This window comes from Marmota flaviventris, chromosome 6 (genome assembly GCF_047511675.1).
Source record: "Marmota flaviventris isolate mMarFla1 chromosome 6, mMarFla1.hap1, whole genome shotgun sequence".
NCBI classification, from domain to species: Eukaryota; Metazoa; Chordata; class Mammalia; order Rodentia; family Sciuridae; genus Marmota; species Marmota flaviventris.
Window position 1 is genome coordinate 145549031 of NC_092503.1, and position 144179 is coordinate 145693209.

The 144179-nt window shown below is 41.0% G+C and overlaps 1 protein-coding gene and 1 long non-coding RNA gene across 7 annotated transcripts; one reads left to right on the forward strand and one right to left on the reverse strand.

Moving 5' to 3' along the window:
• Positions 1-10197: 10197 nt before the first annotated feature.
• On the reverse strand, positions 10198-34855 carry LOC139706075 (uncharacterized). The gene is made up of 2 exons (XR_011707789.1): positions 34557-34855; positions 10198-13051 (listed from the first exon to the last, which is right to left on the reverse strand). It is a non-coding gene; the product is annotated as an uncharacterized lncRNA (long non-coding RNA).
• An 850-nt stretch (positions 34856-35705) lies between these two features.
• Positions 35706-105815, forward strand: Tmem170b (transmembrane protein 170B). Of its 6 annotated transcripts, none has more exons than XM_027948146.2 (4): positions 35706-35860; positions 54881-55051; positions 88521-88612; positions 105016-105815. In XM_027948146.2, the coding sequence occupies exons 1-4, from the start codon at positions 35764-35766 to the stop codon at positions 105043-105045; spliced, it is 390 nt and encodes a 129-aa protein (XP_027803947.2). In that variant the 5' UTR covers positions 35706-35763; the 3' UTR covers positions 105046-105815. The 6 variants fall into 6 exon arrangements, with proteins under 6 accessions (XP_027803947.2, XP_027803944.2, XP_071469785.1 ...); XM_027948143.2 differs by lacking the exon at positions 105016-105815 and adding an exon at positions 89083-89283 and having other exon boundaries at positions 88521-88687; XM_071613684.1 differs by lacking the exon at positions 105016-105815 and adding an exon at positions 89083-89283.
• Positions 105816-144179: the final 38364 nt, after the last annotated feature.

Consider the following 144179-nt stretch of genomic DNA (forward strand, 5'->3'; position numbering starts at 1 on the left):
GGAAGACTTACATACCTTGAAATGCATAAGTCACAAAAGGTTCAATATAATGACATTTAAGAATTCCATACCTCTAACATCACACTCAAATTTTACCTCTTTTTTGAAGAATGCCTAGGCTAATGTCAACATGTAACTTTGACATTCATTGACTAGAAAACTATTGCATTTATCTCCCTGCAGAGTATGTGTATTAGACTATGAACTCACTAAAGAAAGGGATCACATTTTTTCAGTTCTGGGTCCCTCACTTTCTAACAGTGCAAAGGTGAGATTGAATAAATCACCGAGTCGATCTTAAAGCAGGAGGCGGAAACTTTATTCACCAGCCTGTGGTCCAGGTCCACCCGCTGGCAGGCCAAGGGGCAGGCTGCAAGTCTACACTCTTCCACCCCCTCCTGGGGATTGAGTACACCTTTTATAGTCCAAACCATATTACAGCATAAGTGGCTGTTGCTGTCATTCAAAACCGTAAACAAACGTCATGAGATCTAAAATCAGAAGCAGAGAAGGGAGTGGGCCGAAATGTCCCTTGTTGTGTACAAGTTAAAGAATGATTACTAACATCTAAACAATCAATCTCTGACAAGGTACATTGTCCAAGAAAAATGGGAACCAAAGAAAGAGCACTTTTACATTGTATAAGCATTGCCATTTTTTTAAATTTTTTATTGTTGGCTGTTCAAAACATTACATAGTTCTTGATATATCATATTTCACACTTTGATTCAAGTGGGTTATGAGCTCCCATTTTTACCCCATATACAGATTGCAGAATCACATCAGTTACACATTCATTGATTTACATAATGCCATACTAGTGTCTGTTGTGTTCTGCTGCCTTTCCTATCCTCTACTATCCCCCCTCCCCTCCCGTCCCCTCCCCTCTTCTCTCTCTGCCCCCTCTACTGACATTCATTTGTCCCCCTTGTATTATTTTTCCCTTTCCCCTCACTTCCTCTTGTATGTACTTTTGTATAACTCTGAGGGTCTCCTTCCATTTCCATGCAATTTCCCTTCTCTCTCCCTTTCCCTCCCACCTCTCATCCCTGTTTAATGTTAATCTTCTTCTCATGCTCTTCGACCCTACTCTGTTCTTAGTTACTCTCCTTATATCAAAGAAGACATTTGGCATTTGTTTTTTAGGGATTGGCTAGCTTCACTTAGCATAATCTGCTCTAATGCCATCCATTTCCCTGTAAATTCTATGATTTTGTCATTTTTTAATGCAGAGTAATACTCCATTGTGTATAAATGCCACATTTTTTTTATCCATTCATCTATTGAAGGGCATCTAGGTTGGTTCCACAGTCTTGCTATTGTGAATTGTGCTGCTATGAACATCGATGTAGCAGTGTCCCTGTAGCATGCTCTTTTTAGGTCTTTAGGGAATAGACCGAGAAGGGGAATAGCTGGGTCAAATGGTGGCTCCATTCCCAGCTTTCCAAGAAATCTCCATACAAGCATTGCCATTTTGTGTTGCCAAGCATGCTCTGCTAAGCAACTGTTGATGGGTACAGAGGCCGGGCTTTCCATATGAGAAGCATTTCTTACATGACGTGGAGTCTCAGGGCAAAATGGAGTCTTGTTTGGTCATTGCTCATATAGCCTGGCCCATAACAAAGGTATCTGGTAGATAACAAAGAACCAATAAATGTGTGCTAAATAAATAAAATTCCATCAGAACAAATTGCCTGCAGGTTTAAATAGGGGAGCTGGATGATTTTAAAGCTGAATTCTGCTTACTATTTCTACTAAGGCACCAGCTAAGGGAGTTATGACAAGAACTGTCAAGACACGAAAAGAAACAGAAGGCAGCAGTTAGAATGCTAATTATGTTCCCATAACTCTTTACAGAGACATAAAGCTCTTTTAATCACTCACAACTAGCCTTTGAAATTGGTGGGTGGTGGGTGGCACTTTTTTTTCCACTATATTTATATATCAAGACCTTCAGTTTTAGCAAGATATTTAAAGGTAAATATAGGTTGCCTATCCAAAGTGAGTGGAGAAGGACATTTTTGTAGTTCCTGGTTGATATTTTGACACATGAGATTTATTATTTGCAGTTGTCTCAAAGCAGTGGGTAATCACATCTGTTGATAGACAGATGTTACTTCCACAGCACTATCTATCTTGGCAAAGTGAGAGGCCACACGTATTGAAATTTGGAAATTTGATTGTACAGTTGCTTTGAAGTCATGTCTGGGGTTACTTGGTTTGTCTTTAACAATAACAACAGAGAATATAAATAACTAAGACCACATTTCAAATTCATGTAAGAAACTACTACACAGCAGTTTTATGGTAAGAGCCCTGGAAATAAATCAGAACACCTGGATTCTGATTCTGGGTCATCCCACCTGTCAACTTGAAGCCTTAGGTGAGTCTCAACACTTGCAGTTATATGAAAAACAGCAAGTTTATTATGAAGGCCAAGTAAGATGGCATTAATTTTAGTAAGAACAACAATACTAAATATATTATGTTTGTTGGGGACTTGGCTTATGTCAGGCACACCAATATTTTAAAATGCAATTCTCACAAAACCCCATGAAATTGCCTTATTGTTCCCCCTTTGAAAGATGAGATGAGTTTAGGGAAATAAGTGACTTGCTTCAGGTCATGCAGTCAAGTGGTAGAGCAAGGATCAAAATCTAGGTCTCTTGGATTCTCAGGTGAATTATAATCACTTGTTTTTCCAATTGGCAGGTAGAGTGCAGATCTCTGATATGTACCCAATAGTCAAAAGGGGCTGGCTTTGTTTTTGCTTCTCTATATTCTCTAGAGCAACTAAAAGATGCTAACAAATTTAATGACCACCTAAAATACATGATGCCACCGAATCTGCATTTCCAGCTCGATACTCCCTTCTCCAGGCTCAAAAACTATACACCCAGCTTCGTCAAGCACTCAACAAGCATCTCAAATTCAATATGGCCCTAACCAAACTCAAGACTTCCCTGTAAAATGCTGCTCTACCCGTGGTACCAAATCAGAGAATGATTTTCCCATCCAGTGCCTAAAATAGAAATATGAGGGTCAGGGTGGTTGTGAAGTCCCTGATCTGTTTTAAGTCTTACTGACATACTGCTTGTATGCCCTAGGTTGACTGAGCAAATCCAACTTAAATATCATCTCCCATTAGGATCTCTGTAACAACAGTTAGAAGTTATCACTTTTATTCAGGTGCCATACCTTGTGTGTAACTCTACTTTAGATGTTATTATACTATGTTTTGTGGTAATTTTTCTTATTTGTCTCTTCTCCTAACCAACCCAATCCATTAGAACTTTTTGAATATTGGAAATGTTCTCCTGTGCTGTGCACTAGTAGCCAATAGCCACATGGGGCTATCCATTGAGCACTTGAAACAGGGCTACTGTGCCTGGGGAGCTGACTTTTAAGTCTTACTTATTTTTATTTAACTTAAATTTAATTTTAAATGCCCACACATGGTGAGTCATGACTCTAATGCCTAGAGTCATGATTCTAATGCCTAGCGTAGCCTTGAGCCCAGCAGGGGCACAGATACATCTTCTTCCTTTTTATGTGTCCAATGCTTAGAACATAGAAGAGCCTCAGAAACATGTGGTAAACAAGTAAACTAATACATTTTACAGTGCGGAATATGGAAAACTTTACTTAATATAAATAGCAGACCACCTCTGCATGGGATTACTGGAAAAAAGAAGAAACAGTGATTTCTTGGTGAACAAAAAGTTAATGCATATAGGTTTCTAGTAGTGGAGAAGAAGATTCTGTGAGGCCAACTCACTCTCAGACAACAAATATAAACTCCATGAGAAATATAAAATAAAATTATGTGAAGGCATCTAGAAGAACGAAAGGAAGCTGGGAGTGAATTCACGCTTAAAAGAAAGAAACGGCACAGCATAATTTTCCTGTTTGGATGTCACTGTTTGTCTGAAGATAGGCCCTAGTCACAGCTTCTCTGTGGGTACAATTTTAATAGTCTTTCTGGCTCTGAGAGCTGTAGGCCAGAATTTGGGACATGGTGGCAGCTGGAAGTGAGGAAGCAACTCCTGGGAGGTGAAAGCCCCCGGCAGGATGGGAAGAGGAGGACTCTACATAAACCTGCTCAAAATCCCTGGCTCATTCCAAGGGACAAACCACAGGAGGCCTCTGAACACACCTACTAGGTCCAGGAGAACCAAACTGAATGTTGAGCTGTTCTACTGCAGGAAAAATCAGTCAGCGTCGGAACTGAAGTCAAATCAACTGCCTGCTTCAAAACAAAGACAAGTAAGCAAAGGAATCATACTCTTCACTGCAGAGTTCCACATCCCTATCATGTGCCACGCCCGGTGCCCAAGTGCTTCCTAACCACTAGGCTTATGAAGAAACAGAAACATGTTGCCCGAGTCCTAGTCACATATGGTAAATAAGTGAGATGACCCGGAAGTTAGAATTAGCACAGAGATTTAAAAACAGCTGTTATCACCATCTCCAGGACGTGTTCATAATGGAGGAACAAACAGGAAATTTTAGTGGGTGACTCAAAAGTATGAGTGAGAATCAAATTAAAATCCCCCAAAATGAAAAATAAAGTATTTTAAATCAAAAATTTATGAGATGACTTTAATAGTGAATTGAAATGAGAAAAATATCAATACATTTGAAGGTAGAACAATAGAAAATATATAATCTAAAACATAGAAAGGAAAAGAATAAGGAAGAAATGCATCTTGGTGAGCTCTACAAGCAATGTGGAAAGTTCTAACTTGTGTGATTCTAGTCTCAGAAAAAGAGAGAAAAAAAATTGAGGAAATAATGGTGACGATTTCCCCAAATTTGCTGACAGGCATACATTAATAGGTATAAAAAAATCAGATGAACCCCAAGCATGAAAACACACACCAAAAAAATCACATCTAAATACAATCGGAGTCAAACTTCTGAAAACCTAGGTAAAGAGAAACTTTGAAAGCAATTACAGATTAGCCACGGATTAAGTGGAATGAAATGAATTAATAATGATTTCTTGTCAGAAACAAAGGACACAAGACCCCAGTGGAATCACATTTCTAAAATGGTGAAAGGAGGAAACAGTTGATTCAATGCAGTGAAAACTAACATTCAGGAATTGGAGGCAAAATTGTCATCTTCAGAGAAACGGAAATAAAGATAACTTTTATCATCAGACCTGCAGTCCAAAAAAAAAAAAAAATAAGAAATGCAAAACAAGTTCTTTAGAAGAAAGGTACTAATGGCAGGTGGATAAACCAACCTTTAGAGAAAAAAAAAATGAAGTGCCAAAGATGAGAAATATGTGGCCAAGTATAAAACATTCTTTATTTTTCCTAGTTTGTAACTATTTTTTAATTAAAAAAAATTTAGTGTTACTTTAAAGCGAAAACTTTCATTTGCTTTAAATCCCACACTTTATTATGAGATTGATGATATTTAGAGATAAAGTTCATATGCCGACCAAAGAACATTTTCTGAAACACAGTCATACTGGACATGAAGCCGTCCGATATTGAGTCTAAGTAGATTGTGAGAAATTAAGGGTGTATATGGTGATCACTAAAGCAACCACGTAGACAATACCAAGTGGGATCATGAAGAAGCCAGAATCCATTAAAAAGGAGTTCTCGAAAAGATCCAATTAGGCCAAGATAAACTAAGGAAGTAGGAGCAGAGAAACGAGCTAACACAAACCAGGTGAGACCCTCAAAAACACTGATAAAATGGTTGATCACAACTCAAACATATCAGTATTGAGGTTAAATGTAAATGAACCCAGTGCTCCAATCAGAACTCAGAAATTCTCAGAATAGATAGAAGAAGGCCTAACACAGTATCCCCGCACGATGAAATGGAAACATGTAAATACATATATGTTGAAAGTAGAGGATAGTAAAAGGTATACCCTACAGACAGTCTAAGAAAACTGGAGTGGCTGCCTTAACATCAGATACCAGAGATGCAAGTCAAATAGTATAACCAGACATGCAGACAGACGTGCTACAATACGGAAGGATCTATTTACAAAAAGACCGGGAACTATACATGTATATGTGCCTCTTAAAAGAGGGTCAGAACACATGAGATGAAAAAGTTAACAGTTAAAGAAAAAAAGAGACAAATCCCCAGTGATACTTGGAGATTTTTAACACTGATCCCTCAGCAACTGAAACATTAAAAAAAAAAAAAAAAAAAAAAAAAAAAAAACCTAAATAACACTATCACTCTTCTTTACCTAATTGAGATTTATAGAAAACTACACCCAACAATTGCAGAATAATTTTTCAAGTTCCCAGGTAATGTTTACCAAGAGAAAACATACGCTGGACCATAAAACAAGGTTTAATCCATTTGAAAAGATTAAAAGAATACAGACTATGTTTTGTGATAACAGTGGAATTAAATTAAAAACCAAGAATAATGAGCCATCTGGGGCGGCGGGGGGGGGGGGGGTAAATTCTACACATGGAAACTAAATACACTCTTGTGGAGAATTCATGTATCAAAAAAAAATCACAAGACACATTAGACAATATTTTTAAACTGAATAACAGTGAACATGTATAGTATCAAAATTTATGGGGTAAAGTAAAGCTAAAATAAGAGAGAAAAATATATAGCTTTTAAATGTTAGCTTAGGATAGGTGCACACTCAATAACTTTAGTGTGCACAGTAAGACTTAGAGAAAGAAGAGCAAATTAAATACAAAGTAAGTAGAGGTAAGGAAATAAAAAGGAGAAATGGATGAAATAGAAAACAAAAAAGATGATAGAGAAAGTTTACACATATAAAACACTTAAGGGGTTTCTTTGGTAAGACAGCTGTGTTGATAAAGCCTACATCGACCCTAATCAGGAAAAAAAAAATGAGAATAAATACGTGACTATATTACAGATCCTACAGATATTATAAAGAGCTTTATGCTAATAAATTAAAAATTTAGAGGGACCTGACACATTCCCTGAACAATAAATGCAATGTACAGGAAGACAATACAGGGTAAGGCAAAGAGAATGAAAGCAGAGATTACTTAAAATCTTTATTTGCAGTTTGGTTCTTATAAGACATACATCCGAATGAACACGAGGTTGCCCAAATCCCCTCCAATTCTATTTTCTCTCCCAAATGTTCAGCATTGCTGGTCCAAGCTGGTGAGGCTGTTGTGAGAGAGTTTTGGGATGAGAGCTGTCAACACATCACTGAATCCGAAAGCACCACAGAAATAGGCACCAGAGGTCTACAAGGGTTCCATCGGCAAGAAGCAGTCAAATGACACGCGCATGTACTGGTTTGTTTGCTGTTGATATAACCGAAGTCTTGAGGATGGGTAATTTATACAGGAAAGAGGTTGATCTTGGCCCACAGTTCAGCAGGTTGGGGAGACTGAGTGTGTGGCACTGGCATCTGCTGAGAACCTCACACTGATTACATAGCGGGAAGCAGAGGGCAAGAAGGAGCTTGTAGAAAAAGCAAAACGTGAGTCGTGGACTTGTTTTATAGCACCAGGGAGAGGAAGGCGGGCTCCCTGCCTTCTGAAACCAAGGCAGGAATTTTGACTGTGAAATTTCACACTGTAATAACTGAGAAGCAGGGAATGAATGGGGGATGCTGGTGTGGTTTGGCTTAGATTATGTCTAGTGGACTTTTGCCCAGAATGAAAGTCATGGTAACCAGACTTTTAGAGAAATAACCCCAAGGTACATACACAGTCTGCCTTAAGCATGTATTTGTCAAACTTAGTTCTCTGTCATGGGGGTATTTACTGTTTTGAGAGCAATTAAAAATGTCTGTTCTTTTTCTATCAAACAGAATTGCTTTGGTACTCCACAATATAATTTATGTCCTCTTCCAGAACAATGAAGAAAAAGGCAAATGAACTGTCCAAAATTTGATGTATAGGCAGGTGTGATGCTTTTGAAATGTTTATAGAACTCCAGCAAGTGCTTGTTTTGTGTTTAAATGGCGTGATGGTTTGCAAATAATTTGGTCCCAGTGTGCAGTTGTTGAGATGGTGGATCCTTTAAGAGGCGGGGCCTAGTAAGAGGCAATTAGGTCATGGGGCAGTAACCTCAGAATGGATTAAAGCAGGTCTTGTGAGACTGATTTATATCTTTGAGAATGGGCTGTCATAAGGGATCCTGGCACTTCCCCTAAAACCCTCTTCCACTGTGCTCCTGCCATTGTGATGCCATCTGCCATGAGGCCCCCACCAAAACCAAAAAGATGCTGGTGCCATGCTTTTTAACCTTCAGAACTGTAAAATAAATGAATCTCTTTTCTTCATAAAGTGTCCAGCCTCAGGTATTTTGCTATAGCCACAGAAAATGGACTAAGACAGATGATGAAACGGATGACATGAATGTTAAATGAATACAGTTCAATGAGCTTTTATTGTCTGTAAGGCATTAGGAGATTTTGATTTAATTTTGATCATTGTTGTTCCATAAAAGTGTCCAATTTTTAAAAATAGCCTTTGGGAAAAAACTCTCCAAGGCCACACCTATGATGATTTCTTTGAAACCAGATCCTAAGAGCTGCAATACACGAAGGGGTAGAAATTAATACCTGATAGTTATTAATACCTGGTAATTATTCTAATAGCATTGTGTTCAAAATGAATTCTCATTGATCACAATCAGGTGTTTATTGTAAATTCTGATTTGAGAAATCAGGACTAGGCAATGAAACTTCATATTGAAATGAAACTTCCTAAGAAATTCCTGAGGGCTCAGCAAAGAGAATCTAGAATATCGGTTCCAATAATAAAGCACATTCAGGACCTTAGGGACATTTTCTTAAAACAGTCATAGAATGACTCCTACAAGGTCACATCAATATGTACCAAAGTGACTTCTCCCAACCTGACACATTCTCTGCAACCTTCACTGCAGAGCACCCACCAGGTTGAAGCAAAGAGGACAAGATGGAGCTTCCATCTGCCATGTCTCAAGGTCCCACGTGTCTCTCTTTGAGTTTTCTTTCTTACTACTTATTACTGAAGGTCTTGTGTCTTCTTCCTTGATGAAGTTTAAGAAAGAAAGCTACGAAAGTGGACAAAAGCATTTCAAAACATGATGAAGAAAGACTTCAATAGACTGGGGGTCAAGTAACTTAACATAAATTTTGATATAAATGTGATCTTTATTTCATGGTCGACACATACATCAAACCATACGTGTAAGCCAGAGTTTCCCACAAATGCTTTAGAAACTACTGAACATACTTCAGAGAATGGATGGAAGTAGGTTTTCTCTTTGGGTTTGATGTGTAGAGCTGTAAGGCCACTTAATATTTGTCTATGGGCCTCCCACCGAATGCATTAAGTGTTGACGATGTTGTGATAAATGTCTTCTAGTGGAACTTTAGCTCTTTGAACACCTTTCTTTTCAGAAGACAGATTTAAAAGAATATTCCATTTCTGTGTAACGCCTACTGTGGGCACTTTGGGGACATTCTAGTTAATTCATTTTAAACACAATGTCATGAATATAATTATCAGGTATTAAATGACCAGTTCTTTGAAGGAGTATTGGGGAGCTATGGGGAAAGGAATCTATCTTATAAAACATCAGCATAAAGGGCAGGTTTAGCCATGAGCCTGTAGGTGATCTGGTACGTTGTTAACAATCTGTAATGGGTGGTGAAGGAAATTACCAACAAGAAGCCGAAACTGACCTAACCAAACAGAGGCTGTAGTCCAGATTTTGGCTCCATTAAGTGACTGCGAAGAGACTGAGGTTTGAGTAGAGAGCAATCCAAAGTCGTTCCATGTCTGTTTGTTGTTTCTGTTCATTTGTTCAGTTTTTACCGTATTGGAGTTGCAGGCTTTCTAGAAGGTATGCAGTGAACAGTTGTGTTTCATGGTCAAAACAGAATCAGAGGCAAGGATGTTGGCAGCCTTTTTCACTGTTTTCTTTCCATAACCATACCCATTGTCTTGTTTTGCTTTATAAAAATTTTCTTGGGGAAAAATGAGATTTTGTTGTTTTGTTTTTCATTTTTATTTTTTAGTTGTAGATGGACACAATATTTATTTTATTTATTTTTATGTGGTGCTGAGGATCGAACCCAGTGCTTCCCAAGTGCTATGCAAGTGTTCTACCACTGAGCCACAACCCCAGCCAGAGAATTTTGTTGTTTTTATGAGAGTAATACAGAAATTACTGCTGCTGTTTTTGATGAGAAAAGAAACTTTGAGCAATGTATTTTAATCTTAATAAAAAGTGAGTTTTATTGATTTGAAAAAGAAAATTACAAAGCTGTGTCCTTGGTATCATAGATACCAAACACAGAAATACCGGCAAATTGAATCTAACGATATGGTATAAGAATGATAAACCATGACAAAGTAGAGCTTTATCCCAGGAATGCAAGGTGTTTCACATCTGAAAGTCAGTCCGTGTGTCTCCTCATATTGACAAAGGAACAACACCACAGGACCTTATTTTTTTAAAAAATATTTTTTTAGTTGTAAATGGACACAATACCTTTATTTTATTTATTTATCTTCATGTGCTGAGGATGGAACCCAGGGCCTCACATGTGCTAATAACCAAGCCCTCTACCACTGAGCCACAACCCCAGCTCCACAGGATCTTCTTAATGCATAAAACATATCTGGCAAAAAAAAAAAAACACAAAAAACTTGCCCATGATAAATAAACAACAACAAAAAATGAACATCTAAGCAAACTAGGAATAGAAGGGAGCTACTTTGACCTGATTAAGGACATCTTCAAAAACCTGGTTAGTACAACACTCAATGATGAAGGAGTCATTGTAGTCCCTCCAAGTTAGACACAGGGGAAAGATGTCTCCTTTAGTGTTGGAATGGAGGTCCTAGTCAGTGCGATAGGACAATAAGATGAAGTAAGGAGTAAAGTTTGTGTTCATGTAAGAATTCTCTTTTTTCCGCTGTAATATTCCAATCATATATTTTTAAAAATTTTTAAATTTATTATATATGACAACAGAATGCATTACGATTCATAGTACACATATAGAGCACAATTTTTCATATCTCTGGTTGTACACAAAGTAGAGTCACATCCTTTGTGTCTTCATACATACTTAGGGTGATGATGGTGCTGAGGATCGAACCCAGTGCCTCATGCGTGCTAGGTGAGCACTCTACCACTGAGCCCCAGCCCCAGTTCATGTAAGAATTCTAAGGAGCCTATGAGCTACTTGTGCAACTAATGAGCATATTTGACAATGTCACAGGATACACAATCAATGTTCTGCAATCAGTTGTTCTTTGCTAATGAACAGATTTGACAATGTCACAGGATACACAAGCAATGTTCTGAAATCAATTGATTTTAACAGCAAACAATTGGGAAATTTTTAAAACTCCATTTGTAGTAACATTTAGGAAAACAACATACTTAGAAACAAATGAAGCAAAAGCATATGAGACTTTCATACTAAAAATTTGAAAGTACTGCTGAAAGAAAAGTGATGAAAATTAAAATAAATGGATATATACCATGTTCATAGATTAGAAGAACCACAGAGGCTTGAAAAATGATGACGACTGAAGATTTATGCTATCTGAATAGAATAGATTTATGCTATTATAGATTTATTATAGATTATGCTAGAATAGATTTATGCTCTCTGAATACTAAAGCTACATTAATCAAGACAGCGTGGGACTATAATAAGAATTAACGAATTAATAGAGAGCCCAGAAATAGACTCATATTCATAGAGTCAATCAACCTCAACAGAAGCAACAAAGAAATCCACTGAGGCAAAGGAAAATCTTTTCAATAAAAGGTGCTGGAAAAAAATGGGTATTTAAACGGAAAAGGCTTACACATCAGGAGTCTGGAGGTTTTCCAGCATTCCTTCTATCTAGTATAGTAGTCTGGTGTGATATCGTTTTCTATTTATTTACACATTGGAAATGTAGTATCAGCCAATCAAAGTACTGTTTCCACTAATATGATGATATTTCTACGTCAGGGTAATTCTTTCTCTTTTTATAAAATAATACTATTAAATTATAAATTTAATAGTTTCTCATTAATGACAGCTCCAAAAATAATACAAAAATAAATAAAAATCATCCATGACCACACAACTCAGAAATTATGAAAATGACATTTTGGAGTAGTCTTCCTTATCTTCTGAATATGATGTCATAAAACATGTGTCATGTATTTCTTAAGCAAATATTAATTTGCATGCAATTTTTATTTTTTGAGACTTCTTGAGACTCAAATACTTTTGTTTTCATCATGTTAATATTAACTTTTATTGCAACCTATCTTATGACTTTTGTGATCGTGTTTTTTGACAACATAAATTTTAAATGTAAACAATATTCAAATCATACTTCCAGTTGAGATCTATTTCTGAAGTATCTGCCAGACTCATGAAGACTCTTCTTCTGTGGCAATTGCATATTTCACAATGGATTTCAATGTTGAAGAAGCACAGCTCAAGGAAGTGATTATATGGAACAAAGTTATTTTGGTTATCTCTCGTCACTTTTAGTTTACTTTGTTTGCTTAGTTCTTCCCTTGCCTCTGTTGAAATTTAGGGAAGGTCACAAAACTGAGCATTTCGACATTACTTTTAAATATCCTGTTACAAGAAAAACCACAGAAGCCGTCTCCAGGCAGCCAAATAGACAGTAGATAATATTGTTCTGAGGTCACACACGATTGTTCAAGTTCTGGCAACCGGACTTAATTGGGTCAATTATGCTCTCTCCCAGGAATTTCAAAATCTGGTCCAAGAGTAAAGTTAATCTCTTCATGTGGCTGCAGCTGGAGCCCAATCTGTGGATTGAAGACCAGAATAAGGTGGTCTTCAGAGAGAAAGCCACCAAGAGGAGATAGAGGAAGGAGAAGCAGAGATGGACACAAGCACTTCCTGGATTCTGTCAGCTGCAGGTTTCACTTCCTTCCAGAACTCCAGTTGCATTCCTGTCTTTGGGTTCTGTGAAACTTCTCTGCAGTTATAAAATTCAACTCCCAACTTCTTCTTCTTCTTCTTCTTCTTCTTCTTCTTCTTCTTCTTTTGGTCAAGTTTTTATTATTTGGTTTGCTAAAGGGCCCACATAAAAAAAAAAAAAAAAGACTTGTGTGAGTTTGTTTCCCATAAAACCAACACTGCATTGATCATATGTCCTTGGCTTCGCACATGGTGAGTTACTTATTCATTCACTTAATCTAAGGGTCCATTTTAGCTGACAATTCAGAGCACTCCCTGCTCACTCACCAAGGTGTTGAATGTAGACTTCCCTTTCGGGAAGCTTCAGTGTCAAACTTTTATGCACGTGTTTCTGACCAGAGAGGGCAGACTGTCAGAAATACTTAGAATTTGACATTTAGTGACTCCTTCAGATTATTATGTTCTCAAAATTCTATTCCCTTCATGTTGTTCTTGGAAAGGAAATATGGTCTTGCTTGTCTTACTGTTATTTCAAATATAATCAATAAGTTGAACCCTGTGAGAATGAAGTATTTGAAAAGTTTGTCATTGAGTTCTGTTGTCAGAAATTTGGCTTGGGTTCAGCATACATTCATGTGACATATTTTTAGTGATGAAGACACAACAGCGACACTTATTCATATTGCTAAACAAAAATGCTCATTATGTTAGTCAGTTTTTTGTTATGATAACAAAATATCCAAGATAGTCAACTTATAAATAGAAAAATCCCTGGTCCATTGGCTCCGGGGTTGTGTGCCTTTGATGAAGAGGCACTCTGTGCTTATGTGGCAGAGCAAAACCAGGCACATCTTGGGCCAGGGAGAAAGAGCGAATGAGGAGGGGGAGAGAATCCCACTATTGTCTTTAAGGACACATCCACAATGACATAAAGACCTCCCACTGAGCACCATTTCCTCTTTTTTTGTTTCCTTTTTACTTGTGGTCCTGGGGATCAATCCAGGGCCTCAGGCAGACATTCTTCCACTGAACTCCATCCCCAGAGCTTTATATTTTTTATTTTGAGACAGAGTCTCACTAAATTGTCCTGGCTGACCTCAAACTTACAGTCCTCCTGCCTCAGCTTCTGAGTTGCTAGAATTACTGGCCTGTGTTACCACACCTGGGTTGGCCCCGTCTAAAGTTTCTACCAAGTCCTAAGCCTTTAATTCATGGGTCTTTGAGTGACATTCAGCATCCAAACTATAGCAACAATATAATTTTTATTGGTTATTATAGCTCTAAGGATGTATCAATAAAAACTTAGATAGCAGAGGATTAACACAATTTTAAAATATCTTGACAATTAATTTTTGCTCATTTGATTGGAAACATTACTCCCACAATGCATATTGAACACCCTGTCCATCTTAGGTGAAATATGTTCAACTTAGAAAAACAGCTTCTAGGCCATATTAAGCTCCAGAAACTTGTTTTTTTCCTGAACTTCTGTAAGGAACTTCACTCTCAAACTCTTGAAAAAGTTACTAAGTGAAAAACAAGAAATAATTATTCAATAAGTATCCACATTGTGCTAAGTGTCATGGGCACCATAGGGAAAAAATGACAAGATGAGATGTGGCCTTTGCCCTTGTTTGCCTAATAAAATAGTAAGGAAGAGATATAAAGCAACAATTCACAAAACAGGACAGCTCAGAGTGATGTGCTGCTGAGTTTTTAGTTATGAGATGGAGAAGAGAGAAATGGAGCCAACTTCAGTATAGAAGCTAAGAACAGAGGACACAGAGAAAAGACTCCACGATGCATTTCTGATAACTTTTCGATTGTTCTCTTTTGGGGGCCCCAGTGAAACGAATGGAAGCTGAAATGGTCAGAGAGAACTTACTGGGAGAGATGGGATTTGATTTTAGACCTGAAGGAAGAGACAAGATTGGACTGGACAAAGGGCTGAATGGACCATGTGAGCCAACACAGGGAGATGAGAATATGCCCGCTCTGCAGGAAGCAGTCGGCCTTACTGAAGCTGGAGAGCTTGCTGGGAGCCATGGGAAACAGCACTGGCTGAGCATGGTGGATAAAGAGATGTCAAACGCGTTTAAGCGTGAAACAGCAGAACATAAGGAATCACTGAACCAGGGAATAATATGATGAAGATTTGCGTTGGGAGGATTATGCAAGGCTATGCAGGATGCACTGGAAGGGAGGAAACCGGAGCCAGGCAAGCTAACTGGAGCATTGCAGTAGTAATCCTTCCGTGAGGCAGGGAAGACCTTCTCCAGGACAGTGTTGGTGCACTTGTGGGAAAGGATGGGAGCGTTTCAAGGAAGGAACATATCTTCAGCTCAAGCAGGATGAGTTGGAGATGACAGCAGAACTTCTTGTCTGGGATCTGGAGGCATGGGGCTGGAGCTTAGGGAGGGAGAGGACAGCCTGAGATGCAGATTGACATAGACACAGTCGTCAATGGCACAGAACTGGCCCAAAGAGTCCAACAGATTTTAATAAAGAGAATGTGAAGTGAGGAAGAGAGAAAGGTGGGTTGGTTGAATCTACATTTAGGGCATAGGACCGATGTCAGAGGGAACATGCAGGCTGGGATGGGAGAACCGGTGCTGCCAGAGAACTGAGCAACAAGAGGGGGCCCAGGAGCAGGATGTCACCAGTGCTGGAAGACACTGGATGATCAAGAAGATGAAGACATTTAGGAGGAGAATTTCAAAAGTGACCTGGGCCTGGAAACCAAATCATGCAGATGAAGAAGGGAAGGAGTGGGGAGGCGATGAACCTGCAGACACAGGCAGGACAATGAGGCAGGGTGAGCTGGGGCCCTAGTGACCAATCTTCTTGAATCTTGGTGCCGAACAACTGAACTCGCACAAGTTTACCCAAGTTCAGAGCACTGAGTTGAATGGTGCCCCTCAATACATGTCCTTCTCAGTACCCCAGAAGGTGACCTTAACTGGAAATAAGGTCACTGCAGATCTAATTAGTGAGGGTGAGGTTATCCTGGAGAAAGGTGGGTCCATAATGCAATGTGAGTGGTGTCTTTAGAAGAGGAGGAGAGAAACAGGCAGGCAAGACACCCATGTGATGACGGAGGTGGAGATCGGGGTCACACAGCTGCAAGCCAGGGCAGGCAATGAGGAGGAGCTCACAGGTGTGTTTCTAATTGAGGTCTATTCAGCAACTTCAAAGTAATTGACCAATTTCCGCCCACAAATTTATTTTTTCCTCATCATCGTTTAGGCCTCAGTATGTGTAAGAAGGAAATGGAATTGCTTTTCAAAGGGTTATGAAGAACAGAATGAGGGATGTGAAAATATTCAATAACCTGTTCACATCGCGTTCCTACTTCCAGAGGGGAGGGAGGAGGAGCGAAGGCCAACGGGACTTCTAAAATTCGTCCCTTCTTTAAGTGACTTCCACAGACATTCCAGAGGGGTGAGAAGGACCATTGATCAAATTAACAATGAAGGCAGGGACATAGCTCAGTGGCCAATGGCCAAGGCCTTACCCAGCAGGTGTGAGCCCCAGGTTCCTGCCCCAGCACTGGGAAAGGGGGTGGGGCACAATGAGATAATTTTTTCTTTCTTTAAAATAAAAATTTAGGAGAACATTTAATATGAAGTCTATTTTTAAACAATGGGGTCTTTGTAAATGGGTGTCTCATTTCGCATAGACAAAGAATTTGTCAGTGCCTAATCTCACTCTTGCATAAATTAAATTCCTTATTCATCCCTCTCCTGCACCTGTGTGCACCACAGTTTACACTAAAATGCTACACTGTACTTTATTGGAAGTTGAACATAAAAGGAGAGGCTTGCTTGGCAGCCAGACTCTGAGAAGCAAGAAACGCTCCGGTTGCCAGGAGGAAGTTGCATTTGTTGTGCAACTTGTTGGTGACAGGGAGCGCCTGGCCTAATTCTGAGATATGGCACCTGTTCAGTCATTGCCTAGCTCGGAGTCTTGCTCAACAAATATGAGTTCATTTGATTTTTAAGCATCGTCTCCATTCCTTTGGTCATCAGGAAAGATGACGACACTCAGGAATAGACTGTCTAATTTAATTGATCTGACCATGTCTCAGACTTGGAATTGGATTGCATGGTCTTGGCTATGAGGAAGGTCTTCAACCTCATACATTTACAGTGGGCCAGATGTTTGCCTTGTCCTATTTTTATGACCCCCTTGGCATTTATGGAAAATAGATACATACCTCTGTCTGTTACTGAGTATACACAGGAATACCCACCTATATGTATTATGTAATATATGAAAAATATTTACTGAGTACACACATTGGATATAATATAAAAGTATATGTAATATGTGTTTTATTATATACATTGGTCCATTTTCTGTTGCTAGAACAAAATACCTGAGATGAGACTTTATATATTTATGTTTATCATTTCAGAGGCTGGAAATTTAAGATAGAGTGAGTAGCCTCATCTGTTGGGTCTCTGGCAAGTGGTCCCCCCCAACCCCCTCAGCTGCTTCACAACATGGAAGAGAAGAAATGGAAAGGGAACTGGCCACAGGTGGAAAAGGCCAAGCTCATGGGGTGTCCTTGCTTGATAACAACCTACTCTCTGGAGAATGTAACCTTGAAATGTATCCTGGTAAGGTGTAACAAATACCTGGGAAAACAGCTTACAAAATGAAAAGGTTTATTTGGACTCATAATTTTGGAGGTTTCATTTCGTGATTGGTTGGCCCCATTGTGGCAAGGCAGTAGGTAAGGATGAGAATACATGGCAGAGGAAGTGGTGCCCAAGCCCATCCCTGACCCACATGTGAATGTCGCCCTGCGTGGACTGAGCAATGTTTGAGCCATTAGTCAGGGAAGCCTGGTTTGGGGAACTCTCAGTAGGAATCCATTGGTTGGAGAATGCCTAAATACCCTGGTGCCCTGTTCTAGCTCACCACTCAAATTCAAGCATAGCCTCCCAGAGATGGGTGTAGCTTGTCCAATGCCAATCAACCAGTTTACTGCAAGACCCCTGCCACACCAAGAAGCAAGTGTAAAACATGACTCCACCCATTGAAACCTTACCTCTGCCTTAGATGTGTTCCCCCTTAAATAAAGAATCAGGCCTTTTTTCAGTTCCAGCACCTATCAGGACTGGAAGATCCATCAGGTGCTCTGCTTTTTAAAAATCTGACCTTTGGCTCTGTCTTTATTTCTTACTGATTGTATCAGACTTCTATTTTCCCAGGCGACTAACACCTCCTGAGCAGGCACCTGCTCTGTTGGGGCGCTGGCCACTCTGATACAAAGTGGCTTACCTTGTGGCCAAGAATGAACCAGAGAGAGAAGAAAAGAAGGGGCTAGGGTCCCACTATCCCTTTTAAGGTCTCACTCCCAAGGACCTACAGACCTCCCACCAGGACCCACCTGATAACATTTCCACCTAGTTTCCTAATAGGGCCAGGCTGAGGACTAAGCCTTCAACCCACAGGCCTTTGGGAGACATCCCAGATCTCAACCACAGTGAGCTCTTTGGTACCTATGGTCATGCCAGGGTTTTGTGTTGTCTTCTGTCCAGGCCAGAGAAAGTCATGGGAAGTTCAGGCCTGCTTTGTAGCACTTTGAATTTTTATCTTTTTCTTTCATTCAAAGGTAAAGCCAAGCAACAACAATAAAACTTCAAGGACTAAGTTGTCATTTCCATCAGTTTCCTTAAAGTCAATGATGAAATAATAGTGTGTAACTAACAGAAGCCAGGAGGACACAGGAGGAGGAGGAAGGTTTAAATACGACCATTTCCTCATGTTTCAGAGCTGGGATTGAAAAGATCACTGAAAGTGGCTACGACTTGGGAAGACTCCACAGAAACAACTGTGGTTGAGCAGTAAGTGTCTGGGGACAAGGGGTGGAGGGAGACTTCCCTTTTCTTTTTTTATTAATTATTTTATTTGTTCTTTTTAGTTATACATGACAGTAGAATGTATTTTGACATATTCTATATATGTGGAGTATAACTTCCCATTCTTGTGGTTATATATGATGTGGAGTTACACTGATTGTGTATTCATATATAAACATAGGAAAGTTATGTCTGGTTCATTCTACTGTCTTTCCCATTCCCATCTCCACGCCCTTCCCTTCATTCCCCTTTGTCTAATCCAGTGACCTTTATTCTCTCCAACCCTTACTGCGTGTTAACATCCAGATATCAGAGAAAATATTAGCCTTTGGTTTGGGGGGATTGGCTTATTTAACTCAGCATGATAGTCTCCAGTTCCATTTATTGGCAAATGCCATAATTTCATTCTTCTTTATAGCTGAGTAATACTCCATTGTGTATATGTACCATATTTTCTTTATCCATTCATCTATTGAAGAGCACCTAGGATGGTTCCCAAGCTTAGCTATTGTGAACTAAGCTGCTATGAACATCGATATGGCCATGTCACTGTAGTATGCTAATTTTTAAGTCCTTTGGGTATATGCTGAGGAATGGGATAACTGGGAAAAATGGTGGTTCCATTCCAAGTTTTCTGAGGAATTGGAGGGAGAATTTTCACTGAACATGCTTCACATGATTAGAGTTTTGAGCCATCTGAATCTATAAATTAAAATAAAGTAGGAAAACTGAGGTAGATGCTTGCCCATCAAAAGAATCTGTCACAAGTCTTTTGAGCTTGTTATTCAGAAGAAGTATCTTTAGAAAGTAGCCATTCCTCAGAGAGCTCCAAAAATTTCCTAATATGTACATGGGACAGTAATAAAAACTAGCCCCTACTGAGTATTTATAGCTCCAGAGTCCACTCTAAATACTTAGGAACTTAAATATTAAGTACTCTGATCCTCAGAATAGCTCAAGAAATAGTATAATGAAATGCACAGTATCCATAATGAATAATAATGTCTACAAAATATATATGATCATAAAATGTAATTCCCATATTTAATATGATGGAACGGAAGCTTGGAGAGTAAAGTAACTCATCAAATGTTAAGTGCTCTGGGCTGGGGTTGTGGCTCGGTGGTGGAGCGCTTGCCTAGCATATATGGGGCACCAGGTTTGATCCTAAGCACCACAAGTAAATAAATAAAATAAAGGTATTGTGTCCATCTACAATAAAAAAAAACTTTTAAAAAATGTTAAGTGTTCACATTTGGTAGTGCAGTAAAGTTAGAATTAGAACCCAGGTAATTTATAAGTAAAGGTGAAGAGTAGACAAAATATACAATCTACCAAAATCTGATGGAGAAGGGGAAGGACAGGTGGGAGGAAGTGAAGGTGTCTATTTTCAGAACTGCTTAGAGTGAATGGTCAAAAGGTATGATGTACATGGGGGAAGGAGTGTCCATCACTTCTCTGGTGACTGAGATACCATGAAAAAGAAGCCTAGAACCAACCCCAAATTATAAAGAATGTATGAACAAAGCAAAGGAAACACAATCCATAACAATGAAATGCTTCTTTAAAAAGACACTGTGAAAATAGAATAACTATGACACAGTGAATATGACATAGTTATTATTAACAAACAGAAATGGTCTAATTTCTTCCATTAAAATAGGTGTCTCCTATTGCATTGCAAAGTCACTCAACAAGAAAACCTATAAAACAAAATGATTTGGAAAGACGGAAATGGCAAATGCTTAGAGAAATTAGGAGTCTTGCCTGACCTTATCATCCAACAAGATTAAATTAAATTTTAAAAATATTTTATGATACCAATTAAGACATTTTTATTGAGAAAGTAAAATCATAATTAAAAACTTAAAAACATGAATATCTGTTCTCTGGAAGACATAGAATCCAAATTGATAAAGCTTAAAATACAAAAAGTACAGGAAGAAACAGGTAGAAATACATTGTTTTCAGGAGATGTTCCTTGGCCTGTGTTGGACTACGAATTTGCTGTGCCTACCCCTCTGCTCTTGCTATCCTTCCTTGGATGTAGAATATAATCCTTTATTCTATTCACTTTAGGCTTCTCCATGCAACCTACTTTGGCCAAAGGAACATGAGTGACAAGGACATGTCAGTGACAGGGACTACTATTTCTGGGCATAAACTTCAACTGTGTGGTTTGACCCTGCACTCTGTCCTTGTACATTAGGGGACAGGGTAAGGTGAATACACAGGGTCACCCAAGTGCAGGATGGGATTCTCTTTTTATTTAAAACTTTGATATTCTGTTTATCATGAATTTTTGCAGTACTGATGATTTTTCAAAACACTGCATCAGGATATTATTCATCTTGATAATGAAGTTTTTTTTTTAAGTCACCTTAAAATTTGCAGGCAAGAAAAGTGTCCTGCTGTGGCCCTGGTTCCTTCCCTACATCTCAAGAAGAGCACGCATGTGGAGAATGGCTACTTCTTCAGTCCTGAGTCCAAAATAAGACCTGTAGTTCTCATGCAGCCCAAGTGAGGAGTAAAATTAGTTGCCTAATCCAATGAGATTTGGAATTACTTTGTTTTGCAGTATGGGCTACTGGAACTGACAGCCTAAGACAGATGAAATAGACAAAAATAAGTGAGACGACAGAAGACCTTTGGTAGCATAATAAAGATTGTAGATATTATTCATAAATTCTGACACTATGCTCTCAAAACAGAATACAACCTTATTTTTTGTGTACCCACTTACCCAAATTAACCATGAACTGGGCCACAAGGAAAACTTCAATAAATCCCAAAGAGTAGAAATGTTATGGTTTTTAATACTTTAATAAAATCGTAATTAGACTATCAATTGCTAACAAACATACAATCCTTTTTCTCCAAAAGCTGAAAAAAAATGTTCTTTCAAATAATTTCAAAGTAGTTCAGTCCAAACTAAAATGATAGGATTTTTAAACAATAATAATACAACATGTTACTAGAACACTATGTATCAAAAGCTATAGGATATATAACTAAACACTTACTCATTGTAAATTCAATCTTAAAAATGTATATATGTATGTGTGCATGTGTACCTACATGCTGAGGATTACTTACATACATGCTGAGGATTGAACCCAAGGTCTTGCCCATACTAGGCAACTTGTAATATGCACATCAAAAACCAAAAAAAATAGAAGACCTAGTTAATTAGGAAAAGCATAAAATAGTCATCAAATATAATTAAGATAAAGTGAAAGAAAATATAAATTCACAAAATAAGCAATATGTTGAGGAAGTTAAAAGAATTGTGAGGGGGAGATCCACCTACACTGGCCTGCGTGGTACCAAGACTCACAGTAGGCCCAGGTTCATCCCTCTACCGGGGGACACCCAACTACCCTCTTCCAACCAGCAGACTACTTTAGGAGCCCAGGCCGGCCCAGATCCACCCACACTGACTTGCACAGGACCCAGGTCCAGGGTAGGTCCAAATTTGCTACTCCCACCCACCACCTGGGAGCCTAAGCCTAATCCACTTCCATCTTGGGACACTGTAGTATTGGCCACAGCCTTCCCTACACAGTAGCCCCTGACTTTTTGACAACAGACAGGGCCTAGAAGCAGCTGCACAAAGAGCAGGCATCCCAAAGAGAGTGTGAGGCCCATCCTTTCAGCCCCATCTCTGTAAAACATTGCTTCCATCTTGGGACACCTCAATTATTATCTCGAGTTAACTTGGCTATTGCTGCCATCACCTTTAGATACAGTAGCATACACTGAGGGACGCCAGCAGGGTACAACAACAAGGTACCCAATCTGCATGGGTACTACAAGAATATAGGATAGAAACAGTAATATCTCAGATCCACACTGCAAGAAAGAAAAACACATAGACAACATGAAAAAATCTAGGGAGGAAAGTGCCCCAAACAAACCAGGATACTGTAATAACAGAACCCGTGGACAGTGAAGTTGATGAAATGTCAGAGAAGGAGTTCAGAAAGTTCATAATTAAAATGATCTGTGAATTAAAGAATGACCTAAATGAGCAAATACAGGCAAAAATTAGTCACTCCAACAAAGAGATAAGAGAGCAAATACAGGTAGCAAAAGATTATTTCAAGAAAGAGATAAAGACTCTGAATAAAATAGATAAATGGATAAAAAAGTGGGATATATACATAATGGAATATTACTCAGCAATAAAAGAGAATAAAATCATGGCATTTTCAGGTAAATGGATGGAGTTAGAGAAGATAATGCTAAGTGAAGTTAGCCAATCCCAAATAACCAAGTGCCAAATGTTTTCTCTGGTATATGAATAATAACCCTGATTCATAGTGGGATAGGGAGTGGGAGCATAGGAGGAATAGACAAACTCTAGATAGGGCAGAGGGATGGGAGGGGAAGAGAGGGGGCATAGGGTTAGGAATGATGGTGGAATATGATGGTCATTATTATCCAAAGTACATGTATGAAGACATGAATTGGTGTGAATATACTTTGTATACAACCAGAGATACGAAAAATTGTGCTCTATATGTATAATAAGAATTATAATGCATTCTACTGTCATAAATAAATAAATAAAATATTTAAAAACCAGTCAGAAATTCTTGAAGTGAAGGATACAAAAAAATAAATAAATAACTCAATAGAAAGCATAACCAACAGACTAGATCATTTGGAAGAAAGAACATCAGATAATGAAGACAAAGTATACAATCTGGAAAATAAAGTGGATCACACAGTGAAGATGGTAAGAAACCATGAACAGAACATCCAAGAATTATGGGGCAGCATCAAAAGACCAAATCTAAGAGTTACTGGGATAGAGGAAGGCAGAGAGTTTCAAACCAAAGGAATTCACAATCTCTTCAATGAGATAATATCAGAAAATTTCCCAAGCATGAACAACGAATTGGAAAACCAAATACAAGAGACTTACAGGACACCAAATGTACAAAATTACAACATACCTACACCAAGGCACATTCTAATGAAAAAGGCTAGCATACAGAATAAGGATGGAATCTTAACAGCTGCAAGAGACAGAAATCAGATCACATATGGGGGAGACCAATTTGTATCTCAGCAGATTTTTCAACCCAGACCCTCAAAGCCAGGAGATCCTGGAACAACATATACCAAGCCCTAAAAATAAAACGGATGCCAAGCAAGAATCTTATATCCAGCAAAATTAAGCTTTAGATTTGATGATGAAATAAAAACCTTCCATGATAAACAAAAGTTAAAAGAATTTACAGCTAGAAAGCCTTCATTACAGAACATCCTCAGCAAATATTCCACAAAGAAGAAATGAAAAACAATGATGAAAATCAGCAGAGGGAGGTACTACACTGAAGGAAAATCTAATCAGAGGAGAAACCAAGTCATGTTGAATACCCAAAATAAACAAAAATGGCTGGGAATACAAATCATGACTCAATAATAACCCTGAATGTTATATGGCCTAAATTCACCAATCAAAGGACACAGACTAGCAGATTGGATCAAAAAAAAAACAAAAAAACCCAACAATATGCTGCCTCTAAGAGAATCATCTCATAGGAAAAGACATCCACAGATTGAAGGTGAAGGGTTGAGAAAAGTCATACCACTCACATGGACTGTGGAAGCAAGCAGGGGTTTCCATACTCATATCAAATAAAGTAGATTTCAAGCTAAAGTTAATCAAAAAGGATAAAGAAGGACACTACATACTGCTCAAAGGAACCATACACCAACAAGACTTAACAATTATAAATATATGTGCCCCAAAACAATGGAGCATCTACGTTCATCAAATAAACTCTACTCAAGTTCATGAGTCAAATAGACCACAACACAATAATTTTGAGTGACTTTAGCATACCTCTTTCATCACTAGATAGATCTTTCAAACAAAACTGAACAAAGAAACTACAGAACTCAATAATACAATCAATAACTTAGACTTAATTGACATATATAGAATATTTCATCCTTCAACGAGCGAATACATTTTCTTCTCAGCAGCACATGGGTCCTTCTCTAAAATAGACCATATATATATTTTTAATTTTTTATTGTTGGTTGTTCAAAACATTACATAGTTCTTGATATATCATATTTCACACTTTGATTCAAGTGGGTTATGAACTCCCATTTTTACCCCATATACAGATTGCAGAATCACATCAGTTACACATCCATAGATTTACATAATGCCATACTAGTGTCTGTTGTATTCTGCTGCCTTTCCTATCCTCTACTATCCCCCCTCCCCTCCCCTTCCCTCTTCTCTCTCTGCCCCCTCTACTGTCATTCATTTCTCCCCCTTGTATTATTTTCCCCTTTCCCCTCACTTCCTCTTGTATGTACTTTTGTATAACCCTGAGGGTCTCCTTCCATTTCCATGCAATTTCCCTTCTCTCTCCCTTTCCCTCCCATCTCTCATCCCTGTTTAATGTTAATCTTCTTCTCATGCTCTTCGTCCCTACTCTGTTCTTAGTTACTCTCCTTATATCAAAGAAGACATTTGGCATTTGTTTTTTAGGGATTGGCTAGCTTCACTTAGCATAATCTGCTCTAATGCCATCCATTTCCCTGCAAATTCTATGATTTTGTCATTTTTTAATGCAGAGTAATACTCCATTGTGTATAAATGCCACATTTTTTTTTATCCATTCGTCTATTGAAGGGCATCTAGGTTGGTTCCACAGTCTTGCTATTGTGAATTGTGCTGCTATGAACATTGATGTAGCAGTGTCCCTGTAACATGCTCTTTTTAGGTCTTTAGGGAATAGACCAAGAAGGGGAATAGCTGGGTCAAATGGTGGTTCCATTCCCAGCTTTCCAAGAAATCTCCATACTGCTTTCCAAATTGGCTGCACCAATTTGCAGTCCCACCAGCAATGTACAAGTGTACCCTTTTCCCCACATCCTCGCCAGCACTTGTTGTTGTTTGACTTCATAATGGCTGCCAATCTTACTGGAGTGAGATGGTAGACCATATATTTTAGAGAAAGCAACTCTTAGCAAAAATAAAAAAGTTGAGATACTACCCTGCATTCTATCAGATCATAAGGAATGAAATTAGAAATCAATGATAAAATAAGAAATAAAAGCAACTTGAACACCTGGAGACTAAATAATATGCTACTGACTGAACAATGGGTTGCAGAAGACATCAAGGAGGAGATTAAAAAAATTTTAGAGGTAAATGAGAACACAGGTATAACTTACTGAAATCTCTGGGACACCATGAAAGCAGTTCTAAGAGGAAAATTCATTGCATGGAGTTCATTCCTTAAAATAAGAAAAAGTCAATAAATAAATGACTTAACATTACATCTCAAAGCCTTAGAAAAAGAAGAACAAATCTAAACCAAAGCAGTAGAAGACAGGAAATAATTCAAATCAGAGTTGAAATCACTGCAATTGAAACAAAAGAAACAATTGAAAAAATTGTCAGAACAAAAAGTTGGTTCATTGAAAAAATAAATAAAATTGACAGACCTTTAGCCATGCTAATGAAGAGAAGAAGAGAGAAAACCGAAATTACTAACATATGTGATGAAAAAGGAAATATCACTACAGACACTACGGAAATACAGAAGATAATTAGAAATTATTTTGAAAACTGTACTCCAATAAAATAGAAAATATCAAAGGCATTGATAAATTTTTAGAATCATATGATTTGCCCAAATTGAATCAGGATAATATACACAATTTAAACAGTCAATTTCAAGTGACAAAATAGTAGATGCCATAAAAAAATCTACCAACCAAGAAAAGCCCAGGACCGGTTGGATACACAGCTGAGTTCTACAAGACCTTTAAAGAAGAACTAATACCAATACTCTTCAATTTATTTCAGGAAATAGAAAAAGAAGGAGCACTTCCAAATTCATTCTATGAAGCCAATGTCACCCTGGTTCCAAAACTGGCAAAGACACATAAAAAAGAAAAATACATTTCAGACCAATATTTCTAATGAACATAGATGCAAAAATTCTCAATAAAATTCCGGCAAATCAAATACAAAAACACATCAAAAAGATTGTGCACCATGATCAAGTGGGATTCATCCCAGGGATAAAAGTTTGTTTCAACAAACAGAAATCAATAAATGTAATTCATGACATCAATAGACTTAAAGATAAGAGCCATATTATCATCTCAATAGATGCAGAAAAAAACATTTGACAAAATACAGCATGCTTTCATGTTCAAAACGCTAGAAAAATTAGGGAAAACAGGAACATATCTCAACATCATAAAGGCTGTCTATGTTAAGCCCCAGGCCAACATCATTCTAAATGGAGAAAAACTGAAGGCATTCACTCTAAAAACTAGAACAAGACAGGGATGCCATCTTTCACCACTTCTATTTAACATAGTTCTTGAAACACTGGCCAGAGCAATTAGACAGATGAAAGAAATTACAGGGATACAGATAGGAAAAGAAGAACTCAAACTAGCACTATTTGCTGACAATATGATTCTATACCTATAAGACCCAAAAAATTTCACCAAAAAACTTCTAGAACTAGTAAATTAATTCAGCAAAGTGGCAGGATATAAAATCAAAACCCCCAAATCAAAGTCATTTCTGTATATCAGTGACAAATCCTCTAAAAGGAACACTACCCCATTTACAACAGCCTCAAAAAACAAACAAACAAACAAACAAAAACAACCTTGGGAATCAACTTAACAAAAGAGGTGAAATATCTATATAATGAAAATTACAGAACCCTAAAGAAAGAAGACCAAGAAAAAATTAAAGAAGACCAAGAAGATGGAAATATCTACCTTGCTCTTGGATAGGCAGAATTAATATTATCAAAATGACCATACTACCATACTACCACTATACAGATTTAATGCAATTCTGATCAAAATCCCAATGACATTCCTCATAGAAATAGAAAAAGATTCATGAAATTCATCTGGAAATATAAGAGACCCAGAATAGCTAAAGCAATCCTTAGCAGGAAGAGTGAAGCAGGTGGTATCACTAGGCCAGACCTCAAACTATACTACAGAACAATAGTAACAAAAACAGCATGGTATTGGCACCAAAACAGACTGGTAGACCAATAGTATAGAATAGAGGACACAGAGCCTAACCCACAAAACTACAATTATATTAGACAAAGGTGCCAAAAACATGCATTGGAGAAAAGATAGCCTCTTCAACAAATGGTGCTGGGAAAACTGGAAATCCATATGCAACAAAATGAAATTAAATCCCCATCTCTCACCATGCACAAAACTCAACTCAAAATGGGTCAAGGACCTAGGAATAAAACTAGAGACCCTGCATCTAATAGAAGAAAAAGTAGGCCCTAATCTCCATCATGTGGGATTAGGCCCCAACTTCCTTAATAAGACTCCTATGGCACAAGAATTAAAACCAAGAATCAATAAATGGGATGGAATCAAACTAAAAACTTTCTTCTCAGCAAAAGAAACAATCTGTGAGGTAAATAGAGAGCCTACATCTTGGGAGCAAATCTTTACCCCTCACACATCAGTTATATCACTAATCTCTAGAGTATATAAAGAACTCAAAAAGCTAAGCACAAAGAACAAACAAACAAAAACCAAATAACCCAATCAACAAATGGGCCAAGGACCTGAACAGACATTTCTCAGAAGATGATATCCAATCAACCAACAAATATATGAAAAAATGTTCATCATTGCCAGCAATAAGAGAAATGCAAATCAAAACTACTCTAAAATTTCATCTCATTTCAATCAGAATGGCAGCTATTATGAAGACAAACAACAATAAGTGTTGGTGAGGATGTGGGGAAAATGGTACACTAATACACTGGTGGTAGGACTGCAAATTGGTGCAGCCAATATGGAAAGCAGTATGGAAATTTCTTGGAAAATTGGGAATGGAACCACCATTTGACTCAGCTATTCCTCTCCTCGGTCTATACCCAAAGGACTTAAAAACAGCATACTACAGGGACACAGCCACATCAATGTTTATTGCAGCACAATTCACAATAGCTAAACTGTGGAACCAACCTAGATGCCCTTCAATAGATGAATGGATAAAAAAAAAAATGTGGCATATAAACACATGAGCAATAAAAGAGACTGAAATCATGGCATTTACAGGTAATTGGATAGAGTTAGAGAAGATAATGCTAAGTGAAGTTAGCCAATCCCAAATAACCAAATGTCGAATATTTTCTTTGATATAAGGAGGCTGATTCATAGTCACGTAGGGAGGGAGAGCATGGGAGGATTAGACAAACTCTAGATAGAGCAGAGGGGTGGGAGGGGGCATGGGGTTAGAAATGAGGGTGGAATGTGATGGTCATTATTATCCAAAGTACATGTATGAAGACATGAATTGGTGTGAATATACTTTGTATACAACCAGAGATATGAAAAATTGTGTCATGTGTAATAAGAATTGTAATGCATTGTAATGCATTCTGCTTTCATATATAAATTTTAAAAATTAATTAAAAAATATCGTGAGGGGCATTGATTAATACTGCAACTAATTTTAAAAATTGTATCACATAAAAGTATGTACAAATGAAAAATTATAAAAGGAACTAAGAAGGGAAAAAAATACAAATGGACCAATTGCCACAGAGTGATGGAGAATGTGATACTAAACAGAAAAAGTTGGTAAAGTGCTTCCTTCCCTAAAGCATTGAGAACAATTTCACAATTGAACTTCACCAAACATTTTTTAAAAAGATAAATCTAAATAAGGAAAGGTTCCTAATTATTTTGCATACAGCTAACACAATATCAATTGAAAAAAAGACTCACTAAATTAAATGACTCTAAAGAGAAAAAAAAACAGATCAATTTCACTTACAATAAATATTGATGGACAAATTCTAATACTCATTTGAAACACAGAATTTAGTAGCATATTAAAAGAACATGAAGTCCTGACCAAGTGGCATTAATTCCAGCAATTCAAAGGAAGCATAATTAACTGTGTATATGGAACCAAAAGAAAAATCATATGGTTGAATCTTTAGATATTAAAAAGACATATTGAACAACCTTTCAAAATCAAAATTCCTAATAGCAATAGTTTAAATATTATTAATTTCTCCAAAGATTATTTATAAATGTTATATGATTTCAATGAAAATATAATCAATAATGCTTTTAGAATTAGGATGCTGATTTTAAAGTTCCTCTGGAACAATATACATTCAAGATCAATTAGAAAAAATTAAAATGGCAAATGAAAAAGGGGGAGCTATGTTAGCTGTATATTATACAGTTGAAGAAAATAAGAATAACTGGGGTAACTCATGTTAGATAGATAGGTGGAACAGAATTGAAAGTCCAGAAAAAAGCTTAAGTCTATGTGACTTTTGTACAATGACATAGCTGGTACTTTAGATTGGTGAGAAAATGATGATTTATTCAATAAATATTCAGGAACAATTGAGTAATAATCTAAAAAAAATCAGAACCTGTACTCAACTCCTGACGTTAAAAAATTCCAGGTGGACCAAAGGTGTAAGCATAAAAAAAATTAAAAACAGAAAAAGGAAACCCATACATTTCTAGAAAATTGTAGAAGACTTTAAGATATCAAGTCTGAGAGAAGATGTTTTAAAAACATGATACAAGACTCAGATACCATGAAAGAAAATACTGATGGCATAAATGTTAAGACTTTCTGCAAAAGTATTTGTTAAAGGTAAAAGGCAATTGGCTAACTGTTAAAGATCTACCTAGCATATCTCACAAATGGTTAACTTGTTAATGATATGAAAGCGCCTATGCATCATTTTTTAAAAGATAAATTACACAAAATAAGGGGCAAAAGCATAAATATTTAGAAAAGGTACTGCAAATGTTGAAAAAATTACTTAAAATTTTAAATCACTTAAAATCAGGAAAATGTCACTTTCACCATTTAGTGCATGGCATACAGTGTTTTCTTATATTTAGCTCAAAAACCAAATAATTTTAAAAACCTAATCCCCTGTGAGGTTTGGATCATTATTCTTCTGGTGGTGTTATATCAGAAGTGTGTGTATGTGTGTATGATTGTAGCAGAATATTTCCTTCTTTTTACCCTTACATTCAAGAGTATAAATTCTTAGGGTTCAAATATATGCTCTCTCTTTTTAAGAGTTGCGATGATGGGCAGGAGCTATGTTGAGAGAGGGAGGTCCCAGGCAGGAGATGGAATGTAAGTGGTTTGAAGCACAAGTAAGGTGTCAGTCTCCAAGAGGCAAAGGCTGAATGTTTTCTCTGATATTCAGATGCTAATTCATAATAAGGATGGGGGCTAGGGAAGAACAGAGATACTGATTAAGCCGAGGGTAGTGAAGGAATGGGAGGGGGTATAGGGGTCGGAAGGATAATAGAATCAATCAATGAATCGGACATTATGACCATATGTACATAAATGATTACACAACTGGTGTGATTCTACATCATGTACATCCAGAAGAATGAGAAGTTATACTCCATTTATGTATGATGTTTCAAAATGCATTCTATTGTCATGTATAACTAATTAAAACAAAATTTTTTAAAAAGTAGAGGGGAAAATGGAGAGAGAAGCAAATATTTATCTGTCCTTTCATTTTAAACATCCCCCTGTTTTTCAAGATTGCAGATGAAGGTCAAATCCTATAACCAACATAGAGCTACCCCTCTACCTTTTCTAGGCTGGGCTGGATCATTCAGCAGTTCCCAGATAGTAGCTTGATACCCTACCAGAGACACTGCCTACTGGAGAGATAAAACAGGATATATCTTTATTTCCTGGTCCCAGAAATTTCAGCTCGTAAATTCCCGAGGACAATTTTGAATGATCCTACTTTTGGTAGGTAGACTAAATATATCCAATTTCCACATTTCTATCTTTTTTTTTTTTTTTTTAACATTGGCACTTTCAGAGGAAGAAAATACCATTTATCTTGTTTCTTGGATGTCATGTGATGGAAATACCTCTTGACTTTAGTGTTTTGAGAAACATTTCAACATGTGAATTTTAGTATAGCCTATGTTTTAGAATAATATGCATATTTCTTCTTCCTCTCTTATCTGTCATTTCACCAAACTAATTTTATTTTCTTCCTCAAAAGATAACCAATAGAACTTTTTGTGTGTGTATGATCTGTGTATGAGAGAGAGAGGGAGGGAGGGAGGGAGAGATGGAGAAATGGAGACACACAGAGAGAGAGAGAGAATATGCACAGGAACAGGATTTGGGTAGAAATATGGGGGTGTGTCATTAGAAAAACAATCATCTAATGATGTTGTGGAGTTTTAGCACTATCCTTTTAAAAATTAAATGAGCTAATATAGTACTTGGTGCAATGCCTGGCATGACAAAGGAACTCTGTGATATTACTATATTTATTTGCGGTACTGGCGATTGAACCCAGTGATGCTCTACCACTGAGCTACATCCCCAGTCCTTTTAATTAATTAATTTACTTTTGAGAAAAGGTCTTGCTAAGTTGCCAAGGTTGGCTTGGAACTTGTGATCCTCCTCTCAACCTCCTTAGTAGCTGGGATTACAGGCATGTGCCACTGTGCCAGATAGTGGCACATGCTATATTTAAAAAGAATACAAAAATTTGAAGAGATACTATGATTATTCCTATTTTGTGGCTAGTAAGGGTTGGAGCCCGTGATCAAATCATACTTCCCAGATGCAGATCCACTGAACCTACCCAAGGTTTGATACTGATGAAAAAGAGTAAGCAGGAAAGGTGGAGAGAAAATATATCCTTGCAGTCAGTGTTTTCCTTAAAAGATCAATACCATTGAGCCTTCAAATTGATTGTAAAAGCATCTTTCTCAGCTCTCTCTAGACAACAGAAAAGACTATGGGTGTCTCTCACATATAGGCAAGAAATAAACTAAGAACTGCTTGTGAATTGTCTATTGCATACTCAAGGGCACAGGGTTGAAAGGGACCTCTTAGGATTCATCTGGGATGTTCCCTGATTTCTTGCAGAAATGTGACTAAACCATTCCTGGATTGATGGTTTGTTAACTCAATATCAAAAATCTGCAAGGAAAGGCAGTCGCAACCTTCATTTATGCCGCCACTCTCAACTAAATCAGTCAGGGTCATTGCAGGTGAATTGGGTTGGCACAAAATAATCACAAAGAGACAGAAAAAAATACCTTTTTCTTGGGTTTCAGTGATGGCTCCTCAGCCCCAGTTCCCACAAGGGAAGCAAGAGAGGCAGACAAGAGATAGAGAGAGACAGCACAGCGGAGGTGGGGTCTACCTGCTCCCAAGCAGAAGCCAGTTGCACACCTCCATCGCTCAAGGCTAAGGGTCCTGCTCAGCTCCTGTTCATTGCAGCACCGGACACTTCTGTATTGACTCAGTTTTGGTTTTCTTAACTCTGGCCCTTGGGACAATGTTCAATTCTCTTAAGGATATGGGCTCCCAACATAGAGGGTATCATTTGCATTATCAAGGCAAACAAAAATTAAATGTAATTAATTACCCTAGAGAGTAGTACCTTATTAATCTTCCAATCCTACAGATAATGCCTCACACAAAACATTACAGATAGTAGATGCAATAAATGCTTATTAACTTAAATTGAACTGAAAACTGGGTGAAGAGTGGTCTGTTTACCAAAGAGCATCATTTACTTACTCAAGGCTTCACTATCTCATTTCCAGTCATCAACACTTGGATTCCATCAAAAAAAAGAATCATGCAAAACAAGAAAATGCTAACTTTTTAATGAGGTTCATTCAATCATTCACTCAACAAATATTTATGGAGCACTTTGCTTGAAGCACTGCCCCAAGTTCTGAAAGTTTTAAATGCATGCCACCATGTTTTGAACATCATTATGTAATCTTAGAACACCCAAAGACCACACTGGCTCACTAACTTTCTGATATGAGTTTCATGAGCTCCTGTTCAGATTCTGCTAAGAGCCCTTCATGTGAGTAAAATCCTGCAGTGGTACCATTAAGTAATTTCCACGTGCCCATTCAGAACTTTAATGTTAGGGATTTAATATTGAGTTGACAGGTAGTGTGGTTGCTACAAAGAAAAATGGACTGGGAATTCAGACACTGAGTTCTAAAACAGTGTCAGCTCTATCAAGTTAATTAATTGTTTTTTTTTTCTGTGTGTAAAATAAAAATAACTAGAAAACCGTTAAGGCCTTTTTATATATGATATTCCATAGTCCTAAAGTAACAGACCTAATTAGTTCTAAATTCTAGGAGTAAGGCAAACTCTATTATGAGTTTTGGTTCAATTCTTATTAATGATCTCAAAATTTTCTTTTCCTGTTGTGAGATCAAAAAGACAATACATATAAATAAATAAGAATGTGTGTATGTCATTATTATTTTTAAAGTAATCACCAAGAGCAGCAGTTGACAGGCCACTCAATCCTTTAGTGCTTTGCCAAATATCCTTGACTTTGCTACAGTATGTATTTCTTCACTGCTTTTGTAAATTTTCTCACCAGATGTCAGAGGGACTTGAAAAAAGATGGAGTTGGAGCAGGGGTGGTCTAGTGCATATTTATGTTATTGCCAAATCTTAATTTTTAACAGGTTTCAAACTTCAAGGAGGAGTTCAACTTGTGTAGCTGAACAGAAGGTGCTCCTCGGGCTAACCTGGACATGAAGAAAGAGCAAACCTGGGTGGGGAGAGAGATCTAGGTTAAGTGCTGAGGGAAAAATAACAGACTTACACTTTGTATAGAAAGACTATTACCCTGAGTTAGAGCCCCTGAAGGCCTTGAGGATTAGGACACCGGCTGAGCCTCGCATCAATAGGTGATTACTGATCTCAGTACCTGGGGAGGCCCAAGTTCTCGCTGCAGGTAGAAAGGCGGCTGAATGACCAAGCGGATCCATTTCTTAGTGGCTTTCCCATGTATTCTGCCAGTAAGAGACTTTCCCATGTCGCAGAACTCACAGGAAAAACCCCCTCAAATTAAGAAATCTAAATGCTGAGATATTTACACCTTTAAAAAAAGTTGCATCCAAACACCTTTCATTCGAAGGTGACAGTTCGTGAACTGTCACAGCATCATCTCACCAAGTTTAGCAGCCCTCAGGACGCGCCAGAGCAGCCCTACACCCAGCGCGCACAGCCCAGCCCAGCGCAAAAGCTCCAGCTCTCCCAGGGCGCGCGCCCTGGGACCGGGGGCGAGGGGCGTGGAGGCGGTTCCCTTGGAGCACCCAATCGGCAGCGAGGCCCGGCGGTGGCGCCAGTGACGTAGGCCGCGCTTCCCTCCGCCCCACTGCGGGCGGACGCTGGGCGCTGTCAGCCACGCGAGCTCGAGCGCGAGGGGAGAGAGAGAAGGAGGGCTTTGGGACCCGCCGGCTGTCGCAGGACGGCGGGTCGCGGGGAGCGGGCGCAATGAGCATGCGCAGCCGCTCCAGGGAGGGCGGGGGAGGAGGGGCCGGGATGAGCAGACGCGCGCGCACGAGAGCCCCGCCGGCGGCCGCGGGTGGAGGGGGCGGTTCCTCGAGTGTCGGCGACCCGAGAGCGTGCGGGCGGGCGGCAGGTGCCGCCGCGGCCGCCGCCACATCCTCCTCCCGGCCCCGCATCTCCTCGTCCTCCCGCGGCGATGAATTGGGCCCCGTCGGGGGCTGCACCTGCTGGCTGCCCATCACCCCGGGCCTGCCGGTGTGACCTCGGCCTCGTCGCGTGTCGGGCCCCCGCGGCGCGGCGCTGCCCCTGAGAGGGAGCGGCGGCGGCCTCCTCCGCCCCGAGTGCTCGCTCGGGGGCCGCGCGGGGACAGCGCCCGGCCCCCTCCCCTCCCCGGTCCGCTGTCCTCAATGTCTCCCCGGCGGGGAGGGGGCTGCCTGGGAGACACGCTGAGCGGCCCCCCCCAGAGGCTCGTTGGCGGCAGCAGCAGCGCCCAGCCCGGCGCCCCGCAGCCTCCGCCGGCGGCGGCGGCCTGGAGGAGCCGCGCACCCGCCGCCGCCCCCCGAGCCTCGCAGCCGCCGCCGCCCGGCGCCCCAGGAGAGGGCGGCGGGCGCCCCCCGGGGAAGATGAAGGCGGAGGGGGGCGACCACTCCATGATCAACCTGTCGGTGCAGCAGGTCCTGAGCCTCTGGGCCCACGGGACGGTGCTGAGGAACCTCACGGGTAATTGATGCGCCCGGGCTGGGGACGGGAGGCGGTGCCGCCCCTCGCCTGCTGCCTCCGGTCCGCGGAGGGCGGGGGAGCGCTCCTGCCGCCCCACCCCCGTGCGCGCCCCTCTCGGAGCCAGCGGCCCCGGTCCCGGCGAGGAAGGTGTTAATGGGATCCGCTGTGTGCGGGTTCCGGGGGCGCCGGCGCCCTACACCGTTTGCTGAAGCGTCGGGGTGCATCCGCGACCCCCGCCTCCTGCCCGGCTCCCGGAGGCTGCCCAGCCGGTGTAGTACGCGCGGAGTAGCGTTAGTGCTGAGACTTGAGCACAGTTAGCTTTTATGTCTTCACCCTCCCCCTTTCATGCACACATGCACGCACACCTCGCTTCTTGCTGTTTGGATCTTTTTCTGGTGTGGCTCTTTTTCTGGCAAATCTCAAACCTAATGCAGGACATAAATTCCCTGCTCACAATGATCCATTTGCTTCCACCGTTATTTTCCATTTTTTTTTTTTTTTAAGCGATAGAGATGACTAAGTAGATTATAGTGGGTCAGGGGCTGGGCCAAGGTCTAGTGCTTTTAAGCATTTTAGCTTTATCTGTCCTCTCTCCCTCTCATTTCCTTTTGTCTGTTTCTCTCCCACCAGCTTCAAGCTGCTGCTTCTGTCACATTTGATAATTTTGTGTATTTCCCTTCATTCGTCAGTATTATCAGGAATTGGACTTCGCTAAATTTTAACATCAATTTACATTTATTAGAATAGACATAATACAGATAATTATTTTTATCTAATGTGTAGGTTTGCTCTGTGAAGAAACTTCTGGTTTTGTTAATGTGGAAGTACTTTTGAGTTACGAATTTTAAAAAATAGATTCATTTGCAATATGGTGAGTCCTCAGGAGCCGCTATGCAGAGGAGAAAAAACTTAAGACCATATTCAGGATTTAATTCTTGAATATGTGTAACACTGTTAATTTAAAATGAACATTAATGTTTCAAAATACATAATGTCAAATTGGTTAATAATGTATATTACAGATAAGTATCTATGCATTTGTATACTTTTAAAACATACAAATGTACATAGGTTTCTATATAAAAAATTCACATATTCACAGATAAAATTTAATGGGCTTATATACCACAAGGACAACTTTAAGGGCAATAATTTCCTTGGATGTGGAAACTACACAATTAAGGAAGGTTCTGGTTTATTCATTATCCTCACTTTTAAGGTGTAGTTTAACTTTGAGCACAGCCTTTACTTGGTGGCTGCAGGTCAAGAACATGTTTTTTGTTTAGTTTAGTTTTTTGGTACTGGGAATTGAATCAGGGGCATTTAACCACTGAGCCACATCCTCAGCTCTTTTATTTTATTTATTTATTTTTTTAAATTTTGAGACAGGGTCAAGCTAAGTTGCTTATGTCCTTGCTTAGTTGCTGAGGCTGGCCTTGAACTTGTGATCCTCCTGCCTCAGCCTCCTGAGCAGCTGGGATTACAGTTGTGGGCCATGGCCCCTGGTGGAACATGTTTTTATACTTCTGAAAAATTAAATTGACATAAAGACAATTTCATGATTTAGAAGTAGACAGCATTATCTTACTTATGGCTTTCCTTGTATTTATGCACAATTTCATACTTCAAAAGTATCAGTTATGTTTATTAGACTGAAATAAGTAAGGACTTAACAAAAATGTGTATTTGTATATATTAATGACTAGCTTAGCTCATCATAGGGTATTTAGAGAAAGTTAGTTTTGGAAGCATGTAAATGTAACTTACCTCGTGGCCAGATTCAACAGTATTTTAAAATGTAGAAGATTTTCATCCTAAATTGATTTCAATTCCACACATCGAGACCATTAGGTTCTTAATAGTTATCAAAGCAGGGTTAGCTTTAGTTATCTCCCAGTATGATCTTAATAATTACCATTTGCTCATCGGTCATGAGCATGTCCTTTTATAAAGGACACACTGAACAATCAACACCAAGACTGAGATGTGGGTTAGAGGAACAAGGTAACCTTTAGTAGGAAATAACTAAGGTTTGAATATGCCACATTCTGTGTGGTCAGGGTGAAAGTGCAGAAAGAAACATGCTTTACTAGCAAGTGTAGAACCCCACATGATAGGAGCCACACATTGCTTACAGAAAGTGGCCAATGGATGTGCTTCCTCATGACCTTAGTGATAGCTTGTGTAATTTGACCATTAGTCAAGAGATTCTACCTACAGTGCCATTTCAACCCAGTCTGTTAAAAACAAGCAAGCAAACACCGCTCTTTCTAAAACAAGACAATTACAGTTTACTGAGTGCCTGCTATATACTAGGTACTTTTACACTTACATTACAATATATTAGATTATGTTTATGTATATTATTTCTAATCTTAAGAATAACTCTGTGAAGTATATTTGCAAGGAAACACGGGTAAATTAAGCTGCCCAGATCGTATAGCTAGTAAATGGTGAGCTAAACGTTAGACCCAAGACAGTGCCTCCGCAACTCCTCCTTTCCCCTCTACTATGCTACTTTATTTAGCTACTTCCTCGTTACTCCTTCAGGCAGAATTAATTTCTTGCTTCATCTTGCTACTTCTGCTCCTTGTATATATTTTTTATTATATATTTTAATTACACTATAATTTCTATTCTTTCTAGACTATGAGCTTTGGAGAGTAGGGCTGTTGTCTTACTTGTCTTTGAGTTCTTAAATTCTAGCTTATCGCAAATGCTAAATACCTGTTTATTGAGTGGAATTTTAAAAATATTACTGCCTGATTACATAATTTAAACATTCTTTGTGGCATTGTTTTTCAGCTGCATCTCCTGAGTATGCAGGAATGAATATGAGATGTTTATTACAGAGAATTGTCACATGTATCTCTAAAACACGCACATGCTTGTTGAATACAGTTATTGTGTTGTGCTAGGTACCATGATTTCATGTATTTTATTTAATCTTTTCAATAATCTTTAAAGGAATTATTATCAGACATTGAAGCAAAGAGTAACTTGCTTCTATTTTATAGCTATTAGTGAAAAAGGTTTTCACTTATTAAGTGAAAAAGTCATTACTTTTCTTTCAACTTACAGTGCATACTGTCATGTCAGAGAACATTTTTATCATCATAATAAATTTGGAAATGAAACAGATAATAGAAAGGAGCATAATATAGATCCAGACTAACTTGTGTTTAAGAAATGACTGAAGGAATTTCATAAATCTGGTAATAGGTATTCTGGTTAATTAAATGCCAATATAAAAGGGAAATGTGCATTCATGTCTTTTTAAAGAATATATACACATAACAGATGTGAGATTCATCTCTTTGTATCTTATAGGCAAAGCGGCAAATATATTAACCTTTTAATCTTAGAGACTGACCTTTAGAAAGTAGCTTTGCATATGGATTACTTTGATAAAAATGAATTTAAAAAATAATGAGAACTAGAAGCATCCTAAAACGTTAGAGCTAGAACTATTTCATTTTAGAAATACTACAGTATCAATCCTTCCATTTTTTAATGGCAAAGATAGGACTAGACCCAGGGTCTCCTGACTCTTAGTTCTGTGCCATACATCTTCACTCAAACAGGTATGAGAAATTGTGAATCTTGCAGTGCTTAAAATTAGCTTGGTAAGCTATTTGCCTCAGTGAGCTGGAGAATGTGTAAATGGAACTAGAATGTGTAAATGTATCCCCTTTATTCTGAGGGGATACATTCCAAGACCCCAATGGATACCTGAAACCACAGATAGTACCAAATTATACATGGGATACAGGAACAAGGTAACCTGTTTCCTACACATACATATTTATGATCAAGTTTAATTTATAAGTTAATCTCTTATAAATTAAGTTAGGCACAGTAAGAGATTAAAAATAATAACTAATAATAAAATAGGACAATTGTAATAATATACTGTAATAAAATTGCCAGTAACATCACTACTCTTGAGCTTTTGGACCATTATTAAGTAAAATAAGGGTTACTTGAGCTCAAGCACTACAGTACCGTGACAGTTGATCTAATAACCAAGATGTAGTGTGAATACACTGGACAGAGGCATGACTTTGTCCTGGGTGGGAAGGAGCAGGACAACACAAGGTATCATCATGCTACTCAGAACAGGGACCAATTTAAGCTTAGGAATTGTTAATTTCTGGCATTTCCATTTGATATTTTTGAATTGCGTTTGACCTCAGGTAACAAACTGCAGAAGATGAAACTTTGAATAAGGAGGGCCACCATAATTTTTCCACTAAATAGAGAATGCTGGAAGAAGTAAGATTTTGAAAAATAATGCTTCCTAAAATTTATTACATTTGTATGTGTGTGTTAGTTTATTTACAAATGACATTTGGAAAATGCCACTACCTTTGTAAAAGTTAGTGATCTAAATTATATATCTAGTTTTAGAAATTCTGCCAAGTTAGTCTTCTATTTCTTTTCTTAAACTATATTCAGACTGCAATGAAGGGTAAAAGGGGTGGTATATATGTCTACATTTATTTAGGTATGTAGATGTAAGATGTATACACAGATGCTCCTCAACTTCCCATTGTACATTGAAAATGCATTTAATACATCTATCAAACACCATAGTGTAGCCCAGCCTACCTTAAATGTGCTCAGAACACTTCCATTAGCCTACAGTTGTGCAAAACCATCTAACAGAAAATCTGTTTTATAAAAAAAGTGCTGACTATCTCATATAGTTTATTATTGACAGTGGAAAACTGTGTGTATGCGTATACTTTTGTATCATCATTAAGTTGAAAAATCATAAGTCATTAGTATTTGGGACTGTATATATATATATGCATGTGTGTGCTGGCTTATTTTATAGGATCTTCATAAATGTAATCATTCCCTTCTGGAGTTTACAATTGCTAAGGCATTTTAGTATTAATATTCAGTGTCAGTAGAAAGGGGGAGAAAGTTGGTACCTACCACACATATTTGGAATAGTTCACACATAGCGGTGTAGCCGGTGCGTTCCTATAGTAGTGCTGCCAAGCAGTCTTCTCTGTCACCCTGTGTTCCATCTATTTGGTTAGTTTCCTCCTCCCAAATCCTCTTTTAGAGGTCAGTTTATGTAGACAGAGTTATTTCAGTTGTCTACTGATGTTTTGTAAATGTAGCCTTAATTACATGTGTTGCTTCTCATTGTGCTAGATACCAGAATTTACTTTTTCTGAAATTTAATTTTTAATTTTTTGTGAAAAATTCCTTACTTTTTGTGGTAAAAAGCCACTTGATAAACGTTTATTGCACTTGATAATACTTTATTGCATTTAACTTTTTACAGTGCTCACCTGTATATTTGAAGGAAGATGCTGTAAGTTTAAAAAATACGAATTATCATCAGGTTTTTACTTTCTTGGTTGCCATCCATTATTTTTGAATCATGTATAAATTCATATCCTTTGGCAATATGAAGTTCAAGGTCCACATGACATTTCTTAACCTAATGCAGTTTCTAGATTAATCCTGCAAGTACTTAAGCTCTAATTTTGATTCTTTAGTAGTTAACTCTCAAAGATTTATTTATGTTTGTTTAGTGATTAAAAGGAAGGTCCAAGAAAGTAAGATAATCATAAAGAGGAGTCAGAGTTACTAGAGGTATTTTCCTATAGAAAGGAAACTTAAAATAGAAGAAGGTGGAGGAATTGGAACCAGGAGAGGAAATTGGAATTAAAAATGGCTGTGTATTAAGAAGAGAGCCCAGAGAGTGTGGCTTTGGATTTACATAGTATCGGATGAATAGTTCTAATCATGGCTATATTTATTCAACACTCATTATGTGTCAGGTACTACATAAAGCATTTCCCATGTATCTCACTTCAAATAATTACAGTGACCGTATAATTTATTATCTTATCTCATGTATATGATTATATAAGATGTGATAGGTTAATTATGTATTTTAATGACCTAGTATTTAGCAATAAAAATTAATCATAGACTGTACAATGGCTGTGGCAGCACATTTGGAAGAGTTCTCATTAGACTATCAAATTCCATCTAGTGACCTTGAGCTAAGTTGATTAAGCCTTGAAAGAAAAAGAGACTTTTTACAGACTTTATGCAAGAAGGAAGAATCATAGTTTTCATGGAATCCAGTTGCCTATATGGTAATCTAAATCTTAGAATGTAATCTGGGAGCATACGTATATGTACTGAACTAGGTCTTGAAAAAATGAGAAAGGTTTTGAGGAATGTAGATTGCTATATCAATTAATATGGCTTATCAACATATTCCATTATTGCCCTTCATCTCTTATTCTGTCCCATGTATTTGCACATTAATTTTCTATTTTTTGGGGGACTGAGGCTATCTATATCTAGCTCAGTGGTGGAGCTTCTGCCTCACACACATGAGGCATTGGGTTCGATCCTCAGCACCACATAAAAATAAATAAAGATTGTATCCATCTACAACTTAAAAATATTTTTAAATTTTTAAAAATTTTTTCATAATTCACCATGGTTGTAAATAATTAGCATATAAAGCAATTCATACGCAGGATTTCAGTACTAAGGAAGAAGAGTACTATAAGTACTATAAGTGATACGTATATATATATTTTTTTTTAGAAATTCTACTTTTTGTAGTTAACATTTCTCTAACTCTTTTCAGTGTGCTGGACATTGTTCCAAGAAACCTTATGTGTATTTTATTTGATCCTCAATAATAATCCCATGAGGTAGGCACCATTATTACTTCCAGTTCTCCCAGTATCTGATGTTCAGAAATGCTCTTCTGGCTGGGCTCTTACAGGGTCCAGTCCTGCAGTGTGCTCTGCAGACTGGCGTGGGCTGGACGGCCAGCTTCTAGCCATGTTTGTGTGGCACTTGGCTGGAGATGGAGGGCCACTCCACAGGTCTGCTCACAACACGGATTTTCCTGGAGCAAAAGACTGGAGGGAAAGCAATATAGAAGCCGAAGCCACAGTCTTCTGTAACCTGATCTTGAAAGTGTTCTCCCCGTCTCACAGTGGATCCGGTTGGTTCCGAAGACCAGCTCCAGAACCACAGGGGGCTGTGGTGGGGATCCCTGGGGGCTGCTGGAAGCTGGTCTTAACAGTCTTACAGGGCAGGTGTGGGAAAAAGAAACGAGGCCTGTAGGGGAAGACCAGAGACAACAGAGAAGAGGGTGAGGGGATGAAGGATCCACAAGAAAAACAGGAACAGAAGGTGACAGAGAAAAAGCTGTTTGATTGTTAGAACTATTATATAAAATAGCAGTTTCTAGCACTTTGAAGGGTTAATCTTTGTTATATCTTTTTTGATACCAGGGATTGAACCTAGGGGACTTAACCATTGAGCCACATCCCCAGTCTGTTTTTTTATTTTTTATTTTGAGACAGGGTCTCACTAAATTGCTGAGGCTGTCTGAACTTGCAGTCCTCCTGCCTCGGCCTCCTGAGCTGCTGGGATTACAGGTGTGCACCACTGAACCTAGCAGTCCTTGTTATTTCTTCATTATGAGTCCTGTGCCAGTCTTTGTGGTAAACGCTGATGAACAAAGACGAAAATACCAATCATTGCCCATAGTTGCTCGTGGTCTAGAAGAAGCTCTCCTAACTTTCATGGCTTGTTGAATTCAGGAAGACCCAGGCAGTGGGATTTTGATGATAACAAAAGAAGAGACAGAGAGTGGAAAAGGTACCTTTGTGTGGGGTGATAGAGATTGGAGAGACGAACTGTTTGTGGAATGGATCACTAGTGAGTATGTGCTGCCAGGATTTCATTAGGTCTAAAGTTATCGTATGCTGCTCTTGGATGCCTGTGTCTTGCAAAGAAGTTCATAGTAATGTGAAATTGGATTTTCATTACACAATAACGTTCTCTTCTCTATCCCCTGTGGTGAATTACTTTTAATCTGTCTTGGCTTCTACGCCTTGCCACACATCAGAATAGCCTGGACTGGTTATACAGCTCCAGGTCCCCTGTCCTGTTTATGGAATTAAAATAAAATCTGAGAACAGGGCCTAGGAAGCTGCATTTTAGACCAGTTCTTAGATGATTTTTATATAGAGTGCACAGGGATTTGGAATATCTGATTTAAAAAAAAATTAGAAATTTTTGGTGATCAATTTGTAGCTATGTTTTATATATAATAAACATAATGTGGAATATTTAGTATGGCTAAAGACATTAAAATTTCAATGTTAAGTGCCCCATTTATTTCCAAAAGGGTATGACAATGTAGTTTTTTAAAAAATGACTATCTTTTAACATTAAAGGATCATGTCACACTTTATCTTTTAAAAACATTTTCTTCATTTATGAACTATTAGCCATAGAAAATTATCCCATTATATGATAGTATTTTAAAATTCTAACTGATTTAGTTTTATTAAATTTGAAGTATATGGAAGAATTGAATGTTAAAAATATTTGTGTAAATACTTACATAAGGTAGTAGTTTTTGGAATTTCCCCCTCTTTGGTAACAGAGGGTCTAATAGATTTTTGTCTGCCAATAGTCTAGAGAAGTAAAGGAATATGAGTCCAGAAACAGTTTGTCCTTGACTGCTGCTAGCTTGTTTTTTTACTTTAGACAAACCACCTATTTCCCAGGCCCAACTTCTTCATCTGCAATACCATCTGATGCCCCTAATTTCCACATTGATACTAGGGGAAACTAGAAGTTCCTTTTCTTAAGGAATTAAAAAAAAAAGGTTAGAAATCTCAGTAATAAGTTCAGGAAATAATTTATTCATTTGCATATAAGTTTATTTCTTTAATTTTTGATACTTCTTTTTTTAACGTTCTATATCTGGCTTATTTTATTTAATATCCTCCAATTTCATCCATTTTCTGCAAACCACAAGATTTCATTCTTTTTTTTTTTATTACACATGACAGTACAATGATCTTGACAATTCATACATTTGAATCAAATGGGATATAATTTCTCATTTTTCTGATTGTACAGGTTGCAGAATCACATTGGTCATGCAGTCACCTATATACATACAGCAATAGTAATGTCTATTTTATTCTGCTGCCCTTCCTATCCCCCTTTCCTCTCCCCTCCCCTCCCATCACATCTCTCTACCTGATCTAATGTAACATACTTCTTTTTTTTTCCTCCTCACAACATCAAACATGTATTCTGTATAACGATGAGTGTCTCCTTCCATCTTCCGTGCAATTCTCCTTCTCTCTCCTTTTTCCTCCTACCTCTCTTCCCTATTCAGTGATAATCTTCTTCTCATGCTCTTCCTCCCTATCCCATTTTGAGTCACCCCCTTTATATCAGAGAAGACATTCGGCATTTGTTTTTTAGGGATTGGCTAACTTCACTTAGCATAGTCTGCTCTAGTGCCATCCATTTCCCTGCAAATGCCATGATCTTGTTATTTTTTAGTGCTGAGTAATATTCCATTGTGTATAAATGCCACATTTTTTTTATCCATTCATCAATCGAAGGGCATCTAGGTTGGTTCCGCAGTAAAGCTATTGTGAATTGTGCTGCTATAAACATTGATGTGGCTGTGTCCCTGTAGTATGCTCTTTTTAGGTCTTTTGGGCAGAGAAGGGGAATAGCTGGGTCAAATGGTGGTTCCAAGGAATCTCCATTACTGCTTTCCAAATTGGCTGCACCAATTTGCAGTCCCACCAGCAATGTATGAGTGTACCTTTTTCCCCACATCCTAGCCAGCACTTATTGTTGTTTGACTTCATAATGACTGCCATTCTTATTGGAGTGAGCTGGTATCTTAGAGTAGTTTTAATTTGCATTTCTCTGATTTCTAGAGATGGTGAGCATTTTTTCATGTATTTGTTGATTGATTGTATATCCTCTTCTGACTTAAACAAACCAATTTTTGATACTTCTTTTTTAAGAGGGCCTTTTTCAGACCTTTAATATGCTTATTTGTAGGGTAAGCCGTAGAACCAATAAAAATTTTAGTTTTCTGAACACCATTTAGTGGCTCTTAGAATTTAATTAGGCCTTAAATTTGGTTTGAAACCTCTGGATTTAATATCTAATGATCCCTTCCAGTTCTGAAAGTTAGTTTTTGTTTTTTTTAAATGCCAGTGCAGCATAATTGCTTCCTCAGGATTAGTTTCAAAATAACATTTAAGGTGTTCCTATTAGGACCTTGCTTTGCATTGCTCACTAGGTTTTCCTGATTGTGCTTTTATTTTCTAATCTACCATTCATTTATTTGGTCCCATATTTAGATTTAATTTGGGGCGTTATATTGAGAGATTCATTAAAAGTTATACTCATTGTCATTAAAAGTTCATTGTTTTAGCATTCAGAATATATCCCTTGAAATATTATATCATGAAATTGTGAACCATTTTATTCATTGTTCATATTTTTTTAGGTCAGTATCTGATTCCAAAAAATGTGGTTTTTTTTCAACCCCATGTATAATTTAAGTAGCTTGAGGATCTATAAGTAATGATAAAAATGAAAGTACTGTGTAATTACTCTGTTATAACTTCAGAGTAGATTTATATTTTCACATTTAATTCTTATCCTTTTTAAAAACTGAGTAAACTAATCAGTTATGAGGAAGAACAAATTTTAGGAATATTGTGCTATGGCTTACATGTAAAATAATTTTAAGCTATTTAAAAAACCTTTAACATGATTTCTTTAAAGAAAATGATATTGTGATTGTTTTAAATTAGGAAACTGCTTTTGTAAGAACTCTCTTTTACTATTCAATGGTGGCTTTGTAATTTACAATTTGAAATTATACAATTAGTAAGCAAAGGGGTAATTGAGCCTAAGTGAGTAATGAACAGTATTTGTCAAGAGTTTTAAGAGGCAACCTGTTAAAGCAGCTCTTGAAGGTATCTCAGTTGATTTTAAAAACTAGTGTTTTTGCCCTCAAGCTGCAGAATTATATAGCTATTAGGGCCTACAGTAGCTTTAACTTATATGTTGAATGTAGTTTCAAGTGGACAAATGTAAGAATTTAATTTTTGTGATAAAAAATAAGAAAGATACCTTTTATTTTCCCTTAATTTAACCTCTTTTGAGGTTCACTTCTTTACTAGAGTTAGGTTCCCACTGCTGTCCAGAGACTTTCTTTAGTATGATTTATAATGCAGGTCTGCTGGCAGTTGATTCTCCCAGCTTTTCCTCTTTGAAGAAGTCTTCATTTCACCTTCAGTTTTCTAAGATACTTTTGTTGGATGTAAATTTCTGGCTTTACTGCTTTTTTTTTATTTTCAGTATTTTTAAAGATGTCCCTATTTTCTTCTATTTTAGTTAGATTTTTCGCTGCTGTGACTGAAAGACCTGACAAGAACACTTTTAAGGAGGAAAAGTTAATTTGGGGCTTACTGTTTCAGAGATCTCTGTTCATAGACAGCTAACTCCAATCCTTGGGGTTCAAGGTGAGGCAAAACATCATGGTGGGAGAATGCCGGTCAGGAAGCAGCGAGACTCCACTCAGCAGATACAAAATGTAAACCCCAAAGGCACACCCTTCAGTTATCACTCAGTTAATTCCCACCGGGATTAATCACTGATTGGGTTAAGACTCCATAACCTAGTCATTTCACCTCTGAATGTTCTTGCATTATCTCACACATGAACTTTTGGGGGACACCTAATATCTAAGCCATGACATCTTCCAAATTGATACTTTGTACTGAGAAATGTGCTTCCTTAACTTTATTCTGATGTATGCAGTATGTCTTTTCCTCTGAGTGCCCTCTGTATTTCCCCTTTATCTTTGGTTTTTCAGTCATTTCACTTTAATGTGTCAAGGTATGTGTTTTATGTATGTGGTTTACTTTTGTTCTGTTAGTGTTTTTCAGGTTTAGTATAGAGCACTTGTTTAGGATGTTTGGGGGAGAAGGGGCCTAATTATCTTGCTTTGGATTCTCCGAGACTCTTAGATATGTGGTTTGGTGTGTCTCATTATTTTTGGAAAATTTTTAGACACTGTCTCTGCAAGTATCTTCTTCTCATTCTTTCTTTTTTTCTCTTCCGGGATTCCAGTTACATAAATGATAAACCATTTCAGATTCTTCCCTAATTCTTGGATATTCTTTCCTCCTCTTTTTCCCCCTCCCTTTTTTCTCTTCTATTTTAACTTTAGTAATTTATTTTGGTTTATCTTTAAGTTAGTGATTTTTTGCTTACCTGTATCTCAGGTTTTTGGATGAACCTGTTAAAAGAATTCTTCATTTCTGACCTTTTTTTTTTAAAAAACTTTTTCTAGCATTTTCTTTTCACTTTCCTGGTTTCCATCTGCTGAAATTCTCCATTTGTTCCTGTGTTCCCCCATTCTCCTAGAGCCTTTAACATAGCAATGGTAGCTAGCTATTTTAAAGTCCCTATTTAGTGGTTCTACTAGTTGGGCTGTCTCAGTCAAGTTCTGTTGATTGCTTTATCTTCCAATAGTGGGCTCTTTTTCCTTTTTTTTTTAATGCCTCCCATAATTCTTTGTTGTTGAACATAGCACATAGTATATAGAACTTTGGAGACTGAGGTACATATTATTCCTGGAAATGGGTGACTTCTGTTAGACCAGTAGTATGAAGAGTTGATTTAACCTACTCAGGAGTTGAGCTGAGTCTGAGTTTCACTGTTGCTATGGTTACCTTCAGTACACTGTGTGCTTCAGGTTCTCTAGAGGTTACTGGTGGTGCCTTATGCTCAGGAGCCTTATGCTCAGGATGGGAGCCGGGTGCCACGGGGTTGTGAGTTTCAGTGCTAGTGCTCTGTTGTCAGCTTCTCGCCAGCTGTATACTCCTCTCCACAGAAGGGCCTCCCATACACTGTCCTTCCCAGTGGTGGACTGCTGTTGCTTGTTACTTGTATCAGACTGTTGGGGGGCTGTCCTCGTCTTGTTTCAATCTTAGACATGCTCTATGTACTGGAGTCTCCAGGTAGGGCCTTGCCAGCTTTCCTGCCTTCCTAGGTGACCACACTTCCCCTAGTGTTTGTGAGGGGGCTTGGGCAGGAGTTTCCCCTTCTTCCCTTAGCAGTCACCTGCCTGTCCTGGGTGGTTTTCTACTTCACCCCTAAGGACAGAAAGTTTTTCTTCTACCCTTCCCTAAACCATAGCTACAGTGGGTTTTTGCTATGCCCTGGGTAACAGGATTTACTGTCCTCTGTTTCCAGAGATATGTCTCCTGGGTCTCCTGCCTACCACTCAGTCTTTCCAGGGAGTGTCCATGAGTGGCCAGTGGGAAATAAGTGTGGATGTCCTTGTATCAGTTACTCAAGGTGGACTAAGGTGGACTCGTTAGCCAATTTGGTCTTAAATGACAGTTGTGGTTGATTTCTTCTTACGCCCTTGTATGGTGACCACCTCCAACTCCTGTGCTGCGCCTAGGTAGCACGTTGTGTATGTCCCCTTTCTCCTTTGTGGGGACATGTCCCTCTTTTGAATCTGTGTTGCTTTGTTGTCTTGCATCCTCATGATGGGATGAGGAAGAGTTATGATTCTGTGAGTTATGTCTTTCTCACTAGGTGGGAGTGATGTTCTTTGCAGCTTTCTGTATCCTCAATTCTGATTAAAATTTAAATATAATAACTTTTAATAATCATTGATTTTTAAATTTGACAATAAATAATACATTTAGGGAAAATTTGCAGACACTACAAACTTGAGATTTATTCATTTGGGCACTGGCATGAATATGTGGATAATATCCACAGATTTCTACTGACATTTTCCTGCTTTTAGTTTCTTTATTCCCTCCTCCCAAACATTTGGATTGTATTGTAGATGGACCAAACATACTTTTCTATGCTTGTAAATCTTGGCATTATCATCTATCCAGCTGCTCTCACCAGAAATCTGGAAGGCCAGATGTGACCTCTCCCTTGCCCGTCATCCAGCATATGCCAGCAGTCCTCCTGATTATTTCTCAAATTGTTTTCAATCCAAAGGTTGATGCCTAAAGTCTAGTCCTTAATTTCTGTTTGGACTCTTGACATAATCTTACTATCTCTCATCTCTTCCAGTCTCACTTTCCCATATCTACCTGAGTAATATTTTAAATGGCAAATTTGATTGTAAAATATTTTTATTTATAGATCATCTCTTTTGGTTTCCCATAACCTCCAGTGTAAAGTCTATATTCTTTGGGTGCTCCCCACCCCACAGTTGCTCTGGCTCCTGCACACCTCTATTCTTTCTAATCCTGTTCTCTGCAGTTTTGGCTTTGTCCGCACTAGAGTTTTTGCAGGCACACACAGCTGCATGATTCAGATGACATGTCTTAAGACCAGTGATTTCTCATAACTGGCTTTGCATGAGAATCTCTGAGAAACTTAAAAAAAATGCCAGTGCCTAATCTGCATCCAAGACCAATTAAACCAGAGTTTCTGGGAGTAGTATCGAGGCATCACCTTTTTTTTGGAAGAGGGGGTGTTGGTTAATTTCTGTTTATTTTTAAAAAATTTACTGTGACAGTGACTCCTCTTGAGATCTTTCTTGGACCTTCCCACTCACTGAGGACTCTGTATCCCATAATATCAGTGATATGCTGTGCTCTAAAAAACTGGATGCATTAGAATATAAGCCATCAGAGTATTGTTGATTAAATAATAAATGCTAACTCTTGATAAAATATAGAAGTACTGTGACTAATTTTCAATGGGGATGGGAAGGAAAGCCTAGCCTCTAAGGATATTTATTAAGTCATCCAGACCAAGAGTCAGTAAACATTTTCTATAAACGAGTAAAATATTCTATTTTTAGTACTAGTGTTTTATTTTTAGTAAATAGCAAAAGAAAAATATTTTGGGGGTTGGGGATTTAACTCAGTAGTCAATGGTAGAGCACTTGCCTGGCATATACAAGACCCTGGGTCAATCCCTAGCACTGCAAAAAACAAAAATAAAAGAAGGTTTTAACCCACTTGAATCAAAGGGTGAAATATGATATATCAAGAACTATGTAATGTTTTGAATAACCAACAATAAAAAATTAAAAAAAAAAGAAGGTTTTAGTAAATACAGCAAAAATTCTTGGCTTCCTAGGCCAGGCCATATGGTCTCTGTCCCAACTACTTGATTCTACCATCCTGGAATGAATGTAGTCATTGAACACAGCAGGTTTTGTTCCCAATAGAACTTTATGGATTTTTGTGTAATTATTGGAGTTTTGTATAATTTTCACCTGTCACAAAATAGTATTAATTTTTTAAACTTTGCTAAATGTAAAAATCATTCTTAGGTCATAGACAATACAGAAAAAGGTGACCCGTCAGATATGGCTCACGGATCATACTTACTTTGCCAATCCGTGATCTAGAGGACCTTTCCAAATTATAAGTGCATCATGTACCAGAGATTCTAATAAAATCTAGAATGGAAAAATCTTGATCACCTAATTCAAACACAGAGTATTTAAAAATATAATATGATTTCTATAAGAAGGTAGGAAATTATGAACAAACCCCAAATGTAGTCTTTTACAGGTGTGGTGTTTTCATCTTGATGCATAGAATATGTTGAGTACATATTAAGTTTTTGCTATCAGCCTACTAATGACCATATTAGAAACACTGGGTACTCTGTGAGGATTAAAGAAAGTATTTAACTGTCTGAGATAGGTTTTGTTTTTATGACTTTAGAACATTTTAATAAGTATCTCTTACGGAACCTGGGGTAGTGATTTTCCATAGTACTGTATATTATGACTATTTAAGAGATTTGATAAAAATATAAATGTTTAGGTTTCATCTCCAAAGATTGTTTAGTTGCATTTTAGATAATTCTCAGGAGCAACCATTGGTCTAGTTAAGCATCTTCTCCTTTGATGGAGTCAAAGATAGAGTGAAAACTAATTTTAAAAAATAATATATTAACTGGGCACAGTGGTGCATGCCTGCAGGACCATTGCAAGTTTGAAGCCATACTCAGCAACTTAGCAAGACCCTCTTTCAAATTGAAAACTAATAAAGAGCGAGTGATATAGCTCAGTGGTGAAGCACCCTTTGGTTCAATCCCTAGTATTGCAGAATTGATCATGATAATGAAAAAAACAATATATTTGCAGTAAACATTCTTAAAGGTATTTCAAATTGGCTAAATAGGATTGTATAAAATAATATCATCCATCTGCCATCTCATCTATGAAAGTTGTTGTTAAACCTATTTGTTTATAACAAGTAGGACTGTCCAATATCTACTATTTTTGATTTGTTTTCATACAATATTTTTAGACATTTAGAGAAATTCATTTCTCATAACTGCATTTTTGAGAGATTTTTAAAAAGCACAGAAGATAATTGGTAAGTGACTTTGTAATTGGGGCTGATGACAGTTGCAGATTGGGAGCAGAGCTATTCCTAAGGTTGTTTGGAGGCTACTACCATAATGATCCCAGGTTCCATTTTATGTCACCTCTTGCCATATATACCCAAGCCATGAGTCCTATTGAAACAAATGTAAAGTTAAGTGCAAGACCATGAGAGGAGGTCCTCAAGTTATTCAGGGCTCATATTTGGCTGAATTTACATGGTGCAATCCATTTGGAGATAATGCTTTCAATTACCTTTTACTGCATATGTCAGAATCTTTTCCTGTTAACTGATATAATGTTTTAACGTTTAGCTTTAGAAAGTTTTAGTACAGATATACAGGGGCAAATTCTTCAATTGATTAAATTCTAGAGACAAATTGTTCAGTGAAGCCAACAGATTCAGAGAGGCTGTGGTATCCCCTCCTGTCCTGTTGTTTCTTCTCCCACTGAGGTTCATGGGTACCCCTCTTGCTCTACCCTCGGGGTCCTGCAGCTGTCTTCACTTTAACTAGTCACAGGTTTCATGTGATTGCCACTTACAAGTAGGTCCTTGGACTTGCTTTCCACTCTGGGAAGATCTCTAGAGGCCCTGTTCACAACAGAGTTACATTGATCTATCAGGTAATTCCCAATAATAGTAGTAACAGGAAAACTAGTGAAACTAAATATTCTCAGCAGAGTTCAGTTTTTTCCGTGATAACTACAGTGTGTCAGTATACCTCCTGGGTGTCCTGTAATTCAGTGTAATCCTGAGGCTTTCTTTGTGAAGTAAGGGTCACCCTCACAGGTTGATGTGGGTCTTAGTCCCACAAGACTTCCAGTTCCAAGTCTGAACTTCCAGTCCTTCTACCCTGCTTTACATAGGATTCCCATGCCCTTCTCATGGAGCTTGATCACTTGCTATAGTGGCTCACAGAACTTAAGGGAACACTTTTTAAAACTCACTTATTATGAAGGACACAACTTGGGGAACAGCCAGATGAAAGAGGTGCATGGGGCAGGGAGTGGAGAAGTGCGAGTCATGGGGCTGCTGTGCTTTCTGGGCATGCCACCCTCACAGCGCCTTCATGTGTTCAGCAACCCCAAAACTTAACAAATTTAGGAATTTTGTAGAGCTTAGCCTCCAGACCTCCTCCCTCCTTCCTGGAGGTGGACACTGCTAAAAGGTCCAGTTTTTATAATTTCATGGTCCTCCTGGTGACCAGTACCTCAGGAGGCTGTGTGGGTGCCTCAGTCACCTCACTGGCGTAAACTCAAATAGAATATGAAAGAACTACTTATAAATAGCAAAAGGCACCTTTGTCAGGAAATTCCAAGGGTTTTAGGAGCTCTGTGCCAGCAAACATGTCAGAGACCAAGTATATTTTTTATTTCACCAAATAAAAGCTACCATTTTTTAATATATAGTTGTTAGGTGAATATTTTGTATTTTTACATTGTTTTGCAACCAATCTCCAGACTTTTTTTTAATCTTTCAAAACTGAAACTCCGCACCTCTTAGATCCAGGAACTCACCCTTCCTCCTGCTCTCAGCTCCTGGCATCAACCACTGCATTTTCTGTTTGTGTGAATTTGACTACTCTAGATAGTCATGCAAGTGGAATGGTGCAGTATTAGGCCTTTTGTGACTGGAGCATTTCTCTAAGTATTATGTCCTCAAGGTTCTTCCAAGTTGAACCATGTGACCTTTAAAAACTGAATAATTTTTCATTATATGTATATGCCACATTTTGTTTATCCTTTTATCCATTGATGGACTCTTGGATTGCTTCTAGCACTTGGCTATTGTGAATAATGCCACTTTGAGCAAGGTTGTGCCAGTATCTCCTGGAGATTCTACTTTTAGTCCTTTTGGCTATATACCCAGAAGAGGGATTGCTGGATCATATGGTAATTCTATTTTTACTTTTTTGAGGAACTGCCATGCTGTTTTTCATAGCAGTTGCACCCATTTTAAATTCCCACCAACATTGTATATTGGTACTTGAATGATAATTGGTTTGGATAAAATGGATTTAACTAATTTATTTTTGTGCTCTTTATTTATTGACTTTTACGCTTACTAGTAAATGTTTAGCACAAAGAGTAGATGAGATCCTTTGCATTATACAATGTGTATATACCAAGGATGATCTTCCTGGTGACAGCGAAACATTTTGAAATCAGTTCTTTTCAGTTATTAGTATTAGAAAATTTACCTTAATCAGTTTAAATAAAACAAAGGATTTTTTAAACAAAGAAACTGGGGTGTTATGCTTTAAAATAGTAATGTGACAGGACTTAAAAATTACTGGAATAAGGGACTTGGTTGTCTCTTGTCTTTGGAGGATCTGTTTTTCTTTCTTCCTTTATCATGGCTTCAGTGCATGATAAGGAAATTGATTTGGCTTCAGCTATTCAAGGACCAAGGAGACTCTCAGTTTGTCCCAATCTTGAATTTCCAAGGGAGGAGGATCATTGGCCCAGCTTGGATCCATTGCTGGCCAAAATTGTACCTCACAAGTATAACCAGGGAGATGAAACTACAAGAACAGAGCATCAATATTTATGGGAAACTTGTGGATTGATTGGAATGCAACAGGGTACCAGGGGAAAGAGAATGAAAATCGTGCTTGTAATCATCAGGATTTAGTTAGTACCACTATATGTCAGGTGCTGTGCTAGGAATTTTTCACATCCATCATCTCATTCAACCTTTCCCCAAACCATGGGTGCTCACTGTTAAGTGAATTTTCTAAGATGTGTTAACAGAATGGTTAATCCTTTGCTTTTCCTTTCAGAGATGTGGTACTGGATCTTCCTGTGGGCTCTCTTCTCCTCTCTGTTTGTCCATGGTGCTGCAGGAGTGTTGATGTTTGTGATGCTGCAGAGGCACAGGCAGGGAAGAGTCATCTCCGTCATTGCTGTCAGCATTGGGTTTTTGGCTTCTGTAACTGGAGCAATGATTACCAGTAAGTAGGTTTTGTTTTGTTTTAGGGCATATTTTTTTTGATAATAAACTTATCATTTGGGTAAGTATCTCATTGTAAGTGTTACTAGATAGTTGTACTTTACTATTTGAAGAGTCATTATACACGGTTTTGTGGGAATTAGAAATACTCAGAAAAATTGGCACTGGGCAAAGCAGTTCAATGGTAATATTTATCTTATAGTTATTGTAGCTTCTCATTATCTAGAAAAAGAAAGGTAGGCACAAAAATATGAAAATGATAATTGTCATAAAAAATAGTGAAAGTATGGCCACTGGGTATTTGGTGGTATCTGCCTGTGGCTGCAAAATATAACTACCTTTCTTTTTAGAAGTACCTAAAGTTTTGTGACAGATCTTCTCTAGCCAGCTAGAAATTAACCACTTCAGAGTGCCCTCTAGCGACCACTACAAGTGTTCTGCGAGGCCACCTTGTGCATTCCAATTTTGTCCTCCTGGGCTTCTCTTGACACTGAACTTGGACCCCAGCTCTAACTTTGGCTTCAGAATTAGTTCTGGTTTCTGCAGCTGCTAGTTGACAGAACCTGGATGTATCCAGACTCTGAAGTGCCATGTTGTTTCCTTGGTATGTCTGTGTTGGCGACTGGCTGCTTCTCTGTGTTGCTGATTCTGTCCCTGCTAATAGATAACGGAGGCTTATAGCACGTTCCCTTCTGGCCTGCTTCCAGATGTCTGGGGCAGTTCATAGCTACTGCTGGATCTGTATTTATGAGAGGCTTCTTCCTTTCAGTTGATTTTTGCCCCAGAAGTAAGAGAAAGGCCTTATCTTTATAGTTAAGGGCCTCCCTCCTTTACTTCTTTTGAAGTGGTTGCCCTCCTGGCCTTGAGAGGAAAGCTCTGCTCCCGTGTGTGTGAGTATCCTCTGGCACTGATAAGCAATCACAAAATACTCCTGGGAATTAGCAGGAAGTCTCTTTTTTTATCCTTTCTTCATACTAAATGAAGAATTTTAATAAATTTGATTTTTCTGTCTGTGTTAAGTTTTTGTTTTTGCTTTTGTTGTTTCTCATTAGCTATAATTTTGTCACATGATGCCTCACCTATTTTGCCATACATAGGATTTCAAACAGGAACTTTGAGCCAAAGCACAGGGCATGCATAATGGGGTGGTAGGAGATTCAGATGGAAAGAGAGAATAGAGCCAGGACCTAGAGGGCCTTAGAAGGCCAGCTGGAAAGTTTGAAGCTTTATCCTGCTGTCCATTGGAGACAAGTAGATATTTTTGAATGGGGCTGATAAGGGACATAGTAATTCAAAATTCAAAATTTGTTTGATAGCTAAATATAGAGTATATGTAAAGAACCAAGAAGAAACTCTGGAAGGACAGAGGCTTTGTCCATCTTCATCACTGCTATACCCCCAATTTTAAAAGCATGATAGATGTCCAAAGAGTACTGGTTATATGGGTGGATAGAATGAGGGGGAAAAAGAAGGAAGAAGCAGGGAAGAAGAAGGTGGAAAATTAAAGGAGGGAGAATCAAGAGGAATTACTAGTGAGCCTGTGCTCAAGATCTGAGATAGAGTAACAGCTTGGGTTGGAAAAGAAGGAGTTGATGTAAGAATTGTGACAAAGGACAAAAAATCCAAATCTGTTATTAGTCCCTGTGGAGGTATTTAGAAACACATGATGGGGGCCACCCATGCCTTTGGTGAGGGCTTGTATTGTAACTGGAACCATGAGTGGAGGAGGAGGAGGAGGAACAGCTTCTCAGGAGTTGTAAGCAGTATGCACATATGTGTGCTACTGTCAAACTTCAGAGAGTGTGAAGAATATAATTCCACTCCCATTTGTCTCTAATGATGTGTATGCACATATAACCCACTTTCAATTTAGTCAAGAATAAAATGAGCCAGTGATTTTAGAAACTGCAATGTTATATTTTAAAATCATTAAAAGTATGAAAGTCTGATAGAACTTGAAGTAAAAATTTGCGCCCACATTATCAATAAAACATTCAGATTTCTTCTGGCTAATGTTTGGACTTGCAAATACTTGAATTGAGAAAACTAGTCAATATGAATATTTAGTTGTATTTTTTCCCTAAATGCATGTCATGAGTGCCAGCTTACTCAAGTCTGTATATTCAGTTCAGCAAGCAAGTGCTGAAGATCTATATTCGATAAGATACTGAGTTTTAATCCATATCTGTTAACACTTGTTACTTCTTAGATTTTATTTCCAAAAGAGTAGCTTTTTCATTTTAGTTAGTATTGATAGTTAATGTGGAATTGACAAAAAAAAATGGCTTTCTTTCAAAATAGAGCCTAATTTTAGCTGTTTATTTTAGCTATTCTAAAGGTGTAAAGAGACATCTCAGTGATGGTTGAATTTGCATTTCTCAGATTACTGATGCGGTTCAGCATCTCTTATGCTTATTTATATATTTAGATTTCCTTTTATGCACAGTGCTTTTTAAAATTCTGTGATTTTCTTTGGATGCTCTTATTTCCCTATTAAGTTGGATCAGGGATATTGGTTTCCTGTTGATTTTGGACTTTACAGATAACTTTCTCATTCTTTTATCTGTTACCTTTACCCACAATGTCATTTATTGAGTAGAAGGGCCTGTAATCAGCTTAAAGAGGTTATTCTCTTTTATAATTTAGGGTCTTATTTCAGAAGTTCTTGCCCATAACAAGATCAAAAGATATCCTGATGTATTTATTTCTGTTAATTTTGTAGTTTCACCTTTTATATTAAGGTTTCTAATTCATCTAGAGCAGGAGTCAGCAGACACTTTCTTAAAGGGCCAGGCAGTAAATATTTTAGACTTTGTCAGTCAGTGGTGCCTATAGCACTGTTTACCCTGCCATTTAAAGCAAAAGGAAGCATAGGCATATGGAAACGGATGGATGTGGCATCTGGCATTGCGGTCATAATCATGTCCCCCTCCCCTCCATTTCGAGTGACCTTGTCTTTGGTGTTATTTAGATTCTAGGTGTGCCTTTTTCCCTCTCACATAGTAAGTCAGTTCTTACCATCCTCTGGAAGTCTGTCATTTCTTCATTGATTTGAATTGCCACCTTCACTGTGCATTGTGTTCTCTATGTGCAGGGTCTGTCTCCAAACTCTGTCATTGCAACAGGGCTACATTTTTTATGCCTCTAATTTTGTCATATGTATTAGTATCTGTCAAGGATAGGGCCTTTCTTGTTACTTTTCTTTTTCAAAGTTAACATAACTACTCAGGACCGTTATTCTTTCATATAAATTTTTAATATGTCTACTGAATATCTAAAAATGTATGTCTGTGATTTTATTAAGACTTCATTGGATGTGAAGGTTAATTTTGGAGGAATTGTCATATCAAATTATGTCACCCAAGAACATGCAGTATCTCTCATTTGTTGATATCTTCCATGCGTTTTATTAGAGTTTAAATGTTTTATTCTAATAGGAAGGTTCCATATTTTGGAGTAAGGTAATTCATGGTTACTTTTGATTTTATGGCTATTGTGCATGGTATCTTTTAAAACTACATTGTTTAGTCTTATGAAGTTTGGTAAGTTGTGCTTATGAAAGGTTAATAAAAAACTGGTACATCACAGAGATAAATGAATAGACTGCTGGCATACTAATAAAGTGTAAAATATAGATATAATAGATGAAATAACTTTAGTAATAAAGATAAAATAAGGAATTATAAAAATAGTTTTATGAACAGCTACATATTTCTAAATATGAAATGTCAAGATTGTTGTAAGGAGAAATGGGAAATATGATTAGAACAGTGATTTTTTTTTTTTAACAATTTAAGTGGTAAAGACCCTCCAGATTTAACTAGGATTTGCAGGTGAGTTCTACCAAATATTCAAGGAATAGTCAATTCATACTTTATCCAAATTTTACAGAAAAAAAGAAAAATGAAAGTTTTGCACAGATTATTTGCTGAGGCCAGCGTGAGCCAGTTGCTACTCACGATGAAAACTACATGAGAAGAGAAGAGACATGTTTAGGCTCATTTGCCTTGTGAATGTTGTCTTGGATTGTAGAGAGGGTTCAGTGTCAGAATGGGTTAACTATTCCAATAAAACATTATGTATAGACAGCAACATTTGAATTTTATATAATTTTCCTATATCACAAGATATTCTGTAGATTTTTTTTTAATCCATCTAGATATGTGAAAACCATTCCCAGCTTTCATGCTGCACAAAAACAGGTTTGTTCAGATTTGGCCTGTGGATTACAGGATACCCGCCCCTGATCTAACTTTATGAATTGATAAATTCAGCACACTATTAAAATGAATTGTGCCCCCCCTTTTTTATTGCTGTGAGGAAATATGCTGGGCACATCCCATTGCTTTTCAGTGGAATACCCCTGCGGCAGTTTGTGCTGCTCTTTGTTGACACTCTTCACCCCCGATGACTGTCCTCCCTTCCTAGGTTTACACCCTTTACTCATCTGCAGAGCAAATTTGCTCTGTTGTTTTCTCTACTTCATATCCACTATGCCAGTCTGGTCTTGCCCCTTAATGCTTTGGGGGTGTATTTCTAAATTTTCTGCCATTGTTCACAGTGGAAGTTCCAGACATCTATCATTTATTCTGAGCACCCTAACTTCTGTCTTTTTCATTTTTGTATATGAATTTAGCCTCATGTTTCACCAAGAAAGTGAAGTCCATGTGTATTCTTTCAACTGACTATTGACCAGCAAAGACACCTTAGAGAGAGGGAAAACTACAGTGTATGTTGGGGAAAGCTATTTGTTAACATATATAAATGTAAAAAAGATTAATATCCAAGCTGTATTGTTAACAACAATTAAAAAAAACCTATGAGTTAAATCAGAAAAAAATAACCCAGTAGAAAAATGGATGAAATATTTGACAGGTGTTTCATAGGAGTAGAAATCCTCATGGCCAATAGTTATGAAGAAAAGCGTAATCACATTAATTGTCAGGGGAATATAAAATAATCATAAAGATAACATCATTTACCTACCAGATTGACAAAAGAGAAAAAGATTAAGGTATCAACACATGAACTCCTTCTATTCTTGATATGGAGTACCTGGGATTAAGTTGGTATAGCTAATTCAGGAAAGTTATTTGACATTGCCTGGTGAGGTCAAATATGCCCATCCCACCAGGGCACTGTGAAGAATGGATTGCTAAGAAATCGTTGACTGCATTTGTGGCTCAGGGGTCAAGTATGGGAGTGTTGATGAGGTTAGTGTTTGTGAATTAAGTGTTGGGAACAGAGGTCACCAGTAGAAAAATGGAGGAGCTCTGGCACATTGATACTCGAAATTCTCTCCAATCTCAGGAAAGGAATAAACCACAGCTACATCCAAGGGAATGTATTTATTCTCTGTTACAAGTAAATGTATTTCCTGCTACTTAAAATCAAGAGTTCAGTAAACATTTTTACTGTATAAATATTTTTGTTTGAAAAATATGATTGATATTTTGGCCATTATCATGAAAATTTCTTGGAATTATAGGGAAGTTTAGGCAAGTTAAATACTAAAATTAGATTTAAAACTGTCTTCCTTTTCCTATCCCTCCTCTGTTCCCTTCAGCCCCCCTCATATTTTTCTTTTGAAATTGTGAGGTCCTTGGTGTGGACTTGGTATGGTTTATGCATCCTCGAGCTGATGAGCAGCAATTTTGCTTTTGTTTACAGAAAGCACTGCACTGATACTTAAATGCATGTACATGGATATACATGTGTGTCTGTTCTGAATTCTACTCATCCATTTGTTTTACACTTAGCAGATATTTTTCTAGTCTTCCTTGATGTCAAACCTTTATGATTTTTTGCTCTTTATTTGTAGTCTTAAGAGGATCTCTTTTTGGAAGGTCCTAAATATATTTACCTATATTTTGGCTTATATTTGTGGTTTTATTTTGAGCATTTAGTTCTTTAATACATCTGAAATTTGTTTTGGGGAATAATGTGAAGTAGGGACCCAAATTTATTTCTTCCAAATGACTACCCAGTTGTTCAACACCACTTGTAAAGATTGATCCTCTGATTGGGATTTTGACTACTAGCTCAGATTTTTGGAATACTTGTTAGGACCAGCCGCTGTTCCAGGCAATGTTGTAGTAGTATTATCTCCTAAAGGTCAACCCCCACCAGCCTGCACCCTGACATTTTACAGCTGAGCGGGTGATGATTCTCCAATGTAGCAGGCAGCTAAGAAGAGGAACTTGGATTTTAACCCTTGAGCCCAGCTTCAAACCCCAGGCTCTAGACCTTAGGTGAAACAGGAAAGGTTTGAATTTATCCTTTGTTTGCCATAAAAGAAAAAAACAAACAAACAAACACCAGAGTACTATTTCTCAGGTTTATTTTGACATAATTTCTGATAAAAAAGAAGGCAGAAGATCTTTTAAATTTTTTGAGAATTTCATCTAGTTCTAAAACTTTGGCATATGACCAGTAGTACAAGTGATTTTATCACTTGATTAAGTAAACATTGGTGTTTTATTTAATATTGAAATTACTATCAGTTGCTTCATGATTTTTCTGAATTCTTTGTTCTCTTGTACCTTGACATAAAATAAATGGTAGAATGATTTAGAGATTTTTAACCAGATTGTCCTGCATTGAGATCCTAGCTGTTGTGCTTATGTATTTCCTTGAGTTACTAATTAAACTTCTTTGAACCTCTGTTTTTTGCATCTTTAAATTAGGTTATAATACTGAGGGGGTGGTATGATATTTAAATAAGATAATATTTGTAAATTTGCTAGCAAGATACATAATATGTGGTAAATATGCTATCTTAATTTACTTTTAAAACATGCATATGAAGCCCTTGTCATAGATTGGTGATTTGCTTTTCCCATTTATATCTCTTATAAAGAACTACTCTGAGGGATATAATAACTATTATTTGGGAGATTTTTTTAAAAAAATCTTGAGTGCATTATAGTTATGCACCAAGAGGGGAGTTCATTTTGAAATATTCATAAATACATACTAATGAGTGCATACAATTTGCTCCATTTCAATCCCCAGCATATTTGGGAGATTTTAGGTTAAGTTCAAAGAGTCAATACTTAGCTAATTGTTTTTAAATTGACAAGTGATAGATAATTTCATCCTTATCTAATTTTTCTGAGTAGGTTTCTATCTTAAGTAATTGTCAATTCAGTGTCTTTGAAAAATGTATTTCTGTTCTTTTTCTTATGTTCCTTTGTTTAACCATCCTAGGATATGTAGACAGGTTTTTCCTAGAGAAGTAGTTTTAATATATCTCAGTCTATTATATATAATAATTTAAATGTTTCCTCCTTTATGATTTCAAAATGTGCTTTTAAAATTAGCCACTTAGGAGGCTGGGAGTGTAGCTCAGTGGTAGAGCACTTGCCTGGCACATGTGAGACTAACTGGGTTCCATCCTCACCCCCAAATAAAAATACCTAAATAAAATAAAGGAATTATGTCCGCCTTAAACTAAATTTTTTAAAAATTAGATACTTAGGTCTTCATCATTATATATAATATGTTAACATGAAGTATTAAATTAGGCCCTGAGTCTCTTCATAACTCTGAGATTCTCTCATTCTGGGAAGGGTGCATAATCTAAAATATTTTCTAGAAGAGATATCAAGTTTATCTTTTACTAGTCTCCAAATAATTTTACAGTTGTGTGTTTCTTTTAAAAATTCAGTAAATTATTTTATATGGTGAAATGAATTAGTTACGCATTGTTATATTTTATATGATACCGAAGAATGAATTAATTTTACTCAAGTAAAAAAGGGACAATTTTAAAATTTTCTTTTAAAATTTGGATATTAAATCATGTAGTTTCTCTGCATTATCATTTATAATTATCAACATATTGTTTGGCATATTTGTGAAAAGGTTGATCAGGTCCAAGCAGTTGAATGTCCAGGAGAAAGATGACGATAATGGATCATCAGTTTTTACAGACGTCTTTGGTATTATGTGTGCAGCTTATACTGCACCTGCGTGTCTTTGGGTTGGATATAAAAGGCATCTTTTCAGTTAAGTGGTTAAATGGTTAAATGTAGTATGCTAAAGGTAGTTTTTACCAATCACCTAGAAACCCAAACAGTTTACCTCCTGAGGAGAGTGAGGGGCTTTCTGTTTTGATGAAATGCGCAGGGGTCCTGTCGCGGTGGAGTTAAGCAGCGCGCTTTGTCCTTCTCCCCTCTCTCCTCCAGGTGCCGCGGTGGCCGGCATCTACCGAGTGGCAGGGAAGAACATGGCCCCGCTGGAAGCGCTGGTATGGGGCGTTGGGCAGACCGTATTGACATTAATCATCTCCTTTTCAAGGATCCTCGCCACACTTTGAGGTTTCTGAGGGAATGTCTTATTTCACATAAGGAAACAGATGTACAGATTCCCTGAAATCGGCATTGTGAAGGAGCTGTGGACCGAGCCAGTCGAAACCGAAGGAAGACAGACCTTGCGCTGTGTGGAAAGACTGCCCTCTGGCGTCCAAGTGATTGCACTACCGCACTGCACCTTACGTGCCTCCGTCCCAGGCAAGGTGCACAAGACCCATGTGAAGCCTCAAGAAAAAGCACCTTGTTTAGCTGCCAATCAGGTTAACATTGGTGTTGAAATCATTGTTCTTAACAGTGTTGTGTTAAGTTACAGGGACGTTTTGAGGAATTGATATATGTGCCAAACTTTTCTTTTTGACATTGATCATGTGACAGTTTGCAAGTGTAGATGTAGATGAGTGCCGTGAACATATTTGACATGAATTCAGGTCATGTGGTAAGATTTTGTTTTGTAATGCTGAATCCCCTATGAGTGCTAAATAACTCATTTAATATGGGAGAAATTATTTGGTTTTAATGTGGAGCGTTTCTGGGATTTAGGGCTTTTTAGGCATTATTATTTAATTTATGTGGAAAATAATAGTCTTCTTAATGGAAGATGAGCTAAACTGTTTTAAGGATTCAAAGTAGACCTGTAGGGTGCATACTTTTCACTAACTGGACACCCTTTTAATAGTTTTCCTCATGCATAAATATTTTATTTATGTGAATTAAAAAACTTTATGGGTCACACATATTGTCACTTATGTGTCATAAAAATATAATTTGAAATTTTTCTTATGAATTTTGTAAGAAAAAAGTCTGAAATGCATGTTGCATTCTTTGACCCTTCTAAAGAAAGTTTGCCTTGTATCTCATGGAGAAAACATCTTTGTCATTAGCAGCAGTGGGATTATATTACTTGTTGCATCTGTCTTGATTTTTGACAAAACAATCTTTCATTCTGGAGTATTAACTATACTGAAAGAGTGGCCTAAATTAGGCTCTGGAAATAAAAAGGCTCATTTGTATATAAGTACCAAGTAAGTTATTTAGGAAGAATAATAAACTCTTCTTACTTTGGATATGTGGCAATGTCATGATTCTGCTAAGTAAAAATTGGGGAATACAATAAATAATTTTAAAACTTGGCAGTCTTAACAAATCAGTGAAATACATATATGTATATGTGTGTATATATGTATATATATATATATTTTATATATATATATATATATATATATATGTGATTAATTTCAGATGTTCAGTTTATAAGTTCCAATTTAAGTTTACTGGAATAAGATCACATGTATTAAAAGTGGCACTATCCTTTGTAAAGCATTTTAAAAGATTCTGTCAATACATAATTGTTTGTAAGAAGACAAGAAGTAAGAAAACACAGACCCTAGTCTGGTTGAATCTCCTAATGAGACTTTTTTGGCCAGTTGCAATTATAAACATGCTAACTCAAAGGAGCAGCCATTATAGAGAATACAGAGAACAGTCCAGACAAAAGAGTCCCCTCGCTTCTTTATTTAAGTCGACTTTTAAAAATGGAGGTTCAATTTAGATCCCATTTAAATTTAAGACTCCTGTTACCTATGCTACTTTTCCTCCATCAAAAAGAATATATTAATTTAATGTGAGAGTTGGGAAGGAGGATACTTTTACCTATAAGTGGAAGCCAGTTTTAAGGGTTTACTGTCACTAGCTTAGAAATTTGTTCAGACAGCAACAACCAATTAGCAAATATTCAATCTTAAAGATCTTTGAAGTAAATTTTAAAATTGATTCTTTTTATTTTGTACAAATCTACTATTAATTTATGTGTTCTTTATATTTCTAATGTTTCCTCAAATTAAATTTAGACATAACTTTTCCAGGTCAATTTGATTTCTCCTTTTCTGTTGGACTTGAATTGTATTCTTTCTTTACTTTGGCTATCCTATCAATAATTTAAAGCATTTGTATTCTAGAGGAATTACCAATAACGTGAAAATTGTTTTAGAAGTACAGAATGAATTTTTTAAACATATGGAAATTTTATGATTTAAGAAAATTATCATGGTAATATGGAGCACATGGTTGATAATCCAAAATTAGTCAGAAAATAACATGGACATTGAATATATGAATACGTGGACCAAAGAGATCTGAACTCTTGTTTGTACTCTAGAATGAAAGTATAACTCAGTGGTTAATAGTTAGTCTGTAGTTGTCCTGCAGCTGTCTCATTATCAAGTTGACTTACATTAAGGTTTGGGTGTGTATGTGTGTGTACTTTTAATTTGGGGGGATATTTTTGTTTCCGTTGCTGTTCTCAGTTATTCCCATAGGGATTTTGTAGAACTGGCACTCTTTTCATGTTTTGAAATGCAGTTGAATAGTATGAATTTATGAAATTGTTTTAATAGCTATTTATATGCCAAGGTTTTTTAAAAGTGAGTAGTTTTCCTATAGAGACGAGATGTTTAATGATATGTATGTGTACACATATGTATCATTATATACATATATAGAGAGCTATATATGAATACAGTCTAACTGGAAAGCTTTTGTTAATGAACACTTTCATGTTCTAGTGGAGAATTTGATATATTTGTTTAGTTGAATGATCTTTTACATAGAGGATGTTTGAGATTTTTGAATTTTGGAAAAGTTTTCTTGGTTTAATAGTGCCGGAGACCCTTGTTTGGGACATGACAAAAGTCCTTATTGACATAGTTGGGTTACAATTTCTTAAAATTTGTATGTGATTTAGCAGTAAATTTTCTTTGTGACAAAGTGCAAGAAGGAAGGGGTAAATCCCCTGCTGTTGACACTCCTTTATTTTAAAAATGTTCAGTAAAATATTGCTGATAGTAAATCAATTCCCCAAAGAAGGAACTCTATAAACCCAAAGTTGTTTCTTAACATACTGGTTAGACATGGCCATAGATGGGTTAGCCAGGAGCCTCGTGCAAGCTACCAATTTAAAAACTTTAGAAGAAGGGAGGTACAAGTGGTCTGTCCCCTGGCATAGTTCTTTGGTCACCTAGGGTCGAGAAAGTCCTAAATGATGGCCATGTTCCCTGCTCACAGCTTAATTTTTATTTTAGGTCATACTGCTTACCAAACAGTGTGGTAGTTTGTTTCCCCGTCTCCTTTCCTCATATTTGTAGCACACATTTTCACTGCTACATTTCCAAACCCACATCACTTCTGTTTGTATTTTAAATGACAGAAAGAAATGAATTGGCCTGTATATTTTCTATTGGTGATGTAAGGAATAGGGATGATTTAAAATCAAAGAGTTTTTTGGAAAAGGTCTTGGAGCACCCTGAGGAAGATGAGGGGGTGGGCCTGCCGCATTAACCTGCCCGGGCCATGCTCACGACCAGCTCATGCAGTTTTGTAAAGACTTTTTGCAGATCTAGGGTGTGCAAAATGCTGGACCAAGCGTTGTCTGCTTTACAGCAGAGATGACCAGGAAGGGATTCCTGTCCTCCAGTCCACCAAGAGCTGGCTTAGAAACAATTGCAAATCCTAAAACGGTTGGGACTCTTGGCTTCCTGATTCTAGTTAGAGTCTGATCCTGTTGCCTGCGCTGTGATTCTGATTTTCCCACTTCATCCACTAAAGGAAATTTCAGTAACTGAGTTGTCATCGCCGTGGTGCAGGAGAGGACTGGACTCTCAGCCAGCGACTTTGGCTTGAGTCCAGGCCCTGTAGCTTGTCGACTTTTTGATGTGAACAAATCACTTAACATCTCTGAGCTTCTGTTCATACAGTGTGAAGTGTGATCAATACTGCTTATGGTTTTGTGAGGATTATGTGAGATTATTTACAAATTCAGGCAAAGTAATATGTGTTTGACAGTAAATGATCCTTAGGTAGTTGCCTGAATTTTTCTTAAATAACATTTTGCAAAACCCAGTTGCATATGTTTTATGAAATTCACCTATTTTCATTTATTTCTACATTTTTAACATGAAAACTAAAAGAAGAAGAAAAAAGTCTTTATAAGAGACTAGGTTATAAACCTAGTCCTTCACATTTTCTCTACCCCTTTGTTTTTAAAATCAACAGATATTTATCTGAGAACGCCTCTGGGCTTCAGTGGTGGTAGAAGTGGCCAGGGCAAGCAGGATTGAGTTACAGGTTCGGTGCCACAGGTAGAAGTGGGACAAGAGTGGAGGTGACCAGCATTTTTCCTCCGATTCACTTAAGATATTCATTAACTCTCTGTTGTATGCAAATTATTATCCTGGTTTTGGAGACAGAAAAGTGGGTGAGAGTCAGCCCCTCTGTCACATATGTCCCCCTTTCTTCCATGGACCACGGTGGATTGGGGTCCTGGCTGTTGTCGTTGTTTTGTTTACTGATTGGGTTTTTTGTTGTTGGTTTTGACCATTATTTTAAATGTATGTTCATTTTATAATTCAGGAAGTAACAAGATACTAAGAGCACTTTTGGAAATATTCTCAAACTACTTCATTCTTACTGTCCCCAAGTTTTCTCAGAAAGTCTCAAACAACTTCTTTAAACATCCTTATTTATTTTGTTTTCAAGATTAAGAGGAACATGCAAAAAGTCACTGAAGAAATTCTAGTAGACTTAGATTGCAGAGAAGTTTGGTGACATGTGTTGGATAGCTGGGTAAAGTCCTGTGATATGATAATCAGGAGTGAGATTCTCCATGGTTAAAATGGACGAGTCATTGAATGTCTCATTATCTACCGTAATTTCCCATCTTTCTGAAACTCTCCAGGTAGAAGGAAGATCATTTGATTGGCTTTTCAAATATGTGGTACCACTTTTTAGCAGGAGGAAGTTTAAAGATAGGAAATATTAAGGGACCACAGGACAAACCTGTGACACGTGACTCTAGCTCCCTCCTTCTGTTAGGCTGGAGCTATCCTGTGCAAGAGTGTGTGCCGCCTGTTTACACAGCACGTGTACCTTTGTATGTGGGCTTCACTGAAGCAGCATGTGGTGCTAGGTCACCCCTCCAACTGAGGGTCTGGTGGTCATGGGCAATACAGTGTTGTTCAGGACGTTGTTGAGTGAGTTATCTCAACACACATTTGTGAATTTGTTTGGGGCAATACTACATGAAGTATTTTCAGTAAATGTGGAGATATGCTGGTTAATTCTTGATTAAATTAGTGGTATTGCTCAAGTCTCTAAGCTGAGCTGTGAACTCTGATCCCTTCTCCCTGACTGAGGGGGTTCGTTTTGACATTCTTTACATCCCTTGAACATATGTTGAGCTTACATAATAGCCCTTCCTTGATTTTGAGAACTAATTTAGCAGTTTCTTTAAAATCTTCCTCCTTTTCCCAAACAGATGCCATATGTCATGGTTTAGACACACGCACAGCTTGTTGATGGAAGAGGAAGTGCTGGTTCAGAAGAGAATTTTCCACACCTGTGGTTATGCAACTGTTACTGAAAAATAACTGGGCAAGTCCAGACAGCATGAACCTCTGCACATTTTTTTTTTTTTTAAGATTCTATACTGTACACATTCACAGTATATCCCTCCTTTGTAGTAACTTGACTGTCCCCTTTTGGGGAATGTCTTTAGGTCTTAAACCGAAACTGGAAAGTATGTGACACAAAGACACAGGAAGAGTCACCATAGTGCATGGTCACCTGAATCCCATCACTATGATGCCTTTTCTCCTAAATACATATTGTAATCACTAAAAAACATCATTTATTTTTTAGAGCCCCATTAAATGAATGTTAGCTTGAGAGTACTACTAATGATGAAAAGTTACCCCCCACCTTTTAAATTAAAGTGGGTGCACTCAATCATTAAGTCACTTTGGGATGGAACATTTTGAAGTTTTCTTCATAGACAATAAGTCGAGACCCCTGTTCAAGGGTAGTGAAAATGACTTACCCTTAGTACTAAGTGAACTGGGAGTCTGACCGCTGGCCCTTTCCTGGTGTTGGTGACATCAAATGACCGTGGAGGAGCTGAAGAACATCCTGGCCCTCTCCTTAGCACATGCACCTTCTGACATGAGCTCCGCGTGTTTAGATGAACAAATAGGAAAATTCACAGTGCTTTTCATTTTAGCTATGTAACTTGGTAAAATTCATCTAATTTTACTCTGAGTATTAGCCCCTGACTCCAGTCATTCTGGAATGAGGGGAGCAACTACTAAAATGTCTTTATTTAAATAGTAAAAGTACAATTTACCTGACAGGTATTAAGACTCACTTTCAAATTGTGCTAACTCTCAGACCACTGATGAATCATTTAGTTAAATCACAGTACCGTTCGTAAAAGCTAAATGATACCTTAGTGCCTTGAAAGTTAAGATACTTTTGCAAAGTGAATTTAGAGATTCAGGATTGGCACCGATGAGTTGGCTTGGGGCACGTCACCTATGAATGGGAATCCAGAGTTTAGGAAGGGTGTTGTTGACACGGGTGTTGGCCACCGACTCCTTATGGTTTGGTGTGAGCCGGTAATTGAGCCATTGGCCATGCCAGATGACAGCTGCTTTCATTATGTTTTCATGATGTGGCTTTTTCCTCCACTTTTTTCTTTTTCCAAGTATGAAATTTGGAGGGGGGTGTAGTCAAGCAAATTAAATGTGGGATTTTAAAGTTTAGTTTTGTTGTAAACTAGAGATTCTAGTGTGAACAATGTTAGTTTTATATTGTAGTACAAGGGCAGACACTTTACGTAACCTTTAGAAATATGTTGACCATCAGGGATTTATTTTTACTATAGAAATACTAAATGTACTGTGAAGCTTCAAGACGGGAGGGATCCACCTTGGAGGGGTAGTACACAGAACAAAAGGATATTCGACATTATGTGAACACAATTCCCCCCTTCTGTCAAGAGTATAAACTACGCTGTATGAGTATGTGTACTGCATGTTTACATAATAGTTTAATTTTGAAGGATTATTTAAAGACTATGTTTATATATAATACCTAACAAGCTGTAAATATTGTATACTATTGATTTTTAATTTTATATAAGCAATTTTTTATTTCCCAATTCATGTACAAATCCCATTGTGTATATAGCATAATTTCCTGGAGAACACAAATTTTGCAGTGAATTTTAAGTATTTTAATTGCAGAAAGCATCAAGTCAGCCTTAGAGATGTTGATCTTCATTTTAAATTATTTTTCACCACTCATTTTCTTCAAAGGGCAGCAATAAACATACGCAAGTTATTTTTGATTCTAGAAAGTTGGTCTACAGAGATCTAGGTTCCAGTTCATTGCTTTAAAGAAAAGATGCACAATTAATATCATCCAGTGTCTGATCACGAGGTCCACGTGTGGCTCTCCTCTTTGTAATATACAGGGTGAACTCTGCCGACACACAAAACATCTGTTAAAAGTGAATCCAGCACTTAACTGTCATTACACAGAATTTATTGGATTAAAAATTTGTAATATACAGTATTTTAATAAAGTTTCTGTATTCAATTTCATGCACTTATATATAAATAAACCTGTCTTTAAAAGCTTTATGTAGTGTTTGACTCTTGGTGACATAACGTCTCCACTCACCCAGGGTGCTTGGTGTCCTCCATGCCCTCTTGTCACTTTTCTGGGCCAGTTTTATGTATGGATTTTGGAGGTAGTGCTGAAAAGGTACGCAACAAATCTAATGATAATGTAGGCCTCATTTATAGATTTGCCTACGTCAACTCCTGGGCCACATATGTATCTCGTTCTGAGAATTATTGTTTTAAGATGCATGCCATCACTTTTCATAATAATGCACAACCATTTCTTGATTACCTAACATCTTGTAGATACTTCATGTATATTCTTCAACACTGAAGGTAGCTATTCAGGTTTCCATCCACATTTTGAGGTTCAGAGAAGGTAGAAATCTTTTCAGAGCCACACAGCTAACAACTACTGAGCTGAGGATTTCCTGCTCTGTTACCTGTGTTTTTCCCCATTATTCTGAGTTGGTTTCTACAGAATATTCTAGAAGCTCTTGTGTATAATGAGATATACAAAGACCAGATAACATTATGGAGAGTTGAATTGTCAAATTTATGCATAATTTGAATTTTTGTTAGATTTCTTAGGAAAGTGTTAGACACTCAAGTAGGCCCAGAACTCATCCTGCCTGAGGAGATCAGAGCCAACAACCAGTGCCTGTAAACATAATCAGCCCTGCTGGAATAAAAACTAGCTTAACTTTTTACATTGTGCAAGTATAATGGAAGTAAACATGTTTTCACAAACACTGACATGGCTACCTCACATCATTACCAAATTGAAATATATTTTCTTTTTTTTCCAGGGAACATATTCATTCCATTATAAGGTTATAAAATTACTGAATATGTTTCCTCCTTGACCGTGAATCTTAAATTCTTGGACAAAATTCTTGGGATCAAAAAAAAAAAAATCTTGAGATCACAAGTTTTCTGTTTTGATTTTTATCTTTGACTCCTGAAGTGATACTTTTGTAGTGTTTTGGTAATAGGTGAGCTGCGGTTGTGCAGGCACCACGGTTCAGATTTATCCCCCATGCAGGATGATGATGCCTCTGTCACAGTCTTAGGGTGGCAGCTGAGCCCCTCAAGAGGCTTGTAGAGGAAGAATGTGTCGGGTTTGCTGAGTAGATACTGATGCCAGGAAGTGGAACCTTCATTAATTCACAGAATAGAACCTAAAAGCTTTAGGGTACAGAGAGGAAAGTAGAAAGCACCCAGGGCAGATCCTCCAGGAGTAGAAATTGGGTTTGTCTCCAGCTTCTAATGAAACTTTAGGAAGAAGAATCTATCCCATATCACCGCTCCTGTTTATTTGCTCTTAGTTTCCCACTATTTTTTGCCACCAGATATTTCTTTTGGCCAAGTTTATGAATATTCTTCAGACAGGAAATTCTGGAGACTGATTGCAAAACAGTTCCATCAGGTGAACTACTTGCAAGGCAGCAGTTCCATCACTAGATGGCACAATAGTCCTATTTTATTTCTCTCCTTGCTCTTGGGCATTCATTCTTCCCTAGGAACACAAATTAACTCTGCACTTTTGAACTCACTCCCGTAGGATGCATCTAACAATTTTTTTTTTTCTAAAATATATGAGAATAAGCCAAACATGAGCAAAATTACTAATGAATTTTACTGAGGAAAGTTAAGATTCAGGGTTGTTTGCAAGTCAGAAAATCACTAGTATGATTTTTGATAAGCCATTACTCTGGCTTGATTTATGCATTTTTCTTAAATTAAATCTGTTAATGCATAATGACTTGTTACCACATTGAATAGTCGTCACTTCTAGTGACAGGTACATAACCTAACAATCAGTCTTGAGATAGTAGCCTGAGAGTTGATTTTAAGCTTGGCCAAGCCAATCAACTTGTGTGATCTTCAGTTTTCATGTCAGGAATCAGGACAAATATCTCATGTTGCAGTAGTGAGTACACTCTACATGTTCCACCTTGTCCTCTTGGTCTTTCGTGTCTTGTCTGCACGAAACATAGAGGGATGATGTAGTTTTAGAATTGTCCTACCTGTTTTGGTAGTAAGCCGAAATGTGTTCTGACACAGCACAGTGCGTTTTTAGAGAGAATTTGTTTCAGATTTCAACTGTCCCCTTGAACCGTGGCCTGCTACTATTACAACAGAGCCTAACAAGGGAATTTTTTTTTTAGAAACCTACTTCAGCGGGAAGGAGCCTGGTTAGAAAGCAGAATGGATAAACTTGCTCAGCTAGCAAATTCCTGGCATTCCCTTAGCCAAATATGTACAGGATGAGGAAGTCAAAACAGCCAACATAAATTAGTCTGCGGTTGGTCCTGAATCACCCGTCAACTGCATATCATCATCTGCCCCCTCAGATCCTGGTGCCAGTGAGCTTCTCTACTTTACCATTCTGTAGACAAGCTGTAGTCCAAACTCAGAGAAGAAGGGCTGATCTTTTCAGGGCCCAAGTTCCATTGCATAGTGTAGAGACAAATGAGCCCACGCATTCTGGGTCTTAAATCAGGACTGACCTTAGGACACCAGAGAAGAGGACCAAACATTTTTTCATGAAACTTTTCCTGCCCCTTTCACGTTCTTTGGGAATTGGTGTCAGTGGTCAGCTCAGAAATGTGATATAAGAAGACACTCTTGTTACCTTTGATGTGGAAAACAGGAGATGAGTAAGGGCTGTAGTCAGGTTGAGGCCAACCACAATTTTAAGAGGCTGAGGAATTGCAAGCCCTGAGCATGCTACCTGAGTGCTGAAGGAATGGGATCCGGTCATCTTCCTGGGTCTGACCCCTTGAGCACACAGACCTCCCGATAGAACCATCTCTCTGTGCCAACTTCTTTTCAAATAAACATGGAAATAGATGGAGTCCTCCTGTCTTCTCATAAATAGAATTTGCCAATTCAATGGGAAAGCATCAGCATGGGCCTGTTTTCTGAGCCTTACCTAGACCAGGACCAGCTGGGCTTCATGAAGTTGATACGTGCATGTCCATTGTGTTCTTTGATCAGCCTGCAGACTTCTTACTTGAAACTTGTTTAACTTGGGGATCTGTTGCAAGGTGAATGAGAAGGGAGGAAACTTTTCAATCTAAACCATAACTTTTGGTTGTGATGTGTGTGTGTTGGCAAGTATCTAGAGGAAATATGTAAAGCCTGTATTATTGATAATCATTGCAGTAACATTGGCATTCAACTTTTATATCTATCGATCTATCATCTCATTTTTATCCTCATACTCTGTTCTTATTTGGAGGGAAGTGAAATGCCTTTTATTTTTCAGTGTTGGGGATCAAACCAAAGGCCTCGTGCATGCTAGACAGATGAGTTAACAGCAGCAGCCCCCAACTTTTTTCTGAAATATTATATTTAGGGGAGGGCAAAAAAAGGTCTTTCCTGAAAACTGGACAGCTATTTTACAGATGTCAATTCCAAGAGCAGACCTGAGCTGGCCACAGCAACCCAGCAACCCATTGCTGGTACTCTGATGATCCTTGGGGGCCTGAAGGAATCCTTGAAAATGGAGCACTTCCTGGGTGTCCTGGAGCTAACTCAGCCTCCTGCTACAAAGCTTTGCTTTCAGTCTTTATAAAGGAGACAGGTGCAGCTCAGAGGCGCAGCACTTGCTTGGCATCTTGATGCATGAGGCCCTGAGTTTGATGCCAACACTTCAAAAAAAAAATCCAGAAAGACTCAAAGACTCAAATATTCACACACCAGGCCTTATTTGGGGAGACAGTTAACCTGTTTTCTTCTATCAGGAATATCTTACTTGTGAAAAATTCCATGCCAGTAATGCTCAAATCAGTTGGCACGCCCCCATTTTTAATTAAGGTTGATTTGTTTTCTTTTTCAAGATCTGGCTGAACAGAGCAGACTATTTCTTTCACTCCCTCAACAACATTCTTTTCAGAATCTGGACTCGTGGTTGCTGGTTCAGCGCACACCACCAGTTATCTGGATGGGAAAAGCTGCCAAGTCCAAGCACAGCTGTGTAAGCTTTCTCGGATATCTGAGTCCAAAACAGGCAAAGGAAAAATGGCTCACTTTTGATATCATAGAAGTGGCACAGAGTGTTAGGGACAGTGGAGGCGAGCCTCAAGAATGTCCACCGCAGGCTTGTCGCCTGGGATGGGACTGTGGCCCCAGAGTCAGCTGGAGCAGAAACATCCACCCACCACGTCAGGAGTCATTGTCACACTAGTGACTGTACCAGGGAAGCTATTAAAAGCCTGAACTGAAATTTAGAGTTACAATGGTGTCCATAAATAAAGAGCAGATCAACATTGTCAACTTCACAATAGAAGAGACAAGAGGCTGAGATAATATATTGACAAAAAGAATTCTAACCACTTTACACATACCACTTGCTATTCAAAAAATATTCCTATCTCAGATGCAGATAAACTTTGACTTCCCTTACTGTTTCTGGAAGTGCTCAAGGATTTCTTTAATTGCAACACAGATGAAGAATTAAGACAGGAATACAGTAAAAAAATTTTTTTCCCAAAGAACTGTCCCCAAAATGAACAAAATAAGCCCTCAAAATAGGTTCTGTCAGGAAAGCAGGGCTTTCTCCTAAGCTAAAGTGTGGACAATCAAGCTGAAAATTAGTAAATATTGATTTCTTCTTAAATATAGATTCTGGAAAATACCAGATGTCAACGTGAAAAAAAGGATCAAATCATTTATCAGGATTCCAGATCTATAATGGACTCCTCAGGAACCCTTTGGATCTCTCGGCTGTTTTGAATCGAATCTGGTCTCATTTTTTTGTTGTTGTTCAAAACTGCCCAACGCCCCCCTACCTTTTTAACGTAATAAAAACTGCTAAAGTAAGGCTCCTGCCTCTCTCTAAAATGTTCTCACTTTTAAGCCACAAAGAAATGTGGGTCAGACTAAATGCAAATAACATTTTTTTAAGTATATTCCAAAGAACACTAGAGAGAGAAAGGCTCTTGAGAAAAAGAATCCCCTGTCCAAAAAAGTTTGGTGACGCTGGCCTCTGTATTCCTGTCTTAGTCACAATTCACACATGGCATATTAAACACTTCAGAGTTTGGCACTCTGAGTTAAGACTCTATTTGGCTTTGTTTAATTTCGTGAATTCTCTGAAAAATGTCAATAGCAATAAGGAAAATCTTCCTAACTCATTCTGGGGTTCTCTGGAAAGCATTTGCAATCATATTCTCAAAGTGCCACTGCTGTCCCCATCCCAAAAATCTCTGGGCTGCCACACTAAACCTGAAGCAGGGTTTTGGTTTCCAATCTCTCTGGCCCAGTGCCGCTCCCTGATAGCCCTCCTAGGTCAGCATCCTGCCTGGACCCTGGACTCTGGTACCTTCCTTGATTGGCCAATCTAGGCCTGGAATTTCCTAACTTGCATGTCCTTCTGAGACTTCCTGGATCCAAGCCCTGTGGCTGGCACTCTTTATTTATGTCCAAACCTGGTAGTCTGTGGATAGGGGACCCTCCTAACACCCAAGGTTGCATCTGGCAAATGTCAAATAAGGGGTTCAGATTAGATGTGAGGACATTTCAATGAAGGGGCAAGTCCCTGGGGGCTGGAACATCAGATATGGCTTCCCAGATGACTTGGCCGCAGGACAGGCTTTGGAAGATGAGTTTATACAAGCAGGGGACCCCGTTGAAGAGGAAGAGCACATGGCTGTCTTCTTCAGGTGACAGAGCCACAGAAACCCATGTATGGGGTTCAACACGGGCAAAGCGAGTTATAGATAAGAGATGCTGATGCGAGCAATTGTTGAAGGTAGGATGTAAAGGTAAACAGGGACCAGATGTAAGAGCCTAGGGAACTAGGCAGATGGAAACTTTTTGCGAAAGAAAAGTATACCTCTATCACAAATTAAAGGGAAGGTGAGGGATTGGGTAGGGTCTTAGTCCATTTCCTGTTACTATAATAAAATTTCTGAGACCAAGTCCCTTAGAAAGAATAGAAGTTTATTGAAACCTGATAATTCAGAACTGGCATCTGGTGAGGGCCTTCCTGCGGCATCTTGATGTAGCAGAGGGTGTCACATGGTGAGACAGAGCAAGTGTGCCAGCTCAGGTCCTTTTCTCAGAAAGCCACTAACACTACCACAAGGTCTCACCCTCATGACCTCATCCATCCCTAATTTCTTCCCAAAACATAGAGATCACTAATATGTGAATTTGGGGATTAAGTTTCAACACATGGACTTTTTCATTTCAGTGTCTGTGTTCTAGGTATTCAAGAGAAGGCCCCAAAACTTCCCAGTCAGAATCCTTAACCCACTTACTGGCTGGCTGACCTATTTTTTTGTGTGTGTGGGGTGGGGGTACCAGGGATTGAACTCAGGGGCACTCTACCACTGAGCCATGTCCCCAGCCATTTTTTTTTTTTTTTTGTATTTTATTTAGAGGCAGGGTCTCACTGAGTTGCTTAGCACCTCTCTGTTGCTAAGGCTGACTTTGAACTCTCCATCCTCCTGCCTCAGCCTCCTGACCCCTGCCCTGGCTGAATGATCTTGAGAACTTCATTCTCCTTGAAGCTCAATTTGCTCAAGTAGGAAATGGTTTCAAAGCCTCAGCAGGTTGCTGGGAGGCTTGACCAAGACCAAACTGGGAAAAACTGTGATCCTGGAATTAAATAGGGCTACAAATATACTTACTGCTGCTGAGAGCTCTAGCCTGCTCTGTAAACAGTGCCACATCCCAGAAAGATGAGCTACCTGGTTGTCAGCTGGTCTTTTCCAGACCCCCTGAGCGCCCTCTGCCCTGATGGCACAGGATAGAGAAAATGGCGCTCTTCAAGTAGTTCTTTGGAACTGAAGTCGCCCTTGATTTGGTGGCTACTGGGGCCTTATCTCTCCTTTCTTCATTCACAGTAGGGTTAGCTGCTGTCAGGGACACAAGCTGCCACCTGGGCTGGCTCCAGGAGTATTGACTTCCTGAAACCCAATCTGTCCAATTATCTGCTGGTGCAAAAAAGTGGGTCGGATGGAGGTGAAACCAATTGACCCCAAACTGTCAATTTTTGCCTAAAGCCTCCAAGCAAAACTTCCCTTTGTAGCTTCTCTCTTCTTTTTCAAGTTAGTTAATTGGGAGAGGGAAGGCCTGATGGGAATTCTCTGCAATGTCTCTTATCTGAACATTACCTGGGGCCCAAGGTGTTGCAAAAGAAGTAAAAATAAACTGACGTGAAGGGAGAGTTTATTTTAAACTGCAAGACGATTAGCAAGTGATCACTACAAACCCAAATCGTACTGATGTCCCTCCATCTCTGGTTTCTGTCCTACCTTCTCTCTTGTGGATTTGACCTTCTCTGTGTCTGGACAAAGGACATGGTCTCACTCTCTCCTTGTGTGATGGTGCCTCTGGTGTGTGTCACCTGGGAGAGACTTGAGTCAAGGGGAAAGAGGCCAAGGGACCAGGAAGGAAGGTGGGGACAGTGAGAGAAAAAGAGGGAATGTTGATGGGTTGGTTAATCGTTGGGATCAAGTCTCAGAGGACGAAGTCAGGAGGAAGGAAGAGCTCATTGGCTGATAGACTCCTCACGGTCCATTTTTACCTATAGGCATAAACAAAAAGTCGCTTTGTAGCTTCCAGTGCCACAGAACAGGGGGAGGTAAGAGGGAGCATGGCTGAGGGTAAATAGGTGGTATCAACGCACAAAAGTGACATCGTGCACACTGGACGCACTCATGGAGAGGACCGACCTGTCCCAAAGCAAGAGCCATGAGCCAGGGTGTTGGTGGAGAAGCTGCTGGCTCCTATGCCTGTCCACAGGGCTTCCTGGTCTAAAGTGACAGTGAGACTTCTCCCAAGAGCGTTTCTCCCCCACTCTTTATGTCTTGCACGCCTCAGAAGCCCCATGCCTGCTAAGGCCTTTAAACTTGAACTTCCCTCCTGATGAACTGCATTTACTGCAAGATCTTGGATCTTCCACGTCTACCTGATGAGAGTGGGACTATCCGAATGTCTTCCTGGATTTATAAATATGTACTTCGAGGCTTCCAGAGCTAAAGCAATAAGCTAACTAAACTAAAAAAAAAAAAATCTAAATCAATAAATAATTTAGGGAGCAAATAATTTGTTCTTGATATTAAATTGGTGGGAAAGTTCTCATGATCATCTCTGCAATGAGTGAAACATTTTTCTTTGTTTTATTAAAGACATAAAATAGCTAAAGCTGCACTATTGGGATATACTGTGGCCATATTTTATGAATCGTAGATTAGATTATCGTGTTGTATCAACATTAAATTTCCTGAATTTGAGAAGCCTTATCCTCAGGCAAACATTGGTGTATTCAGCAATAAAGGAGAGTCATGTATGTGACCTACTTTCCAGTGGTTTAGGAGAATGCAAATATCTATCTATCCGTTCATGCAGCTACAGAGAAGTATAAAGCAGACATGGCCTGATGTTAAAATTGTGTTTATCTTTGTAAAAGAGTATACGAGAGCTCTTTGTATCACGTTAGCATGTAACTACATACAATAACTTTAAATTATTTCAAATAAAATATTAAATATATATGTACACCCACATTTATAATATAGTTCCTGTTGGTATTTATAGTTAAAAAAAATTTAAGTAAGCTCATTGATTCTAGCACAGGGTTTATTTGAATGACTGCCTTCTATAAATGTGGGAGTCTTGAGGTAGATTCCTGGGTTCCCTGTGGCGAGCAAAACTTAGTTACCATGTCTCCCTGTGCCACCTAATAGTTATGAAGTGAGAGCAAATGAGAGCTCCCTCTCTCGGCCTCTGCAAGATTTAAGCTAAGTAGCTCATTTGCAAATTGCTGAAGACAACCAGCAGATTATTTTTACAATACAAGCTCCTGTGAGGACAGATCTTCAAGACCTCAGGATTCTGATGAGTGTCCTGATGTAGACATTGTCTGAAAGGTGACTTCTGGGGAGTCAGGGGTGCTCTGCAGTGCAGATTTTTTTTTCTTTTTGAATTAACTTTTTCAAAAATGACAAATAAAAATGATACATATTTATGGTGTACAGCATGATGCTTTACTTCATGTGTATTTGTAGCAAGAATAATTTTTCTGCTTTCTCTTCAAGTATACATTGTTACTAACTAAAGTCACTATGTTGTATGTTCTTCCTATAAAAGAAGACTTTTGTAGCCTTTGACCAATATCTCAGCAAGACCCCCTTGCCTCCGTCGCCGACCTCTGGGGACCATACTCTGCTTCTCCCTGTTCTTTTTCAGATTCTGCATATAGGTGAGAGCATGTGGCACTTGAATTTCTGTGCCTTGTTTCACTCACGTGATGTCCTCCATGTCGTCGTAAATGTCAGATGGATATCCTCCTTTGTTGAAGGCTGGATACTATTCCATTGTTGCTATGGTTTTGATATGAGCTGTTCCCCAAAAGCCCATGTGTTAGATGATGCAAGAATTTTCAGAGGTGGAATGATTAGATTATGAGAGCCTTACCCTAATTAGTGAATTAAACCACTGATACGGACTGACTGGGTGGTACCTGTAGGAAAGCAAGTGACTGGAGGAGGTAGATCACTGGGGTTTATATGTGTCCCTCGTGAGTGGAGCTCTCTCGGCTTTCTGCTGTCGTGTCCTGAGCTGCTCTCCTCCTCCACACCCTTCCACCATGATGTCTGCCTCACTTCGGGCCCAGAGCAGTGGAGTTGGCCCTCTATGGATTGAGTCCTCTGAAACTGTGAGCCAAAATAAACTTTTCCTCCTCTAATTGTTCCTGTCAGGTCTTTTGGTCACAGTGATGGAAAAGCTGATAAAACAGTGGTGAACATTTCCACATTTTCTTCATCCATTCCTCCACCGGTGGGTACTTAGGTTGTTCCCATGTCTGTCTATTATGAATGACTGGTGCTGCAGTCAACATGGTCTCTCCAACAGTCGTGGGAGAGCTGGATCACGTGGTACTTCTACTTGTAGCTTTCTGAGGGGCCTCCATTCTGTTGTCCATAATAGATGTGGCAACTTACATTCCCACCAACCGTGCCCAGTGGTTTCCTTCTGACACGTGGAGAAATCTCGTCCAACCCCGTCTCCTGAGAGGGTTGGAGCCTTCAGCAATACCTGCTCCTCTCTGCCTTGACCTCTGTGACATTCTCCTCTCTCCTTTCTCTTCCCATCTTTTCTCATTTTTCTTCTTTCATCTCCTGTTTCTTCTTTTTAAGTTTTGACCTGACAAGAATAAATGAGCTAATCTTTTTTTTTTTTTGGTGGGGGGCGGGGTATCAGGGATTGAACTCAGGGGCACTCGACCACTGAGCCACATCCCCAGCCCTATTTTATATTTTATTTAGAGACAGGGTCTTTGGCACTAGCCAAGGACCCTGCTGTCGGTTCAGTGAGAATCCCCTGCTCTCTCTTGAAGGCTCCTCTTCCTCATTTCCCATTCAGTGTCCCTTGCTCACTCTGCTCCTTGGCCACAAATCTCACTTACTTTGCAACTTCTCTGGTTGAACTCTCTCTCTCTTCCTCTGATCAGTAGCCCCACTGAGTAGACTCAATATAGCTTTCCTGGCCATTTTAGCAAATGTTATGATAATTTTTTTCTTTAATAGTACACTTTAGGTTCTAATGTTGATTTTAACAGAGATAATAAGACTGATCAAGGCCTGGAGGTACTTAAGAATCCAACGGGAAGAAGGATGCGCCATGGAAAGATAGGCATGCAAATAAATAAATAAGTACTGAAAGAGCAGCAGGGGTCAGTTGCTTTGAGAATCTAGAAGACAGAATCATTCTCTTGAGCATGTAAACTCTGAGCTGTGCGATAGTTTGGACCTGGAATGTCTTTCAAAGGTCCATGTGTTAAAGCCTGGTCTCGGGCCTGTGGCACTACTGGGAGGTGGTAGAACCTGTAAGGGGTGGAGCCTGGTGGGAGGAAGTTAGGTCTTTGGGGGCGGGGCATGTCCTTGAAGGGTAGCTCTTACCCTTTCCTGTCTCTCTCTTTGCTTCAGGGATGCCTAGAGGTGAGTGGCCTTCTCCACAGTGTGCACCCTGCCATGATGTCTATGCTGCCACAGGTCCCAAGGCAACTGGACCAAGTACCCATGGGCTGAATCCCCTGAAAACATGAGCCAAAACACATGCACCTTTCCTCTTGTTAAGTTTCTTTATCTTGGGTATTTTTTGCCTGATAGAGGAAGGGATATTCCTGGAAGACAACACTGAGTAGGAATCTTCCATGTCTTAACCCAGCTTAGTGATTTGCCAAGTAGAAATTCCAGGCACCGTTTTGGGACACCCCTCAAAGGACCCTGCAGGTACGGTGGAGATCCTCCAGGCCTATCCGTTGGCAGTCGGGTGCTCTACTGAGCCTGGGGGATCCTGCCCAAGGGAGAGTCATTCCAATAACACACATGCCACAGTGCTTGGCCTTGCTATCATAAGGGGAGTTACTAAAAAAGAACTTGGACTCTTTAACTTCAAATCTCAAAGAAATGCTTGACTCTTCCTTTAAAAATAAAATCACTCTTTTGGGTCTTCTGAAAGTCACTGATAAGACCAAAGGGGGTAAGGCAAAGAAGACAAACATTGGCACTGCTGTCTGGAAAATGAATCCCTGCAGGTGGAAAAATGCTTCCCTCATTTCTTCCGGGCAAGACTGGAAGCAAAGAATTCAGGCAGAAAAGCCCATGGAAAATCCGAGCAACACATTTTTAGCTGGTTGACCTTTCCGTAAGAGTAGCATCTCCTTTAAAAGGAAAAATGGTCAAAAGAATGTTGTGACTAATATTTGGAAGAGAGGCAGGAGGGGGAGCAGGACAGAGGTTAGGATAACCCAAGCCCGTGTTGTACGTTTTGGGGGGCCTCGGTGCCCCCCACTGGTCTCTCTGAACTGATGTTATGGGGACTTGCTCTTGGGTAACCAAGTCCCCACCAGTTGGAACGTGTCTGGGGAGCCATTTCTGGATTCCCCAAATAGTTCCCCACAGCTCCCTCCCATTCCTTCCTCCTTCCCCCTCCTTTCCTTCCTCTTTTCCCCCCTATTCGCATCTCTCTTTCCCTCTTAGCTCTCCTCTCACCTTCTAGAACTCGAACTTTGTTCCATCCCACCTGGGCAGAGTGCTCTGCCAGAAAAAAACCCAGAGCTGATTCTATTCTGTGTTCTGCAACATTCCCTGACGGTAGATCCTTTCTCAACATAGTCTATTGTCCCCCAAACCGAGTCAACTGCAAGTGACGTCCTGGAGAGGGCAGGGTCTGGTTGCTTGGGTTTCTTTCTACCTCCTCTTTTTTGTAGGCTTCATCTCAATTATTTTTTTTTTCATTTCTACCCTAAAATCCCAAATACCCCGGGTCTTGTAGCTGGAAATTCATAGTGCACCAGTGTGTTTTTTCTGTTTTCCAAAATGACCTGTTCCAAGGATCGTCCACGGCTCCCATTCCCTGGCTTAGCTGACAGGGGTTGAATTTTTAGGAATAAGCGTAGTGTGGAGGAAATCCACCGACGACTGGGTCAGCCAACCTCCCTTACTGTGTTACTCTCCCCCTTTTGATTACCTTCCGCCCCGATTATTACTGAGGTGTGATTGGCAAATAGAAATTATATATGTTTAAGGTGTTCAACCTACAATTTCAACGCACAGACACAGTGTGAAATGATTACTACCGTGAAGCTAGCCTATCACCCCATCACGCACCTGGTTACCACTTCTTCCATCTTGGTTTCAGGGCAGATCTCTTAATGGTGAAATAAGCAATTGAAGCAGCAACCGATTTTCAGCACATCCTCAATTATCCCCGCCCTGTAGGGAATTTCCTGCTCTTCCTTTCCATCAGGCTGCCTCCAACCACGCCAGGGTCATGACCCCATGGCTGGATGCGGGCAGGGCAGTAGGGTTGAATGCTGGACAGGGGAGGTCTGTCAGATCACTAAGAAGAGATGGGGAGCCTGTGGCCATCTCTGCAGGGGACAATCCAGTGGCCCAACTTTGCTGCTTGGGATAATTCTTGGAATGGACACAAAGTCCACTTCCCAGAAAGTCTTGTTGAGTTCACAAGATGGCTCCCCCAGATGCTCAAGGCTGTGCTGTTGAAGGCCCCCGGGACTGCAGGCTGTTATTTCAAGAGTTCTGAAGTCCAGGTCTCCTGTCTATAGTAATGTCTTTCCTGTTTAACCTGAAAGTGGCTCCCAAACCCTTTTCACTCCTGCAAGACTCAGAGCTGCCTCTCCTGCCTCCAAGGAGCGGTGTTTTCCACTTCCTCTTAGAGGCCAATGCCCGCTTTGTCTCTGACTTTGACCTTGAGTCCTTTGCAATTTCCATGGACCTTGTCTCATCCTTTGCGTGCTGTCTTGCTTGTATGGATGCCCCTCACCTTGTAAAGGAGTTACACCCACTGCAAATGGAAAATATCATAAGGTGGAAATGCACTTGGTACACCTGACCCACAGAACACCCTGGCTGAGCCCCAGCGTGCACTGTGGAGGGCCAGCCGTTTCCCAGAGACAGGATCAGACGGCACCTTGCTTGCCAAGGGAAAGAACCCAATTTGAACCTACAGCACAGTTTCTGCTGAGTGCGTGATGCTTTCACACCATCGTGAATTTCAAAAACCAAGCAGAGCCATGGTAAGTGGGGCCGTCTGAGTAGCGGATCTCTCCTGGATGGTGTCGCACCTCTGTAAACTTCTACCCTGGAAAAGAAGTCCACACACCATCCTTCCTTTGAGCTGCCACCACATCCCGGTTCTCCTTCCCAGAAGTCGGAACTTCTAGAAGGACAGTCCCCCGCGGCCCACATTCACAAAGTTCTCCTCCTCTCTCATCCTGATTCCTGCCTCCTTGGCCATCTGGTAATGAGTCCAAAACACCGCCTCTGGATCCTGATCCTCATCCTCCTGCCCCTCCTTAGCATCCCCTTCTAGAAGCTTCCTGTTTTGCAAATTTTGTTGGCACTTCTCTGCCTTTATTTTTCTCCTGCTCTTGAACTCACCCTGTTGACTGTGTCCTCGTGTCCCCCATCTCTCGCCCCTCCTCTCCAGGTCTAGGATCCCTTTCCTCTGCGTATGCTCTTGTATTATTATTAGTTTTTCCTGTTACTGACTCATCTGTGGCTTCTGTGAGTAACAAGTCAGTGGTGAGTCTAGACCTCGTCTCTTCCAAACTCCCCATTCTCTTCCCTCTCCCTCCCTCCCTTCCTTCTTCTGATAACGCTGCTTTGAACCCAGGTGTACCGGTCTCTCTGTAAGTCCCCCTCCCAATCCTTGGGGCTATATGCCCAGAGATGGAATTGTTGGATCATATAGTAATTGTTTTTGTTTTTTAAAGAAACTTCTAGACTGCTTTCTATAGCAGTGGGAGCACTTCACACTCCGACCAGCAGAGTACAAAGGTTCCAATACCTCCATATCCTTATCAACACTTGCTCCTGTTTTTTTTTTTTTAATCATGATCACCCTAATAGATACGAGGAGGTTCCATGTTCTCCTTTTGAAACCTTTATGTTCATTTAAAATTAGCAGTGATTTTGGAATCCTTATTACTTAAGATAAAACAAGACATACCCATTCGAATGAAGTCAGTGTTTGTCTTAAAAAAACAAAAGCTATGAAGAACCAGGCCCTAAAGTAGTGGTAATATCACTAAGCACAACTCCACTCCCCCCTCCCCATCGATGGCTGGTTCTAAAGGAACCCACAGCTGCACCCCTGGAAGTGGGGACTTGGTGGGCAGCTCCCAGCCCACTGGTATCCATTGGTTCCAGTGGGCGCATTTCCGGTGGACACACTGACTTGTTGTTTGACATTGAGGACGTCAGTCCTGCCTAGGACTTGTTCCTCCTATGTAGTTCAAAATCCTTAATCAAACCCTGAAACTCATGGAGGAAATTCCTCTTATATTACTTTAGACTCCAAGAGAGGATCTGGGCCAGTAGCCTGGGCCAGGGCCGCCCTAAAGGACTTTTCACTTGGTTTGTTCAGCAAGAATCCCTTCCTCAGTAGATGCTCATGAGGTAAAGAAACCCACTGCCCACCGTTGTTCTATGCCCCCCTCACAACAAAAGTCAACTCTTCCTTCTTTGTGCTGCCATAGAACTTTATTGGGTCTGTAATTACATGTTGTTGTTATTATTATTATTATTAAACGTTCTATCCTTTCTTAGAGATATTTGTGGTGTATCTTTATCATTGCAATGACTTTAGTGATGGCCACAAATTCTTGCATGGTACAGGCCTAAGATACAGGTTCCCTGAATTCCCCTAACCTGGACCGCTGTGGCAGGCAGTGCTGGCTGGATTGCATCCTGCACCCGTCTCAGCTCCCTGAAACATCGAGCAACTCCGAGGACACCCGCGTTGAGTTCTGTCAGCAGCAGCCATGTAACTAGTGACCTCCCTTCTGGTACCAGGTGACCAGGGCCCTGAAGCTAGTCCTGCCGTTTAGAAATGACACACAGAACTGCTTCTTGGGGTCTCTTTGCTCTAAAGTCACATGCAAAGACTAGGCCTTTCTACAGAGGGATCTCAGAAGCAGAAGTTCTTTTATCAGAAGAGAAAATGATGATGGGAGATCTGGTTTTGCTTCTGAAATCATTTTTAACAATCTGAAATCATTTCCTGATGGCCTCCCTGAGGCTGAGGCATAAGAAGCCTCCAGGTCCCCATGAGTGTCTGCTTGTCCACGGTGCTATTGGGGCTGTTAGTAGTGGCCAGGCCTTAAATTTGTAAAGTCTTGGCTGCTCCATCCAGGGAGTTGGTGGAGAGACATTTGGATGAGGATCCTGTCCTGGAGAGCGGGGCCAAAGCACCTGTAACTGATCAAGATGGCAGCATATAGAGTAGAGAAATAACAGCAAAACCAAGAAGTTGCCCTCCTAAGTTGAAGCCAGGCCCAGCCTCTTTTGCGGGGTTGGACAGGTTGTGGTGCAGCTGTCAATCATGAGTCCAAGTCTCAGCTCCAGGACGCCACCCAGTGGTAAGGGTGGGTAACACCACTGCTTTCTCACAGGGGTAGCCATGACCGTTTTTATTTGAGGTGAGAAATTTAGTCCCCTGGAAAAAGTGGTAACCCCACGATGATATAAGTCAGTAGACAAGGCGGAGCAGGAGGGGACATGGGGAGTGGAGAGGACAGATGGCTCAGGAGCTGTGCTGTGGGTGCTTCACTTGACTTCTGTCATGGTTAGAGGCAGGAAGCCCTGGCTTCTTTACATTCCCTAAACTTTGCCTTGCTTTAAAAGTTTTATCACATGTAGGTAAAAGACTCTGTGGGAGAATAGAATGGTTTAAAACTCCATTCTGCTTCTGAGCCTACAGCAATGGATTTGGGTCCGTTCTAGAACTTTCCATTTGGAACATCCTATGAAGCAATGCATGAACTTTATGTGAGGGGCTTAGAATGTATCAGACTACAAAGAACTCTCCACTGGAAAGCCACAGACAGGACTTCTGTATCAAAGCTAAGCACGGAACCACCACCTCCAGGGCACCCTAGGGCAGAAGGACAACAGCCAAACCCAGGTCTCCTTTAGGGTCCTCCAGTCCAGGGTCAGGACTCAAGGGTCACCTCCTACCCTTGGCCTGGCTGCTTCAAGGCTGGGGCTCAAGGGGAGCCCTGGGATCCCTGGGAAAGGAAGAAAACCGGATGGTTACACTCGTGTTTTGTTTCCTCACTCAAGTCTGGGCACTTATGGGCACCATTTGTTTGAAAACAAAGGAAAAACTGTATCTGTCGTGAGCTCCCTGTGAGCCTGACTCAGGTGCCTGACGGGGGTCGGCTTGATTTCTGGGAGGCCTGGGGCTGCACCGTTCTCCCCGGGGCCGACACTTGGTATAGACAGAAACAGCCCACAGGGCTGCCAGGAACAGCACTGTGGCTGGCTTTTCTTCCTTTGGAGCCACATTCCTGCAGAGATAAATACACAGAAAGATGCTGTGTCAGCACCAGGGCTCCAGGAGAACAAAAGGGTTATCATGTGCAGAGGCCGAAAATAGAATTTGACGCTATCAGGACCAGGGAAGCAGCAGAGGCCTCCGGGGAACAATCTGCAAAGAAAACCTGAGCCTCCCAGGAAAGCGAGCTCTGGGTAGAGATGGGTGAAACCCAGTCTGCAAAATCCATTGTTGAGGGAAACCACCGAGCAGCAGAGACAGGGGAGGCCACTACTCTCAAGTTTTTGCAAGGTAGCCTAAGGAAGGCAATTTGTAAAACAAAATCGTCATAAAAAAAAAAAAAAACTTGTTTCTTACTAAGATTACACACACACACAAAGCCACAAATACTAACCATGTTACTTAAATTGGCATTTTTTTCTCAAGAGCTGCCCTGGGCTTAATGCAGTGTAGCTGGGTCAAGGTGGGAGGGTAGATGGTTCTTGGAAATGAGCCATGCTAACCTTTTGAGCAGGAAGACTGCAGAATAGCAGCTATGTGGTGATTGTTTTTTTAAGTGGGATCTGGTACATTGATTTTACATTCAAGTCTCTTTTTGTAAAGCACATACTCTCATCTAACTCCTTTGGATTTTTTTGGCAAGCTTGCTAAGATTCAATGAACCCAGTCAAGGCCAATGGCCTGCCCTGAGTGTTAGCTGACGTGGTATCTCTGTTCCTTGCAGATCAAGCACCTAATGAAAACTGGGCTGGGGAAAGGTCGAGTTCTCCTTTTAGACTCCATGTCAATGGGTAGTTAACCTTTGAGTCAACCCAGTCTGTACCCTTTGCAGGCTCCTCCACCCACCCTCTTTAATTAGAGTACATCTTGTTTACAGGGAACAGAGCTGGTGCCATAGAAGATCCAGTTGGCCACCTGCCCTCTTGTAACCAAGACAGCGGACTGAACTTCGTGAAGAATGGGTCAGCTGTACGTGGAGCCAGTTGGATGCAAAAATTAAGGGCAGGAAGCTGCCCTTTAAGACCCCTCAGCCTTCTGATTAAAGTAATAATTAGGTTGTTATGTCTATTAGGAAGGCCTTTGGGTTGGCCTGCTAACTTTGCCAAACAGAAGTCCTTAGCTCCAGATTCCAGCCCAGTACCTCTTCACCTGTGTGCCAGGTTCACATGCTGTGATCAGCACCCATTGCAAGCAAAATGGTTTAAATTTTAAACTCTTGTCATCTACCTGCTTCTGCTTAGTGCCCCCAACGGGAAGTAGGGCTTCTTCATTCTGGGTTTGGCTTTGAAAATCAGAAATGACCTTCCTCCTCAAATTCTATTCCAGGTTTAATTTCAGGCTATCTCTGATTATAAATTGGTTTGTATTGACTTCTTTTGTTGCAGCTGGTGAGGGTGTGGAGTTTTGATTTAATGAGGAGTGGTTCTCATTCTTGACAGGATACATTTCTTAAGGATAAATACAAACGGTGGCACGTCCCACCCCTGGCCACAATGACAACAGTGATCCTCACGTGTGCACGTGTCTTTGTGACATATGGAGATCTGCATCCAAAAGTCCATCTTATTCAGAGAACCCAAGGATTCTCACTGGCCACTTGCCTTCCTAAAACAGAGGTGACCTATGCAGCTCTGCCCTGACTCTCTCTCTCTCTCTCTCCAGGCTTTCCTGCATGGTTTTGACCTTAACCTCTTTCTCCTCCATCCTTCCTTGGTCCAAGTCTAGAGCCTCTCTCTTGTTAGCCGTGAGGCCAGCATCGTCAGGAGGTTTGATGTGGTGTGAATTCCTGCCCCTGAGGAGATGGACAGCAAAATGCACGGAACCCTGAGAAGCAAGAGCACGGGAAGATTCTGGAGAGCTCTCTGTCTGCCATGTGAAGTCTGGCCCCAGAGATGTCTCAGGGTGGAGACGCCCTGGTGTGTACAGGGGCTCTTGCCTGTTTTGTCCCTGATGCTCCAAGGTCTCCTGTCTGTCCTGTGACAGTCTTCTATTTGTTCAATACCCCTGGAGACTTCTTCTTTCACAACTTAGTTATGTGTCTGAATTTGAGCCATCTATCTTCCAGAAAGTACCCTGTCAATCCCAACTCAATCTTCAATTTAGGTCCATACTCACCAGAAGTTGGTGTCCTGTAAATATCTGGTAATTTTTGTTTTTTTAATGTGATGCTGGGGATCAAACTCAGGACCTCTCTACCACTGAAGCCCCACCACCCTGCCATGTGGTGTTCTTGAATTTTGGAAATGAAGGCAGATGTGTTTATTCTTTCAAAATAATTTTGAGTATCTAGTATGTACTAGTCACCTGTGTTCTGGATTATATAAGGAAATAGTAATGAAACATGGTTACCTTCTAAATTTACATTATAAGGGAGAGAGGGAGATGAGGGGGCTGGATTGTAAACATTGAGCAATAGATAAATTGCAAGGTACATTAGATGTTTAAAGTGCCATGGAAAAAAGCCCAGCAGGAACAGAGGATCCAGCTCCCAGTTGAGGCTGCTGAGGGAGGATTGCAATCAAATTTTCAATTGCTATTTTACTGCATCAGGGAGAAAACTACAAATGAGAGTTTCTATTCTTTTTTTTTTTTTTTTTTGGTATTGGGCATTGAACTTGGGGGTGCTTAACCATTGAGCCCCATCCTTAGCCCCTTTTATATTTTATTTTGAGACAGGGTCTTGATAAATTACTCAGGGCCTTGCTAAATTGCTGAGGATGACTGTGAACTTGTGATTTTCCTGCCTTCAGCCTCCTGAATCACTGGGATTACAGGCCCAAGAGAGAGTTTCTATTCTTAAGAATGGGTGTTACCAGTAAACAAATGTTAGGAGATGTATGTATATATATATATACAAACACACACACCTACATGTATACATAAATAATACATATATATATATCCTAACATTTATATATAATATCATACATTTATGTGTATGTATATATACACATATATACACACATCCATCATCTCGCAGAATGATAGTCTATAGATATTTGAATTTATATTTACTTGTGAAATAATATTAAGAATGATTTTATAATTAGATACATTATATGATTATAGAATAATCAGACATATACTGTGTGTATGTGTGTATGTATGTACAAATATGTTACAATTAAAAACTGCTGGGGATACAGCTCAGGTGGTAGAGTGGTTGCCCTGCATGCACAAGGCCCTGAGTTCAATCCCCGGCACCACAAAAAACAAACAAACAAAAAACTTGGTGAAACTATCTGTGCCTCAAAACATCTTGATCTGCCCTTCAGGTCAGGTGGCTGTCCAGGAAATATCTAGTTTCCCAGATGGTCTTTCTGTTCATTCAGGAAGGACTTTCTAACCTGACCCACTTACATCTCTGGGTGACGTGGATCACCAAGCTTCTCCCTGTGTCTGACCCGTCCACCAGGCCTCAAGCTGGAGCATGCTGGCCATCAGCCTGCGTGGCTGGGGGTTGGGGGTAGGCACACGGCTGGAGCAGGCCCTGGCACAAGGGTGTGGCGGGGCAGGTAGCTGTCCACCACGGAGGGAGGGCATGGCCTGGCGACTTCCCCGCACACTATTCCTGTGCTGAAGCCCAAGTCTGAACCCTCGCTTCTGGTTTCTTTGAAAATCCTTGGTGCACAAATAAGCAAATGAGGGACAAGGAATGTCCAGTCATTGTTTGAGGAGTTTCTGGAATTCGGAGCATTGTGATTCTAGTTGTTTGGAAAAGCTTTGGGTTGCCTGTTTATCATACAGCACAGGCACATGAATAACTTCCTGGGGGACTGGCCCGCATTCTTGGTCCCCTTGGCGTCTCTTGCCCAGCAAGGTTCATTCAGGGCGTCTTCCCAACATCCTGTCTGGGAATGACCTTCTTTTCTCCACTTACTGAGCTCTTGGAGTCCTTATTGAAATGACCTCCTGCACAGGAAGGCCCGCTGTGGCGCCTGGCAAGAGAAAACAGCCCTGGTTTCTAGGAAGTCTCTCTCTCTCTCTCTCTCTCTCTCTCTCTCTCTCTCTCTCTCTCTCTCTCTCACACACACACACACACACACACACACACACACTGGCAAAGGCCAAGTGTTCTTCCGAAGGCCTGGTACGGAAGACCAGCAGACATTTGAGCAATGTTCAAAACAGAGGCAGAGACGGGCACAGGGCACATGGGTGAAACCAGCCGGTGTCACAGGTGGCGTCTGCAGTGGCCACAGCAAGCCAAAGTGGGCCTGAGGGGAAAAGACAGAGAGCTGTCCCCCACGGAGGAAAGGCATCGCCTGCTTTCAGGCTGAAAAATTATTCACTGAGATGTCTGCAAAGCCAGTGGCACTTAGGAGAAAAATAATTGTGGAATTTATGTAAAAGGAATTATGCTCCATCTCCAGTGCAGAAAAACTAATGGCTGTCATGTTCTGAAGCTGTCAGAATTTTTTTTTCCCCTTTTCATTTTTCTAAAGGATACCAGTGTGAACAGGGGAACCCAGAAGAAAGGGGCAGGTGTGTCCTTTAAATTGGTTCTCCATCTCAAGTAAGACCTGCTTGAACATCATCAAGAACTTTGAAGTTCTCCCCTCCCACCCTGGTAGAAGGATTCCTTTTTTATTTAGAACTAATACTTTTGTAATTGTCGTGTACAAGACATTCATCGGACAGGGATTCTGATAACTGAAGAGTTAAGTGACCTGCCCTGGTTTGAGTGCAGAACTGTGAGTCCCACTGCATGGTGTTCGCCTGAACTGCCCTCTCCGTGGTCCAAGCAGCGTCCTCTGTGTGACCTAAGCAAGGCCCCGTGCTCAGAAGTGCTCCCCACCAGTTTGACACTCCGCAGTGGCTACCTTGAAATCCTTCACAGTTGTCATCTTTGAACTTATGTCTTATAATTGAACTCCAACGGAACAACAGGACACATGTGTGAGCTGGGTAGTTACATGCAAGAAGCGTGTCCACTGATCTTTTCTGACATTCATGTTTAGTATTTGTGATGCCCCTTGAGCCCAGAAATCTACTCAAAGCAAATACAAGGAAAGTGTATGTACAGTACAGGTGTGGGGTTGCAAGCTTGTGATCCCAGCAATGTGGGGCGCTAAGGCAGGAGGAGTACAAGTTGAAGGCCAACTTGGGTAACTTAGTGAGATCTTGTCTCAAAATAAAACAAAAACGTCTGGGGGTATGGCTCAGTGGTAGAGTGCCTCTGGGTTCAGTCCCCAGTACTAAAAAAAGAAAAGAAAACCTACATCAAGTGAGGTGAGGCAGGGAAAAGGAGGAACTCCTTCCATTTGAACCAGAATTTGAATGAAGAAGGAAGTCCATGGTATTCTAAGAAACACCAATGACCAGGGACACCATCATGCCCTTTCTGCTTCCCCAACATCAATCAGGTGAACTCTGGAAATGAAGACTTACACTAAGAGCAAAAGAGAGGGCAACTGCAATCCTTTACCTATTTCCTCTTTCCTTCCTCATCACTGAGCCAAAGGTCCAGACTGCTGGTAGGATGTGTGAGTATCAGGGGTGAAATGAAAAGAATTGAGTTAGTTTGGGGCAATATTTCCACTCTTCTGAAAAGAATGAAACTACACATGCATAAATAAGCTACAAAACTGGAATTATGGACCAAGTAATTTCAGTGATTCCGTGTACAAATAAAATACCTTATATTTGCATTTTAAAAAAGACTTTGCACAGCATAAAGATAAATGGTAAAATTCACTCCAACAGTTAAAAATTCTATTTTTTTCTTTTTATTTAGAATAACATTAAAATGACAAGTTAAAAACATTCTGGCAAGTTGAATGACTATAGAAGAAAGGAAAACAGTTTACATAACAATGTCTTAATGCTAATTTCTTCCCCTGTTTTTAAACAATTTTCATTTTGCACTGGGCCCCACAAAATATATAGCTGGCCCTGCTGGTGATAAACACAGATTTCTGTGGAAACACACAATAGCCTTGGCAATGGATGTGGACAGCTTGTGTCCACTAGGGTTCACAGCACGTTTACATAGAACTTCATGTTAATGGTTGTTTTTGTTTGGATTCCCTCCGAGATGCACCCTGGGATAAGGAATCCAATCAGAAGGATTATATCTGAAGCCAAGAGGGGAGCAAGAAAAGCAGGTGAGGAAGGGAAGACAGTCAATCAGCCATGAGCCACAAAGGTGTCACCCCTGTGGGGAATGGAGCTCCTTCCTGCTGGGGAAGAGGCAGTGTTATCCCAGATTACCCCAGAACCAGAACAGGGAAGCTGGAGCATTTGTCTGCTATTGATGGTCAGTTACTCCTGGAGATACTAATTCTCTGCCATTTCTAGTGTGGTCTGCTCCTGGTTACTATGGCCAGAAAGAAACACCCCTAAGAAGAGAATCCCAGGTATAGACAGGGTGCCAACAGAACCTATAACATTAGTCAGGCTGAAGATATGTGTTAAAATTACTAGTGAGACCCTGGAAAGACGGGGGACAAGATGCACAAAGAAAAATAAATGATTTCTCTGCCTGGATGAAATTTCACAGGAACACTCTAAAGAGTCATTCATAGAGGTGTCTTGGATGATGGTGTCACATCTGGTTTGGGGCAATGTGGGAAGGGAGTGTGGGAAAATAAAGGGGAGCCCAATAGAAATATATGGACATCACAGGATTGCTATGGAGAACCTGGATTTTATCAGGAGGCTTGGTAAGAGAATTTTATACCAGTTTTAGGTCATATGGTAAATTTGGCCTTTGATGACTTTGACCTGGCTGTTGATTTCTTAACTTCCCAGGTATCTATCTGGGCATCAGAAATATAATGTCTAGTCCCCAGCAAAATTCCACTGGGGCGTAATTACATAGATGACAAATTATGGTTCAACAAATGACCAGTGCTAAGTCGCATTCATTTTTTGCCTGAGATCCAAGTCTTCCACCTTGAGCCTGTGGATTGTAGGATTTATAGAAATTGTAGGTAATTGGAAATCTATTTGAACATGAAATGAACTCAGGCAGTTACCACACGAAATATGTATAATAGGCAGGCTTATAGCAAATCCTCATACTCTACTTTCTGTAAATGCATGTACACTCAATGTATAATGTTTGTAAAATCATATTGATTTATGCAATCTTATTTAAAGGCAGATTTTACTCTGAATACATTTAAGAATTTATGTCAAGTAAGCAAAATGTGAGAGTGTGTATACATGTACTTATTTTTTTTTTTAAGATCAGGTGACTTTTACTATTTTTATTCTTCTCTCTCTCTCTCTCTCTCTCTCTCTCTCTCTCTCTCTCTCCAGATTAAACCCAGGCACTTACCCATTGAGTCACATCTCTAGCCCTTTTTATATTCTATTTAGGGACAGGGTCCTGCTGAGTTGCCTAGTGCTTCACTAAGTTGCTGAGGCTGGCTTTGAACTCTCCATCCTCCTGCCTCAGCCTCATGAGCAGCTGGGATTACAGGAGGGCACCACCACACCCAGCCTTTTACTCAATTTTCACTGTTGTGTTACATTGGTGTTGGGCCTGAGTCTTGATTTTATCATATATGCAAGCTAATAAGTTAGTCTGTCACTGTTTTATAAAAGCTGGAAGAAGCCATGAGGCTCTCGGGTCAGAGGAAAAGGCCTCTATTACAGTCATTGGTAGCATGTTGTCTCCACCAGAGCAATACTCTGTGATTTCTTTAGATGCCACTCAGTCAGTGAGCTTGTGTTGCAACTGAGGAGCACGGACATTGGGGAAACCATTGCTTTTGTATCAAGCAGTAAGCAAGCCTGTTCAAAGTTCCCAGCTACATACATGATCTCAGGAGATTGCCTGGTTAAAAGAATGGCAGGACCTTGTCGTATTGGCACACCAAGCTAGCCAATCAAGATATTAAAGCATCTATTATAAACACAACCCACACATTTAAAAAGATACAAGAAAATATGAAAGTATTAAGACCAAATACTAAATTTACATATTGTTCAAAAGGCAGAATCAGCTGTTTATACATGAAAAAATACATGGAGAAAAAATTACAGTGGATGACAGATTAGAAGCCGTGGAGAAAAATATCGGTGAACTTGAGGACTTACCAATAAAAATTATCCAAAAGGAAACACAGAGAAGAAAAGATGAATGGGGTAGGAGTGAGCTGTGGGACGAGCACAAGTGGCCTTATGTACTGTGAAAGCCATTGGTGAGAGGTCAGGAGCATTGGGAAGGCAGACCAAGTCCAGTGATGTGAAGTAGGGCCACTAGAGCAAGGTCCTGGAAGAAGTAGGGATGACAGGAGAGCAGCATCAGGACCTCATGAGCCTAAATAGAGACTCTGGGCATATTAGAAAAAGAACCCATTTGGAAACACTAAGAAAATGTGCTTTAAAAACATTTAAAAAATTCTTAAGAAGGGACTTGTGGACTCAGGCAAGTGGACTCAGGGCTGTGCACAGTATCCTTCACCCCAAACCCTGGCATCTTTGGGCAGAGCCCAGTCTACAGAAGGGGAGTGTAGTGGTCTTGAGGAGAGACAACTAATAGGAGGCCCTAACTGGAGAATATGGCTGACGCAAGGCATGACAAGGAGTGAAATCATCCCAGGGGGCAGGAGGAGTCGCGGAGAGGGGCTGCAGGAGAAATGCATGCATCGTCCCAGGCAGAGATGATGTCCCTCCTCTCCTGCCCTCCTTAGCCCATCACTTGTGGACTCTTGGCTTTCACAACTCATTCAGAAGGAGTCACACCCGCAATGGTCACCACAGAATCGCAGGCTAAATTGTGTCCAAAATTTGTATGCTAAGTCCGGACTCCCAGTACTCCAGAAAGTGATTCTACTAGGAGACAGATTTCTTTAAGACAGTAATTAAGTTATAATGAAGGCACGTGGGTAGGCCCAATCCAACCTGACTGGTGTCCTCATAAGAAGAGGAAACGAGGACAGACACACACACAGAGGGAAGACTGTGTGAGGATGCCATCTCCTAGCCAAGGAGGGAGGCCTCAGGAGAAACCAACCGGCCCACACCTTGAGGTCAGGCCTCACTCTCCAGAATGGAAAGAATTTCTGTTGTTTTTAGCCATGCAGCCTGTACTCTGAGGCTTGGGAAGGCTTGGCAGGGATGCCACACAATACTTTTTTATGGCACCTCTACCAAACAAATGTACATGATGAGAAAATTTCACATGGGACAGCTGCGCAGCTAGGTTCCTTGCTAGATGGGCCCTGGAAGAAAAGAGTGATATAAGCAAAAAATGGAAGGAATTCTGTCTATAAGCTTGGTTCAAAAGGGTTCTGAAGGCCAGCTCTGCCACTTCATAGATTTCTGACCTCAGGTAAATTAATTTCCAGGTGTGCACTTGTCCTTGACTGCAAAATGAGCTTCAAATGGAGTGTACATTATAGATGTACACTTCAAATGGAGTGTACATCAGTGAGATAGCACAGTGCTTGACATAAGCTAAGTGCTCAACGTATTAGCTCATCTTCTTGTTCTCTTGTACGCAACCTGAGCTCCTCCAAAGCTAGCATTGTGTTTTCTTCTGCCTTTGAAATAAACCAGAAGCATTTATTAATTGTGAACCTCTTACTTGAAAGGATCAAGATGTGGGGAAGTTGAAGTCTAGTTAGGCCAGGTTGCTTAAAGGATTTTTCTAAAGCCTTCCTCCAGTGATCTATGGAGTGGCAAATGGATGGCAAATCCACTGGTACAAGGACTATTAGAATAAAGTCTTCTCCCAAATTACTTCCTAATAATCGTGTGAGGCAGGACTATTACTAATACCATTTTAAATATCAGGAAAATATGACCCAGGAAATGCTGGAGCATGCAAAAAGTACCCAGAATTAGGTGCCAAGTTAGTTCCAGAATCCAGTGACATTTTATGACTATTGGATAGGCAGATACTGATTAAATAAGTTCTTAATAAGTGATGCTGGAGATGATGTCCATGCCCTACGGGTAGATGGTATTACAAAGGGTGTTTTCAAATGTCATTCTTTCTGTGTCGGGTGGGAGACATCCATGTCAGCCATGATCTGAGGGCTTGGCTCAGCAGGGGTTTGGGGGGTCAGACGATCAGGAGTTTGGCTCTGGCTCTGCTACTAACTGGCTAGATGATTTGGGGCACTGGCTGCTCCTGAATGGCGAATTGAAGAGATTGTACCTAATGATTTCTCAAATCTATTAAAAACTGCTTCTGCAAAACAAACTTCCGAGACTAATAAGAACCCAGAGGCATATGGATATAGAGATCTCCCCACTGAGGTCTGAGTCCCCACCACGGACAATGCCTTTCAATGGCTGGAAATGCAGGGAAGCAACTGTACAGATAACTCTGGGGAGGTGGGGCAAGTCCTTCTTTAAGTCTTGGTTACAGGAACAAGTGTACTGGGGACTTAGAGGAATCCAACTTACACCCTTAGGATTAGAAAGTACAAATTCTACAAGAACTCCCTGGCGACAGAACAGAGAGTCCTAGAACAAAGCCTGTTTTTGATCCTTTGTCTTGGTTTGGGGTGATACCATATCTACAGCAGAAACCACGGTGCTTGTATTGTTTGTGTGCCAGGAATAAAACAGGAAAACACAACCAAGTGGTTTGGTTAGTTTTGGCACGCACAATGCAGGTTGGGAAATGCCCTTGGATTCTGGCTGATCACCTAGCATTTAATTTTTTAATAAGTGTGTTGCTTTCAAAATACCAGAGGTTCTTGTTGAAGGGTTATTGTAAAGAATTGAACATCCTGGTATTTCGAACAAACATTCCAGTTGGTTGGCATCAGAGCCTTTACTGTAATATCACTGATAATAGCAGTGACCACCACAAGAGCCGGTGTAGGGTCCCTGGGGATTCCCCCAAGGAAGACTTTCCATTTATGGTAAAAAAATAAAAAGAGTGAAGAAGCCGGGATTTGATGTTAAAAACTTGACAATTTGTGCTTGTAATGTTGGAACCACTGGTCCTCAAAGTGGAACTTCATGCCTTCAGCCTTCATGACCCTGGGACCATGATGACCTGGTTTTGGAGTTCACTGTGTGATCTTGAGCTGACCTTGGATCTAGCTTTAGGATGCTTCTGCTTTACTGATTTCAAGTTCACTTTGTTGTGGGGCTTCTATATTCTATATTCTGATCATTAAGTCAGAAGGTGCTATTGTTTGGATCATGACTACCCCCAAAGGCCCATGTGCTATGGGAGCTAGAACCATTAGGAGATGGGACCTAGTGGAAGGAGGTTAAATCATTGGAGGCATGCCCTTGAAGGGGATATTGGGACACTGGACCTTTCCTGTCTGTTTGCTCTCCAGCCACTATGAGGCGAGGCAGAGGTGGAGCAAAGCTTTTCTACCACATGTTCCCCACCATGATGTGCAGCCTCATCAAAGGCCCAAATCAACAAGGTCATTGGTTATGCATTAGAACCTCTGAAGATGTCAACCAAAATATACCTTTCCTCTTTTTTTTTCTGGTAAATACATTTGCTTTATTTTTTTTTAACTTTTTTGTTATTATTTGTTCTAATTACTTATACACAACAGCAGAAAGCATTTCCCACTCACTGTACACAAATGGAGCATATCTTTTTATTTCTCTGGTTGTACATGATGCAGAGTCGCATCATTTGTACAATCATCCATGTACACAGGGTAATGATGTCCATCTCATTCCGCCATTTTTCTACCCCATACCCCTTCTCCCCCGCTCAGTGCCCTCTGCCCAATCCAAAGTTCCTCCACTCCCCCCTACCCGCCTTATGGATCACCATCCACATATCAGAGAAAACATTTGGCCTTTGGTCTTGGGATTGGCTTACTTCACTTAGCATGTTAATCTCCAACTCTATCCATTTACCTGCAAATACCATAATTTCATTCTTCTTTAAGGCTGACATATACCATTGTGTATGAATACCACAGTTTCTTTATCCATTCATCTATTGAAGGGCGTCTAGGTTGATTCCACAGTTTAGCTATTGTGAATTGAGCTGCTATAAACATTGATGTGGCTGCGTCCCTGTGGTATGATGATTTTAAGTCCTTTGTGTATAAATGAGGAGTGGGATAGCTGGGTCAAATGATGGTTCCAACTTTTTCTAAGGAAACTCCATACTGTTTTCCACAGTGGTTGCACCAATTTGTAGTCTCACCAGCAGTATATGAGTGTACTTTTCCCCCCACATCCTCTCCAACACTTATCATTGCTTGAATTCTTGATAACTGCCATTCTGACTGGAATGAGATGAAATCTTAGAGTAGTTTTTATTTGCATTTCTCTAATTGCTAGAGATGTTGAACATTTTTCATATATTTGTTGATCAATTGTATATATTCTGTGAAGTGTCTGTTCAGTTCCTTAGCCCGTTTATTGATTGGTTATTTTTCTTTCTTTATTTATTTATTGGTGTTAAGTTTTTTGGGTTCTTTACATATCCTGAAGATTAGTGCTCTGATGTGTGGTGAAGATTTTCTCCTATTCTGTAAATATCTATCTTTTAAAGTTGATCATTTCAAGTATTTTGTTATAGTAATGGAAAGGTAACATGGGAAGCATGGTTTGATACCTCGTTTAACAATGTCCTGGGCCCAGTGTAGCTCAAAGACCAGCTGCATCAGCACCCCTCAGAGGCTTGTGAGAAATGGCCCATCCTAAACTTACCATATCAGAACCTGTATGTTATAAGACCCTAGGGTGATTCATATGCACTTTTCAGTTTGAGAAGCTCTGTAGTAGAGCACCTCAGTGGCCACTCTAACAGGTACATCTGGGAGGTAAATCAGCCATTCACTGGCCCAGGACAGTTTGGTTATAAGAAGAAAGAGGAAAGGACTTAATTTTAAAAATCTGGTTATAATCAGAAGTTTTCTGTTTGATAATAGTACCACTTTTCAACCCAAAGGAAAGATTCATTTTCCAAAAGTAAATAAATAAATAAAATATGGGATTAATTTTCTCTCTCTCTCTCTCTCTCTCTCTCTCTCTCTCTCTCACACACACACACACACACACACACAGCAGAGAAGAAAAAAGCAATAAAAATCACCCTTATTTCACCCCTTGGAAACATATGATAAAAGAAGTCCCCAGACAGTTTTCTAAATGCCTCTCACTTAAAATTACCAATGTTACTTATATCCTACTCAAAATACTCGTCTGCTTATGTATCTACAAACACAGTAAAATCATTCTTAATAATCGTTTTTGGGAATGCTTTCTAAGCTGGCATAAGGAAAGAGTGTTGGATGGAGCCCTCTGAAAGGCCTCCTCCCATTTAAGCCTTTAGCTGCTCTGTTTGAAATGCATTTTGCATTAAGAGAGGGGAAAAGAGGCCCCATGCAGAGGGACAAGGCGAAGGAGACAGGAGCCTGGTTCCAGTGGAAGGCGGCTCCCTCTGCTTCCCTTTCTGCTCTCTTCACCTCTCTCACCTGCTCAAGCTTCGCAGAACACATGAGACTCCCTCCAATGACCCCTGCCCTTCTGGTGTTTGCAGATGGTGGCAGGGCGGAGATCAGAGAGGCTCAGGCCGTCCTCCTGGTGAGGTCCCTGCCAAGGAGGGGTTCTATCTCACCGAGTGGTTTCTGATGTCTTTTTTTTTTATTGCTTTTATTTTTAAAATACATGACAGTGGAATGCATCACAATTCGTATCTCACATATAGAACACAATTTTTCATATCTCTGTATATAAAGTATGTTCACACCAATTCGTGTCTTCATACGTGTACTTTGGATAATGATGACCATCACATTCCACCATCCTTGCTAACCCCCTGCCCCTCCCTTCCCCTCCCACCCCTCTGCATTCTAAGCTGGAGCTTTCATTCCTTCTTGGAAGATTTAGGCCATAATTCAGTTGAGGTCATTGTTTTCCAATTCTTCTCCAGTATTTATTTGAAAAACTCTTCATTTAACCTTCCTGATTAAATGTGATTGCTCTGAACTTTTCTAAACACAACATACACACACACACACACACACATAAAACAAAATCTTATCTGAGAAAGTGACACAGTCACAGGCCAGGGAGACTGTTATCTTTCCTTCTTACACATAGGGTTTAGAGAGAAAGAATTTCTCCTTTTTGGGACTCACAACCCAGTTTTCATGATTGGCCTTTGTAATGGTTTGCTATTGCTCCTTTAGCAAATTATCCCATACTTAGTGGCTTTAAGTAATTTGTTATAGTTTTGCAACTCAGAAGTCCAAATCTTCTCTGATGCACTGGATTAACTCCAGGTACTCTCTATGTACAGAGGTGCAGGTGTTCCGTGGCTCGTGGCTGCGTTACTCCTACTCCAACCTCTGCCTCCCTCTTCACATTCCCGTCTCTGATTCTGATTCTCCTCCCTGTCCCTCTTTGGACCGTATTGATTGCCGTGGACTCACCGATAACCCAGGATCATCTAGGGATAATCTCAATAACCTCTCTATCTAAGGATTCTCCATTCAATCACATGGATAAAGTCCCCTTTGCCATTTAAAGTGACCTAGTCCTAGATCCTTGGGATTAGGTCTTGGGCATCTTGAGAGGGCCACCTTTCCACAGCCGACAAGGCCAAAATACTACAATCGTGTCCCTTGAGCACATCTTACCAGCTAAGGGAGAGTTTATGGATTGTCTCCAGGTTAAGCTGCTTGAATTCACAGCACAGAACAATTCCCAGACTCCCTGGAGAGGGGAAGGCAGAGTGGTGCTTTTCAAAGAGCTTACAGATGTGTTTTGACAAGCAGCCAGTCAAATGAAGGAGTGAGGAGGCAGAAAAGTGGGATGGGGGAGGCTGAAACCAAAAGAATAAGGAAATATAATATATAATATAATGAACAATATAATGTACATATATTATACAAACACAATAATCATCTCAGACTCTCCACTCAATTCCACATGCCAAGCACAGCACAGGGCCCTCTGCAGACGTCATTTCATTTAATCTGCACAAAAAAAGTCAGCAAAACGGGCATGGGCGTCTTTATTTTAAAGATGAGGAAACTGGATTCTATCACCATGATGAGCTCTTAGTCCACTCTTGTGGGGTCTCCGGGGTCACCTTGCACAAGGCCCTGTCAGCAGAGAGGACGATGTTTCCGAATGTGGTTTTTAATAACTAGAGTTACTTTCCCTGAAGAAAGTGCTCATAGCCTTCCCAGAAGCCCCTGCTGTTGGTAAATTTGGTCTTGCCCTAGAGCATAGGCAGAATGAGTCTGGCTCCTTAGAGAGGATGGTGTTTATCTTACTTTCCTTCCCCACTTAATGGACCCATGATCTGCTGGATCTGCTTGACTTTGTCAGAACAGAAACCATAGAGTATCTTAATGGCGGGCATTCTGGATCCTGTTGAAAATTACATTCATATTTGATTAACATTTATTGAATATTTGTCATGGGCTGTAGGCTGAGCAGGGTTCCTGGTAAACAGCTCAATAAGCATTTGGTGGAAATGGGGCTGCTACCCTAGCACATGTGCACAGGTAATTAGATGGTCAAGTGGCTTATGGTGATGCAGAGACTTGATGGAAGGTCTGACTATCTCCATTATTCTTTAACCAGTGCATTCAAGAAACAGATGACCGGTCCTTCTTGTTTTGCAGTAATTCCCTATCTTTGGAAGTTGTTTCTGAATATGTGTCTGTCTATTGTCAGCATGGGTCCTTCTGTTACAAATACAAAGAGAAGAAAAAAGAAAACCCAAATGCAGGAATTGAAACAGATTTCAGCTCCTCTTTATATTGCTTGATGGCACCCAACTAGTAGTGTTAGAGCCAGGCTGAGCTGGCCCAGGGAGCCAATTGTCTTTCCAATTCCCTGTTCAATGACAGTAGGGCCATAGCTTGATACTGGCCATGGAACTATTCACACCATGAAAATCTGTAAACATTACCATTTAGGGCATTTTTCCCCCTTCTAAAAAAGCCACGTTTATCAGCATACCAATGTCCCCAGTACATATACTTTGTGTGAGTGGTACCATAAATGATTAAAATAAGTATTCAATTGGAAAAAACTAATATTTGTTAACATAGTTAAGGAATACTTACAGAGGAAATATATAAAATCATAGATCCGGGGTGTTGGAAGAGACAGTAGACATTAACCAGAGTATGTGTCCATTTGGCAGATCAGGAAACTGAATCGGTCCTGATCAGAAGAGCTCTGTACCCTCCTCCTTTGATCCAATCCAGATCGACCTGGAGATGCCTTTCTGCGTTCTTCCCTAATGGCACAGTTCTTGGGATTTAAAAGAGGGTGTCCCAGAACAGGGCATTCAGAGCTTCATTGCAGAGGTCAGGGGGAGCAGAGGGAGGGACTAAACCCAGGATGCAGGGGTTAGGGTGGACATGCCAGGGATGGTTTGCCTCTGCCTGTTCTTGTAACAACTAAACAAGGAAAATGATTGCTATTTTTCACCAATCCTTTTTTCATTCCAAACCACTTTTTCATACCAACCATGGTGATTCTCAGGTCCAGAGATGGGGTCAACTACTGGCCATTATAGGACTCTTTAGCTGCAGAAGCACATGCATGGGCACGGCCTCTCGGAAAAAAATCCAGGACAGAGGAGAGTGTCTTCACTGTGCCAGTGTTGTTCAGGAAATCCTCTTTCCATGACTAACCAAACCAAATGAATTAATTTGTTTTAAAAAATTAATAGAAGCAGAAAATCTACCAGAAAACAGCCCGTGAGAAGGTAGGTTTTTGTAATTAGTGCCTAGAGAAGAACATCCAGATTGTTTCTTCTCTCGACATTCCCCTGCTCAGTTCTTCCTGCTCTGCTTTGCTGGCCTCCGCCCCACACTGAGCCTGTTGAAGCATGAAGCTGGGGAGGTCGAGCATCTCATATGGACCAAATCCCGGATGTCACTTTCCTTCCTCCAGCCCACAAGCCAGTGAACCGTGCAGGGCAAAGGTTGGAATTATAGTCCTTGGCTATTCTTTTGTGTTTCTGAGAGCTATCTTCTTTCTCCACATCTCTCTGGCCTGCATATGCAACACCCCCGCCCCGCCAATACCAAATCTTACAACAATTCTTGCAAAAATAAACGAGCTTGTAATTAATAGCTTTCATATGAACTCTGGCATTTTCTAGAAGCTAAGTTCTTGTGTTCAACAACCTAAGGGGATGTTGGTTACTTGTACAGTTGTCCCTTGGTATCTGACAGTGAGGATTGGTTCCCGGATCTCCAAGGATACTAAAATCTTTGGATGCTCAAGGGCCTTATATTAAATGTGGCTAATACATGCCCTCTCATTAATCTCAGGCTGTTAATGCTGACTTTAAATCTTTTCTAGATTACTCATAATGCCTAATATAATATGAATGCTATGTAAAGTGTTGTTATCCTGTATTTATTAGGGAATAATGACAAGAAAAAAGTCCTCACATGTCCTATGCAAGTGAAATTCTTTTTTTTTTTTTTTTTTAGCATTTTAGATCTGCATTTGAGGATGCATGACTTGAAGACACAGAGGGCTGATGGTCATCATACAGCAGCACCTGCAAATGGGGTTTCTGGTCTTAGGGGACCCCCCCCCTCGCATAGCAATGGCTATAGACGAGTATAGCAGATACTTCTAACATTTTTTTAAAATCAGCCTTTCCTCTCTCCCTCCTTCTGCAAACTTCCCAGCCATGGCTTTCAGGTATAAAATTAGCTCATTCTTGATCTCTCAGAGATCTTGAGTGCTGAGAAGCGGAAATCGGCAGCAGAACCCATCAGGCAAAGGAGTGAAGAGGTCAGAGGCAGGGAGACTGGGGATTCCCACCACCCGAAGTGTGGGCTGGCTGTGATCATGGTGGCCTGAAGATGGGGAGATAGGAGAGGCATGCAGAGGGAAAGACGGGAAGGATTTTGCCACCGGTTGCTACTGTTTTAGAGATTCAAGAAGCAGGAAGAACATGATTCTAGGGGTTGGAGCCTGAGCCCTGGAAGAACATGAGTACTGAAATCAGGTCATTAAAAGGCAAATTCCCTGTTTCTAAAATCTGCTCTACAAGCTGCTTCTCAGGTTGAGGACCTGACCTAAAATGACCTTGAAGGCTAAAATAATGGAGAGCCTGGAATTAGAGGCTCTCCAGTTAGAGCCCAGTTACAACTAATCAGAAGACACTCCCTTACTCTCGGATGTTTAAATTTGTTTGCTATAAGTCTATTGGGGAGACAGACTTGAGAGTTTCTCCCGTCTCCTTATCAGTCAACCTATAATAAAGCTCTTTTTGCAAAAATTGGTGTCATGGTATTGACTTCTTTGCCCATTGGTCATGAGCCCTAGCTACGAGTCAGTTCTGTGATGCTTAACCATGATTCTCAACTTGGTTGAATTGAGAGATGCCCAGAAGATTGTAAAGCACACTTCTGGATGTGTCTGTGAGAATGTTTCCAGAGACAATTGGCACTGGGTCAGCAAACTGAGCAAGGAAGACCTTTGTTGAATGGGGGCAGCAGTGTCCAGTAAGTAAGGAGCCAAATGGAGCACAGAGCGCAAGAGAAAAGCCCACACATGTGCCTGTGCTCCGTTCTTCTTGACCAGGTGGTTTTTTCTGTTGTCGTTGACCATGGACCTCAGACTCTAGAGTCTTTTGCTTTTGAATGCGGACTTGCACAGAGTCTACAGCAGCTTATAAGCCTTCAGCCTCCAAGTGGGGCTGCATCATTGCTCCCTCTTATTCCAGCTTCCAGCTTCTGGGGCTGAGAAGCTACTAGTTTCTCCAGGTCTCCAGCCTGCAAATGGCCATTGTGGCCTGCAGATTAATCAGTCTTAAAATTACACACACAAAAACACACACACACACACATACACACACAATATTGGTTATCTGCCATGTTCCTCTGGAAATCCCTAATACAAGTACTACTGGCAGAAGTGGAGAGAAATAAAATACCACTGGGGCTAGAAAGGAGAATTTTTTGAAGGGAAACAGAATGACTAAACGTGGATTTGGTGGCCCCCGCCCACAGTATTTATCTTCTAAAAAGAAATAACAATTAAGCATTAACCTGTTGCAGGCGAATATGATGAAGGCTGAAGAAAGCAAAACACAAAGGGTCTGTCCCCACTTTCCCTCTTCTCAGAGACGTGTTGTCATCGTTGACAGGTTACTATTACCCTGCATTTATAGCTTCTTGGAACAGAGCAGAATTCTCATCAGCTACTCTATAAGACTCCATAGCAGAATGAGACCCCGTGGGGACTTCCAGTTTCAGGTGGGGAATTGCTATGATTTGGATCTGAACATGCCACAAAGGTCCAGGTGATGAAGAACTCCTCCCTGGTGTAGCGATGTTCAGACAAGGGGCTTTGTGAAGTGATTGGCTCATAGGGCTCCAACCTGATCGGTGGATTCTTGCATTTAATGGATTAACAATTTGAATGGCTCCCAGGTGGCAACTGCAGGCAGGTGGGGCATGGTGGGAGAAGGTAGGTCACTGGGGGTGTGCTTATATCGTGTCCCTGGCCCCTTTCTCCCCCTCTCTCCTCTCTCCTTTCTTCTCTTCCTGGCTGCCATGAGCTGAGAAGCTTTCTTCTACCACACCCTTCTGCCATGATGCCTCTGCCTTGGCATCAGCCAACCATGAACTGAAACCTCTGAAACTGTGAACCAAAATAAAGCTTCCGTCCTCTAAGTTGTTTTACTTAGGTATTTGTCACAGTGACATCCTGAGTCACTCTCTTATTCCACACCGAGTATCCCCTAGGCCAGCTACTTGGTTAGGTCCAGGGAGCACAGACACCGTCCCTTCATGCCGCTCAGCAGGCTGACTGTGTGTCAGGGGCTACTATAACAAAATGCCACAGCCTGGGAGTTTTAAACAACAGAAATGTTTTCCCTCATGGTTGTGGAGGCTGGCAAACCAAGATCAAGGTGTGGACGGGTTGGTTTCTCCAGAGGCTTCTCTCTTGGACTTGTGGATGGCTGTCTTTCTCCCTGTATCTCCACAGGGTCCTCCCTCCATACATGTCTGTATTCAAATTTTCTCTTCCTACACAGCCATCTGGGTGAAAGTCTACCCAGATAACCTGATTTTACCTGATTAGTCTCCTTAAAGACCCTATCTCCCAATACAGCCCCGTTTTGAGGTACTTGGGGGTTAGGGCGTCCACATAAGAATTTGAAGGGATATAATTCAGTCCATAACAGGCTGTTCCCGGATGGCTCACCTTGACAGGGTATATTTTGAGGGATGCTTTATAACTGGAAACCCCACCTACTCCAATCTGAGGAAGGCCAAGGCATGGACTTGGGGAGTGAGCATCTGAGCTAGTTACAAAGATCCCCTGACCGAGAGGAAAACCCACTGTGGCATGCGCAGGCCCCTGTCCCTCCGCCTAGGGTTCGGTCTCCTTTGTCTCTTGATAGCTGTGGACATTCTGTTTTTCTCCTTATACAAATGAAGTGATTGGAGGGATGTGATGTGATGTGTCTCCTGAGAAGAGCCACTGGCCCTGGGACTTCCCACAGTGCATGGGACCCCTGGGGGGACCCTTCCCGCCTACACGTAGGGTCTTAAGGGCTTCTCCATCTCTTTCTGGGTCACTGGAGCATAGCCCTTCCTCTCCCATCACGGACGTCCTACTTGCCCATTTATTCCTCTTCAGCCAATATTCTCTGTTGGGATGCATAATAGGAGAAAAAAAAATATCTCTGATTGATTGAAAGAGCCAATATTCCTAGTGGTTACCAGTTATTTCTCTTTAGCATGACCACAAAATCTTTCTCCGAGAAGCTCCTGGACTCCTTTCTGAGACAAGGATCTTTCCTCTGGAATATCTTCCCTGCACCAAAATGACCCACCCCAAAGCTCAGGGACTTCTCAGGGCTGGACGCACGGCCTTTCAGATGCAGCTCTCCTCCAATCATATTTTCTAAGTTCAAGTCCTTTGCTCTAAGCTTTTCTCAGAATTCACAGATCTTTATAACATTCTTACGTTTCTTTTTCATACCTCTTCCCTAGAGCCACCCAGAGTTCTCAGCCTCCCTGGGTGGCATGGAATCCCAACTCATGGTTCCATGACTCAGACAAATGTTGTTTCGAAGTCATTTTATCCAAAGTCTAATTATACATGATTACCCCAGTCCTAAACAGAGCCCATCTGGTCGTGAGTACACCTCTGGTCAGAGAAGGGTGGGCAAGCACGCTGCAGAGTGTGTGTATACACAGGGAATATTTTCCTTTTGGAAGGATAGGTCCCATGAGCTTACTAGATCTTTTATATTTGTTTTCAAATTCCAATATTCATGCCTGAATTGCTGACAAAAACGGATCTTTTCCAGGAGGGTTGGCAGCAATGTTTAACAGTGTTTAAAAAATCAGACAATAGATTGTTAACATTTAAGCCAAGTGGTAAAAGTTGAAAGAACCCACGGTAGGCCAGCAACTCACTTCAGTCCTTTCTTACCAAGCTAGTGTGGGGTGCTGCTTAAGCTCAGGCTTGGTGTTTGGTGCTATTTTTACAAAAGTATTTTTTAATTTATTGCTTAAGAGGATAAAACTATTTCCTTGTAAAGTTGAGATTGCCTTAAAGTGAGCATGTTCGACTGCAGGCTGAGGATTCCCTTTCTTCCGTGTGTAATCAGGACAGTGTTTTGCAGGTTGGCTTCCCTGGAAGAAGAATTTGAGGTGTGTAGATTTGCCTGAGAGGTTGACTAGGGGATGCTCTTAGGATCTACACCTGTGGGGACAGAGGAAGAAGTTGGGATGCAATAAAGTCACCACAATACCTCAGCTGACAGCTTGGGAGGCTGAGGCAGGTGGATAGTGAATCCAAAGCCAGCCTCAGCAAATCGAGAGGCCCTAAGCAACTCAGTGAGACTCTGTCTCTAAATAAAATACAAAAAGGGCTGGGGATGTGGCTCAGTGATTAAGAACCTCTTGATTCAATCTTGTAACAACAACAACAAACAAGAACAACCAAAAAACCGCTTAGCTGACCCCAAGGGGATGATCCTTCAGATATCCAAGGTGGGGGAGGGGACCAGGCAGATACATATGGTGCCTTGGCAGATATTGGACTTGTGCTGGCCCAGGAGGGTGAGCGACCTTGAATGAGTTCTTATTAGCAAAGCTAGTTCCCAAGAAGACTGAGAGCATCATTGGGCATTGCACTTTTTATTTTTGAGGGGGAATCCGGGTAGTAGCACAGTATCTATGACATTTTCTTATGTCTTATGGAGGATTATTGAGGAATTTGTAGGTTTAAATACAAATGATAAAATATAGTTGTCCCCTATGCATGGGAGATTGGTCCCCTGAAGATAATTCCAGTCTGCCATATCTATGGAGGCTCAAGTCCCTCCTATAAAATGATGTACTTTTTGTAAGCAACTTCTGCATATACTTTTATTTGCTTTATGTCATCTCTAGATTACTTACAATACCTAATACAAAATACAGGCAAATGTTTGCTATCTTGTATTGTTTAGGGAATAATAAGAAGAAAAAAGAAGTCTGCACGTATTCATTACAGGCACAATTTTTTCAAATATTTTCAAGGTACAGTTGGTTAAATCCCAGATGCAACACCTGTAGAAATGGCTGGCTGACTGTAATGGTGGAATCAGGAACACAAATAATAGAAAACTTGACTACAGTGGATTAAACCCAGAATGCTTTAATTTGTGTTATGCAGAAAGCAGTCTGTAGGCAGGCGCACAGGAATGGTCCAACAGGCATCTGCAATATGGGGATGTGAGTTCTGCCTGCTTCCCTGGGTTACCATCTGCTTGCTACCCAGCTCCTGGTGTTTGTTTCCTTGTGACTTGCTTCCTATTTCTAGGTAGGAATGAGAGGAAGAGCAAGTGCTTTCTGCTGGTGAGTGTGGTTTTCATTTTGAGATGGGACATCCTTCTTGGGGACATCCTTCTATCTACAGATTAATGGCTAGCCTGGGTGCACATTGCCAGCCACTCCTATGTAAGAAGGAAGATGAGAAGTCCAGTAATTTCAGCCAGGTCCTTTGTTTCCCCAGCAGACTACGATTCTGCTAATCAGGAAGAAGGGAAGCATGGTGGTTACCATGGTTACTCTGCAATAAGCAGAGTCAGTCTGCATCCCGGGACGCAGGTGGAGCTCTAAGAATCCAGTGATGGAAGTTCCACACTTCAACTCCTTTCCTCTTCCTCCCTTCCTCCTTCCCTCCCTTCAAACACATTTACTCCGCACTAGTTAATTGGATAAGAGTGTAAAGAAGAGGAAATTGCTGAAGGTGACTCCTAGACATTGGCTTTGGTGAGCCAGTGTTGCTGGTCCCCAAGGAGGAGGAGGAGAAGCTCCTAGCTGGCTATTGTAGAGAGTAGGTCCTCAGAGACAGGCAGGCGGAGATGCTCCCATAATCCTGTCGATAACAAGAATGAGACAGGAGAAGGAAGTTTGGGGCTAGAGATACAGACTGTGAAGTCCTCAGCCGTATGCTTGGGCAAGATGTCGGAAATATGAGAAGGCAGCCAAGGACTATCAGAGAACCTTCTCTTCATTAAATTGAATCCCACCTTTGCCGTGCACGAAGAGGGGGTTGCTCCCTTTTCGCGACCCTCTTTAGGGCTTTCGTCTCTCTCCCACCCACTTGACACTCGCCGTAGACTTCCTAATATAATTGCAGGTTAATTTCCCTCCAGGTCAGGCTGGCCCCGTGGTTATGTGAGACCTCGATACTTGATGGATCAGCGTCCACGCAGCCCTTGAGCTTCTTTTCCTGTGCCTCCACCTCTCCCAGTATTCTCTGAGGTCTGTTTATTGTATCTCAATTAAAAAAAATGGTGGAGGGCAAGGGTGGGATTCAGGAAAAGTGGAGAGAGCAAGGGAGGGGTCCCAAGAACTCCATCAAGTGTCAGGACAGGGCTCTGAAATAGATGCTGAGACAGAGGCTCAGTGGCCTGAGCGCACAGTGACTCAGGACGGAGGAAGTTGTGTGGAGAGGTTGTGGAACCAGAAAGGGTCGTGTGGGCCCAATCATGGGGATGATTTGTGACTAGAGTGATCTCTGGGCAGCCCTAGGACCCCATTTTCCAGGTCAAAACAAAAAAGGAACAGGACATAATTTGAAACCCTGCCACATTAAGGATTGGGAGGCAGGAGGAGAGGAAATGCACTGGGTGTACTTGGTGCATCCTGTTAAGATTGTTCTAGAAACTAGGGCAAGGCACACAGGTGGGAGATGCAGGTGCTCTTCAGGGGAAGTGGTCACAGCCTTTCCTGAAGCTGTTGTTGTTTCTGCATCCTTCATGGCCTCGTCTGCTGTTTCTAGAACCTTCCTCCTTTGGAGGGCTGGGAGGATCTCTCAGTAGCCACAGACCCTCTGGGTCCCCAAGAGAAAATTAAAATTTCCACTTTTTGCAAAGGTATGGATCAATACCCAGGTTCCGGTCCTAAAGAGCCTTGAGTGTCCCTCTTGGGGAACTTTAGAATGTGACCTTATTTGGAGTAAGCATCTTTACAGATGTAATTAAGGGGAGGATTTCCAAGTGAGGTCACCCTGACTGAGGATGGACCAGTGAGGGGGTGTCATGATACAAAACAGAAAAGGAGGAATTCACAGCAACACAGGGAGAAGAACGTAAGTGAGGATGAGGAGGAGAGAGGAGTGTCTGTGGACTGGGGAACACCAAGGATTTCCCGAAGCCACTAGGAGCTAAGAGAGAGGCATGGGACACATTCTCCCTTACAGCTCCCGGAAGAACCAAGTCTGCTGACACCTTGATTTCAGAATGTGGCTTCCAGAACTGTGAGAATTTCTGGTTTGTAAGCCACCAGGTTGGTGGCAATTTGTTGCAGAAGCCCCAAGAAATGAACGCAGGACTGAACCTAAAAAAATTCCTCATTTTTAAATCATGTATGAGGCCTGTATGTCCTCTGAAGCCGCTCACGGGGAACACCGCGAACCCCCAATCGAATATCCCGAGTTCCTGTGGTAACTGACTTTGTACATTTCCTCTGTTGCAGGTCTAAGAAGATTGGTAAAAACAGGTCTCCTGGAGGCCGTCCTAACAGCCCTAGGGAGGTGGGCACTCAGACTGCCATCGAGGATGGCATCTGCGACCCATAATAAACCAATTTACAGGCTTCAAAGTGCTCTCACAAATTTCATGCTCACGACAACTCAATAAGGAGACACGCCAAGAAGAGTTACTTACTTTACCCAGGGAAAAAATGGAGGCTTGGAGGAGTGGAACTATTTTACTTCTCCCATTATCTGCTAGTACCTTTATGATATAATTGGCAGGGATCAAGTGATTTCTTTCCCCTGCATCAGATAAGGGAGTATTTGGAAACAAATATGAGAAATATTGACTCGTGATGGCTTTGGGAAGTGAGAGCTTATTCACCCCACAAAGTAATAGCTGGAGGAGGCCAGAGTAGGGTCGGTGTTCTGTTGCCCCCTGTGTTCACTGAGCACACGAGGCTCTCCTGACCTGCCAACCCTTGTTTTCCAATACGGCTGCACAGAAGAGAGAGAGGGAATGGCCAAGGGGCAGCAGAGTGTGAGACTTCCTTTCTGCACTTTATTCTTAGATGGTGCCTCTTCCCAATGACTTCTGCCTGCGTATCACCAGTGAGAATTGTGTCACCCGAAAGGTTGCATCCCTGCGGACTCAAGTTGAGGAGGGAGGGGTGGATCCTGGCGGATGGACAGCCACGTGTCTCAGCCCTATTCCAAGTGCTGGCTAAACATGGAAAAGGAAGTTCCTCTGCACCTGTAAAGATGGCTAATAGTTGGTGCAGCCAATTTGGAAAGCAGTCTGGAGATTCCTTGGAAAGCTGGGAATGGAACCACCATTTGACCCAGCAATCCCTCTCCTTGGTCTATACCCAAAGGACCTAAAAACAGCATACTACAGGGACACAGCCACATCAATGTTTACAGCAGCACAATTCACAATAGCAAAACTGTGTAGCCAACCTAGATGTCCTTCAGTGGATGAATGGATAAAAAAAGTGGCATTTATACACAATGGAATATTACTCAGCAATAAAAAAGAATAAAATCATGGCATTTGCAGGGAAATGGATGGCATTAGAGCAGATTATGCTAAATGAAGTTAGCCAATCCCCAAAAAACAAATGCCGAATGTCTTCTCTGATATAAGGGGGTAACTCAAAATGGGGTTGGGAGGGAGAGCAAGGGAGGAAGATTACCTCTAGATAGGGAATAGGGGTGGGAGGAAAGGGAAGGAGAAGGGGAATAGCAAGTATAGTGAAAGGAAACCCTCATCATTATACAAAATACATGTATGAAGATATGAATTTGGTGTCAGCATACCTTTATACAATCAGAGAGATGATAAATGGTGGTATAAAGGCATATAAGAATTGTAATGCAAAATAAATAAATTTCTATGGAATAAAAAGATGGCTAATACTAAAAAAGAAGCAGCAAGAGTTGGCAAGGGTGCAGAGAAAGAGGATCCTAATGCATTGTTCGAGAGATTATAGGTTGGTATAGCCACTGCGGGAAACTGTAGGGTGGGTCATGAGGAAATTAAAAATAGAATTCCTGTATGATCTAGCAATCCTTTTTCTGGGTATATACCCAAAGGAGATGAAATCAGTTATTTTCATTTCACATGTGAAGTCTTAAGGAGGGCTGTTAACGTATTGTTAAGAATATTAATGAGTCCTGGTAAGTATAATAATGATGATGTTAAAAAGAGTCATCAATATCGACTTGCTCATGAGATTGCTGCTCCTAAACCTCAGCAACACGGTTATGTTAGGTAGAAACAATCAATATGGCCTTGTCCATTAATGTGAGATGTTTGAACCTTTGACATTTTTTTTTTAGTAGGGAGAGAGAAAGCATTAAGGGCAAATATTTTTGACATGTTGTTTAAAAATTAATATCTTCTGACTTCAGCTCATTACAACAACAAAATGTCATAGGAAAACTATTTTGTTTTCAAAATACACCCATTTCTGTAACTTGCTTTGCTGTGAAAATTTCAGATACCAAACTGAAACACTAGAGAAAGTCTGACTTCCAAAAATAACACTGTGTCTTTCCGGAGACCCATGGGAACAGGCAGAGGATGATTTGGTGGGGTGCATATTCCTGTCCCTGCTAGTGACAACCTGCCATTCTGCCTTGGCAGTTCATGGATGACCAAGTTATGGGCTATGGGTGGGTCCCAGCTCTTACCCTTGAAGAGAGACCACTTCTTGGTGGGCTTGCTGGGGAGGCATGAGATTTTGGCTTAGTTGAAGGGACCTGGATTCTGCAAAGACTTATATATGCATTTTTGTAAATTCCGTGTTTCTGACCTCCATCTTCTGAGATGCTGTCAGCATCTGCCTCCCCCTCCCCTCCACCTGTGGTCCCGGGCATGGGGCATTTCTTTCCTTCATGGTATCTATGCCTCTCTGGGCAGCAAACTCCCTGGGCCAGAAGAGGCAGCCAGTCCCCTACAGTTGGATTTTGGATGCTTCACTCTTGACAGGCCTGCACAGACAGCTGCTCTAAGAAGGGTGTTGACGGAGGAGCCCCAGGTGGGGCAAATCTGTGCCACTAAAGGATCAGAAAACAGGCTAAATATGTATCTTTTAACATGAATGAAGTGTCCTTGGGAAAACTTCTTTGAAACCCCAAACTAGAAGTGGATTATCCTGTCCCTGGGCTCCCAGACATCCTGACCCCAGTGAGCTCATCAGACCTGGTTCATTAAGATAACAGCGCAGATCATATGTCCTTTATCTGGAATGCTTTGGACCAGCAGTGTTTCAGATTTCAGATTTTTTTCTCGATCTTGAACTAATGGCACACACACCGTGAGGCATCTTGGGGATAGGAGTCAAGTCTGAACATCATAAAATTTTTTTAAATTTATGTTTCATATACACCTTCCACAATAATCTGAAAGTAGTTTTATACAATATTTTAAATAATTTTGTTCATGAAACAAAGTTTTGTGGTGTGGAAGTTTCCACTTGCAGCATCTTGTTGACTCTCAAAAAAGTTGTCAGACTTTAGATTTTGGATTAGGGACGCTCAATTTGTATGTGCTTATAGTTTCATCCCTGTGCGTTCCTTAATTATGTTATATTTTATCCTCCCCACGTCCACGACCATCCTTCTCAATCTCTCTCTCTCTTTCCCCCTCTCTCCCTCCCTTCCTCCTTCCCTCCTCCTCAAACAGGTGAGTTAGAAAAAAGGATGAGGATAATATGGTGTCTCTCTGGAGAGACTCTCATCATGGGGGCCTCCTTGTAGGACTGTCTTCCTTCACAGGGGGGTCAGGGGGCAGCACCATCTCCAGGTGATGATGGACAGTGTGAGATTTCTCAGCCAGGCGGGGAGCGTGCCATCTGCTACCCCCTCCTCACTCAACATCTCCCCCTTAAACCTGCATCCATTTGGGTGTGAGAGTTTTTTCAGATTTGAGTCCTGCTTTTAGATATAAATCCTCTGTCTTGGTTAACAACTAATGCCTTAGCAGGATATTTAAAGGAATGAGATATTAGACTCCAAGAAGATTGGGGACAGAGAAGGAGGAGAGGCTGCTGTATCAGTTCCAGGAGCCTGTCCTGGGTGGCTTCTTGGATCTGGGGGCTCAGGCTCAGAGCCCCCAGAGCTTCCAATCCTGACAGACGCAGCCCTCAGCACCCCCTGAGAGCAGGCCTGGGGCTGGGGCTGGGAAAGTCATGGAGGTCAACACACAGAACCTTGAGCGTCATGTTGGGCTCTTCTGGTGGACCCAGCAGTAGGTGACACTCAGTGACCAACTGACATCACAGCATATGCGTCTCTGAGCCAGCCCAGCTCAGAGCACAGTGGGGAGCAGGGACCCTCACTTGCCCAGGGAGAAGTCCAGCCAAGAAATCAGGAAGTCAGTCAAATGCACGCTCCTGCTGAATCAGACCATGAATATCACTTTGTGCAGATCCCACTATCCTTCCTAGGTCACCAGGGTGCCCAGGCAGGCCAACGCATTCTGGGAACCTGGGTTGGAAAGCAGGAAGCTATGACCAGAGGGCTCAAGTTTAAGTAGAGGAAATTTAGGTCTGGCCTGCTCACCTCCTCCCATACCGTCCACACTAAATCAAATTACTTGTGGTCAAACACTGTGACCAGCGACCATCGGTGTCAGGCTAACCTGTTTCTGAATTTTGTTTGATTACGACTCTGAGTCGGCTTGGGTCTTATTTTCTCCTCACACAGCATAGTCTTTCAACTATCAAAACAGAAACTCTGAAAAATAACCTGTAACAATATACATTAGCGACAACGGTAACTTCATCCCAGGCTGGATCTGCTGGGTTATTTTGAGCGCCACCTACACACTTTATTTATATTTCTGTACAAACTGGCATCAACCCCCCTCCATAGGATTTCCATGAGAATTAAATGAGATAATTGACTTGGAATGCCCGGCTTGGCACATGGTTAGCCTTTGTTAGAACATAGTCGACAATAAAATTAATAATTGTTTCATATAATTACTAATAAAAAAAAATCAGCAATATGTCCAAGGCAGGCACAGTGCCAGAAGGGGCCAGCTGGGGGATTTCTGAATTGAAGTAAGACTTTCTTGATGAAGTCAGATGGGACTGTCTTGTCCCTTTCAGGGATTTTGAGGAGTATCAAGTCAGCCAGCTGTTAAAGACGTCCCACTCCCAGGCAGGCCACTCTTTTCTTTCAAGGTGTGGGCAGTTTTCTTCTTCATGTTTGGGGAAACTGAAACATAGCAGCCACTCTTGATTTTCTGGACAAAGCTCATCCTCTTATCCATCCCCAGCACCCCTAACCCTTCCCAGAGGGGAGTATCTACTGAAATCCCTGTTCTCAAAGAAAGGATGGCCCTTGCCTGGACAGCAGATAATTTCAGAGTCCCCCCAGCAGAGAGGTACCAAGAGGGCTTCTGTGGGCCTTGGCCAAGTGAAAGGAATGTCAGGTCAAGCTCAGGCAGGAGCCAACAGGGCCCCTTCATAGACAGGTGTCTGCCTTGCCCAGTGGGCTGGAATGGTGGGTGGTGACCTGCTCTCTCACTGGCTGCCCCCTGCAAAGCCCTAGCCAGAGCAAGCAGATGAGTGTGGCCAGCAAGCCTCGCAGGTCCTCCAGCTACTGAGAAAGCCTGTCTGGGCTTGAAGGCATTAGGGCAAGGTGAAACCTTTGGCTTTGAACCCATCTGCCTGTGGCTATTCAGGTGATTCTGGCATATCTGTGTCTTTGGGCACAGTCTTCTGCTCCCAGCCTTGATCTGCACCTGCAAATTCAACCAACCATGGATCAAAAATATTTTAAAAAATTTGCACCTGCACTAAACTTGTACAGGCTATTTTCTGGTCATAAACTGTTCGGTATAATCACCATTTACATAATATTTACATTGTAGTAGGGGCTACAAAGTTAGGGAGAGGCGATTTGAAGTACACGGGAGCCTGTGCCCATATTCCATGTGATGTGCATATATTCTACTTTATGTACTGGACTTGAGCATCTGGAGATTCGGGTATGGGTGCAGTTTTAGAACAACCCCCCCTGTGGATACTGAGGGATGACCAAACATGCTCCTAAACACAGAAGGTGGAAATAGTTTAATTAAAGCATAAATCTGTGTCTTCATTAGAAATGAAGATGAAAATAGAGGACGGGGCTAACAATCGTTTTTGCTTTGGCCTCAGCAGGGACAGCTCAGATCTACAAGTCGGTCCTAGGCTGAGCTGAGCAGGTGAGTGCGACCTATTTGGATTACTAATTTGACCATGACGTTGCTCATTTCCTCTTTCCCTCAATTATTATTTTTTCTACTAGTATCTATTAATTGCCAATTGAATGTCCAGCACTGTGCTAGGCGCCGTGGCTGCTGGGCCCTGTGACTGCCCTCAGAGAGTTCACTGTCTGGGCTCAGAAACTTCCCTCAGAAACCTAGATTCCTCCCTTTCTTTGAAAAATTAATTTCAAAGTGGAGAATGAAAGAAGTGTCTGGTTTTCCCATGTGATTGACAAGCCACAAGAAAGATCTCCAAGAGCAATTCCTAAAATAATCTGGGCAATGACAACGTGGCTTGAGTGAGCCTACAGCCCTCTGGGTGACCCCTTTGAAGGACAACACTTATTTGGAAACAGGTGTGTTTGTGAATATGCAAAATGAAAGCCACACCTTGTACAGGTCAAATCTCATCGCTCTGGGGGCCAGGAGGGACTCTGAATGAGCTGGGAACTTCTTTGGCGGGACACTGATTCAGTCTCTAACGAGCTGATCATTAGCTGGTACTAAGCAATATTTGGTCACATATTTTTCATTGCAATTAGGACTAGGCTGACCCTTAATTTATTTAACAGTTTTCAATGTAGTCTTTCCTGGATCAGGGATACATTGAGACAGAAACAATGTATTAGCCTTTTCCCCCTGAACACTAGATGCTGCGTCTGGCAGGGATACCACGTGTCTGTTGAATTTGTAAAATAAAGCACCTATGCAGAGATGGTGCCCGTTTAACTCATTTTCCACAGGAACTTTAACATGAACAGGTTTATTTTTATTAGATATTCAAACTGAATTTGCGATTCAAATGAACTTGAGAAATGTGTCGGAAAGCCCCCTAAGTAAAAAGAAGAAAATAATCATAAAACAGCTGCCGTCCTGGGTTTCCCTCCGGTGCCTATGTGCAGGTGTTTGTGTCTGTGCCCGTGTGCCTATGTGATGGTATTCTTGGGTCTCAGGTTGAGTGTCGGGGAACTTGGAAGGGCTTGGCTGTGTGTGGTGGGCGAGGCGTGCCAAGGCCTGTCTGCAGGAGGAGCCACCCAGGAGTGGGCTGCAAATACCCTGAAGGAAGAAGACAGGCTGGAGCATGCGTTGGACCCACCCACGGAGTGTTAGGTGGATGCTCCAGGCCCAGGGTGCACGGCTTCCTCAGTTTACCTCCTGCCCAGCTTCTCGCTGTGCTCATGTGCCTTGGGCCCCCTGGAGCAGGACGAATGAGGAGCCTGATGAAGTCATTTCCAGACGTATTTGAAGGTGACTGCGGAGGGTTGGGAGTCTCATGGAGCAAAAGGACTCAAAGCCAGACATTTTAGCTACTATCATTAAAGTGACTCCATTTCTCCCTGGAGGCCGGGGAGGTTTAGGTTCAGTAGGCCTGTTGTGTCTGTGTCTGCGTGAGCGTGTGTACGTGTTTGCTTTTAACCAAATGAGCTCAGGTTGTACTTTTCACCTCGTAACCAGCTTTAACAGGATACTGGGGACTCTTTCAGTTTCAACCCTACCCCCTGAGAGTGTTGTGTCAGTCCCCCAAGATCTGAAACCCCATAGTGGGAACTGTGGATGGTTGTTTCACTCTTTAAGCCTCCAGTCTCTCCTCTGTGAGTTAGAGCTTGTAGGAAATGTTCTCTGAGGCCTTTTTCCTCTAGAAGTTCCCCCTCCCCCTTCTCCAACCCCCTCCTCCCTCTCTGAGCCAACCCCCTCCTCACACCTCTGTTGACCCCTTCTCCAACCCCCTCCTCACCCTCTGAGCCTCTCCCCGGTGCCCTCAGTTGACCGACGGCACCTCTTCCTTGGGACTTTGGTCAGAGGGAGAGTTGCCCAAAACTTGGCAGTCCTGCTGCCTCCGCAAAGAATGAAAATAGGGTGTTGTTTGGAAAGAAAGAGAGGAGGAGGAGGAGGAGGAGAGTAATTAAAGATAATTATGGAAATAACAAGCTAGAAAGAAAAGCTAAGAGGAGAAAAATCCAGCCCCCATCACTGGGTGGGAGAGAGAGTTGTCCTGGTTTGGAAGTCCGAGTTCCCTGGAGAGGTTTGGGGGTGACCAGGGAGGGTCAGAGAGCAGCCCCGAGGTTTCATTTTTAAGCCACAGTAGTTTAATCATTAGCTGCTCAGAGAACTGAGGACAAGGACAGAATAATATTTATACAGCAGCTGAGCAAACTCCATGATTCTAGCTCGTTCCTCCTCAGCCATGGCTGCTTCCAGAATTCCCATTCCCCAGGTTGGAGGGAAGAGGGCCAGGTTTTATTTCAGTCATAAATGAGTGAAAATACATTAAACACAGCCTGCTGGAGTATATTCAGCACTCACGAGGAGCTCATTGAAGTCTGACTGCTACCTGGGAGCCAAGGTGCATTCTAAGAGAGGAAGGATGATATCAGCTACCTACTCCTGGTTGTGGAACCTTCTCTTGAGGACAGAGGAGATGTGGATGGTACAGGAATAGAGAGGTTGGGGTTCTGCGAGTCCCAGTGCACACTCCCCCACAGCACAGCCTGAGACCCTCTGGGGAAGCCCTTGGCCTTGATCACGCAGTTAATTTCAAAAACTCACAGAGTCCAACCAATCCTCTCACACACTCAGAAGCATCCATTGAGCACCGTTGGTATGCATGTTTGGAGCTTAAAACAAAAACTAAATATAGAAGGTCTTCCACTCTTGCTGGTGTCTCACTCAACTGTGCTTCAGTGTCTGAGGTTGCTTGGCCCCGTGGTGGCTCTCAGAAGACGAGGGCAGTTGCTGGGGGTTTGCACTTTCTTCTTTTGCCTGCCACCGTCAGACGCAGGATGAACTTCATGGCTCCCCCATGGACAAAGGGCAGGTGGAGCCCAAGAAACGTGAATCTGGTCCTAACAGACTGGGATACATATGTGGGCGTGTGTCTATATGTCCATGTGTGTGTGCCTGCATGATGCGTGTGTATGTGCCTGTACGTGTGTGTGTGTGCCTGCCTGTGTGTGGATGTGCCTGCATGCATGAGTATATGCCTGTGCATGTGTGTGTATGTGTGTACATGTATGGCGAGTATGTGTGGGCCTGCTTTAGTGTGTATGTGTGCATGTGTGTGTGTGTGTGTGTGTGTGCCTGCCTGTCACAGCCTGGGAACGCTTTTTTGGGGGGAATGCTCTTGTCACTTAGTCTCTTTCTGAGCCCTTTCCCTATTTCTGGTAGAGGAAACTTCCATTTTCCTCTTTGCTTGGCCTTATTTTTTCCATCTGGAATGCTTCTCTAAACCTTCATAAACTGGATCATTGGCAGTGAGCTTTTGCTGACCCCTTTGAACTCATAGTTGGGTAGAAAGGATTGTAAATTCCAACAGCATTAAAAAAAAAAAAAAGAAGAAGAAATCTTGAGCTTCTTTCAAACCTTTCCCTCTCTATATAACCATACACTTATTGGAAATAAATGAAAATCCACATTAACAATTGTTCACCAGAAACAATAATCAAAATGAAGACCAATATAATTTTTTTATCTTTTGCTTTGAGACAGGGTCTCACTAAGTTGTTTAGAGCCTGGATAAGTTGCTGAGGCTGGCATTGAACTTGTGATCCTCCTGCCTCAGCCTCCTGAGCCACTGGGATTACAGGTATGTGCCACCATGCCCAGCAAGATCACCTATCTTTGTTGTTTTCCAGATCATTTTTTTTGTTTTGTTTTGTTTTGTTAAAAAGACCCCTATGTGACTGTGACTTTGAAAGAGGACAGAGTTCAGTTCAGTTCTGTCTTGAGAGTGACATGGGAAAGTGACAGTGTTGCTCTCCATCTAGCACTCCTTCCTAGAAAACAATGCCTGTGGGGTTGAGTAGGAACCCAAAGGAATGGGAAACAGACAGAACTGCAGCCCCCAGGGGACAAGGGGGAGAAAAGGCCAAGTAACCTCCAGGCAGGGGGCCAGAATTCTCCAGCTAATTACTTTATAGCTCTTCCCTTGGCCTTTATTGGACTCCTGGTGCAGTTAAAATGATCAGGGACATTTTGACAGAGTTGCCCTTTTTCTGCAGAGACATTTCAGGCTAGGAATCAGGGACAGAAAGTGACAGTTGTAGCATCACTCACCAACTAATAGCACAGCACACAAGCAATCACGGATGCTTGGCAGCCTGTCCTCCATTCCCTCAAATCCAGAACCTCAGGACCCAGCAGATCCTCACTTGGTGAATAGGTCATGGGTGGAGGTAGGCCAAGGGCGGCTGCCTAGGATCTTGCATTTTCTCTGGTTTTTTTTTTTTTTTTATTCTAGAGAGATTGCCCATGAAACAAGCCAGGACTGAAAGATGCTTGTATCATGTGTTCCATCTATGAAAATGTGTTCCTATCCTCTCCTTTTACACCAAGTCGGACCCAGTTGAGATGGCTGCTCCTAGATCTGCCCTGGGGGGGAGGGGGGAATTTGCTTCATTTTTATCTCACTTTGTGATCTAGAGGCAGGAGAATGTGTTCTGCTGTTGTAGAGGCCCATCCGGTCTGACCCTTAAGGCCCCTTCCCATTACTCAGAGCAGAGAACAGCAGGAGCCAGTGGAAATATATTGTGTTAGCAGAGGGAGATTGATGAGCTCTTAAGCTCTATTTGCAGATTTATAATATTCCTCTGAAAATCCTTGCGCTTGGAATAAATACAGTTTCCCCTGTTGTGACCTGTTTTGGTAGAATCGTAGCAGGTCATGGCTGGAAGAAACCTTAGAAAACCAACAAATCCCTCATTTGAAAATGAGAAAAATAAAGACTGGAGAGGTTAAGCCCAAGGTCATTGAGCTAATTAGTGGGTCTCCAGAGAGAAAAAAAAGGGCTCCCTTTTCTTTTTAAGGAGGTCTTGATGGCTCCGTTTCACGGGGGGGACATTATAAGTGCTTTTATGTGGGGATATTGGAACTTTTTAGTAGAAAAGGAATTCTTTGAAATGTGAAGCCAATTTCCTCCCTGCCAAGAAACTTAAAAAATAACAGCAATGAGTTAGGACATCTGTCTATCATTGGAAATTTGGGAGGCAAATATTTTCACAAAACCTAAATGTTCAAACAAACACGAGTAGCAAATATGGTCTCAACTCCAGCTGAGCCATGAAAACTTGGACAGAGAAGCAAGGGGAAATGGAAATGGGGGTGAATAGGAAATACAGGGCTCTGGGGTTCGTGCACAGATTATATGATAAACGAAGGTCATGCAGAATCAGGTCTTTTTAAAGACATGAACACTTTGCACCGCTCCCATAATCACTGATTTCTTGGAAAGCAGAGAATCTTATAAGTCTCTCCTTTGGATTGTAGGTTCCTAGCTGAAGAATTAGCAGAGCTGGATGAAGAATTGTGGCAATTCCCTGGAAGAGCCTTCCCTGCTCCTTCCCTGCGGGGTTGGCGTGGGCTCAGAATTGTCAGGTGCCTGAGTTGTACCTTCATGCGCCTACAGAGCTTCGAGTGAGAGGCCTTGATTAGGCAAGTGGGTTCTTGGATCAGAAAAGGTTGTGGATGGGAAAAATGCCAATCTAGGAGCAGGAACAGCAAGAGCCAGTAGCCTGAAGGAAGACAAAGATAAGGTGAGAGAAGGAACAGAGGGGTCTAGACCTGGGTGTGATCCTGGTGTGTGTTTGCTGGGGATAAATGGGAAGGAGCCAGTAAGAACAGGTAAATTGGACTTTGAGTCTTTAAGCACTTTTCAGACAAGGAGGAGGTGAAGGAAAGGTCTTCCATCCCAGTGTGATCTTTTGGTTCTTTCTGGGCATCCCCATCCCCCCTGCCAAAATACCATGAGTTCAGGGTGGCCAAGAGGACCTGTCCCAGAACAGATGGCCATCGGAGCCCTTAGAAAAACCAATGTCATCTGACTGTTCCTTTCTCTGTGGTGTAATTGTACCCTGCGGGCATTGAAATAGACCCTGTTGAGAGAACTTGCCTGGACTGTGTATCACTTGTATGCATCGTGAACTCATTTGTATGCATTGTGAACTATCTGTTGGTGCAGCGACTTGTGGTAGTGTTGGGGTATTTTTGCTGATGGTGTCATCGGTGGTACAATTTTTCCAAAAGGAGCCGTCAATTGGCTTGGTGTATCTTCCTCCCTTCTGCTTGTGATGGTCGTTCAGCTAAAATTTGGGGGCCAACAGAGGTGAGGCAAAGAACCTCACCCCCCCACCCCACCCCACCCCCCCGCCGCTGGTACAAAGACCTATCCACAGGTGTGGCTGTATGCTGGACCGGTAGTCAATGACGGGTAAGATCCAATTGCAATGATACCAACCTAAGACAGGAGGCTGACACCTTGAGCTGACGGGTAAGGACCATATGTAGTATTAGACAACCTAAGGCAGGCACGGTCCCTAAGCCACATGCTTGTTGTTTAAACAGAGAGGGGAAGATGTTGAAAGCCACAGCCAAAGGGGCCCCAGCAAACTTCTAGCTGCCAACTGATTGGCTCCTCTGCGGTGATGCTCATTGGGCTATTTCCCTGCCCTTTCAGACCACGGAGCTGCTCATTGGGGGACTTTTTTTGGCTCTGCCCACGCGACCCAGCCAATCAGCCTCAAGAGCAGGAGGAGTGGGGGAGGCTGAGAGGCTTGTGGGAAGCCGGTGGTGGCAGTTGGGCTCCAAGGGTTTTCCTGAAGAGCTGTGTGGTGCGGTGTGTGTGTGTGTGTTCTAAAAATAAAGTTCGTTTCTTTTGACAAGTGGCTCCTGAATTGTGCCCAGCCAGACTGCGGCAGACCCGATTTCTCCCTGCTTTTTAGGGAAAAAGTTGCACTCTTTGTAGAAAGAGAGACATGATATTTTTAGTTGTTGATGGATACAATACCTTTATTTAATTTATTTTCATGTGGTGCTGAGGATGGAACCCAGTGCCTCACATATGCTAGGCAAGTGCTCTACCACTGAGCCACGACCCCAGCCCAGAAAGGCAGGGGTCTTTACCACCCCTTGCCTAGATATGAGAAGATCATCTTGTGTCCCCTAAAAATTTAGAGTGAGCAAACTAAATTCCCAGGCTCAGGAGAAACACTGGGTGGCTTTCACACTTGACTTGAGCAGGCTGAAAATATGGCTTCTTGTTTTAGTCAGCTTCTTCGCCACTGTGATTAAAAGACCTGACCAGACCAATTGTAGAGGAGGAAAAGTTTATTTAGGGGCTCTCAGTTTCAGAGGTCTCAGTCTTTAGACAGCTGGCTCCATCCTTTGGGGCTCAAGGTGAGGCAGAACATCATGGCAGAAGAGTGTGATGATCAGGAAGCAGAGAGAGAGATCTCCACTCTCCAGATACAAAATATAGGCCCCCAAAGCCACGCCCCCCAATGCCCACCTTCTCCAGCTACACCCCACCTGCCTTCAATTAGCACCAAGTTAATCCCATCAGAGGATCAATTCACTGATTGGGTTAAGACTCATAACTCAACTTGTTTCTCCTTTAAACTTTCTTACATTGGCTCACATATGAGCTTTGGAGGGGACACCTCACATCTAAACCGTAACACTTCCTAAATCGGGGAACTGTCTGTGGAATTCCACCATCAGAGATGTGTTGTTCATTAGCATCCATGACAGCCCACATACAGCATCTTTCTTTTAGAATTTGAACTACTGCTGGGGATAAAGAATGCATTAAATCACTATCACATCAGTGTGACTTGACTCACGGGTTCAGAGACACAAAACTGCATGAGGCTGGAGGGGATGGAAAACCACGAGGTTAAAAGCAAGAGGAAGACTTAAGAGAAGAACAGACTCCCAGGACAAGGTCCATTGATTTCCCGTCACTGCAGAAGGCAGCCCTGGGAAACAGTGCCATTTGTGTGGTTCTGATAAAACACAGAAGGACACGAGCAGACTCAGGAAGCACTGCAGTCTGTATTTCCATTAAACAGAGTCACTTTGCATTCATAGGGTAATCAAAATTTTCCAGTGTGCTTCCATAATCCATACTTCACTTCCGTCCCTACTCTGCCAAGTGCTTTCGAGGAGTAGGGTGGAGCGTCAGGAGAGGCAAAGAGTTTATGAAGATGAAATTCAGCTGCTTGGGAGGTTAACTGGTTCCCTAATGCCAGAGGTCCCCTGACTGCCTCAATGCACTCCTAGGAGATCTAAGGATGAAATAGGAGCCGTGGGGTAAGGATGGGAGGCCTCCAAAACTTTCTAAAATAATATTTAAGCTTTATTGTGTGCAGGTTCAAATGTGCATATTTGGAGGGGGGATATTGAGGATTGAACCCAGAGGTGCCTAACCTCTGAGCCACATCCTTGGCCCTTTCTATTGTTTATTTTGAGACAGGGTCTCACTAAGTTGTTTAGGACCTTGCTAAGTTACTGAGGTGGCTTTGAACTTGTGATCCTCCTGCCTCAGCCTCCCAAGCTACTGGGATTACAGGCCTGCATCACCTCACCTGGCACCAATATGCGTTTTTTAATTGAATCTATTTACTACATTCTCAAAGTGGTTCTGGAACCACAGAAATTTAAGACCTTTGGACTTTTCAGTGCGTAACTAGAGAGGTATGGAAAAAATTCACCAAGGACGATTCTTTTGGGAAGAGATGTGAGCTCATGAATGGGGTGGGACATTCAGGCTGGAGTGGCAGTGCCTGCACTCCAACACTGTTTATGGCCGTGGTTGGGCAGCAGGACATCCCTAGATGGACATGACCTAATGATGACCCTTTCTGGAGATTCTCCAAATACTCACCTGTCTAGCTGGAACAGTGCCAGCATATTGTCACATATAAGCCTAACTTTAAGAAAAGTCAATCAAAAAATTATTTAAAAGATAAATGTGGGGTAGAGCAATTACTTACAAAATAAGGCAAAGTATTTTTTGAAATCATTCTAAGTATAAAGTGTTTATCTAAGGGATTCTTGTTCCTGTAACTTAGAACGACCTGAATACCTATATGTTGTGAGATTCTGTGTTACTTTAGCTTAGGTCAACCCCAAGTGTCAATCAAGAATGCGCCCCCCCCCAGGAGGTGGTCAGTGGCCAGCCAGATTGTATCAGTAAGGCCAGACACATCTTTTACAAGCCGCCGCCTTCTTTTTTTTTTTTTGACTATTGTTCATATCAACACTGAGTCTTTGTTTGACAAAACTAGTATCTTGCTAGTTCTTATTGATGAAATTAAATTCAAGATGTGTAGATTAAAGCTCAGAGCCGCTCCATTTCCTGTAATAATCAGGACCTAGATATCCACTCAACCATGGACCGGCTCCCTTTAGGGATATTTTCTTATCTTAAGCCCCAGTTAGTCCTATGTATGGCCATTGTTTCAAGAGGTGAGATAATGCAGATTACAATGTTTGAATTTTGCCCAGGAATGTCACTGTGTCTACAGTGAGCAAGTCTTTTACAGGAAATGCTTGGAACACCTAACGGGACAGAGAACCAAGAGCTGGGACCTCATCAAGTTTACAGAATCGGTTGAACTGTTTGAGCCTGCTTTTTTTTTTTTAAATGAATGTTTATCAAATTTGGTCTGAGGTGTGATTTCATTATAACTTGCTAGTAAGGTGGTAGAAGAAAATGAATTATTTCCCCTTATATTTTCTTGAAGGCCACTGTGATCTATCAAGTCAAAGCAAACCTCACCAATCTCCAGAAGTAGCCCATGACCAAACCGAATTTAATAATTTGCAATAATGCTATTTTGGGGGGGGTGTGTACATGGAACATAGAATTTAACTACATGGATGGAGATATTTTTATTACTCCAAAGATAGCCAGAGCCAAAAGGCTACTGTGGAAAAGGGTTTAGTGAAATGAGAAATAAGAGAAAGGGGAGAAAGAAAGGAGGAAGGAAAAGACAGAGGAGAAGTAAAGGTCTGAGAGGTCTTCAGAGTGTGGCTGAAGATCTGACCTCAGTACTGGGTGGGGAGACCAGAGGGATGGAGAGACCTCACCCCTCGAGGAAAGCAAGGAAAATTGAGGAGAGAAGTGCACACCTTCCCCACGGAAGAGTTCCAGAAAGAAGGTGATGTCATTATTTCTTCATTTAAGAAATGCTTCTCAATATACCTTGAGAAATTCTAACTGAATTGTAAGTAGAGATTGACCACCGTGTTTATGAAATTTTTCTACCTCCCTTTCCAGAAATCTGTTTGAGAACTGCACCATTTAACTTAGCCAGGTGGAGCACAGCTTTTCAGATGTTTCCCAAGTTCCACTTTCAGTAAAGGTAATCAATAGATTTTTATTTCATGTCTATTCTGGTGGTGCTGGGTAAGGAGGGGGATGGTACAGACACAGGAGACTCGGTTCTGACCTTGAGAACCAGTTGCAGATGCATATTTTGTAGGATTAAATAATTAACCACCCAGTGTGAGATTTTTATGCTCATTATTATTGCTAGGGTTGAATGTGCCCCAGCCCTGAAGTTTATATATTGTAAACAATGCCCAAATTCACCTGTTAATGGTGTTTGGAGGTAAGGCCCCCGTGGGAGATAATTAGATAAGGTCCTGAGTGGGGGGCTACCCTGATGGCATTAGTGGCTTCAGAAGAAGACTAAGAGTGACCCAAGTTGGCATGCTTGCTCTGTCTTGCATTCAATGTCCTCTGTCATTTTATGATGCAGCATGAGGTCCTCGCCCAATGCTGAGAAGATGCCAGAGCCATGGTCTTGAACTTCCCAGCTTCCAAAGCAGGAGCCAAATTAACTTCCATTCTTTATAGATTACCCAGTCTCAGGTATGTTGTTACAACAACAGAAAATGGACTAAGACAATCATTATTATAATAGGATTCAGAGAAAGGTAATATCAGTATAGGTAAGTGTGAAGACTCCGAGGTCACATCTGGGTCAGAGCTGCATTCTGAAGGCATACATATTTTTTTTCTTTTTTTAAAAATTTTTTTATTTGTTTTAATTAGTACACAGGACAGTACTTTTTTTCATGTTTTTTTTTTTTTTTTCAATGTAGAAAGATAATCTTTGGATCAGAGCCAAGAGGCTGAGGAGGGAAAGAGCTAAAGCCAGCAGTTGCTACGTGAGTGCAGCCATGCCACTCATACATGTGAGGCCTTGGGAGACAGGGCTGTGTCTACCACCCCATGACCAGTCGTGGCTAGATTCCATGTGTCCAGTAGGCCTCTGACCCAGACTTTATTTGACAGACCCCATACTCACTGCCATTAAGTCAAAAAAGGTCAAAACAACAATAAAATTCACATCCCAAACAGAATTCATTCATAGGCCAGACCTCACCTGCAGGTCTATGTTGTCTTGGGCCAGGACGTACCACTAATGGGCAGGAAGGACACTGAGAAATAAGAACTAGCTTGGGAGGGGAGGAGGACTGAGGGGACCTGAGGTGCTCTGAAGAGGCTTCCTGGGTCCCCTCACGGCCCCAGAGAGCCTGGTTCCCAGAGGAACCATCTCAGCACCGGACCCACCCAACTCAACACACAGAAGAGGCTGTTATCAGCACATAAACAAACCATACTAATTTAAAACACTTTGCTTTCATTGAAATCAAACACAATTAACTTATTATTTTAACTACCCTGCGGAGTCTGTGGTTGAATTTTAAATACCAAGGAGAAGAATATGATAACTTTTGGAGCATTCGAACAACACTCAGTCCGTTTTATCAGCACAATTGTTTTGGAGGTCACTGTTTTCTGAAAGAATGGAGGGCGGGAAGGTCCTTAAAGGTCCACCCTCCTCTTTTGACAGGTGAGGACACAGAGGCTGGACACCAAAGGGACTGACTCAGTGACTTGGCAATTTTGAGAAGGGTCAACATTAGGACAGGGCTGCAAAGATTCTGGGTTTGACTTCCACCATTGTTTAATTAAATTTGCCAACAAATGGAAAATCCAATTAATCTCATAGTTAATTTTAAGTATTCAATGAGTACTCAACTGACCTCAGAGTTTTTTAAAAAGTTTTCTTGAGATATAATTAACATAGTATGTAATTTATCCATTTGTAGCATATATAGGACAATGGCCTTTGATATAGCCACCACAGGGTTGTGTGTCACCCTAGAGGGAAACTCTGCAGCCCTTGGCTGCCTCTCTCAACATTCCCATCTGGCCATTTCTGCCCTGCTTTGGAGAAATATGCATTCAGGATGCTTTACCCCTTTTCCTAGGCAACCATTCTCTCTGTCTGTCTCGGCAATTTTCTAATTCTGGGCATTTTATAGAACCGAATCATATTATAGACGGACCTTTGTGATAGGCTTTTTTCAAAGTTCACCCATGTTGTGGCATATATTGATGCTTTTCTTGGGGTTACTGATTAATACTATATTGTACGGATTTTGTCACATTTTACTTTCCCATTTCATCAGGATTCTGATTATTATGAATAACCCAGCTATTCTCTCTTGTGTGGGCATATGGTTTTATATCTCTTGGGTACATACCTAGAAATGGAAGTACTGGATTTGTTTTGCCACTGAACTACACCCCCAACCCTTTTCGTTTTTTATTTTGAGACGGGGTCTTGCTAAGTTGCTGAGGCTGGCCTTGAATTTGTGATCCTCCTGCCTCAGCCTCCTGAGTTGCTGGGATTACAAGCATGTGCCACCATGCCTGGCTAGATCATATATTTAACTGGGCTAGGAATAGACAATCTATTTTCTAAAGTACCTGTATCATTTTGCATCTCCATCAGGAGTGTGATAGGATTCTGATTTCTCTACATTCTTGCTGACAATTGTTATTTTCTGTCTTTTTTTACTGTAGATTCACTGTGAGTGACCCCGTCACTTAACATGGTTTTGATTTGCATGTTCTCAGTGGCTAATGACACTGAACATCTTTTTATATGCTTGTACCTCTTCTTTGGAGGAAAGTCTATTCTGATTCATGACCATTCTCTGCTCATTTATTTGTCTTGACTTTTAATAGCTCCCTACGTATTTTAGATACAAGTCCCTTAGGAGATGCATGATTTGCAAAACTTTTTTCCCATTTTTGTAATTATCGTTACACAATTGATCAAGGAAACACAACTACACTTTCTCAATGGTATCTTTTAAAGCATCTACATTTTAAATTTTAATAACCTCTTAGGTTTCTAAATGGTGAATTATTTTTTTTCCTCTGTCTCTGGGTCATTGACAGACATTAATATACATGTGATGATGTATATCACACACGTATATGTGAATTGATCTAAATGAGGTTGTTTCAGCTAGATATTATGAGAAAAGGTGCATAAAGCTGTAACATTGAAGAAAACAGTAAAAAGTAGGCTTTGATGGTGGGCTGCATCTGAAGGCTTTTGCAGTCTGATATCATCTGCGAATTGCTCTACTTGCCTCATACAGAAGGTCCCTACTCAGTGTCATTGTGAGAAAAGTATATCCTTAAGGAACAGGATTGTAAATAGAGACAATCATGGGAGAATGTGGTTTATAATTTTCAGCATGCTCGTGCTTAGAGTAAATAGAACTCCCTTAGCAATAACTGTGTATTAATGAAACCACATGTATTTGCTTCTAACCAGCTGGGTTAATTTATTGCACATATAAAACAAAGAACTCTGTAGATGTGTATTTGTGTATGAGTGAGCAGGTCCATTTCACTTGTGGATGAAGCCAGAGTTCTAAGTTGTTATCATCCTAGCCTGAGTAGAACAAAGTTGTTTTTCCTTCTTATTTTCCTGGTCTTTCTCCCTTTACCTCCCCCCAAACCCTGCCACTTCCCATCTAAACACAGGAATAGACTAATCAGGGAAATATGCAGTGCTGTTTAGTAAAGGGGTCAAATCCATTTGGATGGAATTCCAGGCTCAACATGCTAACAATGGCAGGAAACTGGGTCTTGGAGCTGGCTGGTCTCAGAGCTGTTGAGAGATGGATTGTTGAGAGAGCCAGCCCTGGGGTATGCTACTTTGGCGTGCTTTGTGTTTGGAATGCTGAGTTGGTTCCAGACACAATGAGGGGTCTGTCTGTCCACACAGGAGAAGTTGTAATTACAGGAACAGAAGTTAAATTACTGCTCTTAATTGCTAATGATTCCAGAGTGGTCCATATACATCTCTACTAATTTGTCCTCTGGGTTTTATAGAGACAGACCGGATTTTTAATTTCATGTGTTTGGTGATTAGGGTAGCCAACCTCCTATCTTACATCCACCCTGAGCTGCAGTTCCCTGAAGATGGCGCCAAGGGTCCTTACTCCTTCAAGTTCATACCTTCCTGGACTCATTGTCTTGCTGGGTTTTGATGACTCAGGCTGGCAGGTGGGGTCCCTGCTGGGGCTAAGAAGACAGGGATTTCAAAGCATTTCTGACTTTGGCGTCCTCCAACCTTGTCTTGTTGTTGTTTCATGTGGTGATCATAACATCCTGCAGAGAGGTCTCCTTGTGTACAGCACTAAGGAACCGTTTCCTAATTGGGACAGAAGGCTGACATCTGGCATCATGTTCTGGAAAAGGCAGCTACAACTGATCAGTGTTTATAGCCAAGTGGTGCTGCCAAGTGGGGATTCTTTTTCTTGTGGACTAGGACCTCTGACTCTTTGTCAGTCCGGAAGCACCCTGGGAAAACTCCTCATTTGGGATGGCTTGACCCATCCTTCATTCACATAGTCACTCCTTCATTCAACAAGTGTCACTTGAGGGCCTGCTACCTTTTTAATTTTTTTTTTAATTTAAATTTTATTTATTTATTTGTTCTAATCAGTTATACATACCAGTAGAAAGCTCTCTGATTCATGGTATACAAATGGAGCGGAATTTTTCACTTCTCTGGTTGTGCATGAAGTAGAGTCACACCATTGGTGCAATCATACATTTATGTACTTAGGGTAATGATGTCCGTGGCCACCCTCAGGTGGAGATTGCCTCCTATCTTGCCAGGTGTTGTGTAGGGATAGGATGAAAGGCAATATCAGGAAAGGTCCCCTCCAGGAGCTGGTAGACCCTGTAGGGACCATAACAGATACATCAAATAAAGCAGGCTGATGGCGTTCACGGCAGAATCACACATTTGTTATGTGAGCCGCAGATTAGAGGGATGAAAACCCTTCTCAGGAAGAGCCACCCACCTTCCATTGTATATCATTGGCCAGAGTCAAGCTCTGGGTCAGTACTGAACCAGTCCCTGGCAAGTTGGTATGGGCCACCTCTTAGGTCAACCAGACCTGCTCCACGGGCAGCTCTCCTCGAAGCACAGAGAAAAGGAGAGAGTTTGGGGCATTTGATTAAAAGAAGGTGCCGCAGGATCAGGGAGAAGCGATGATGCCTGAGACCCAAGAGGAGATGGTCACCTGGGAGAGGAGGGCACACTTCTGGGAACTGCAGGGAGAATGGATGACAGCAATTCCGAAACACTTGTGAGCCCTCTGAGAATCTGGTGCCAGCAGGTTTACGCTAAGGTCAAGCCTGATGATGTGCCCTGCTGGTGTCAATGTGACCTTGGTGGCAGGGAAGCTGGCTGACCAGTCCTTTGTGAGGGCCACACAGTTCTTGATTGGGGTTTGCAAAACAGAGATCTCTAACCACACCACACGGGAGGAGGAAGACCAAGAAGCAACATTTATCAATCGCTGGCCACCTGTGTCACGGGCCATGCCAGATGCTTCCATAATAGGTGAACTTCTGAGGTCCCTGAAGCTGGTGGGAAACCCGAGATGCTCCATGCATGGCTCAGAGTCCCGACCCTGGAAAACGCTGGCTCTCGGATTCCAGCCTGGATTTGTGTGAGTCCCCGCACCAGGTGCTGCCTTCCACGTTGCCATATTTGGTCCACGTGTGAAGGGCTGTGATCCCCAGCTTCCTCTTTCCTGGAATCCTTCCGTGGCCTCTGTTTGTGCAGCTGAAGGAGACACTCAAGACCTCATGCCTGACAGTTTTGGGAGCTGACAGCAGAACATTTAAGGAATGACATCAAGTGGCTTTCCTCAAGGTCATTTCCTGCCAGTGATCTCTGCAAAGATCACATTCCTTAAGGATGTGTGTGGCAGGGGGAGGGTTGGAAACAGACCTTATTCTGTCGGGTGAGACATGCCTGGGGCAGCTGTAGTAGGCAGGCTTGTGTGTGTGTGTATGTGTGTCTGCATCCCCCACAGCATGCTTTGCAGATGAACACACTCCCCACACTTGGCTAAAAACAAATCAGGTCTGCTAAGAGCTGCATGACTCACGCTTGAACCATCTTCACCCCAAGACAATACTTCTCATTTTAAAGGCAAATGCTGAGCTCAACAGCTACTGAGGTTAGGCTGCCAGGTGACTGGGGGAAACGGTGCTTCTTAATTTGGCTTGTTGGAAGCAGCACCTGCTCCATGCTAGATGCAGAACTTACTTAAGTGGACCCTCGCTGTCTCTGCCTCTTTATTACTGCTCAGATCTCCTAAGGGAGTCTCTGCTTTGGTGAATTGTAAATGCCAAGAATGCTAGCTGGGGATAGGAACTGATGAATCAGGACTCCCTGATTTCATATGTGGGTTTCCTCCTTTATCACCACTCAGTGGTGGGCAGTTCACCCACATGAGCATCAGTCTACTCTTCTGTGAAGTGGACACAGCACATTATCTTGGAGAGTGTTGATGGGATTAGGAGGTACTGTTTGAACAGTGTCTGGCCCACAGTAGATGCTCAACAACCCAGAGGTCAATATTCCTCTGAGCTGAGCTATTTTATCCCTTCATTTCACATAACTTGGATTTACGTCTTTGGAGGAGGAAGACGTTCAGTTTTGCATAGTAAATTAATTTTGTACCACCCTATTGGAGGATGCCAATTTGTGGAGAGGGAGAAACGGGGAACAGGAGACCTCAACTCTGTCTAGTTCTGCTCGGACACCATACAGGACCACAGTGGTTATCATCTAAATGCCAAGGGCCTCCATTCATGTATTTTGAACAAAATAATCTTTGATCCCTGCAGGATCTCGCTGGGCTATTTCTGGGGGCGTCTCTGTCTGCAGTACTGCTTTGAATTTGGGTGATGAACCAGTTAATGCGTGGAATACTAACTACCCCTTTGCCAACTCATGTAGATTTTTTTTTCTGTATAAGCTGATAGGTAGAATTGTATTTCCTATGATTGGTAAAGAGGACCAGCACTCTAAGGCCTTTGCTATAAATTCTCCTCCAGGGCATGAACAGACAGGGCTGGCTCCCAAAAGAGACCTCCATACTTCCAGAAGATTCATTATTTTTTTTTCTTTCTTGTTCTTAAGACACATTGCTTGTGAATGTGGAGAGTTTTGCATGCAGCTGATTTATAAGGGGGTGGATTTCTCTGAAGCATAATTTGTTTATGTGAGCCAGTTAAAATTGATATCTTAGCATGAGCTTGTGAAGACGTTAAAATATCAATTCCTCTTGCTTTTCTCACACTCAGGAATAGTAGGTTAAGAAGTTCAATTCAGTTCATAAAAACATCAGAGGGACTAACTGGGGTCTAATCATGTTTTACTGGCGGGTATGGGATGTGAGACTTGTTCTCAAGATAAAAGCTAACCAACTGGGTCAGAGCACATTGTGGGCCAAAGTTTTGAATGTGAGAAACGTTCCCAACTTTCTTAGAATCCGAGTACAGTACATTCAGAAGGGGCTTAGAAGATTTCTGAGCAATTTACTTCTCCTTTTCTTGTGCCCAAAGAATTATTTATAGTTCCGACCCTTCTTTTAGCTCTAAAGTGAACTCTGCATAAAATATATTACCCTAGAGACAGTTCTCACAGAAAGCCACCTGTTCAGGAAAACAAACACCCCCATGTGGAGTGGCAGGTATCAGAGACAGGCATGGATTTTCAATGAGAAAACAAGGGATTTCAATTCTCTATATTCTTAGAAAAGTACCAATTAGTCACATCAGTGCTTTCCATATTTAATTCAGCACCGAGACCTTTAGAGTCAGAATTCTTAGAAGTTGGTGTAAGTCTTGCCAGCAGATGGCAGCAAATGTTTTCATTCGAAAAACATCACGGCTGAAGGGAAATCTCCTTCGCACCCTCTCTCCAATTCAAGTGAGTGTTGCTGGTTCATTCACCCAAATTCAGGAAACGTATGCCTTTCTTATTTGGTAGCTCTTTGGCAGTACACTGTGGTAGTTCAGGGTGAGTTATTTCCTTGAAGTTTGCTAAAAGGGAAGTATGGATGAAATTAAAGACTGGAAAGAAAGCCCTCTTAGAGTCCTGCAGACTAATTAAAACCCAGCCCACAGACTCTTGCATGGGCCCCTTCTGGGCCTGCAGCACACAGGATACTGAGACAAAGGACAGCAAGAGGCTGGATGGCTTAATCCCCACCCCCACCCCTTTTTATTTTTTTTTTAATCACTTTCTGCACAGTTTTATTTTGGTCAGATTCCCCAAATTTGCTTTTTATGGTATGGTTTAAATTCTATTCTGTTTTAAAAAGAGGGCATTACAAAGTGACCTAGGAGACCCAGGCACTGTCTTGGGACCCATTCATAGCTTCAGACATGTGTTCACAGGGATTATTATTATTATTATTATTATTATTATTATTATTATTTTCTATCTCTGCTCACGTCACCGGAAGAAAATGTTGCCCCACTAAATATCCTGAAAAACATTAGCCAATTGGTGCCAAATTTCAATTCTTACAAGACTTTTAAAAGAGTAAAATGGTATGTGCATGTTATCTATTCATTCATTCAATGAATATTTGCTTAGTATCCACCACGCTGGGGTTGTACCCAGGAGCCAGAGATACAGTAGAGAAGGAAAACATGTGGACCCAGCTCTTGGGGTCCCCTGGGCAGTGGGGGAACATCTGTCTAGTGGAAGAACAGGATATTCATCAAGCCACCCACAGGAACATACAGCAGCAACTGAGGTAGGTGCTTTAGAGGAACAAAACATGGTCCCCAATGTTGTCGAGCCAATGAAATTGACCTAAGTTCAAGGATTGATGGGGATAGGCAGGGTTTCCTAAGAATTGCCTTTGAGCTTAGATTTGAAGGATGGGGAGGAACAGATCAGCCAAAAAGGTAGGAGGAGTGTTCAGAACAGTGAATAGCACGTTCAAAGGCTCTGAGACAGGAGGCAGAATGAGGGTTTGACTAAGAGAAATGAAAAGGAACTCAGATGCTGTTATATGAGTAAAAATTCACGTAACTTATGATTTTTGCACTCAGAAGGCCAACAACACACACATATGTACATACAAGCATATCAGAACTGCTAATCACCTGACCTCAACGAATCCCCTGGTTTTATAAGTAGTTTGTGGTACTCCCAGTGTTCAAATATTTCCAAAAACTTTGGGTACTGTCCTTTCCCCATACAGCAACCCATGCAAATGGTTATAAGCACCTCTGGAGGAGGCTAAGAGAACATCTCACAGCATATTCTTCATAGAAAGAGCTCCGTAAGCATTATTTTGCCTTTTACGGGAATACTGGTGTGTGAACAGAGCAGCATTTAGAAATGGCCCCAGCTCTCCAATGGATACATGTTGAGCTTCCCTACCCTGAGAATATGAAACCTGAAATGTCCCCAAACCAGCAACTTTCCAAGCACCAACATGACAATATAAGTGGAAAACACCACATGGTTTCATACATAAAATTATTTTTAAATCTTGTATGAAATTACCTTCAGGCTATGGGTGTAAGGCATCTATGAAACAAATGAATTTTATCTTTAGATTTGGGTTCCATACCCAAAATATCTCGTTATGTATATGCAGATAGTTCATCATCTGAAAGTCCTGAATCAAAAAGTTCTGATCTCAGCATTTTGGATAAAGGGCACCCCACCTGCAACAGCCTCCATCACCCATCTGAACCTTTTGCAGTTATGTGCACCAAGCTGCGCAAGGATCCCCACCATCAGTTTACCACACCCCCAGATCCCTGCAGGTCAATCCACTCTGATGAGCCCTAATGTCTAATAAGAGAAGCGTTTGTTCTAGTGTATGCTGAGGTAGCTACTTGTCCTTTGTCACCTCGGGAGCTTACGTGTTCGCTGTTATTAAATGGTCCTTTTCAATGGCAGCATCTTGTACCAGGGTTCACAACCCATTGAGAATAGCCACTCTGTGCCTTTGCAAGTTACTGGCATTTCCCTCCCCCATGTACAACCCAGACCCTGATAACGGAATCGTCCACAGGGCTGAATCTATAGGCACAGCCCTGTTTCTCAGCACCTCAAGTTCTTTCCTTATGTTGAAATTCTCCATTTCTGGCATCTCAACTTTCCCTAGACTGCACTTTGGAAGGAGCCCAGGTCTTCTTGGGCCAGCAAGTGAGTTCTCAGGACCACTCTCACTGCTCAAGCCAGCACTCTAGATCCCAAGGGGTGGGGAAGAGTACCCACGGTTGTCCTGATCAACATGATGTTCCTCGTTGATCAAGGGTCCCCAGCACTCCTTCCCTGGCACAGTCCCACTTTGTCAGTACAATTAAGTACAGTCCTGTGAGTCTTCAGGTGGGTGCATCTTGCTGTGGGTCTGACTTTGTAGCCTCCTCCTCTCCTGGGCCATGCTGGGGTCTGACTTTGGTTACACGTCTGAGGATAGGTGTGTATGGGTGAGCAACGGGGCTGGATGAGGATGGAACATGAAGGGAATCTATTGCCTCTTTCAAGGTGATTAATGGCCACTGGAGAAGGCAGTGTCCTCATGTCAGACCTGCAAAGCCTACTTGGACAAGGAGGAGGTAGATGCTGAGGTAGGTGTGGGAGGCTTAGCATGGGTGGATAGTTGGGGAATTGGAGGTCTCTAGGTCCTCTCCTGTATTCTCATTCCAGTTTTCCTTTTCTTTCTTTCTTCCTTCCTTCCTTCCTTCCTTCCTTCCTTCCTTCCTTCCTTCCTTTGATTAATGTCCTAACATCTACAAAAGACATATCATGAAGCCATCAGTTCAACTATAATGACATTTGATAGCTTCAGACCAAACTTCACCCCTCGTTCCCAGCCACCTCAGCCTCATTCTTTGGGAATAAGTCAGAGAAATCCAAGATGGAAGTCCACGACTCACGCTCTTCACATGTCTTTCAAAGTGCTATAGTTTGGATTTTGAATGTCCCACTAAGACCTACGTGCTGAAGGCGTGGTCACCCCCCTGCTGTTGGGAGATGGTGGAACTTTTAGGGACTAGAGGAAGGAGGTCAGGACGCTGGGGAGTGTCCTGGAAGGGGATATTTGGACACTGCTCTCTCTCCTCCCTCTGTCTCTCTCTCTCTGGTCTCTCTCTTTCTCTCTCTCTTATCTGTCTATCTATCTATCTATCTATCTATCTATCTATCTATCTATCTATCAATCATCTCTCTCTGCTTCCTGGGCACCCCGAGGTGAGCAGGTTATCCCCACCGTGAGCTCCCCACCTAGATGTTCCTCCTTGCCACAGGATCAAAGGAAACATCAACTGACCCATGGACTGAAACCATGAGTCAAAACAAACATTTCCTTCTTTTAAGTTGATTATCTCAGTATTTTGTTAGAGTGACAAAAAGCTAACGCACAAGGTCGATACCCCAAACACACCCCTAAGCCCTTTTTACTTTAATGCACACACCCCAGATTTCAAACTGCCTGCATTTGCATCTCTTTTGCTCTGGCTTCCAGAGCCCTCTCTGCTCATGCATAGCTGATCAGATGGGCAGGGAAGCTCTACCACTGGGGCACCTGCTTGGCCAATAACTGGTGCAGGGGAAATCTGGCTGCTTTGTCGCTGGTGTGGGATAATTCTGAGGTCCATGTTTACTTGTTTCCCTAGGGTGCCTCATGCAGTGGAGCTCAGTTGCCCCCATGGTGACTTGCTGGCTCATGCACAGTTTACTGGCTTCCTTCTCCTCCCTGTTTCACTTCTCCACTCGCCAGCTGGTGTTTGCTGGGACCACCTTCTAAACAAACCACTTGCACTTCAATATTTGTCTCGGGGTCTGCTTCTAGGCAAATCCTGATGAAGAAAGAGCCTTATTGGAAGAATTTCAGGTAACTCACCATGCATGATGATCCAGACTGTAAAACTGGGAAGGGGAGTTGACGCTGGGGAACAAGGTATGCTGACATCATTAATCCATGCAGACATCTGGTTGAGATGTCCTGCTGGACACCAGTCTTCTAGACCACACATTCTCAACAGGCCAGATATCACCCCAAGGGGTTCAAACTTGGTTCTTAGGAGGGGAAGAATCCTGTTTTTTATTCTGTTTCAAGCATGAATATTCGTACAACATTTGAACAGATATTCAGTACAGTAGATTCTGTCGTCTTAAAATTTCATGTGAAGCAATTAGGGAGAAAATGTAAAAAAAAAAAAAAGTGTCTTTCAAAGGGCAATAATGAAAAATATTTAGAAACACAGCTCTAAACATGACTTGATGAATTCAAAGTCACTTCTCCTTAATGCTGCCCCCTTGAATTCTAATTTTAGCACCACTCAGGATCATAGTCTGATGGGAACATCTGATTGGTAGAGCACAAGTCACATGATCTATTCCCAGATGCAGGGTGGAGAGAATGGAGGCCAGAGCTCCTTCTCCTTACATTGTAGTTGGCAGAGACAAGTTTCCCTGAGGGACTCACAAAATAGGGAAGTTCACCATGGAAGTTTTGAAGGAGGAATAGAAGGCAGGCAGTCCCCGGGTGTCAACTGGTCATCTCTGAGCAGTTGTGTGCCTTGGGGAGTCTGATGGCTCTCTCTTGGGAATAACTAGAACGACTTCCTTCCAAAACAGAGGATTCAGTCAGAGGTTCTTATGGGGAGACATCAAATATGGTCTTGGATTATAAACGTTTACCAGAAGTTGTATGAACTATTTATCAGAACAGCTTTTAAAATAAGAGACCCTCAGTCTGGCTGGGTGCTTTTAAGTGAAATATGGGAGATAAGAAAACTGTACTTTTCAGTGTCCTTTAAAATTCAGAATTTTAAGTCCATGTACATATAGTCATCTCTTGGTATCTATCTGCAGGAACTGGTTCTGAGGATACCATGCTGTGGATGATGCAGAAGACCTTTATATTATATGCATAGTTTTTGCGTATAACCTATACACAATCTCTGGTACACTTTAAATAAACTCAATACTACTTATATCTAATATAATGTAAACTCTCAGTAAATAGTTGTTTTACTGTATTACTGAATAAAGAGAAAAAGTCTACAGGTTGAGGGACAGATACAGTTGTTTTTCTACTGGTTGTGAGTATTTTTAAAATATATTCTTGGATTTGATTTGCTATTTGTTAAGGATGTTTTATTTTATGTTATGAAGAATGTGGGTCTGTAGTTTTCATTTTCTGTACTTTCTTTCTCTGATTTTGCTATCAGGATAATGCTGTCCTCAGAAAAGGAGGTGAGAAATATTTTCTCAAACTTTTTTATGTAAAAGCTTTTTAAAAAAATTCAATTTAATTAATAGATATAAGGCTATCATAATTATTTAGTTGTTCTTGAGTGAGTTTTGGTAGTTTGTGTCCTATAAGAAAAACTCAGCTCCATGCCAGAGTATGTCCTGAGGCTTGTCATTGAATCACAGAAGCTGAGACAAAAAAAAAAAAAAAAAAAATTTCCCTAGATTGGAATTCAGCCAAGTGAGTAAAATAGATTTTCAAAAGTTTGGGGTTTGGCCTTTCAAAGTCATTAGTGAAATTTTATTATACAGTTTCTAATTAACTTTCTTAGATCAACCTGGTGTTTTGTAGCTCTTCTTTTTGTTGCTGAAGCTGATCCTCAAGGTCATATTAATTTCAATAAATGCAAATACCCTGTAAATATAAACCTATTGTCGCTTAAGAATCATCTTATGGAGATAAACATGGGCAGAGTACAGATTAAATATTGACACCTGTGTGACTTTTTAGTAATTGATCACAGCAAAATCAGGTGCCTGCTCTGTTGAGAAGCCCAGGACTGGCCTTTGTTTCCAGGTAAAGTTTTCTTCCCATCTGGGAGTCAAAGCCCTGCTCTTTGAGCCCAGAGTCCCAGAACTCATGTGTTCCCCAACTGGCAACCACCCCGAGCCCATCTAGACTTCTGCCTGGGTACTTTGTTTATCCTTCCACTTCTACCTTCTTTGACGCATTTATTCAGCAAATATTTAAGTGCCTTCTGTTTACCTGGTGTGAGGTTACTATGGAAACTAAGTTGTCTATGGTTCGTGTCCATAGCTTCTGGGAGCAGAAGTCACTAGGTCAACACATGTCATCGTGTAACCATGAGTTGTGGGAAGAAGAAATTATAGAATCATATGAAGGCTATGTAAAAAGAGCTGGACCCAGATTGCAGGTTTTAGAGGGGACATCTCTAAGCCAAGACCCGAAGGGTCTGTGCAGAAAGAATCTGAGGCAGAGAGAACAGTGTGAGACCCAGGGATGGAGCCCTGAGGCACAGGAAAGAGACAGCAGCAGAGCAGGGGACAAGGATCATGCCACCCCTCATGATTTTTAGCATTCAGGTAATAAACAACTAAGGGGGAATCACACAGCTTTACATATTAAAGGATTGTTCTGGGACAGCACACAAATCAAAAATTAATTTTATATAAAAATAATATATGAAACTAAAAATATGGCATCAAAGACTATCAAATATCTGGGCACAATATAGCAAAATATATCTAAAACCCCTACGTAGAGAGTTGTAGAGCATTATTGATAGAAACTTTTAAGTCTCAATTCACACTCATAGATTAGAAGGATCAATGTTATAAAGATGGTAAATTTCCCCAAACTCAACTAATGATTCAATGAAATTTCCAAATGGCCAATGAACCTGCAAAAAGGTGCTCAGCCTCATAGCATTCCTGGAATCAGGACCACAAGATGCACGATGGACCCTCCAGCAACAGCACTGTGGTAGACAATTTGTGCCACTCAGCTCTGAGGGCACGTCCCAATGACATAAGGACTTCCTTCTAGGCCCCACCCCTTAAAGACTATCCCATAGCACCACTCTGGGGACCAAATCTGCAACTACAATCGACTTTTTGAGTATACTCAAACCACACCCAACCCACAGCAATGTCCAATGAAGTCTATTCCTGGGGTGCACAGGTCTCAAAATGTGAAAAACAGTCGGTATAATCCTCCACATTGAAAGGTTTATGAAGAAAAATCATGAGTGTATCAACCATTATGGAAAAAATGCTTGACATTATCCAACACTCATGCATGATCAACCACTAGGAGCAGAAAAGAATTTTATTAGTTTTAGACACATTGAGGTTTGGGTGCTTTGAAGGTAGCTAAATAGAACTATTGAGTCAACGATCTGGAACTCAGATTTATGTATTCAAAGGACAGAACATAGAAATGGGATTTAATGCCACTGGGCGAGCCTACGTTAGGGAAAGAATAATGAGTAGAAAAATGGAGGTCCCAGGATCAAGTCTTAATAAATCCTAATATTTAATAGCTGGTTAGGGAAGGGTGTGGTAGGCAGAGGGTTTTGAGGAGGAATTGTCAGGGGAACAGGAGAAAAGCCAGAAATTGTGGTATCAGGGGAGCTGAGGGAGGAACGAATTCAAGGAAGCAGTTCTCAGTGCTCCCTGGTCTGAGAAGCCCAGTTGGATCAGAACTTACAGTGGATGGTGGGTTTCATGATATGGACATCATTAGTGGCCTTATTGAGTGCCCTTCTCTGCCTCATGCAGTAGTGGAGTAGATTAAGGCTCCAGTGGAAGGGAAGACAGTGGAGATGATGAATATGTTGAATTTTTCCTGAAGTTTAGTTGTGAAGAGACAGAAGGAGCTACAAAGGAAGATTTTCATTCGTTTTGAGCTAGAAGAGATTTAAAATGCATAAATGTCAATGAAGGAGGATTGACAATACAAAATTAAAAGGAGGCGATGCAGCAACTGAGAAGCTCCTAGGCCACAGGGTCCAGAGCACCTGGAGGCAAAAGGTGAGCTTTCCCAGCTAGAGGAGGCATCTCTCCTTCAGCAGTGGCTAAATTTTGGCTGTAATGGTTAATTGTGGTAATTGCTTTGACTCTGTGCTATGCATTTGAATAACATTCTTTCACTGAATGACAATATGCTAAA

Coding starts and splice junctions, on each gene's coding strand:
- Tmem170b (XM_027948143.2), top strand. CDS start 35,764: ATGAAGGCGGAGGGGGGCGACCACTCCATGATCAACCTGTCGGTGCAG. Junction 55,052..88,520: donor AACTGGAGCAATGATTACCA/GTAAGTAGGTTT, acceptor TCTTGTTTACAG/GGAACAGAGCTGGTGCCATA. Junction 88,688..89,082: donor CCCTCAGCCTTCTGATTAAA/GTAATAATTAGG, acceptor CATTCTTGACAG/GATACATTTCTTAAGGATAA.